The sequence below is a fragment of the Pectinophora gossypiella genome, chromosome 8 (genome assembly GCF_024362695.1).
Source record: "Pectinophora gossypiella chromosome 8, ilPecGoss1.1, whole genome shotgun sequence".
NCBI classification, from domain to species: domain Eukaryota; kingdom Metazoa; phylum Arthropoda; class Insecta; order Lepidoptera; family Gelechiidae; genus Pectinophora; species Pectinophora gossypiella.
In genome coordinates, this window is record NC_065411.1 from 3,280,369 (window position 1) to 3,424,547 (window position 144,179).

Here is a 144,179-nt window from a genome sequence, read left to right on the forward strand (position 1 = left end):
CTAAAGACACACCCCGGACACTTCACACATCATCATCATCATCAGCCCATTAACGTCCCCACTGCTGGGGCACGGGCCTTCCCTATGGATGGATAGGGAGATCGGGCCTTAAACCACCACGCGGGCCCAGTGCGGATTGGTGGTTATTAACGACTGCTAATGCAGCCGGGACCAACGGCTTAACGTGCCTTCCGAAGCACGGAGGAGCTCGAGATGAAAACTTTTTTTTTTGTGGTCACCCATCTTATGACCGGCCTCTGCGAAAGTTGCTTTACTTCAACAATCGCAGACCGAGCGCGTTTACCGCTGCGCCACCGAGCTCCTCCACTTCACACAAACAACCTCGTTTTACACAGACACCACACATTGACGTTATCGTACACGTACATCTCTGTGTGTGTGACATCTGACGCCATACGATTTAAGTGTAAACTGTGGTCGAGGGGGTGATGTAAACCCAGCTCAGACGCTGGTGGGGGGCGGAGAGTTGCCGTTCTATACATACATACATACATACATAAACTCACGCCCGTAATCCCAAATTGGGTGGGCAGAGCCACAAGTAATCAAAGACAACTTGCAGCCACTGTTGATACGAAGTCCTAAGATGGATATGATGAACCTTATGGTGATAAGGGATCAGCCTATCGCCCATAACATTAGTCCATCATGTTAGAGGACGCAATCCCTCTGTCGGTTTTTACGACATGCCCGGGAAGACAAGCAGCTGAACGTGTTCTATGTTTTTTATTTGCTCCCAGAACAGCATAGAAGCACCGTTGCCGTTCTATACGGAGTGTTATTCTTTATTCTATGCCAAAGTTGATATGACTCAAGTAAGCCTACAAATTAAAATTTAAAAATTTTAATATGTTCAGTAGCTTACATAGTTACACTTTAAATCGTGATTTTTTACATAGCGAACGTCACATCCGCCTAAAACTACTGCAGCTTTTCACAACCTGTATAGCCGGGGAAATGAAGCGGTACAGAGCCCTAGACGTTCTTTAAAAGAAACATAAAATATTGTTATACAATTTAGTGATTTGGCACCCTGATGTCAGTTCCCAGACAGTAAATCCCACATATTTTCATACATACATAAACTCATGCCTTTTGCGCATCGGGGTAAGATAAGATAAGATTCTTTATTTGCCATAAATGCAGTGTGACAGATGTTACAAAAAAATATAGTTTACCGTGCATTTAGATTAAGTACATAAATCATGCAAAATTTATAAAATTTAAAATATAAAAGTGTCAATACAAAGGTCCTATTATGAAATTAGTTGTTCTACAGATTTAAATAAATGTCATTAAATTAATTCACATAAACCAAATTCAAATTAAAAAAAGTCAATAAAAATTATAGAAAACTAATAAAATAAAAATAAAAGTATAACAAAATTATTTTTCATTCAACAACGTTAAGTCAAAGTTCAAATAATAAAACATAATAAAACAAAGTGCAAACACGACGGGGGGGGGGGGGGGGGGACAGAGACTATGGAATTCCATTTGCTTTGATCCTGACACACTTTTATTGCTCCACGTTCATCAATCTTTTCATACACGCACGCCGGTTCAGAGTAAGTAGATCGTACTAAACCTTACCTAAGTAAATAGTAGCTGGGTCCGACTGTGTGCCCTTCGACGCACCTATCATCTTGTCTTATTTTTTATCATCCAATTAGCTAACCGGCTTTATTTTTGACGTGACTTATTGTAGATTTTCCGCAGATGGCATTAACTACTTGGCCGAACAAATGGGGAGCGCTGAAGGCTCTCACCCGGTACAACGTTTAAGACAACAGGCCTGAGGGTGCCCAGTTGGGCGCGAACCTCGGCTCAGGGCGTCGTCTAAGAGGAAAAAATATTTGAAAGGATTATTCGACCCTAGCGGGTCGATAGCGATAAGCGCTGAATGAGGGAAATCGTCGACCACGCCAGCGGGGTCGGTATCGGGGCCCTGAAGTGTTTGGTGTCGCGAGCTGATTGGCTGCCTCTATGGCTAGAGTAATCGGGTCGTCGGGATCGTATATTACGTCCTTCGGACGCCGATACTTTTCAGTACCGTCCCTAAGCGGAATGTATTCGGAAGCCGCAACTACCAGGGGATTTGGGTGGTGCGGAGCAAGTTAACCTGCATAACCCAACCAAACTACCTATTATAAAGATTTTATCGCCATTACGACTCACCAACAATCACGTTGGTCTAACAGAAAACTCGGTGAAGCGTGAGTACTTAGTTCATCTTGTGATGGATGTTTGTAACCCAATTGGAATATTATTTATTTATTTGTACACAATAAAACAGAATAAAGAAACATACAAATAAAACAGACAGTACAGGTAAGCTTATCTCTAAGAAACTCGAAGACAGAATATAGTCGGGATTTTTTTTTTTTCGCGTGACTTATTTTAGATTTGCCGCAGATGGCATTAACTACTTGGCCGGACAAATGGGGAGCGCTGAAGGCTCTCACCCGGAATATAGTCGGGAGCTTATGTTATGTCATGTTGTTTTTTTTGTTATTTGTACCCACTGGGGGGTTAAAATGCCCTCCCCCCCCTGGGCTTCGAACGCTCAACTACTTAGACCACAGAGGCCGTTGTTAGTGATAAATAAAGGTGCGTCAGTGCGACGGGCCCCACTTCGGCCGTATCTTCGACATAAAGGCGCAGACACACTGATCCTTTACACTTGTAATTTCACGTCTGGGAAACTTTCTTTCTCTTTTTGTTTGTAATGTAAATTTTCCTCATTCGGGCGCGGAACTTTAGCAAAGTCCCCTTTTGTCCCGATCCGATGTCGGATTACGGGAGATTTAATACAGTCGATCTCTAAATACCTTCCCGCTTATACCATGTAGGACTCCACTTCGGTTATTTCACGCAAGATTAGCTGATTACGCTTCTGAATATTTTTTTAGGATTCTGATGGCCATTATGATCGGATAACGATTTCCCTTCTCGTATACGATTCGTAATTTAATACAGAGACCATATCATTGGCTGCAATAATAGTAAAGGGCGAAAAGAATCAATTCGTTGCTACGGCAAACAGGAAAGTAGTAAAAATAATAAGCAATTGTTTTTCATGGATATGGTTGGGTTCTTTTTTGCATTACTCAACTGTTGTACCTATTATATAGTTCCAATAATTGGTATCAATACTGAAAATGCACTTAGGGAGAGATTCGATTATTTTAAACAAAAATATAACAAAGAGTATAAGAGTCAAGCGGATGAAACTTTAGCGTACTTTAATTTTGCTAAGAATTGGAAAGCTGCTGATGACCTTAACAATAAAGATACAAATAATGTGTATATAATCAACAAATTCGCTGATCTAGATCCTGTTGACTTTGAGGATCATTACGGTGTAACTATTGAACCATGTAAGTATGTTTTCATTGTATTATTTGATTCTCTAGTGCGGCAAATGAGAGATACAAACTTGAAATACATAATGAAAACACAAAAATACCACGCCATTACTACAAATTGTGAGTCATATTGATTTCAGCAATCAAAATATAATAATCATTTACCAATAGACATTAGAAAAGAAAATAATTTACAATTTAAAAAGTGTCTTAAAAATGGTTAATACGAAAATGTTGTTACAATTTGAATGAATACTTTGATTGGAATAATATTATCTTGTAATAGTTAAGCGCAGGTAGTATTAAGTATTCCTTATTCTATTTGATTTTTTAAAATTGTATGTAATAGTTTGGACATTTATATTAAAATAATAGGTCGTATTTTTTTAGATAATTGAATTTATTTCGACTTTTATTATTTCTCATGCAATTTTTAAACTTTCATTTTAATATGTTTTGACATCTTGTTAACCTACTACAATGGCAATAAATATTTTTGTTTCAGTTTGCCTTTGACTTCGAAATATTTTTTTCTATGGCCCAGTAATCAATTGTATAATAATGTTTTATGTTTTTTTAAAGAACGTCTAGGGCCCAGTGCCGAAGTTTTTCTTGCAGCTTCTTTTCCCCGGCTATACAGGCTGTAAGAAGCTGCAGTAGTTTTAGGCAGATGAGACGATATCACCAATTATTATTCTTTATTACAGACGAGAATGAAATGGGCGAAGACATGGTATCAAAATTCCTACGAGTCAAAGGACAACAGAAACAAGGGACCGGCTTGAAGTATGACCTAAACGACTCTGAAAATCTTTACAAAGGATTCTTGACGAAATATAACAAAACAGAATCAAAGTCTAAGACTAAGAGGAACATAGCGTACCTGCGGTTCGTAAAAACACTGGCTGAACTGAATAGACTTAATTTTATCTCAGGTGGGAATAAAACTTATGATATAAATGCAAATGTAGTAAAACATCCAAAGCAAATATTCTATTAGATATTGTTGCGGGTCACTTCAAATATATTATATTATTTAACTGTTGCATATTATAATGATTATTCGTTCAATGTTATACATAACTTCTAAAGAGTGCTTGAAATATTGACGTAATTATAAAAAAAGTATAATATTGCAGTTGTTTCCTATACAATTTATTACAGTCTTCTGTCGCATGGGTTGTGAGGTCAATGATCTACCTCATCAACTGTGGTGTCAGGGTTATTATTAAGCCACCCTAGGCCCCTAAAATGGCACATGACTACGCGCTTACATCAGTAAATAGTAACCGGGACCAACGGCTTAACGTGCCTTCCGATGCATCTTAACCGTAATATCTTAACCAAACTAGTGATCTTAGAGTGCTATTTGTGATATTTCCCCACCGGGATCCGAACCGCGGACTTTCGGATTGTGAGCGTGACGCTCTACCACTGGACCACAGAGGTCGTTATTATTATACTATTGCAGTGCTAAAGTATGTAGTTTGTCGTAACTACAACCAACACACTACAATACAATACAATACAAATACACTTTACTGCACCAAAATAAAAAGAAATAATTACAAAAAGTCTCTTAACTAAGTACATGGCAAATGGCGGCCTTACCGCTTAAAGCACACTAATTCATAATTAAGTAGGGTTCCAAATTCTTTAATACTTTTATAACAAAAAAGTCAATTTAATACTACCAATAATAATATAATATCAACTGTACTAATAAAAACATTATTTCACTTGCTTACCTAGTAAATTCCTAATTCACTGTAATTTCCATGGGAAATTATTAAGCTCGCGTTTTTACCTGATTTCCCTCTAAAATTGTATCGAATTTGTATACAGTAATAAATTATATTGACTCTATAGTGTTTGTCCGTGTTTCAAATATTTGAAGACTCGATAGAATCAGGAATAGGGAACTGTGAATGAAGAGAAAAGAATAAAGAATTGTATCGATACTTTCGATAGTATTGATATGTGACGAAACTATGGTAGTATCGAACAAACTGAGCTATAGATATTACCGAAAATCTTCAAGGTCAACTCTATCGACAGTCTAATAATTATCTATGGAATAACAGCACCAATTTTAAGAACCAATGTTATTATAATTAACTTGTGTTGTGTTGTGTATATGTTGCTGTTCCCACCTACTAAACATGTGTGTGTGTGCTGCGTTTAAGTCCCATGTAATAAGGGCGAGCCTATTGCTATGAACAGGCACAAATCCTGGAAATCACGTGATATCAAATGTGATCCAAATATGAATTTAAACTTTATTTACTACCATCTAAAGACTAATGCCTACATTCGCTGCCGCATCACAAATTCTAGGTCAGGTTTTCTACTAGCTAAAAATGGAGGCAAGCAAGCAAGCAATGCACGTTATGTCTCCTCTTATTTCCTCCAAAGTCGGGTTTAAAGGCGTATGTGAAGGAACACAAATAGGTCTGTGGCCTTTTTAGAGCCAAGTAGAGTGGCCTCAATGTTACACTTGCATTTTTCATGCATTAGTGCTAAACTCCATAAACATTTATAAAAGATCACTGATCAGCTGATCAGAAAGCTCGGTGAGGTGTGGGTACTTTGTTTAAAACACAAATCAGAATCATTAATGGATAAACTTGAAGGTCAATTTTACATTTTTGAATCAACGTCATTTCGCAAGGTATTATGGCTGATAATAATATGGTTCATCTTTCGATGGATGCACCTGTGCCTACTCCAATTGGGATATATTCGTGACCTTATGTTAAGTAAGATCAGCTGTTGGATACAAGTTTTATGTCACGAGGATGAGATGACTGCGAGAAAAGAAACATTTCTTCACTACATCGCGAGAAATCGCTCGATAGGCCCACCGCGTTTTTGAACAGGGTGATAGTTAATTATTTTGTCATTGCTCGGGATACATAATTATTCAAAAATACAATCTAATGGCAGAGGATGTATAAAAATAATTGTTCTTTGATATCTGGACCAGATACGTATAGAATTATGTTTCTACCGATATTGTTTGTCTTTATTTTGATCGGAACAATAATGGGTGGAAGATGTGTTGTGCTTGGGTGTAATAAAAAGGGTCATCATATAATAAATCTAAAAACAAAGATAAAAGATGCACATTTTTTGTAATCCATGAAATTAGAAGGTTAAATGAAGGCAAATTTATACAGTGCCGTATTTTTTGGGGAAGGTAGCGTCGAAAGTTCCTCATTATAATAATCAGCTGCAGAATTGAACTAAGTACCCGTGGTTTTGACCAAAGTTGATATTTTGGTGACGGGTGCCGTATGACCGTCTAAGATGACGGTCGAGCCACCTATGTTAGTAATTAGTATTCACTTTCCTATTTAAAACATTAAGCCCGTTTATACCCGTGTCCGCAGTTTCGTGTGCATCAAACTACTATGAAAAACAAAGAACATTTTGTTTGCAAAGCAAAACATTCTGACTTTTCAGTTCATTGGAATATTTGAGGTCGTTTCCATTGAAGGTTATTCCCTAGTTATTCCACAAGTGAGTAAAGACACACGTGACAAGTAAATCTACGATCTTGGATACTTTTTTATTAGGAACAAGTTCGACGGTGTCTTTTTATTAAGTGCGAAAAATAAAATAAGTTACCAAACAATAAGAATATCAGACTCCTGACCACTTTTTACAAGTTAGGTAATTATTTTTTAGAATTAATAATACAAATATAATACATACTACTTACACCTACTTTTTATACTTGTAAAAAATACCCAACAAAAATACTTTAAAAAAGTTTTTAAAATGAAGCCAAGACAAGATCATTCACAATATCAAAAAGTTATCATATCTCAAATAGAGCCAAGCTTCTAATTCTACACTCCCTAACTATACAAACCCTAAGTCTACAAACTTTTCACGTTAGGTAAAGTATGGAGCTTGTCCCTTTCGTTATTTGAATGGCAATGAACAGTCAATAAATTTGTTGCCCATGGTGACGGCATGAAATAGGTTTTCACCTCACACTCATGTGATGAAAGCGACACGGCCAAGCTACTATTCACCTTACGTGTAGAGTTTGTATAGTTTGGGAGTGTAGAATTAGAAGCTTGGCTCTACATGAGATCTGCTTATTAATATTTTATATTTGTAAAAATATTTGTTATAATATAATACAAATTTTAATCATTATTGGATGGTATTGTTTCCTTAAAATATTTTATTTATTGATACTCTATACTATCTAGTATTTTAAGTGTTACCACGATACCTAGCCTAGCCCACCTCTACAGATTCGAGAGAGGAAAACGTAAATGTAGATTATTGCGGGCGATTCTAGCAATTCATTATTTAGGTTAAAAGCACATTAGTCGTCATACACTGACTGTTCTAAATACATAAACACACACACACATTGACTTCACTTTTAGATGCACAATATATTATACGTATAAAAAGACGCGCACTGCACCACACAAGATATACAAACACAACCACACACATTTTGTTTTACATGTAATCATGTATCTATTTTTTTTTTCACGTGACTTATTGTAGATTAGCCGCAAATAGCATTAGCTATCCATCCATAGGGAAGGCCTGTGCCCCAGCAGTGGGGAAGTTAATGGGCTGATGATGATGATGAGTATTAGCTACTTAGTCGGCCGATTAAAATAGTTTGTTGTGGATTGAAACTCCCTCCCGTAATCCCTAATGAGGTGAACAGAACCACAAGTAATCACAAGACAAATTACAGCCAGTCTTGATACAAGAGCTAAGATGTATATGATGAACCTTATGAAGTCAGATGATCAGACTATGACCCCTGATTATAATAGTCGATCATTTTAAAAATGCGCAATATTTCTTCCGCTGTCTGTTTTCAGGATATGAACGGAAAGATCAGCAGCGATGATTATTGTCTTTCAGTCTAGCATAGAATACTAGTCACATTTAAGATCTTCTTCTTCTGATATCGTGTGGGTTGTGAGCTGAATTACAAACCTCATCAACCCTGGTGTCAGGGTTATTATTGAACCGCCAAAGTCCCCTGACATGGCTCATGTAAGGGCTACTTACTTACATCAGTAAGTACCTAGTAACCGAGACCAACGGCTTAACGCGCCTTCCGAAGCACGGATCATCTTACTTTTTGGACAATCAGGTGATCAGCCTGTAATGTCCTAACCAAACTAGGGATCAGAAAGTGATTTTTGTGCCTAACGCTCAATCACTGGACCACGGAGGCCGTTAATATCAAGCATTTAGATTAAACCCTAAGATAGCTTAACCCACGATTTTGGCTTAAAACTCTCGAAATATTACTTCATTCAAAGATACCAATCGTTAGCAATGGAAAAGATAACATTCAGCTGGATAGAGAAATAGAGAGTGTAAACAAGGTGTTCGAAATTTGAAAACAATAGGTCGAGAGGACAAATAGTATAGGTAGGTATTGATATATCTAAATCTGATTCCATTCACAAAAGCTGGGGATTGAAAGCTTTATACTGAACGTTATTCTGTCACTACGGAATTTCTCCTGGGAAGAATCTATGCGCCAGTGGATGGGTTGAACAACGTACAAACGTCGTTACATTTAGTCCCTACTGCTCTGTTCGGTTCTAGCAAAATATCTAACAATCGTGCTCCGGATTCAGTATGGGGCCCATCTATCTATGTTTGTAGCGGACTGAATACATAATGTGCGTCCGATGTAGGTACTTTTCTCCGACTTACATTAACCGATACAAAAAATGTTCAAAGCTAGTTTTGGTTCGTTTTCACGAGTGAATACGAGTCGAATTCCGATTCGGTGGAATTTTTGTGGATGCATACAGAGAATGCCGGGTGAGAGCAATCGGCGCTCCTCATTTGTCCAGTAGAGTAGTTAATGCCATTTACGGCAATTCTACATACTTACTTATATAAGTCTATAGAATATGGTAGGCACCTCGGTGGGAAATAGGCGTGAGTTTATGTATGTATGTATATACAATGTCAGTCTATAAAATCATCATCAACAGTGTAGAAACCATAAAATTATACTTACAAAATAATAACGCGCTATAAATATTCTTCGATCTTTGTATAATGTAACAGCTTTTACAGCTGTTTTACAGCATCGTAAAAGGATAAATTTATAAACTAACAATAGCTATTTTTTATCTACGGTAATAATAATAACATATTCCTAAAAAGCAATAATGGTTTACTCGACCGTTATAGACGGCGATACGGCTCCCCACCTATCCCGTTAGTCAAAGGCCCATAGCACACGGCGTATTTTAAACGCGCAGACTACGCGCAGATTTCGTGCGTATAACGACCTCTGTGGTCCAGTGGTTGAGAGTTCTGTTCACGATCTGCAGGTCCCGGGTTCAAATCCCGGTGGGGACAAATCACTTTGTGATCCCTAGTTTGGTTAGGGCATTGCAAACTGAACACTTGATTGTCCAAAAGTAAGATGATCCGTGATTCGGAATGCACGTTAAGCCGTTGGCCCCGGTTACTACTCACTGATGTACGTGGTCGTTACTTGAGCCACGTCAGGGGCCTTTGGCGGCTCAATAACATCACTGACACCAGGGTTGATGTGGTTGGTCATCCACCTCACAACCCACACGATAGAAGAAGAAGATACCTTAGCCGCTTTCAAGCCGTGCTCTAAGGTATGTCCAAAAGAAGTAAGGTCAATCGATTTCGTATACAAAGGCGGCTTTCATCTTTAAATCTGTCTGGGGAAAATAGTCTTGTTTATATCCTGTCGAACAATAGATGAAAATTGACGTTGCATCCCAAGGGGACACCAGCGCCTCAAATAGTTGGCTTTGTTTGAGCGTATTTCGACTTAAGTGTTACAGGTCTTCAAATGCCAGGAAACCTAGTACAGAGACAGACCAGTCCTGGTCAAGCAATGTTATGCATTAAAACTGTATTACCAATAAATAGTATATACTAACTTTATTAAGTAAAGTTTATAATATTCATAAAAATATATTATCCAACTGGGCACCCTCAGGCCTGTTGTCTTAAACGTTGTATCGGGTGAGAGCCTTCAGCGCTCCCCATTTGTCCGGCCAAGTAGTTAATGCCATCTGCGGCAAATCTACAATAAGTCACGTCAAAAAATAAAAAAAATAAACTTTATTAAATATTTTCAATTAATAAACTTTAAAGTACGTAGATTGACGATATGAAAAGTTTACAACGTTTCTGTTTTTTTAAGAAATACGACTAATTCAATTATCATAAAAAGGCTACTCAAAATCTTCTTACAAAGTTAAAACTTAATTTAGGTACTAACTTATTTGTTTTTTTTTTGTTTAGGAGAGTTACAAATTAAAATAGCTAGGTAAAAAGAGCTTTTTATTAAATCTGCCGTTCCATGAAAACGGCGGTGCGCAAAAAAATCTAAATCTTTCTGCGGAACATTACACTGTTATGCAAAAGAAGAAACGGCGCAAGAGGCTATTTTGCTCTTAATCGACATAAAACGCGCACTTTAACAACACTTTCGCAGAATAAAATCTGCTCTGTATGCAACCTTTTTCATGCCACGACGCGATATCAAAACAATTGACAATTTGAATATAGAAAAGAAAATTGTAACGTCAATAGGTACCTACGTATTAATAATAAAAAGTTTATTCAGGTAAAACGTACGACACACATAAACATTTATAACATTAAAATATACACACATTAATATTTAGTTGGAAAACATAATAGGAAAAAAGGGGTAATAATTAAGGATATTAACGGAATTGCTATGAAAAATGAGTTATGACGTCATCGAAAATGGTTAAAGAACAAAATTCTAACATCGATACCGTTACTACCTACAGTTTAATTTGGTTTTTTTTTTATAATATTTTAAAATATATCATCATCTCCCTAGCATAATCTCGTTTTTCACAGGTTCCGCTTACCTAACTTGAAGATTTGACAGGTCTTGTTTTTTACAGAAGCGACTGCCTGTCTAACCTTCGAATCCGCGAAGACAAAACCAGCCCAATGCAGGTTATGTCACATACCTCCGAAAATGCATTTCTCGGGAATGTGGGTTCCCTCACGATGTTTTCCTTCACTGCTGAGCACGTGTTAATCTTCATGATCCAAACATGATTTCGAAAACAAAATCGACAATCATTGGTTCAGGCCTGTGCTGGATTCGAACCTGCGACCTCAAAGCTTCAAGCATTCTACCAACTAGGCTACCACGCCTCGACTATTAATTATTATTATTATTATTAGCCTATATGATCCCACTGCTGAGCAAAGGCTATTAATATATATTTTTTTTAATTTTTGATTATCGAATACTCATGCACATAATCCTTAATAGAGTAGGCATATTTACATTAAATCAAAGGCAAAGACTTGCTGTCACTGTTGATACCAAGTCCTAAGACGGATATGATGATTAATATTATTATTTTTTATGATGAACCTTACGATGGGATCAGTCTATCACCCAAAACATTAGTCATTAGTTATGTTAGAAATGACACAATCCGTGTTATATGTTTTTATATTGTTTACACTTAAGTTCGCCTCTGTTTACACTCACGCATATTTACCACCGGGGTAGGCAGAGACTGTAGAATTCCATTTTCTTCGATCCTGACACACTTCTCTTGTTTCCTCGACATTCATCAAACGCTTCATACACGCACGCCGGTTCAGAGTAGATCGTACTAAACCTTTTCTAAGGACATATCCAATTTGGTCAATATAAGTTCTTCTGGGTCTAATAATATTATTATTTATTATGATATTTTATATTGAAAGTTTAAGCTCGGTGGCGCAGCGGTAAACGCGCTCGGTCAGCGATTGTTGAGGTTAAGCAACTTTCGCAAAGGCCGGTCATAGGATGGGTGACCACAAAAAAAAAAAGTTTTCATCTCGAGCTCCTCCGTGCTTCGGAAGGCACGTTAAGCCGTTGGTCCCGGCTGCATTAGCAGTGGTTAATAACCACCAATCCGCACTGGGCCCGCGTGACGGTTTAAGGCCCGATCTCCCTATCCATCCATAGGGAAGGCCCGTGCCCCAGCAGTGGGGACGTTAATGGGCTGGCGATGATATTGAAAGTTTCACGGCGCATTGGCGCTTCTGCACTGTAAAGTCGTGAAATGTAAGTAAATAAATAAATATATTTGTGTCAGTTTTAACGACATGCCCAGTTAGACAAGCAGCTGACCGTGTTTCTTGGTTTTTATTCGCTCCCAAATCAGCATGGATGCTACAGAATACAACTCCAAACATTCACGGTTTCGCGTAGATTCGTGTCCTATGAACGTAAAGGAAAGCGAGCAAAATAATTGGATTGGGTCCGTACAGGCACTCTGATGGCTTGTAGAATAACATGGCACAAAACAAACCTTCACTCTGTATTTGAAAGTGTGCATATTTCGAATAGTTTCGATATCTGTTTCACACGTTTCCCGTAGCCTTAAAGATAAAAACTCGTTAACTACTTTTCAAAAAATCACTATCTGATGTGATTTTCTCCAACAGAACCTTCCGTTCGGTTTGAGGTTTTGTTTCGCTAGTTTTAATCCAGGTAAAAAATTAACAGTATCACGCTTGCGGACGGGCTAAGAGATGAAAAGTATAGAGTGTTAGTGACATCGTAACGAAAACTTTGAGAGATGGTTCAGACCATGACTCTGAGGTGATATCAACTGGAATTTTCTGTTGCAAAAGTATGAAACGGAAAATAATTTAAAAAGGCCCTAAAATTTTTATGAACGGAAAATTTCACTTGATATTAACTCAGAATCATGGTCTGAATCATCCCCCTCTGTATTCGTTACGATGTCACTAACATCCTGTCCTCGCTACCATGTTTAAGTCCCATGTAATAGGGGACGAGCCTTACCACGCGTTGAGACGATTGTAAAATGTTATCTTACTGAACTACATATAATCAATAATTGTATTGAACTGGACATTCTGTTTAATAAAATTTATATTTTGTGTCGGGGGCGAAAGTTTTTGATTTGATTTGATTAGATGACTAGGGTAAAAAAAATAAAGTTTATATATAAGAAGCCTGTCGCTTCTCAATGACCTTTTATTGCTGGCGTTATAAGTATTTCAACCACCCCAATTGGGTAGTTTCCTAGGTAGATAGATAGATAAAAACATTTATTTGGTCTACAGACACACATGCATACAAAAATAAAAAGATTAGATACAGACAACCAATCAACAGAGACGAAGCTCAAAGATAAATTATGAAATTTCGATCGCTAAATAAAGACAGATATAAAGGTGACAAAAAACTTTTCTTTTTTCTATTAAGTAACTTATTTGTGAATTTGAATAAAGAAAAATGTAGTAATAAGTGCGACATTTTGTTACATTTTTCTATGACGACACAGTTTGTTTTTTCATACAACATTCCATAAAAATGACGTCATATCGTGTTTTGATGTTTGAAAAAATAACTGATTTAATTGCGTTGTTATCTAGCCTATCAGATAAATAGATAGATAAAATACTTTATTGAGCACAATGGACAGAAAATACAGAGATAAGGACAACATATACAGAAAAGCACAACAGGCCTATTCACAAACCAGTAGTAATTAATCATCATCATCATCAGCCTATTAACGTCCCCACTGCTGGGGCACGGGCCTTCCCTATGGATGGATACGAGTAGGGAGAACGGGCCTTAAACCATCACGCAGGCCCAGTGCGGATTGATGGTTATTAGCGACTGCTAATACAGCCGGGACCAACGGCTTAACGTGCCTTCCGAAGCACGGAGGAGCTCGAGATCCTATGACCGGCCATTGCAAAAGTTGCTTTACTTCAACAATTGCAGACCAAGCGCGTTTCCCGCTGCGCCACCGAGCTCCTCAGTAATTAATCATTGTCCCTAAATTATCTAGTACTAAACTTAACAGAAAATGCTTAAAAAGGTATGGCTACCTCTTTCTAATAATAAAAACGAAGCATCGAAGTAACTAAATCCTCTTCTTTACGGAACCTTAAAAGGAAAGCCTCTTTCTTAGCGAAACTGTTCCCTTCATTAATAATTTTGTCTTTGAGATGCTGGGTCGAATTTCTAACTTTATTGACAAATGGATTTTTTACTGTCATACCCAGTAGGTATGAGTAACATTACGAGTCGAGGCAAAGTATGATGTATGAGAAACACATTACTTTTACATTCCTGGAAAGTCGAACATACTTTTTTACTTGACTTATTGTAGATTTGCTGCAAATGGCATTCACTATTTGGCCGGACGAGTGGGGACTGCTGATGGCTCTCCCCCGGTACAAAATTAAGACTCGGTTGGGCGCGAAATTCAGCTCAGGGCATGGTCTGTAATGATATTTAATCGACCCTAGAGGGCCGATAGCGATAAGTCTTGAATGAGGGAAATAGTAGACCACGTCGACGGGGTTAGTATAATAATAATAATAATAATAATAAATAGAGAGAGGTATAGAGGTCCTGAAGTATTTATTGCCGCAAGCTAATTAGCTGTCACTTGTAAAGTGAGGTCTAACAGAAAGCTCGGTGAGGTGCGGGTACTTAGTTCATCTTGTACCCATACGCACCCTTGACTAGCCTAATTGAGAATTTAGTCGTGACGTTATATTCATGTAGGTATGTCTATAGTTATATGTGACCATTTCAATTCGGTAGGATATTCGCGAGATAAAACGCGTAAGCAAAACGAAACTATAAAATGCTTTGACGATGGGAAGATTCTAAGCAGACTTCAAAAACGGAGAGCGTTCCACGTAGACGATCTTTTTTCACTTTGACTTTGTTAGCATTCCAAAGGAAACGTTCCTTTTCAACTAAGCCTCTAACAAATACAGTTTCAACGTACATAGATAGTACACCCGTAGCAGTATTCAGATTCTCTCGTTCTGCTACGAAATATGATACGTGCTACGGTGTAGTAAATTTCGTAGCTGTTAGCTACGCGTGGTCTGTGGGAAAACAAAAATAGTCTTGAAAAGTTGGAATACCCTTTTTCTAACTATACTAAGGCTACGAAATAGTTTAACGACCTGGCTTATAATTCCTATTGGGGTTGGCAGAGCCGCAAAAACATACCGGACGTAATTTTTAGCCACTTTTTGGAACACTTTTTTCTATTAAATTAAATCAAAATTAAATTGATCCCTTTTATTAAATTAGATTGTAATAACGTAGTAAATGTAATGTAATAATTTATGTACGTAAGAATGTCACAAAAAACTGTTGGTTGTTTTTTTAAAATATGTTACCTAATTATATTTATAAGTCTTTTATCGGACTTAATACTTATTCAAATTAAATAAACACAGCGATAAGTAACAATACTTGGCTATTTATTTTTTAGTTTTTATTTTTTTCTCTTATCGTGAACAAAATAGAACTTTAATTAGCGTCTCTTCTTCCCTCGCGTGGGCTGTAAGGGCAATGACCGACTTCACCAAGGGTTATTATTAATCCAAACGCTTTGCCACTGGCATTCCTCGTATAACATCTTCACAAACAACATACAAGATTTGTAAACTTTACACGGTAGACCAATTTAGATCAAAATTCACAAATACCTAGACCTGAAATACTTGAATTACGAGAATTGAAATACAACAATATCAAGTGAAATTTTCCGTCTCCAAATTCATATTTTTTTGTGTTTCTTTTTAAGTTATTTTCAGTTACCTACTTTTGCGATGGAAAATACGATTTGATATCAACTCAGAATCATGGTCTGAATCATCCCCCAAAGTTTTCTTTACGATGTCACTAACACCCTATATAAATATGGTCATAATGTACTTTTTAACCTAGCTCCTTTTCTCGTCATCTTCTTAAGTTAAGGAATCCTACTGTCGATCTTCTTCTACTGTCGTGTGGGTTGTGAGGTGGATTACTAACTTTATCAATGCTGGCGTCAGGGTTATTATTGAATTATATCGATAATTATAACAATTCAAATAAATTCAATTCAATTAAAAAAAATAAAAAATTAGAAGAAATATAATCACGTAGGACAAATAATATTCTTTTACAATAAATTTCCAGATAATATTTTGAATTTGACAGAAAATAAATTTAAAGCTCAGGTGAAGCTCACTACTTTATGTAAAACAGCTTATTATAAAATTAAATATTACCTAAATTATAAAAATATCTGGTATTAAATGCGTTCCTCTAGTTATTAAATAGCTCGTAATGTATATTTGATTTAAAAGATGTGTTAATGTTGCAGTTTCTTGTCATTTCTTCTTCTCGGCCATAACACCTTGCGAAATGACGAAAATTAAAAAGTGTAATATTTACCTTCCACAAGTTCATCCATGACAATTACGTTCAATAAATGATTCTGATACTGATCCAAATTCACAAATGTAGAAAATGTACAATCAGTGGCTTTATTGCTAAATAGTAATTTCTGCCAGGCAACCTTAGGTTGACCGTATCAACAGTGGCTGCAAGTTGTCTTTGATTACTTGTGGCTCTGCGCACCCCATTAGGGATTACGGGCGTGAGTTTATGTATGTATGTATGTAACCTTAGGTTGAAAGAAATTGATTCACACTAGAATACGGGGCTACGAGAATAATTATTCTTATATTATTATTACTTTATATTATTTAATATTTTATAAATATTATTTGTATGTCGTTTCCATATCTCGGGACTAAAGAGTTTCGGACTTTTGGAAGGCGTGCGTGGGGCCGAAACCAACACGTTAGGCCCCTTAAGACAATTTAATGGTTGAAGTCCACATAGTTAAAGCAGACGGAAATCTACTGTTCATAAGTATGCAAACCTCGGAATTTTCCAATCCATGAAGACGACTCTCACTAACCAATGAATTGGAAAAAGTAGAAAAGACAGTCATAATAAAAATTCAATAAAAAAACGTCGCGCTGATGTGGGTTTGACAAGCGAGGCAGAATGAAAAAGTCATTTTTGTGTAAGGGACTTTGGTCACAGAATAACGCAATGAATAAGTCACTGAAGGGTTCTATATGGCCTTCTTTTAATTTAAATTTTAATTGAAAATACCAAACGAGACTCGCTCGCGAAGAAAGTTTTAGTTTATTATTCTATCTTAGCATACTACAAGTTAAGCCATCGCATACATTTAAGATAATTTTCAGGAGTAACAAACATTAAAGTAGGTTACCTACTTCGTGAGAGGCATTGAAATTTTAGTAAAGATATTGGAGCATAGAGGTAACAACTTGAGTACCTTTTAAAGCTCTCCAACTCCACAGTCATTAAGTTTCATTTACCTTAAGCATATTGATGTACCTACTTAAATCGATCCGAACTTTAGACAGGAAAATAAGGGGCGTTTTATTTGCAACTTTTCACTTAACCATTCCATCTTCACAAACTCAATCCCATTTTATCAATTGTCAAAGTTTAAAAACTTAATCCACTTAAGGACCCTTTAGGGGGAAGTCTCAGTGCGCATGACATTACCCTAGCGGGAAAACCAAGGACATTCGGTGGACGGCAGTCGCGTGGGTCGCACGCGGCATCGCCATTCGAATATCGAACGCGATCGCGGCCGGTGACTTGTAAACACTGGCCACATTTCGAATTTCAAATTCTAAAAAAAAGGAACTTAAAGTGACTTTTTAAATTAAGTTTAAAAATAGAAGTGTACAAAAATAAAAAGTAAAAACAATTATGAAGACAAGGACGCTTACATAGTGGGAATTATAATGTGACTAATGAACTTTTGATTTGTTAGCGTGGACGTGAAAATGTACGACTAATGTTATTTAATTAATTGAGCGATAGAAAAAGAAAAAATGAAGCTTTTGTCGCTAATTGCACTATGCGGTGAGTATTCATTTAAATTACATTTAGAGTTTGTTTACTCAAACTTTTGGTCGTTTATTCTGCGTTAATTACGACATGAAATGTTGAGTTCCCCTCTAAAATAAATATAGGGTGATGTTTTTATTCATTAAAGTGAGCATTGCGATTTAAAAAAATGACTCTTGTTTTTACCGGGTATGAGTTCTAAGCTCGTCTCGGTTGACCGGCACTTTTGACATTCCTCTTGATATTTGTCCCGGCAAGAAGTGAATGCCATCCATCAGATTATATCTAATACATATATGTATACTAATATACTTATAAATTAGACATAGGCAGTATGGTTGTCTATCTTCTCCAACCGGTTGCCATACAACCATAAAGTTGAAGATGATGTTATTTTTTTAATATTTAAATAACTTTTACGTTTACTTTTCTAGTAGTATTTTAAATTAGGAATGCAAACCACATGCAGTACAATGTATGTAGCGACATTAAATACAAAATTAACCAAGTTTTGCGTTTGATATTAAAACATTTTAGAAACTGAATTATAATTATTTATCTTCTATTGTCGTAATGGATTTATTATAATATTAAAGGATGAAAGAATATATCTAATTACTATTTGGGTTAAGATTACTTTTCAATTCACAATCATTATTTACTTATTTATCTTTTTATTTAATTAAATAATTCTTATAGAGCCTCTCGCTGTGAGGTCGCAGGTCTGAATCCCAGCATGGACCTTATAATAATAATATATAGCCTTTTATTCAGATCGCTTGATACAATGGATTTTTAAACTTATTTAAACAACTAACATTAAAAACTTAGACTTATTAAGTATGAATAAAATTAGATTAATATTTGTTGCTTGGTTATCTTTCCTAGATCTGTTTGCCAGTCGGCAAAGGACTCCTCCAACGGTCCTCCTTAAGGTCCATGCTTTATTCATACTTAATAAGCATGGACCTTAACCTATTTTCAAATTCATGTTTGGATCACAAATGATTATCACGTGCTCAGCGATGAAGGAAAACGTCGCGAGAGAATATTCACAAGAAATGCTTTTCGATGGTATAAGACCATGTGACTTAACCTGCATCGGACTCGTTTTTCCTCCGGTTTGGAAAGCCAGACTGGCAGTCGCTTCTGTAAAAGATCAGACCTGACAAATCTTCAGCTTTAGGTAATCGGACCCTGCGAAAAAACGGGTTAACGCTAGAGAAATGATGATGTAGCGATAATAGGTGTTGGTGGCAATAGGCTCGCCTCTGTGGTCCAGTGGTTGAGCGTTGGTCTCACGATCCGGAGGCCCCGGGTTCGAATCCCGGTGGGGGACATATCACAAAAATCACTTTGTGATCCCTAGTTTGGTTAGGACATTACAGGGTGATCAGCTGATAGTCCGAAAGTAAAATGATCCGTGCTCCGGAAGGCACGTTAAGCTGTTGGTACCGGTTACTACTTACTGATGTAAGTATATAGTCGTTACATGAGCCATGTCAGGGGCGTTGGCGGCTCAATAATAACCCTGACAATAGGGTTGATGAGGTTGGTAATCCACCCCATAACCCACACGAAGAAGAAAAAGGCTCGCCTCTAATTACATGGGTGTTAAACATACGAGAAGTCAGTGTACACCTCTATCGACTCCTTCATGGAATCAGGCGTTAAGTTGGAGACTAAAATCACAATAAACCACGTCGAAAAAATCGTATCGCTGATCCGTTGCTTCATAAAATAAAATAGCACCTTTAAATAATGAAAAAAAAAAAAATGTTATAGACGAGCGACGTCTCCTGGCACAGGCATACTTTGCTTAAAAGGAGACCCCAGCAATTTAGTTTTAAGATTTACTTTGTTAAAGGACAAAATACATACATATATTTTTTTGTCATAAATGAACAAGCCAAATAACAAACTTTCGCATGTATAATATTTGTAGGGATTTAGCATGAGGATAACGGTATTTATTTTTATCGCAAAATGTATTCCATTCGCATTAAACGTAAACATTTTATGTATTCATAATATAACTTATTTTATCGCAGTTCGAAATGTCAGATGTCAGACATGTCTCTTGAGATAGCCTATTTTCTCAGAAAGACATAAAATTGTTTATAATTAAAGTCATACATAGATGCTACTTTACTACTTCCTACTGGAGTAAGCAGAGACTATGGAATTCCATTTGCTTCGATCACAACACACTTCTCTTGCTTCCTCCACAATCATCAATCGTTTCATACACGCACGCCGGTTCAGAGTAGACCGTACTGAACTTTTTCTAAGGATATCTCCAATTTGGTCAATGTACGTCCTTCTACGTCTTCCTCTGCAGCTCTACCACCAACCTTCGCTTTATAATACAATACAATACAAATACACTTTATTGCACCAAAATAAAAAGAAATAATCACAAAAAGTCTCTTAACTAAGTACATGGCAAATGGCGGCCTTATCGCTTAAAGCGATACTATAATTATAATACTGCTTTCGTAATCCTAGTAAGTAGTATTATAGTTCATCATCATCATCATTATCCTTATACGTGTGTCTCAGACGATTTATGACGTCATTGCCTCGAAGACATGCACTTTCTTTCATGTCTGTGCAAGCCAATCCTAGAGTATAGTTATATTCTTGCTGTTATATGGCAATAGATACAGTTCACTAACTATCACGTTGCTTTACTATAACTCTGGAACGAGGATACTAAGTTCATCACGCTATTCTAACTACCCCAATTGGAAATATAGTATTATTTTTATACATTCATACATACTACATTATTCTCGTAGCCCCGTATTCTAGTGTGAATCAATTTCTTTCAACCTAAGGTTACATACATACATACATAAACTCACGCCCGTAATCCCTAACGGGGTGGGCAGAGCCACAAGTAATCAAAGACAACTTGCAGCCACTGTTGATACGAAGTCCAAAGATGGATATGATGAACCTTATGGTGATAAGGGATCAGCCTATCGCCCATAACATTAGTCCATCATGTTAGAGGACACAATCCCTTTGTCGGTTTTTACGACATGCCCGGGAAGAGAAGCAGCTGAACGTGTTCTATGTTTTTTATATGCTCCCAGAACAGTGTAGAAGCATAGCATAGTATTATTTTTATAATTTTAGCTAAACCTGCACAAACTTCAGGGCAACAATTTGACTATAACATAATATATTATATATAGACGCTAATACACAAATAATCCTCGCCAGCTATGTTTAAATTCCGTGTGTATGTTTAAAGAGGATGAGTGTGTTGCCATTAACCGGGCATAAATCCTGAAAACCACGTGATATTAATTATTTATAATGCAATCGTGGAGGAGCTCGGTGGCGCAGCGGTTAACGCGCTCGGTCTGCGATCGTTGAAGTAAAGCAACTTTCGCAAAGGCCGGTCATAGGATGGGTGACCACAAAAAAAAAAGCTTTCATCTCGAGCTCCTCCGTGCTTCGGAAGGCACGTTAAGCCGTTGGTCCCGGCTGCATTAGCAGTCGTTAATAACCATCAATCCGCACTGGGCCCGCGTGATGGTTTAAGGCCCGATCTCCCTATCCATCCATAGGGAAGGCCCGTGCCCCAGCAGTGGGGACGTTAATGGGCTGATGATGATGAATGCAATCGTGAATCCAAATTCTTAAAGTCGAATTTACTGGTTTAAATCTAGAGCGCGGATGATCCGAGACATTAAGAACTAAGTCAAGCGTTCTCGAAACAGAGTTATCACGGATTTTTAACAAGGCGACGACCTCGTAGTCCCGTGGTTGAGCGTTGGGCTCACGATCCGGAGGTTCTAGGTTCGATTCCCGATGGAGACATTTCACAAAAATCACTTTGTGATCCCTAGTTTGATTAGGACATTACTGGCTGATCACCAGATTGGCCGAAAGTAAGATGATGTTAAGCCGTTGGTCCCGGTTACTACTTACTGATGTAAGTAAGTAGTCGTTACATGAGTCATGTGAGGGCCCTTTGGCGGCTGAATAGTAACCCTGACACCAGGGTTGATGAGGTTGGTACCCCACCTCACAACCCACACGATAGAAGAACAAGGCGAAGCTAGCTACCCCAGCTTGTGAATACAAGGTGCTAGTGATACTGAGGGGGGTGATTCAGACCATATGCACAGTAGTTATCAAGTGAAATTTTCCGTCGCTTGATAACTCCTCAAAATAATGATCTGAATCATCCCTCAAAGTTTTCTTTACAATGACACTAATACCCTGTTTAGTCGTGAAATTACATTTTTTTTATAATTCTAGTTTTAAGCCGTAATTTCTGTCGAGCAACATTTTGAATCCCGGATTCAGTCTCCGGAGACACAAATCTAATAATGAAACAGACACAAAACTTAATCAACAATATAAATACAATTCAAATAAGTTTTTCCCTGGAGCGTGGAAGTTGTCTCAGGCAGTTTTTTTCCTATTCAGCTCGAGATGGGACCGCGATATCGGACCGGACGGTATTTCCAATAAATAATATCCCGGATTTATCTCGGACATATAACTCAGTTTTCCCTGATTCGGTCATTATTATCTTCGTTCTATCTTTAGCACGACGACTACCATTATTGGAACTATTATGTAACCTAACGGGTTGTATTTAGGAAGCAAATGATTTGCTTCCTATTGTTATAATGCGGCAAGATTCACTAAGTACACCGAAGGACGTAATAATAATATAATATGCGATCCCGACGACCCGATTACTCTAGCCATAGAGGCAATCAACTCGCGACACCAAACACTTCAGGACCCCGATACCGACTCCGCCGTGGTCGACGATTTCCCTCAATCATCGCTTATCGCTATCGACCCACTAGGGTCGATTAATCCTTTCAAATATTTTTCCTCTCATCATACATACGACCTGAGCCGAGGTTCGCGCCCAACTGGGCACCCTCAGGACTGTTGTCTTAAACGTTGTACCGGGTGAGAGCTTGAAGCGCTCCCCATTAACAAATCTACATTAACACGTCAAAAAAAACTAAGTGTACTTACGTATGAATAACGCCCTTTGTGTCCTTATTGCCATTAACCAGGCACAAATCCGCGCGATATCAATTATCCATGATAAAAATCATGAATTCAAACTCATAAAGTTTCGAGCCCGAGCTAGGATTCAAACACGTGATGTAAATAACGCGTTCTCCGAAGAATCGAACATTCACATTATACATTAAAATGTTTACTTAATTCATTTCTGCAGAATATAATTCAATAATAACTGGAATTGAACAACAAAAACAAAAGGGTTGGAAACACCGTTTTACGTAATGGATTTATAAGAATAGAGCCAGTTATTTTAGGCTCGAATCGCTATTTAAAAAGTTACAGCATTTAAATATTTCGAATTTCCGACCCTTATATCTTTTAAGAAAGGGGAAGTTCATAAGGAAAATTTGGAACCGGGAATAATAGAAAAGTGGGAATTAAATATTTACGAATTTTAGGTAGCTAGTCGTACCTACCCTCGGACGCCGAATTCGCCGCAAACGGACTCTCTTTGGGTCGTTTTCGGATTATGTTCCTGTAAAGGTATCGAATTAAAGATTCCACGACGACGCACTTTGTGAGAAGGTAAAGGACGCTACTCGGCTTACGGCGGTCCTTCAGAGGCTTTACAAAGAGGTTGAATGCTACTGCAATGTAAGCTATTATTTACTTTGCTTTTTCTGATTTTTTTTCTTATTTCTTTTACTGGATTAAAGCTTCTAATATCGGACTTCATCTATATGATATTCATCATCATTATTATGAGCCGTACGACGCCCACTGCTGCGCATAGGTCTCTCCCAAGGATCGGTCCTGCGCTGCCCGCATCCAGCGGCTTCCCGCGACTTTCACCAGATCGTCGGTCCACCTTGTAGCGGGCCTACCCACTGAGCGTCGTCCGACACGTGGTCGCCATTCGAGAACCTATATGATGAACAGACAACTTATGGATATAAGTGTTGGTAATAACTTATACAACTTAAAGCTAATACACGTGTCAGTGTTGTGCGACACTGGGCACAGCAGCGTGCAGCTTCAGCCAGTGCCGCAGCATGACAGGTTGCACAGGTTAGGCAGGTTGCTGACACACTCAAAAATAACCTTCCTTTTTGCTTCGCCGTAGTCGAGTAAAAAAACAATCTAATTCAATTTAATGCCGGACTGGGAGCAAATAAAACACTGAACAATTTCAGCTGCTTATATTCTCGGGCATGTCGTAAAATCTGACAGAGGGATTGTGTCCTTTTCTAATATGATGGACAAAATTGTTACGAGCGACAGTAATTATGAAAAAATAATCTTTAGGTAACAGCCTCCGTGGAGTAGTGGTTAGAGCGTTAGGCTCACGATCTGGAGGTCCGGGTTCGATTTCTGATGAGGACATTGTAGAAATCACTTTGTGAGACGGTCCTTTGTTTGTTAAGGATTTTTCAGGTTTGAATCACCTGATTGTCCAAAAAAAAGTAAGATGATTCCGTGCTTCGGAGGGCACGTTAAGCCGTTGGTCCCGGTTATTATCCGTAAAAACACCTCCACCAACTCGCATTGGAGCAGCGTGGTGGAGTATGCTCCATACCACCCCCGGTTGATTGAGGGGAGGCCTGTGCCCAGCAGTGGGACGTATATAGGCTGTTTAAGTGTTTATGTATGTATGTTATGTTAGGTAATATGCCTGTTTTAATTTTTTGTTGGATTTCAAACGAATACCCAAATAAAATCAAACTGACGTTCATAGTAACAACGAAGAAGCCTAAAAAAAGACAATTATAGGTATGCATAAACAAATTGTCGCTGTTGGATCTCCTTTGATCCGATTAGTCATTGTGGCTGTAAATACAAAGGCTCGGCATTTCAGCAGCTATTGTCGACTTCGTTAACGTTAATTTTCATTTAAAATTTGTCAATTGTCGACAAAATTAAACGAAGTTTGCCGTTTCTTGACAACGTGATATGGCTGGCGCGACGCCAGCTGTATTGTAGCTTGCTCTTTGTGGGGCTACATTCCAAACAATGCTGAAACGAATGAAAAAGGTAAATGGAAAAACTTTAATAAATCGGCGACCCCCTGTCACCGCACAATGACGTCACAGAAGCCCACCAACTTGCCATCACTTCCCGCCCCACTATAAAACAAATGAACATTATTCTACCACGCGATGCGACTCAAAGCAAACAAACCTAATATTAAATACGAACAAAACCTCGTACTTGGGTTTATCTTCGAACACAGGAAGTCAATATCATTACTGTAAACGCAAAAATATCCTAGAATATTTTTGTCGTCTTGCAAATGACACAATTTTCACTAACACAGTTGGTTCGACCATTATAGACGGCGATACGGCTCACCACATATCGCGTTGGTCTAAAAGAAAGCTCGACGAAGTGTGGGTACTTAGTTCACCTTGCGATGGATGTACCTCTGATATGTCGTGAACTTAAATGATTGTTATGTTATGTGTGTTGCAAATTTCCAGGTAGATCTTGCAAGTTTGCACTTGTAAGTTCTCACTGGATGTTTGCAAAAACACTTACAATGTACGACGATTCAACCACTTATATGGTATAATATATTATTTCAGTTCAGTTTCCTAATTAGTGCCCTAAATATACAGTGCTATACTTATGTTGGCGACTGTACCGTCACACCCCGGACATCTCATACAAACAAACTCGATTTACACAGACACTACACATTGACATTATCGTACACGCGCATCTGTGTGTGTGACGTTTAAGGGCTGCCAATTACGATACCTAATTTAACCGTCATTAGTTACTTAGGTAGGTTATAAATATTGAGGTTCACAGTCATAAATAAATAGGCTTTACACTTATAATTAATAATTCACATTATTTTTACATTAAGCACTTAGCCTAGGTTAAATTTTATTGCAAATGAACAATCACCATGAGAACTAAATATTTATAGACGCCACGCAGGCGCACCGGCGCGGGCAATTACTGTGAGAATAAATATTTGAATCAAAAGAAAGGACATCGACCTAACACCGACGGCCAATTTCAAATTTCGAACATATAAACTTAATTCATATAAACACTTCACGATTCAAGACTAAACTATCTTCTAAGAGGTAAACTTAGCTCTGCTGCTGGTGGGGAGCGGAAAGTTACCGTTCTATACGTAGTATCATTAACCGCGATCTCTGTAATTTTATCCTATATACCTCTGTCTACTCCTTTGGGGTTACAGGTGTGATACTATGTTGTTGTTGATTAGTATTTGGTACATCAACTCCGTAATTTTTTGTTATTATCACTGATTTATCACTAGTACTTATATATTATTTACTCTAGCAACACCTAAAATATTTAAGTACTTACTTACTAAAAGTAAACTAGATTCATCTGCCTGAATTCTGAGAACGGTTGTGCCTGGAAAACTGTACTCAAACATGATTAATTATTAATTAATTTTATACGACTCTGTTACATTAAGTTGAAAATATCCCAGATTTTCTCCAACAGTGATCCTTGAAATGAATATTGAATAAGTCAAGGTCCTGGGCCCGTAATAAAATTCTCATTTGCAAAATGAAAATGTAGATGGGAAAGTTTACTTGGGAAAGAAAACAACGACTCTGTTCGTCGTCAGCTAAGTACACTTAATCGAAGTTGCCGTTTCTTTGGATTTCTTAAAAGACAAATTATTCAAAATGTACAATCGCTAAAACTAAAGAACCTTAATATAATAAGAGTCAAAGAGCTAGAAAGTTCGGCGTTCAGGTGTTGATTTTGCCGAGATTCGGCGCGACGTGGAAATCGTTTGTGGAAGCTCGTTACCAGCTTTCTCGCCGGCTATTGACAGCACCACGCCCGTCGCATGGGAAATTGTTAATTCCATTGAAGCAAAACACATAGGAAACCCACGTACAGATCCCGCGCGACGCTTGGCACCCTTCCAGTCAACGACTGTGCTTTACTATGGCGATTATTTTCACTGGTGCACTATTCAAACTGCTTCGGAATCCAACGAGTGAATAGACATGAAAGAAATTTCGTGTGCAACGACCGACTGTAATGATGGCCGTTTATTCTTTTGAAAAGTGCGCTCGCAGGAAACTCGCAAATAAAACTGTAATGGGGTTCTCAGATATCCGTGAAAATTTTATTTTTATTTTTCCCTTTGCGAGTGCACGTGGTAGGTAGTATGCAAACCGGGAGCGATTAGGTCATTGTGATTTTTCCTGCCGGCTCGCAGTGTGCGAACGAATGCACGCGGTTTTAATAAACTTTCTGACAAAACAACTGCGGCGACACGAAATTGGCCTGTAATAACCGATTCTGAACACCCGACTGTGTTTTTTAAGCGGGATTCGTTTATGTTTCCAACGATCGTAACAAAGAAAGTAAAAAAGCCGGTCAACTGCGAATCGAATTCGCGCACCGGGGGTTCCGTACGAATTACCCTAAATTAACATAATGTAACATTGTGTCACACTTGTATCTCCGAAGGGGTAAGGAGAGATGTACAGTCATGAGCAATATAATGTACCCGCTTTAGGACTCTGTCGCACTAACATATTTGATATTTAGTGAGACTTACAGTTCAATTTGTCAAAAAAGTTGATGTGACATGGTACCAAAGTGTATAAATATTAATGCTCGTGACCGTAGGTATAGTATATACACGCAAACCTCGCCAGCTATGTTTAAGTCCCATGTAATAGAGAGCGAGCTTAATGTCAAAAACCGGGAACAGATCCTAAAAACCATATGACATGAATTATCTATGACCGAAACATGAATGCATGAATTTAAAGTCATAAAGTCGAAATCAGTGGTTAACAAAGATTATATTCATGTTCAGAGGCTTTGCCGTTGAAAAAAAGATAATCTTCATACATCGACGTAGGTCGCGATAAGTTAACCAACTGCAAATATAGACAGAGGGACAGACAACAAAGTGATCCTATAAAGGCTCAGTTTTTTCCTTTTGTGGTACGGAACTCTAAAAAAAGCGTTGAACAATTGGACAATTTTCGAAGCAATATACAGTTTAAAGTTGCCATACCGTTGCAGATTTAGTGCCTTAAGATTTTCAATTCAGAAAGCCATTATCGCTATCCTATTCAAGGGATAAGCGCACTTACGCCTTTTATGACCCATCGGCTAGACCGTCATTCGTCAAGTGCAATGGACATGTCAATCCATATCCATTTGAGACCCTTCACGACCATCCCATCCATTAGCTTGCCCTAATTACTATAGTCGTTGTAAAATGGTGTTAGGTACTAGGGATGCTTTTGAGCACGGCATTGCATAGGAATTGTCAATTTGGGCTAATGGAAACATAAGTAAGCGAGGTTCCACGTCGCGCACCTAAATAGCCCGCCTACAAGCCAATACGACTGGTTCATTCCGAATAAAATAGAATCTGATCTCGATACGGCTTACGTATACGGCTTTCCTTTTTTTTAAAGAACGTCTAGAGCCCTGTGCCGAGGTTTTTCTTGCAGCTTCTTTTCCCCGGCTATACAGGTTGTGAGAAGCTGCAGTAGTTTTAGGCGGATGAGACGTTCGTTATGTAAAATTGACGATTCAAAGTGTAACTATGTTACCTATTGAATAAAGATATTTTTGAATTTGAATTTGAATTTAGTATTTATATATTGAAAGTTGCAAAGTAATTTAATTCAATACTATAGCTCAGATGCGAAATAGTGACCGTCCTTAGCGTCGAAGCGGTGGTGACTTGTTGTTTACTCGAAGGACGAGACGCCACAAAACCGGCAGGCTCTTAAATGTGATTGGGCCACAAGTGTACAACGCCATACCTAGTGATATCTGGGGTGCACCCAGCGACGCGTGTTTCGGAAATAAATTAAAACATTATTTGGTTCATAATACCTATTATGACCTAACAGAGTTTCTCAATAACATAAAATTAGGACGACTACAATATAGCGATGTAATTTGTATATTATGATTTTATTGTGATGTAATATTGAAATATTGTAAAGTAATTTATAGAATGTGTATTATATATCGAAATATTTGTTGACGTGTAATATTTATTATGAATAAAGAATTGAATTGAATTGAATATAAAACATAGATTAGGTACTGTTAAGGCCCGCCTCGACCGCTTTTCCGACGCTCTCCTCTTGTTCCATAATGACTGGGTTGGTTGTGGGTTGTGAGGTGGATTACCAACCTCATCAACTGGTATCAGGGTTACTATTAAGCCGCCAAAGGCCCCTGACATGTCTCATGTAACGATTACTAACTTACATCAGTAAGCAGTAACCGGGACTAACGGCTTAAAGCGCCTTCCGAAGCACGGATCATCTTGCGTACAATCAGGTGATCAGCCTGTAATGTCCTAACCAAACAAGGGATCACAAAGTGATTTTTGTGATATGTCTCAACCTTGAATCGAACCCAGGACCAGGAACCGTGAGCCCAAAGCTCAACCACTGGACTACAAAGGCCACTACAAACGAAGTTATTGGAAATATACCTTTTTCTTTTAAAAAGTTTGTGAATATTTTTCTTACTATTTTAACATTATTTTAGTACGGTTTCTTCCACAGTGATAGCTTACTCTTGTTTGTTTTACGTTCATTATGTCTTCGACTATTTCTTCTGGTAAAAAAGTCGCTTTTTCATATCGCTTTTTCCATTATGATCTGCCGGGCGTTCATTCATCATTAGGAATCAATTAGTGATTATTCAATGAGAAACATTTCAGGCGAATTTTCCCAAAGAAAATACAGATGTCGCTCTACAGATTTACCTTAGTTCCTCCTTCGTTCCTTTCGTTTACATCGTTTATGTCCCTACCGGGAATCGACCCTCCGGATCGTGAGCACAACGCTCAACCAATGGACCACGGAAGTTGTCAATCCTTACCTGGATTGAAACTAGTAATCCAGAACTCCATTGTGAAGTTCAAAATGGCGCTTTCGTATTTTTACTACAAGGCGACGTTATAAAGCCTAGGCGGTAGTCCCTAAGTTGAACAGTACTGCGTAGATACGTACAAATACAGGATACACAGCGACACTTCATTATATTGGATCCCCTCGGGCTAAACTAAAGACATTAGATGTGTCGCTTTCAAAGGACTATCTCTTATATATCTCCGCACAAACTCGTAAAGACAACGTCTTGGCTATATAAAATCATGGCGTCTTTTTATGACAACTTGGGTAGCGTTAGTGATAGAGTAATTCTTGAGTGATCCAGAGATTATGTGGCAAATATTTGGAGTGGAGCCAATTATGTTAGGCGAAAACGATTAAACCAGTAATCCGGTTATGGGAGATTGGATTGCGCTTTGGTCTAGCGTAATACGAATGTTCATAGTGGTTCGTATTCATCGCTGACTCCTCTTTCTGCAATTACTCGAATTAATTTGCGGTAGCTATAGATACGTCGCGTAGATTAGCTAAATTGATTTTATGTGTAAGTTATTTGCATATTCATTCTGAATTTCCGATAGCTTCATAATAGTCACCTAGTAACAAAATCTCATAGACACGCTAGTTTGAATCCAAGTAAAAAATTGTGTTCTCAATTTTTACCCGAATTGAAATTACCTAAATTAAAGACATCGAGGTTTTGTCGAAGAAAATTCAATTCGAATGTATTTTTTTTTAAGTGCTTATGTGAGTTTCACTTTAAGGTAAAGATAATAAATATATACTCAATATATATTAGTGCGACTATTATTACAATTAATACTTCGAATGATTATGAATATTCAAAATAATTAACCCAATACAATTATAGTCTCATAGTTTTAATTTGAATTTTCAAGTTATTAAATCTGAAATCCGATAATAACTTGTTTGTGTTCTATTAAAGTATTTAATACATTTTATTAATAAAGGGAGTACATTCATGATATCTAATTGGCTTCTTGACAGTTGTAATAATAAAATTTTAATATGAAATATGACAGAATTGGTAGTTTATCATTTGTCAATAATAATCCAATAGTTTTTGTATTAAGATCATTTTTAATTATTTTATTTAAAAAAAATAAAAATATGACTTTTTATCTCTGACTTTCAACTATTAAAAGACCCGAAACACGGGCGGCCATGATGCTTCGAAATGTGACGTCACCCATTTCATTGTCAAGCAGCAATTAGTTCCAGGCAACCAGTGGCAAGAAAACATTTATCACACTTTGGTGCGGGCCGGTGCAAAATCTTGTATACAATAAATACTTACAAACAGCAAACAAACAACATAAATAATACGTATATATACAAAAAAAAAACAAAAACACACGATATAATACGTTTAAATAAAAACGGTTAGATAAAAACGGTTTCCAGGATTGGTCTATTGGCTTTTTGCGAGAAGATTTGTTAATGATTTACTGTTTTGTTTTTTTTACATTATTATTTTAATTTTTTTTTTGTGTGATAGTTTACCTTTTAATTTTGAAATTGTAATTTTTTATTTTTTATTGTTTTTCATGTTCATAGTCTTATTTTTCTTTTTGTTTCTTTTTTCATTCATTGTTTATTTTGTGTTATATTAGTTTTTATATTGTCTTTTTTTCTCGTCATACAGCGCATTGGATTACACTGTAATGTTGTATGTACCTTTATAAATAAATAATAATAATAATTACGTACGTGGGAGTTAAACGTATGTGTAAAGTTTGAAACTACGTGTCCTACAGAATCTGACCTTTGAGTTTCTCATTCTCCAATGCAGCAGTCATTAAGTGAAATCAAAGGCATTCGCGTGGCTAACAGCTTTGACAACCGATCTGGCAAGGAGAGAGGTTTCCACTCAGCTGCGAAATTCAGTTGATGAAACAATGGGTTGCGGACATGACTGGTACAGCGAAAATTGGACGTTTTACGGAATGGCGAGAAATGATATGCGGTGGTTTTCAATTAGGCCGTGTACAAGATAAATTAAATTCTGATCTATACTTATAATAAATCTGTAGAGAGGTCAATTCTGTACATTAAATATTTTTTCAAAATAACTATCAGGGGGTGATAAGTGATCGATACTGATGCCAAAAATGCAATCAGTAAAATTTTTGTCTGTCTGTCTGTCTGTCTGTCTGTCTGTCTGTCTGTCTGTCTGTATGTTCCTTATAGAAACAAAAACTACTGGACGGATTTTAATGAAACTTGGTACAATTATTCTTCACACTCCTGGACAGGTCATAGTATACTTTTCATCACGCTACAATCAATAGGAGCAGAGTAGTGAAGGGAAATCCTTTTGTATGAAAAACCTAAACCACTCAAGTTAGACGTTTGAAATTTGGCATGAAGGTACCTTAGATACCGTAGAGGTGCACTAAGAAAGGAATTCCCGAAATTCCTACGGGAACGGGAATTAGCGGGAAAATCCTTTTGTATGAAAAATCTAAACCACTCAAGTTAGACTTTTGAAATTTGGCATGCAGGTACCTTAGGTAACGTAGAGGTGCACTAAGAAAGGAATTCCCGAAATTCCCACGGGAATGGGAATTAGCGGAAAAATATTTTTGTATGAAAAATCTAAACCAATCAAGTTAGATGTTTGAAATTTGTCATGCATGTACCTTAGATACCGTAGAGGTGTACTAAGAAAGGAATTCCCGAAATTCCCACGGGAACGGGAATTAGCGGGAAAATCCTTTTGTATGAAAAATCTAAACCACTCAAGTTAGACGTTTGAAATTTGGCATGCAGGTACCATAGGTACCGTAGAGGTGCACTAAGAAAGGAATTCCCAAAATTCTCACGGGAACGGGAATTAGCGGGAAATACCTTTTGTATGAAAAATCTAAACCACTCAAGTTAGACATTTGAAATTTAGCATGCAGGTACCTTAGGTACCGTAGAGGTGCACTAAGAAAGGAATTCCCGAAATTCTCACGAGAACGGGAATTAGCGGGAAAATCCTTTTGTATGAATAATCTAAACCATTCAAGTTAGACGTTTGAAATTTGTCATGCAGGTACCTTAGGTACCGTGGAGGTGCACTAAGAAAGGAATTCCCGAAATTTTCACGGGAACGGGAATTAACGGGAAAATCCTTTTGTATGAAAAATCTAAACCATTCAAGTAAGATGTTTAAAATTTGGCACGCAGGTACCTTAGACACCGTAGAGGTGTACTAAGAAAGGAATTCCCGAAATTCCCACGGGAACGGGAATTAGCGGGAAAATCCTTTTGTATGAAAAATCTAAACCACTCAAGTTAGACGTTTGAAATTTGGCATGCAGGTACTTTAGTAAACTTAAAGCTTAGTTGCAACAGGATATTACAAAATTCCCACGGGAACGGTAGTTAGCGGGAAAAAACATTTGTATGAAAAAATCAAATCTAAATAAAAGGAGAAACTGACTGACTCAGTGACTGACATATCAACGCATAGCCTGAACGGCTAAATGTAGGCATTTGAAATTTGGAAGGGACATAGCTTAGGTACCGTAGAGGTGCACTAAGAAAGGAATTCCCGGAATTCCCACGGGAACGGAAATTAGCGGGAAAATCCTTTTGTATGAAAAATCTAAACCGCTTAAGTTAGACGCTTGAAATTTGGCATGCAGGTACCTTAGTTAACTTAAACCTTAGTTGCAACAGGATATTGCAAAATTCCCACGGAAACGGGAGTTAGCGGGAAAAAAACATTTGTATGAAAAAATCGAAACCGCGTAAGATAGATGTTTTCAATTCAATTCAATTAAATTATTTATTGCATTCCATGTAGTACAATGGGGTGTTACATAGGCATAGGAACTAAAACATGGACCCTGTAGGGCACAGCAACGTTGAAGGGAAGAGAGGAAGTGTGTATTAAAATTAAAACTCAATGAACAATCAATTTAAAAAAAATCAATTCAATCAATTGATTCAATCTAGCATGCATGCATACCTTAGTAAAAATAAAGTTTATTTTTGGCTGTATTTTGAAAAATGAGAGTTATTGGGAAAAAAATTGTATGAAAAAATCTAAACTGCATAAGTTAGATGCTTGAAATTTGATATGCACTCCCACACACACAAAGATCTCTCTCTTATATAACACGCCACGCGGACGAAGTCGCGGGCAAAAGCTAGTTACTAAATAAAAACTCATCTAAAACTAACGAAAAACATTTTCTTTTTTCCATTTATCTTATTTACGAACTTTAAACAAGAAAAACGTAATAATAAGTCACAGATTTTATGACTTTTTTATGGCGTGAATCAAATATTATAATCTAAAAAATTAAACAGAATCTTATCTAATTAGTTTATACTTTATTAAGTTTTTGCTTACTTTTTTTTCCTTTTTTATCTTTTTCTTTTAAGTAATCTTACACGCTTACATAGTAGGTAAATCACTGATAGTTCCTAGCTTCAAAAGCAGCTTTAAAATCTTAATTACAACACTTATTTTACTTTTACTTTGCATATTTATTGTTTTATCTATAACACTCTGGAAGTTCAATATAAGCAACCAATCATAATAATAATCTACATATAATAAAATGAATTGTGGTTCGTTAGTCTCGTTAAAACTCGAGAGCGTCTAAACCGATTTGGCTTATTTCCTGTAATATTAGTGGAAGTCCAGGAAAGGTTTAAACGATGAGCAAATATGGAAAAGGGTGATACGAAGTTCAAAAATATCTTTATTCAGTAGGTAACATAGTTACACTTTGAATCGTCATTTTTTACATAACGAACATCTCATCCGCCTAAAACTACTATATTATCTTAGCCGGGGAAAAGAATCTGCAAGAAAAAAGGTCATCAAGTGATATAATAATAAAGTTAATTTAAAAAAAAAAATACATTATGCGTTGAAATCCTTTCTCACAAGCTAGGTGACTTTATATTTTCAGAGACAAGAGTGCCTTCCCAATATGTATTTGTGATCTAACTAAACAGAGGTGGTGTGAATGTGTGTGTGTAGTGTGTACGTGCAGCACGGCTGAATGTGTGAGTCAATCATCAAGGTTACTACATTTCAATGGGGTAGCAACACACATCCGAAACACATCCGTCGCAAGATTTTTCTGTTAGACCAACGTGATAGGTGGTGGCCGTATCGCCGTCTGTAGCGGTCGAGCCAACTGTGTTAGTGAAAACTGCATAAACGGCCTATATACGTCCCACTGCTGGGCACAGGCCTCCCCTCAATCAACCGGAGGGGGTATGGAACATACTCCACCACGCTGCTCCGGGTTGCAGCGGCGGGTAGGTGGAGGTGTTTTTACGGCTAATAGCCGGGACCAACGGCTTAACGTGCCCTTCAAAGCACGGAATCATCTTACTTTTTCGGACAATCAGGTGATTTAAGCCTGAAAAGTCCTTACTAAACAAAGGACAGTCTCACAGAGTGATTTCGACAATGTCCCCATCGGGAATCAAGTGCAAGTTCGGTACCGGGTGAACAGGCGCTCTCCGTTTGAGAATCAAGCCGGTGAACCACAGGACTACAGTGATCCCAAGGTTAAGTGTAGGACTTAATACCAACTAAACCGTAGATCACTAGACTAGATCACTGGCTAAAAATTTGTCCTGACATCCTTGAGATGTCCCGGCCAAGTCCTTGAGATGTGAAAACTGCACTTAACCGGCGTGAACCGGCGCTCTCCGTTTGAGAACCAAGCCGGTGAATCACAGGCCTATAGTGATCCCATGGTAAGTGTGGGACGTAATACCAACTAAACCGCAGATCACTAGAATAGATCACTGGCTTACAATTTGTCCTGACATCCTTGAGATGTCCCGGCCATGTCCTTGAAATGTGAAAACTGCACATAAAATAAATTAATAACTCATTGGTGCAAGTCCGGTACCGGGTGAACAGGCGCTCTCCGTTTGAGAATCAAGCCGGTGAAGCACAGGACTACAGTGATCCCAAGGTTAAGTGTGGGACGTAATACCAACTAAACCGCATATCACTAGACTAGATCACTGGCAAACAATTTGTCCTGACATCCTTGAGATGTCCCGGCCAACCTAGCTCATGCTCCACCAAAGCACCGAATGTAATGCTATGACACTGCGTCACTCCGACACTGGCTAGTCGCCAGAACTGCCTTTTTGCTGTCGATACCATCTGAGAGTCATAAAACACCCGTAAGCTTTCACACGGTAATATTTTCCGGGGAGATGAAAAATTTAAATGAAGTTCCAAACGTGTCGGGCATCGAATATGAACAGTAGCGAGCCAAATTGCTGAACAAACTAGCTATCTACCTAAAGCTGAAAACAGACCAAAATTCTTACACATTGTAGGTACGCGCTGTCAAAAGTTTCAATTTTGAATGGAATTATAATCTCTACTGTAGAATAGTAAATTTTTGTTTTGTTTATATTATGAATTTTGTTTTATACCAGTCACTAAAGTAATTCAGTCAGTTAATAAGGTTATTGTTTTTTACCTTACTTAACATCTAATCACATTAAATTGCTATAAATTTTGATGACGTGACCAGAAGAATTCGACGGGTCTTGTCACTGGATGGCATTCGAATTCGAATTTTTCAAATTAATAAAAAGTCGATCTTCTCTGTTCTGTGAAAGTAAGTGACTTTTGTTTGGTAGATAAAGACACGAATCGATATAAGTAACTTTAAAAAAAAATGTTATGGCTAGGCTTAGTTTTGCTTTTAAAATAGGTATTATAATATTTGCTCTGAATGGCACAAATAGTTGGTCGGAAAATATCTACCAAATGTATCTCATTCGACTGATAATGAATGCTGATAAATATTAATATTGCTATATTGAGTCGAAGCATAAAAAAAGGAATACTTACATTCATTTTCCTCTATTTTCTCATTATCCATCTCAGAAATGACAACTAAAATGTATACAACTTATTTATTTGAAAATATTTGATTAATTCTCCTTACCGTAAATTGTGCCTACTTTAATATTCATAATTTACTTATGAAAATAAGACAGAATTAATTCGGTTATCAAGTAGTCTTATTTAAACATGTATTCGAAACGAAAGCGATTACAAGTAACTATACAAAACTGGGCAACCTTATTTAAAACTATTTTGATGTGGTGTTACAAACTCGTCTCATACAAATTAATTGAGTTAGAAGAGTGCTGATTTATTCAAGTAAACAGAGCAGTCGGAAAAAATCAACCAATAGGATTGCTTTAATTTCGTACTTAATTTTATTTGGTCAATTTTTGCTTTGCACGTTTTCGTTCCAAATTCAAAACGATTATGAGATTCGATTTGTTCTGTAGTAATATTGATGTTCGTCTAATCTATAGACTTAGAATTTATTCGCGTTTACTTTTTTTTCTTAAATGGCTTCGCCTTCGCCTTTAGGCAATTATCAAAGTTTGGGAAACATGGATATAAAATTAGCGGAAAGGACACGGAAAATGATTAGTTTGGGTTGATAATAATATAATAATAAACATACGTAAGTAATTACATATTTAAGGAGTAGGTTTTTACAATTTTATATTATTATTTTATTAAAAGGGGCTAATAGATATTATAGTCATTGCTATAAAATAAATAAATTATAGAAGTAGGAAAGGGAACGCGTATTAAAAGCAGTTGGGAATCAAAATATGTCCGATCATACTGAGGACATGAGAAAAATATATGGTTAAGGTCTCCATATTCTTCACAAGAGCATTATTATTAATAATTATTTAAAAGCATTCGAATTGTAGGAAATAGGTAAAAGTTCTATTAAATGGGACTTAAACATAGCTGGCTAAGAGTGGGTGTATAAGTACGGTCACGAGCATTAATATGTATACAGTTTGGTACCATGTCACATTAACTTTTTTGACAAATTGAACTGTAAGTCTCACTAAATGTCAAATATGTTAGTGCGACAGAGTCCTCAAGTGGGTACATTATATTGCTCATGACTGTACACCTCTCCTTTGGAGTTACAGGCGTGCTGTTATGGTATTTTGTTATGAATTAAAACTTTAATTAGAATTTTGCCTTGTTGTTTATGATTTTGTTTCCAGTTTCATACAAAATTCCGCCTTTCTGGGCTGCGTTCATCAAGTTTATATTTACGAAGAAATATGTTTTAATAAGATAAATATTCTTAGATTAAGTATAGATATTTGATCCACCCTTTCGTCCTTTCACTTTAGCTTTGTAGTCTTTTAATTAGTGGCGTCAGTTTTTAGCGACATCTATTGACTTTTCCGATCACTTCTTTATATTTTTAAATGTCTTTGACTTATTCTATGTTAGGTTAGGGTGAAGTAAGGGTGGTATTAATAAACGAATCTCAACTGAGGCTGCCCTCAAGATCATGCTCAAGTGACAAGTCTCTGTTTTTATATGAGAACTGTGACATTGACATGATCTTGAGCGCAGTCTCGAAGCTGAGATTAGTTTATTAATACCACCCTAAGTGTTTAGTTCTAAAGGTGCTGATAGACTTGTGCATTCACTTGTCACAATTTTTATATTTGTCGAACTGAACAACGAGCCGAGCCAAGCATAGAGCCAAACAGTGCTATGAACATTTTCATCAGCAAGAACGCTCGATAGAATGCTCGCTTAAATGTTCTCGTATTGTAACATTCGCACAAATGCTCATTACAAGTGAATGCTCAAGTTTATCAGCACCTTCAGGTTCTTTACATAGCGATGATAATTTTGGAAAACTTAACTAGAAAAAAGAGTTTACGTGTTTGTATAACTTGACAATTCAATCAATCAATAATTCCTTATTGCACAAACACATAAGTAAGGACATGTACAAACGTATAAAATAAGCACGATATAGGCGGCCTTATAATAATAATTTGATAATTATGTATACGCCGTTTCTCATCATCAAATACAGTAAAATATTACTTTCAGTCGAACTATCGCGAAAATATTTTGTCGACTTAAACTAATTACAAAGTTACTCCTTTGGGAGGGCAAGAGGGCATGTTACACGCACGTCGCTTTATGCTGTTCCAGGGAATGAAAATGGATAGTGAACATTGCTATAGCTAGCCTATGGACTTGTTTCACCTTATATACCAATAACTATGTATTTGGGTAGTTTCGAATTGTAGCGTTGACAGCGACTTTCCGAACGGCGACCCGCGCTACGGCGACGGCGAGTGGCCTTATTTTCCCTTTACGTCGAGCGAGTTTGATAAATTATAAAATTCTGATTACTAAATAAAGACAGATCTAAAGGTGACAAAAAACGTTTTCTTGTTTCTATTTAACTTATTTGTGAATTGTAATAAAGAAAAATGTAATAATAAGTGCGACATTTTGTTACGATTTTCTATGACGTCACAGGTTGCTTTTCATACTTTCACTGTAATTTCGTATTTCGAAGTTTAGTAAAAAGTAATTGATTTGACTAGTTAGAAACTACCCTATTAATAATAATAAGGCTTCGGCCCCACGCACGCCTTCCAAAAGTCCGGGCCTCCATAGGCCCGAGATATGAAAAAGACATACAATAATAATAATCTTTGTTGAACATAGGCTTACAATTTTACATTAAAAAAATATAGACAACTATAATATGACCAGTTACTCTAGATATGCGGCGGTCCCTGCACTAAGCTCAGCTTGTATCGCAGGGGCCAGAGTACGATTTCCTGTCAGGATTTACAAAACCCATGATACCGGGTTCTTGCCGCGTTAAAATCAGGCGTATGAGGCTCCCGATATTTCATCACTGTTGCAAGTGCCATGATCACGGGATGACTGATGAAATTGGAGTGGAATAGGTAAATCCATATTTTTCTAAGGGCAAGCATATCTGTCTACCCTCCTTCTTTGCCGTTTGTTTCTAGATTAAACGGTAAGAACCCAGTATTATGTGTTTTAATTATGATAAGGACCGAATACACCTCAAACAATTTTCTAATTGCCTAGATTTTTTTGGGATCCCAAATTGTTGACAGTTTCTGAAAATTATTGCATTAAATCATATATTAAAAAATACGATTCGATTAGTTAAGTCGTTTAAAAAAAACCCTCGCATAAAATAAGCTATTATACCGTTTTTGTTATGAATTAGATTACTGTAGAACAAAAAAATTTTTAAACGAATATAAGTGAAAAAGAAATGGTATAAATATTAAGTTGTCTTTGATTACTAGTACCTCTGCCCACTCCATTAGGGATTACGGACGTACACATACATACATACATACATAAACTCACGCCCGTAATCCCTAATGGGGTGGGCAGAGCCACAAGTAATCAAAGACAACTTGCAGCCACTGTTGATTACGGACGTGAGTTTTTTTAAACATGTCCTTGCGCTTTGTTCAAGAGCTTGTATTAGAGCTGGCGAATGGAAAGCTTTGTAAGTATACATATTTAGGACCTAGTAATTTGATATCAGAACTATTTTATGGGGCCAAAATTAAGCATTCAATCAATGTAACTCCCTGCAGTAACTACAGAATCCTTTCTAGGTACCTATTCGATTCGAAATTATCATTATTATTAATAGCCACGCGCGTCCTTCTGCACGGCATAGACCTCTTTCCGCGAAAACCAAAATAGATATGATAAACCTATGAAGACAAGTTATATAATGTAAATACTTACCTAGAAGTAATTAAACCACGCTATTTGAAGACCGCAAGCTTTGACGTTTAATACAATTACAAACTTCGCAAAATAAACTTTGTGTAAGTACTTTGGAATATAGAGCGAAAATTTCCAAAGCTAACAGAAATTATTTTCTGGACTAGCCACGGTGGTTTACGTATTTACGTAATGGAGAATGTCCTCACAGCGACCTATATTGCAAACATTAGGTATCTACGAGTTTCTAGAGGTATATGACGCTTGAAAACTTTTGCTGCTTTCATAAGCGATCTTCCTCATGAGGCCGCAGGAGGCGCACGCGCCGAAGTCATCGCAATAAATCTTTGTATCTTCTATCGTGTGGGTTGTGAATCCAACCTCACCAACCCTGGTGTCAGTGTATTATTGAGCCACCAAAGGCACCTGACATGGCACACGTAACGATTACTCATATCAGTAAGCAGTCTTTGAATGAAATTCCCTCAATCAACCGGAGGGGGTATGGAGCATACTCCACCACGCTGCTCCTCTGCGGGTTGGTGGAGGAGATTTTGCGGCTAATAGCCGGGATCAACGGCTTAACGTGCCCGAAGCACGTTCAGCAGTGAGACGAATAAAACTGTTTGTTTATAATTATGCACGTATGAAAACGTGTGAAACGTCGTACCAATCTACGCCGCACGACCCGCGTTTTTCAGCAAAATAAGATGACTTCGGCGCGTGCGGGTCCTGAGCCGCATCTAGTTGTACGTTTATTTTGTAGGCATAGAATAAGGAGTCATACTACGTATAGAACGGCAACTCTCCGCTCCCCACCAGCGTCTAAGCTAGGTTTACCTCATCCCCTCGAACATAGTTTAGACTTGGATCGTGTGGTGTCAGACGTCAATACAGATGCGCATGTAAGGTAATGTCAATGTGTAGTGTCTGTCTATAACGAGGTTGTTTGTATGAAGTGTCCGGAGTGTGTTGTAGGGTCGACGACCGCACTAAGTAGGTATACTACTTTTGACAGTGTAGTTAGAATACTGGCATATGTACACTAAAATCGCAAATAAATGCGATATTCAATCGCGCTGTGAGAAGGGGCCCTTACTTTACCTAACCCAGTTCTAGGTATGCTCGCCCAAAAAACTTTTGCTGACTTCATTACTTCACGAATTTCCAGGTAAATTAAAGTATATTCCTGGCATATTGTGACGTCACTATTCACTGCACTTTATAGCAGAGAGAATGGAACGATAAATTTAATCTTATTGTTGATTTGACGAAATGGCTTTTAGCGTAGATGAGCCTTTTATATAACTTCGTACAGTAATTTTTGGAACATTTGGTAGAGTAATATTATGGTTTTTAACAAAACATAACATCAATAGTATAAGCTTACGTACACAATGTCAATTGGGGTAGTGACGACCTTCCCAAGTTCGAATCCCGGTGGGGACATACCACAAAAATTACTTTGTGATCCCTAATTTGGTTAAGACATTACAGGCTGATCACTTGATTGTCCGAAAGTTAGATGAGCCGTGCTTCGGAAGGTACGTTAAGCTGTTGGTCCCAGTTACTACAAACTGATGTAAGTATGTAGTTCGTAACATGAGCTATGTTAGAGGCCTTTGGCGGCTCAATAGTAACCCTGACACCAGAGTTGATGGGGTTGGTAATCCACCTCACAACTCACACGATAGAAGAAGAAGATTGAGATAGTTAAAGGTGCCTACACCCAACGTGACAGCTAGTGAGCCGTATCGCCGTCTATAACGATCGAGCCAAATGTGTTAGTGAATACTACTGCATTTACTAAACCACAGGACCACAGCGCCTATTTAGAGTTTTCTAGATTAATCAAATTAAGAAAGATTACTTCATTAGTAGTTTATTCATAACCCTTAGATCGTGACACCCTTTACTTAAAATTAAAAAAAAAAATAACACGAGATTGAAATAGATTTAAGGGAATAATCCTATTTTTAAGGTTTCGTTGTCCGATGTAGACAAATTCTCGGAGTAATTTTTAAAAAAATAAAATAATAATAAAAAAGTTTATTTAGGTAAAATCTACGACACACATATACATTACCCAAAGCCAATCTACAATGCTAAAATTTTAAACTGAATTATATATTATTTCTTCTTTCTTAGGCATTAGTTATTTACCTTATATTATTTTCTAAGGTCCTTAATTGAATAGTATTTCGAAGAATTGATTTTGAATAGAAGCTCTACACCATTTATTTTCTGAGACGTTTTTTAATTACTTTTTTTTATGTTATTGTTGTTGTTAGTCTAGTTGGAAGAACGTTCGAGTCCTAAACTAATAATTTTCGAATTCATGTTTGGATCATTGTGAGGAAACCCACATTTTCGTGTAATAAGTTTCGGAGGTGACCTAACCTGTACTGGGCTGGTTTTTCCTTCGGGTTGGAAGGTCAGATAAGCAATCGCTTCTGTTAAAAACGAGGCCTGTTAAAGCTTTATTTATTTATTATTTATTTAATAAACACATGTAACATGTTACAGACATAAATCTTATGAAATACTTCTCTTTTTGAGGTTCAGACTGGTTTATATTAGGTAAGCGGACGCTGTGAGAAACGGAATAACGCAAGAGACATCTCTCTTGCGTTATTCCGTTTCTATAATGATTTCGATGCTTAGTGTTTGTTTCTAGCTAACGATTATTACAATACAATACACTACACAACACACAGCACTACAAACAAATACAATAGTACATACAATAGTATTTATTATTGTATTTTGTGTCCATTGTGCTCAATAAAGTATTTTATCTATCTATCTAAGTCTTCTTCTATCATGTGGGTTGTGAGGTGGTTTTCTAAGCTCAGCAACCCTAGTGTCAGGGTTATTCTTAAGCCGCTATAGGCCCTGGACATGGCTCATGTAACGACTACGTATTTACATTAGTAATAGTAACCGAGACTAACGGTTTAGTACTAAGTAATTCTTGTGTGAGTAGGTATATTTTTATCTATTTGTAAGGCTCTCTTGGCATATTATAATTAGAATAGAAAAAAAGAATATAAATTGTTGTTTATAGTTGCTTTTTGTTTTTGTTATGTTGTTGTTTGTTGTGTTGTTGTTGTTACTGTTGTGTTGTTGTTGTTACTGTTGTGTTGTTGTTGTGCGGTGTTGTTTGTTGGTTTGTTACGTAATTCATTTGTAAGTATCTATCGTTTGTACGTAGGAACACAGATTTCGACCAGAAACAAAGCAAATTCTATTGTGTCTGCTATCTCGACGCGTTAAGTAACTTATTTCACGCTTGTTTAAATAAATGATTCTGAATTAATAACGAGATTAAAATTAATCTCTCTTTTCGTTAGAAGTTGCAGTAGTTTTAGGCGGATGAAACATTCGTTATGTAAAAAAAATACGATTCAAAGTGTAACTATGTTACCTACGGAATACATTTATTTTTAATTTGAATTTTGCAGTAAATAATTAAACTGTGTTTTGCGAATGTATGACACACAGGGTTCTTATTATCATGGTGAGATGCCGCGGGAGCATAGCCAGTTGGGTGAAAATATGAATAAAACGATCATAATATTACCTCGATGAGGCAACGATTGTATTATAAAACTTTTCACAACATTCATTGCTTCTTTGGTATCGCGCAATCACAACTAGCGCTAGTGTTACTACGCAGTGTACGGTGGATAAATCGATGTAGCGGTCTAGCTAGAAATGTCTTCCTCAATTCACACGCTGCGCTGACGTGAGATTAAAGGCGATATGCGGACTCATGTAATTTAATGGCGGAAGGCATATCCCCCTTCTTTTTGAGATCTGTGTTCGAACCGACAGCAGGTACGTTAAACTTTTGATGTTGTGAATATTCTAATGACGCCATGAACGTCAAGTTGTTCGAAAAGTGGCAAACCAATTTAGGAATATAAAGGCCTTACCTCTTTCCATTGTTCGGAATTAATATTCGAAATTCTGTTGCCAGCAACAAATTGAACAAGTATCCCCTTAAAATTAAAACTATTTGAAAATACGATTTTGAACTGGCTGGCAAGCATACTATACTATACACACAGAGTATATACGGTAACACAGCTTCACGCCAGCTAGATTTAAGTCCCATGTAATAGGGGAAATATGCCCTTCCATTAACCGGGGACAAATCCTGGAAACCACATGATATAATTATTTATTAATAATATTAATTATAACTACAGTATAGTGTGAAAGAGTATTCGGATTACAATACAAATTATAGTTATAATTACATATATTTGGATAGTTATAGTTATGTATCGTGTTATTGTGTATAATAATTATGTAATACTATAATTTCATTTATCTTTGACATTAAATATTATTTGTTACTAGGTGACATATTGATTACGTACATAAACTCACGCCTATTTCCCATCGGAGTAAGCAAATACTATGGAATTCCTTTTGCTTCGATCCTGACACGATGATAGAGGATGTTGTTAATTATTTAGCATCGTATAATTACCTTATTACTTATAGTTATTCATCATCTGTCCAGCGTTATCCCGTCTTTCACAGGGTCCGCTTACCTAACCTGAAGATTTGACAGGTCCGGTTTTTTACAGGAAGCGACTGCCTGTCTGGCCTTCCAAGCTGCGAAGGGAAAACCAGCCCAATATATATAGGCTAGGCACACATAAATAATACATTTCTCGGGAATGTGGAATACCTATATTTTTATTATTAATCAAACTATTTTGACTTTTTAACTTTTTTTATACAACTATTTACATTTTACTGGTAGCGCAACCGTGGTGGCGCCACCATTGTGTCCTCGTGTAATAAAGTCCTTACTCGACTGAGCCCTAAGTAATTATTATTCAACCTTTATCCAGGGAAAATCGAGTAAATTTGTTCCGAAATTACTTTTATTAAAAGCTTTTCTTTCCCTCGCCGACCAAAGTGCTAAAGTAGAGTAAATGGACTGGAATTTCCGTTTCGCGAATAAATTATCTAGGAGTATAACTGTAAATAACTCTTTATAAAGACGCTTCGAATTATGGCTTAATACTGTTCAATATTTTCATACATTTTTTCTTTTCTCTATTGAGTTATAATTCTATAGTGATACGTTCGCACGCGGAATATATATAGATAAGTAGTTAATGCCATCTGCGGCAAATCTACAACGAGTTACGTCAAAAAAAAGTAAAATGTTTCTTTGTCATAAAAATACCCGAAAACTTTGGTAGAATAAAAACCATTCAAAACCAATTTCTCAGTTTGTCTGTAGGAGTGGAGTTTATGTAATAAATATTATAAGATTTAGTAATTAGGTACCAAAATATATAGTTACAAAATTGGATAACACAGCTGTTTAAAATACCATGTAAAACTTAATAACTAAATTAGAAAAAAAAATCATCTTCATCACTAATTTAAGAGCCACGCTCTTGTCGGTGGAGAATTCTCCATGCTACTGTTTTAGGAAAAAATAGGGCAGTGGTTTCGCTCTTGCCTTCCGCCCAAAAACAAATAATAAGGGTGGTATTAATAAACTAATCTCAGCTGAGACTGTCCTCAAGATCATGCTCTAGTCCCTGTTTTTATATAAGAACTGTCACATTGACATGATCTTGAGAGCAGTCTCAAAGCGAAGATTAGTTTATTAATGCCACCCTTAATGTACCTATGTTTAAAATAGCTATCAGACCCCGGTACAATAAGGTAGAAAAGCATTCACTGTGATATCTAGCACTGGTATTGTGCTGGAATATACATTTCCTAGCTACCCATGCAGCCATGCAATACAGGATAAGTGTTTGTGTGACTCCAGTTCAAGCATTCGCGACACTACGTTCCCGTTGGCAGATATTTGAACGGGTTCCATTCGAAAATAAAGTTTAAATTCTGCATTTATAAGGTCGTCCACCACCGCCTTAAGGTTATCTCGACCAACGCTTCTTCTGTTATTAGATATTGTGTAAGTTTTCAATACATATATTATTATTCTTCTTCTATCGTGTGAGTTGTGAGGTGGATTACCAACCCCATCAACCCTGGTGTCAGGGTTATTACTGAGCCGCCATAGGCCCCTGACATGACTCATGTATCGACTACCGTTGCCGTTGGTCCCGGTTATTACTTAATGATGTAAGTAACATCTGATGGAATCCCGGTGGGGACATATCAAAAATATCACTTTTTGATCCCTAGTTTGGTTAGGATATTACAGGCTGATCACCTGATTATCCAAAAAGTAAAATAATCAGTTCTTCGAAATGTATGTTACGCCGTTGGTCCCGGTTACTACTTACTGATGTAAGTAAGTAGTCGTTACACGAGCCATGTCAGGGGCTTTTGGCGGCTCAACACTGACACCATGGTTGTTGAGGTTGGTTAGCCACACGATAGAAGAAGACATGCCTCCCTTCAATCAACCGGGGTATGGATCATACTCCACCACATTTCTCCACTACGAGTTGGTAGAGGTGTTATTACGGCTAATAGCCGGCACCAACGGCTTCACGTGCTCCCCTAAGCACAGAATTATCTTTCTTTTCCAGACAATCAGGTGATGAATATTTGTAATTATAATGCAGGTTGCATTATGTTTACTAAACAAAGAACAGTCCCAGCAGTCTCATAAAGTGATTTCGACAATGTCCCTATCGGGAATCGAACTCGGACCACCAGATCTCTAACGCGCCAACCACTAGACCAAGGAGGTTGTACCTGAAACTTGTGGCTCACGGTTTTTTTATAGAAGCTATCCACTCTAGTCACGATTCCAAAAATTTTATTTTTAAGAGTATACATTTGTGACGAAATGTTTTTTTTTTTATAAGTATATGAAATTTTGTCCTGTCTGTTTTTCAGTTACCGTGACAAAAGAAAGCTCCAAAAAAATATCGTATCTATAAAAATTTGACAAGCGGATACTGAGGCCAAAGTGAATTAATTCATTTTTTACAATTTTTTTTTATCTTTTTTTGACGTTACTTATTGTAGGTTTGCCTCAGATGGCGTTTATAATTTATGAGAAATTCGCCGAGCTTTATAGTACACACCGGACACTTCATACAAAAGCGTTGGGAGCGAAGAGTTGCCGTTCTACGTAATTATACCTTATTCTATGCTTATAGACTTTAGCCTGCAATCCATTGAATGTCTTCGACCCATCCAACCATGGGTTAAGTTGCCCTCACATCCTTCCTAGTAAATCAGTTGGTCCGTTTCTTCCTTCTACCCACAAAACATGACCCGACGGATAGTTACACCCTTTTCCCCATACATCACAAGTAACATAAGTGGTGTTCTACGTCTTACTTTGAGGGCCGTGCCCTTAGGGCCTATCCAAGTGGCGATTATTTCTACAGATCGGTATAACCCGGGCAAATTAAGGCTGTTTGCTGTTGCTTTTATTATGTACGTTTTCAGGGTGCAACTTAATCTGTTTGCATTCCTAATGTAGCAGATACATACAAGGTGTCAGTGACACCGTAAACAATACTGAAAGGATTGATTCAGATGATTATTCTGAGCTAATACCAGGTGGTATTTTCCATCGCAAAAGTGTACAATTGAAAATAATAAAAAAAAAACTTAAAAAAGAAACATGAATTTTGCGAATGAAACGTCCACTTGATATTAGACAACAAACTCAGAATCATGGTTTAGAATCGCTCATCAAAGCTTTAGTTACGATATCACTAACACCCTGTATATAATACTATTTTTTTATGTGATTTAAGATCAATAAAGAGTTTTTGTATTGTATTGCATTGCATTGCATTGCATTGCATTGCATTGTATTGTATTGCATTGTATTGTATTGTACTATTTGCGGCATATCCACAATAAGTCACATCGACAAAGAAAATGTTTAATATCAGGATAACTGCAGGTTACCTTATTATCGACTTGGGGCTTCGGTCACCCTAATAGGAATACGGGCATGATAATATGTATGTATGTTTTATGAGGCCGCAGTAAGGCATTATTACGTCTTATAGTTTAGCACCTTAGCACGTACTTCCGGGTTCGGGCTAGGTTTCCCAATAAATTCCAAGTATTATTACCTCCACACGACTATGGCTGAAATCTAATACGATCCTGTTTGTGGTGAACAAACTATACGGAATATAAGGTTCGAGAAAACACGAGTGTTTTCTATTGTGTATTCAGGTTATTCGCTTCTTGCAAAAATAGTCTCTTTATTTATTTCTACTAACGTGCCTTTTCGTGTACCTTACACTTTTCAGGCTGCGTTCACCAAAAACAATATAGATGGCGTTGAACAGCTTTAACCTGATAATCCCGGGTTCAAATCCCGGTGGGGACACATCCACCAACGTTTTAACGTGCCTTCCGAAGCATGGGTCATCTTACTTTCGGACAATCAGGTGATCAGCCTGTAATGTCCTAACCAAACTAGGGACCACAAAGTGATTTTTGTGATATGTCCCCACCGGGAATCTAACCTAGGACCTCCGGATCGTGAGCACAACGATCAACCACTGGACCACGACCACCTAAGAAAGCAATATTGCTATTTGACATTTATTAGCATTGCGCACTTTCTTTTATATGCGCAAATGTCAAATTGCAATATTGCTTTTTTTTTCGATGTGGCCTTTTTAACCCCCCTTTTCTTCAAATCGAACGGTTAAAAATAAAAAATAAAATCGAACGGTTAAAAATAAAATAAAGGCAAATGCATACATACTTATCTGTTTTCGAAAAATCCCCCATGCATTTTACAATTCAACTTGAAATATTCCAGACGTCTACAGACCTTGCCTCGTATGTTCCGGGATCAGGTTAGGTTTTCCAATAAATTCCAAGTATTATTCTCTCGTACAGTCAACTGTGGATAAAATTGAATACGATCCTATTTGTACGAGAGAACCACGAAACCACACGACGACGTTTCTCTAGTGATTTCTGAGAACAACTGTACTGAAAAACTGGAAAAGGCTAGTTTCCAACTAGTCAAATCAGTTACGATTTACTAAACGTCAAAACACGAAATTACTATGGAATTTGTATGAAAAAGTACACTGTGACGTCACAGAAAAACGTAATTCAATGTCGGACTTATTATTACGTTTTTCTTGATTAAAATTCATAAATAAGTAAAATAGAAAAAAGAATTGTTACTTACTGGCAATAAATTTATTTTATTCTTGTTCTTATTCTTAAAACGTTTAATGTCACCTTACAGTCTGTTTTTATTTAGTAATCGGAATATCATAATTTATTTTTGACTTAGGACTACCCAGTTATGTTCTGATTACTAGTGGGTCTTCCCTTTCATTCCCTCTTCGCGGGATTATGTTTATGTACTTTCTTATGTATCTATTTAATTCTTCTTCTTATCGTTTGGGTTGTGAGGTGGAATACCAAATTCATCAACCCTGGTGTCAGGGTTATTACTGAGCCGACAAAGGCCCCTGACATGGCTCATGTAACGACTACATATTTACATTAGTAAGTAGTAACTGGGACCAACGGCTTATCATGCCGTTCGAAGCACGGATCATCTTACTGGCGGACAATCAGGTGATCAGCCTTTAATGTGCTAACCAAACTAGGGATCACAAAGTGATTTTTGTGATATGTCCCCACCGGGATTCGAACCCGGGGCAAACCCTCAATCACTGGACCACGGAGGCCGTTGATTAAATATTTTCCTCGCAATGAACGACGCGTGAGAACATGTTGCTAAAATTTAATCACGGCTTGCGGTTAAAGCAAATGAACCGTTATGTGTACAGAGACCCGGTCCCGGGCAAACATTAGCTTTCTCAATTTTCCTGCGTACATATTTGTTATAATTTGCCTTTAACGAGCTATACGAACCCTCGTTTCTTCTTGACGTGTCATTTAGAGCGTGTACTACCACAGAGTATGGATTAAAAAATAATTTAAAACTAAAACCCGACTGCGGAAAAATTACTGTCTAAAAGAAACAAGAAAACAGTCTGTTTTATTCTCTGAAATTTTTCCGAATGTTTAGGAGATAGCCGTGGTCAAAAACCAATCTGTCTTAAGAGTTTACCAGGGCATGCGACGACGACTATCCGGGTGCCCTTACCGGGTCCATGTTGATACTATAATACTTACTTCTGTATTTTTATAACACCACAATTTGTACGAACACATGGTTGCAATGAAACATTTCTATTTCTATTTCTGCTAATAAATTATAAAAATCGTTTATTTCGGACAAAGTCCATAGAATGTTATTATAAAAACAAAATAAACTAATGTTAGTAGTACATTATTCGGGCGATCATATACAAACTATAGGGTGTGAAGCTCCATCCACCTTTTTAGAAGGGGGGAGTCCCACCTATCACCTAACGTCTTCAGGATACTGTTGAGGCTGGCTCGAGTCCGCGGGAGAAGCGACGCACAACGTTTTCGCATGATTGCTGCGAAACCAAGATAAAGATTCGAAAAAATCATACTTTTTCGACCGTGATTTTTCCGTAATCGGGTTTAAGTTATAAAACTTATATTTTTTGTGTTACTTTGGTGTCTTATTTATTAACATAACATGCTTACATTAAGTACGTATGCAAGATTTGGCGATAAAAACTATCCAGAACAATATTCGATAATTATGATATCAATTCAACATACTTAATTATCGAGTAAATACCAGCAAACTCGCAAGTAAAAGCTAGTAATATGTATCTATTACTAGTAATATTACCTAACACACTACCATTCTTCAGTTTATGTCTTCTAGATGGCAACGCATTAAATTTAGCGTGATGTCTCATAGCTAATAACCACCGGAGAATCAAGACGTTTCTAGTGACACCTCATTTGTTAAATTCTGACAAGTGGTTTAGAAGTTAGGTGGTAACAAACATACACACATACATCTGGTAGCGACCAAACGTAAGATTCAGTCAGGACTCTGTGGTAATAATTATCACATAGTACATAATACTGAGGAGCTCGGTGGCGCAGCGGTAAACGCGCTCGGTCTGCGATTGTTGAAGTTAAGCAACTTTCGCAATGGCCGGTCATGGATGGGTGACCACAAAAAAAAGTTTTCATCTCGAGCTCCTCCGTGCTTCGGAAGGCACGTTAAGCCGCTGGTCCCGGCTGCATTAGCAGTCGTTAATAACCATCAGTCTGCACTGGGCCCGCGTGATGGTTTCAGGCCCGATCTCCCTATCCATCCATAGGAAAGGCCCGTGCCCCAACAGTGGGGACGTTAATAGGCTGATGATGATGATGATGACATAATACTACTAGTATATCGGTAATATCCTATCACAGTACAATAAGACGGCGCGAGTTATTAACAAAATACGTATAAATACAATCATAATTATATTTCTATTTAAGTGTTTGTTACTATGTAACATTACGAGAAGAAAATCTATTTCAATTTATTTTGTCGCTTTGTTTTCTTATTTTCTGAACTTAATATAATAAATTACAAACCTTTCCTTGTCTTTTCTGGGGGAGGATTTTTATAATAATATTTTTGTAATTTCGCAAGTTATTATTGAATAATTTATTGCTCATGTAACACTAAAAAAACCTAAGTTATAGTGGGACACACCGTCGCCGATGTCGCTCCACTGGCGAATCAGACTTGCACTTTTGCTATTGTCAATAAATAAGACACAAATTATTATAGCAAAAAAATTGCAGATACGTCACTTTGCTAAGTCAGCCACGATATATCAAGGCTTTTATGATACATTTTGTATACGGCGATTTATAACAGTAGGTACTATTTTTTAAAGTATTTGATACATTACGTTTGTTCGGATGGCATTCACTATATGACAGACAGGTGGAGCGCTTTGGAAGCTATCACTTGAAATATGTGGTACACGCTTAATTGTATTAGTATTAGTCTTTCAATAAAACAGGCCATCCTGAAAAGGCCATATTAAAGCAATTCACTTATTAATTTGGTTTCGCATATTATACCTAAAAGTAAGCGCGCGATGTCAACAAAATGGCAAATAGCAATAGTCCTTTTTCAGACAATTTGCTTCAATGTGGCCTGTTTTATACACCCAGGTCATTATTGCATAAAATGCAGTAGCACTATCCTGAAAAACAGCATTCAATTACTTATTCACATTTTTTTTATTTCATTTTTAGTTGAACTGTCTACTAAAGTGGAAATGAGCGAAGCGCACGAGGTATAAAGTGAAAAATAAAACAGGCAAATTGTTTTGTCTTTATATCTCTTTATGTTAAGTACCGTAGAAATGTTTAGTACAAAATACTTTTTAGGCTAATTACTGCAATAACGGGCTCCGTCATCCAGTGGTTGAGCGTTGGGCTCACGATCCGGAGGTCTCGGGTTCGAATCTCGGTGGTGACATATCACAAAGACCAATTTGCTTAGGACATTACAGTCTGACCACCCGATTGTCTTAAAATTTGACCCGGTTGAGAGCCCTTAGCGCTCCCCATTTGTCCGGCCAAGTAGTTAATGCCATCTGCGGCAAATCTACAAAAAGTCACGTCAAAAAAAGCTAACTTACAATAAGTCACTAAAAAAGGACAGACGGAAATCAAAGCGTTCCTATAAGGGATCTGTTTTACCTTTTAAGAACCTTTAGGAATCCTAAAATCTTACTTAGGGTGGTAATGGCCCCGATTCCTGCAGACACCGCCTAATTTTATTTTAGGTTATATCCGTCATTTTCGTATCTGTCGATAAGGAAAGGGACGGATGATTCACAGCTCTTAATTTTAGGAAGAATGAGTAAATGAATGAATAACCCGGGCGAATCAAAAGGTACGTCCCTGGTATGCATTCCGTTTGACGTGCTGTCTACTTAACTGTGTCGGGTTATTGACGGATGTAAAATCTTTAGACGGTTGGTTTAGATTTGTGCTTAAAATTGACGCGTGTTCCATAAATTTTATGCTTGTCGATTACCCGTCCCTTTCCTTTTCGGCGGATAAGAAAAGGACAGATATAACTTAAAATAAAATTAGATGGTATTTACAGGAATTAGCACCATTCATAAACTAATCTCAGCTGAGACTGCCCTCAAGATCATGCTCAAGTGTTGTTTTTATAAGAACTGTCACATTGACATGATCTTGAGAGCAGTCTCAAAGCTGAGATTAGTTTATTAATGGCCCCGATTCCTGCAGACACCGCCTAATTTTATTTTAGGTTATATCCGTCATTTTCGTATCCGTCGAAAAGGAAAGGGACGGATGATTCACAGCTCTTAATTTTAGGAAGAATGAGTAAATTAATGTGTCGGGTTATTGACTGACGTAAAATTTTTAGACGGTTGGTTTAGATTTGTGCTTAAAATTGACGTGTGTTCCATAAATTTTATGCTTGTCGATTACCCGTCCCTTTCCTTTTCGGCGGATAAGAAAAGGACAGATATAACTTAAAATAAAATTAGATGGTATTTACAGGAATTAGCACCAATACCACCCTTAGTCGAGTTTTACAATACGCCTGGGATAATAAGCAGCCGCACGCATTCTGTGTCTTTCTCTGTAATCCCAGTCCAGAAAAGACTTTATTATCGCGTTTTTAGCACGCTCCTGTCACGACAACGTTCTAAATAATATAGTGCATTCGCGAGATTTTACTTTGTAAGCAATTAAAACGTCCATTAATTCAGGATAAAGTTCCCCGAGCACATAAACATTTTTTGAATGTAGTTTTTCTGTCGTCCGCGTGAAAAAGACGGAATAGTTATTGAAATAATGTTTTATTAAGTAGTATGTGTAGTGTCTAGCACAATGAAACAACGTCCGTCCGTTTACGTGGTTTATTCCGAACTAAACTAATCTACCTTCAACATATATTATACTCCTTCACACTAAACTTATATACTGCTCTTTTTCCTTATATTAAAAACAACAACGGAGATATTATACAAGGAACAGAGACATAGATCTTTAACTTATATAAACAACTACTAAACTTATAAACTTAATACTATTATACTATATAAAAATAATACTTAATACTATTATATTATTACTTTTAAATACTAGAATTTATATTTAGGTATGTTTTTAATACGGCACGTTCTAATTGGACGAGTTCGGGGCGGTGACGTGGTCGGCGAGGTAAAATGCCACTCTGGAGAAGCTAGAGGATCAGTCTCCTCGCTATGCGCATTCCCCATTTCTTCCACTATGCTACTGGACGAGCTCCCGGGCGTCCCCAGGCCCGGCGACCCCTCCGACTGCCTCGCCACCGGAGAATCAGTGCCGATACCCGAACCGGATGGTTGAGAATCTGTATTTGATTGTTCACCTTTTAATGTAACTGTAGATACCATGGATAGCCGATTACTACCAGACCTTTTGCGTAGCTGGTCTATGTGTTTATGCACCGTTTCCCCTGCTTCACCTATTACTTTATAATTAGACGCCCCTAAGCGATCTACTATGCGGCCTGGCACCCATTTTTCACCTTTTAAATACTGCCTATACCAAACTTCCTCTTCCCTGTCCATTCCTCTGCTGCCACCCCCCGCCGCTCGTTGCTGTCTTTGCTGGGCGCGGTGAACTTGTTCTTCCCTGTCCGGCTTAATAGCATCTAACCGAGTTCTAATACGCCTACCTAACAGAAGCATTGCGGGGCTTTCGCCCGTTGTTGAATGCTCCACATTCCTATAATGTATTAAAAATGTCCATAACGCCCTGTCTACATTTTTCTTTTCAATTAATGCCTTTTTTATAACCCGCTTAAGAGTACGAACCGCATTTTCTGCAAGTCCGTTCGATGCCGGATGGTATGGGGCTGTGAATATGTGTTCTATACCGTTACTTTTAATAAAACTTTCTAATTCCCCCGACGCAAATTGTGGACCATTATCACTTACAATCTGCTTGGGCAGCCCCCACCGGCTAAATAATTCGTACAACCGATCAATAAGTGCACCCGCTGAAGTACTCGACATGTTAAAAATTTCTATCCACTTTGACGTGGCGTCGATAACGACCAGATAAGTTTTTCCGGCTATGGGCCCCATAAAATCTAAATGTAATCGCGTCCAGGCCCTGTTAGGCCACGGCCACATACACGGAGCCTGCTTTGGGGGCGCATCGGCCTGCGCCGCGCACACCGCACACTCCTGACACATACGCTGCACCGCCTCGTCCACCCCCGGCCACCACACATAGCTCCGAGCTAAGGCCTTGGATTTTACAATACCCATATGGGGCTCGTGTAACATGGACAAAATTTTGTTTTTACAGTTTTCAGGTACCACTAATCTATGTCCCCACATGACACACCCTAATTCCTCATAAAGTTCTTTTTTTCTATTATAAAATGGTTGTAAATTGACTACCTCACATTGTTCCGGCCACCCAACGCGAATATAATTTAACACTTTTGCTAGAATCGGGTCCCGTGTAGTCTGACGCTTAATTTCAGTATAATCTAAAAATAACGCGTCTTGTACGTAATGTAGGTAAGTTTGCTCCGGTAGTGTCAGCGTCGGCGCCGCCGCCGCCCCGCTACCCGAAGACTGTACCTCGACAGGCAATCGCGACAAGCCGTCCGCGCCATTTTCGTCAGTGCGAATGTACTCGATATTAAACGAGTAGGCAGATAAGATTATAGCCCATCGCTGCATGCGGCTGGCTATCATAGTCGGTATACCCGTGTTTGGACCAAATATCGATACTAACGGTTTATGATCCGTCCTCAAAGTAAATCGGCGGCCGTATAAATATTGGTGAAACTTCTTTATACAAAAAATAATAGCCAGAGCCTCCTTATGTATTTGTGAATAATTTTTCTCAGCGTCGTTAAGCGTGCGTGACGCATACACGACCGGCCGCTCGCAGCCGTCAGCGCCGGGCTGAGTCAGCACCCCCCCTACCCCTCGCGAACTCGCGTCGCAGGTGACGATGAGCGGTTTCTTCGGATCGTAATGAACCAATACTTCCGCGCTTGATAAAATTCTTTTTATTTCTACAAATGCTCTTTCGCATTCTATGGACCAAACCCACTCCTTACCCTTTTTCAGAAGGTCATATAATGGAAACAATTTTCCACTCATATTTTTAATAAATTTTCCATAGAAATTTAATAATCCCAGAAACGACCTTAATTCTGTGACATTTGAAGGAGTAGGTATGCTCGCAATAGCTTCAATTTTTGACGGGTCCGTCTTAATTCCCTCTTTATTTATTATATAACCCAAATAACCCACCTCTTTGACTAAGAAAACACACTTATCGCTCTTCAACTTTAATCCGTTTTGACTTAATTTAGAAAAAACTGATTCTAATGCCAACAAATGTTCCTGCTTAGTTCTACCTCCAATGATAACGTCGTCTAGGAAAACTTCGACATTAGGAATGTCTTTCAACAGATTGCACATTATTCGTTGGAATATCCCCGGGCTAGACGATAACCCGTATACTAGTCTATTGTACCTATATAAACCCCGGTGAGTGTTTATAACGGTATATATTTTTGTCTCGTCTAGCTCTATCTGGTTATAGGCTTGAGAAAGGTCTATTTTTGAAAAATATTGTGCCCCGCTTAAGTTTACCATAAGATCATCTATTTTAGGCAGAGGATACCTATCAATTAACAAAACTGGGTTAATAGTAGCTTTATAATCAGCACAGATTCTCAACCCTCCATCAGCTTTATTTACCGGCACGAGGGGCGACGCCCAGTCGGAGTGGTCGACGGGCTCGATGACTCCCTCACGTAACATCGCGTCAAGCTCGCTATCCATTCGCTCGCGCAGCGCGTACGGCACCGGCCGCGCACGGTGGAACACCGGGGTCGCGCCTTCACGTACGCGCAGGGTCGCCTTGCCACCCGTGTACCGCCCCAAACCGCCGCTGAACAATACTTTATACCTACAAAGCAAAGCATTTATCTCATTAGACATTTGTGACCGATCTAAACTTACATTATGACAATTACTGAAAATAGGTACTTTTATATTTAACTCTGCCAACCACTGTCTACCTATCAGCGACGTGGTGCCACCTTCAATAATAAATAACTCCAACCGTTTCCTGTGTCCGCTGTAAGCTACCACAGGCCTAATAACACCGATAGGTTTAATTTTTGTTCCATCATAAAAATTTAGAACTAATTCACTTTTCTCAATTTTGTTATGCCTTAGTAATCTATCGTATGTATTTTTGCTCACACATGATACGGCTGTACCCGTGTCCACCTCCATATTTACCACTTTTTTATCTATTATGATTGGTAAACTTACTGCTTTGTAGTCATTTAAGCATAAATGATGAAAATCCTCCTCCTGCATCCCTTCGTCCGCCGACGATTCTTCCTTCGCGTCCCCGTAATGAATCGCCGAGTATTTGTTACCACCGGCGCCGCTGCCACCACTCCTCGAGGTGTCCCTGTCCCCATTCTGGGGACACACTCGCCGTAGATGTCCGGTGCGCTTGCACCTACTACAGGTGTAGTCCCGGAACCGACAACCGTTATAATTATGGTCGGTGGACCCGCATCCTCCGCAAAAGTACCGACGGTTAGCGCCAGCGCTCCTCGCCGCGCCGGCTCCCGCGCCGAGCGCAGGTGCGACTGGTCCCGCCGCCCTCGGCCCTCGGCCGCCCCGCGGTCCCCGCGGTCCACGCCGCGCCGCGCCGCCGCTCCAGCCATCGTGGCCTAACGCATGTACTGCCTGCGCCGACGTCCCCCCCGTATTTATCGTAGCCCTCTCCTCCACCGCAGCTGCATCGCGCTCCGCCGCTTCGAGGGAACTCGCTATTTTAACCGCATCCGCATAAGTTAACTGGTCCGACTCCGCAAAAAGCCTCTGGCGGACTATGTCACTTCTTATACCGCATACAAATTGGTCACGAAGATTTTCGTTGAGGTTTGCCTCAAACTTGCAGTTCCGTGCGAGTTTCTTAAGTTCCGCTATGTACCCCGCTATATTCTCACCGCCCGCTTGCCTCCGCTGTCTAAATATGTATCTTTCGGCGAGCACAGAGGGCGTCGGTTGTAAATGCTGACGTAATATGTCAACTGCCGTTTGATACTTTAACTCCGCGGGTTTCTTTGGACTCGCAAGATTTGCTAAAAGTTCATAAGCTTCGTCACCCATGACTGCTATCAAGGTTGGCAGCTTCAGTTCATCTTTTACCCCGTTCACTAAAAAGTACATTTCTAAACGTTCCACGTACGACGACCACGCTCCACTTTTAATGTCAAATTCGGACACTTTTCCCACCGACATGATTACAAAAATTATGTTTCCGGCGGATCACCTTATCACACACAACGTTTCCAATTATTTAAATAGTTTCGCACGCGTAAAACCAGCCTCGTCGCCACTGTAGTGTCTAGCACAATGAAACAACGTCCGTCCGTTTACGTGGTTTATTCCGAACTAAACTAATCTACCTTCAATATATATTATAGTATGTAGCACTACTTACCTACATAAAACATTGATTGTCATCTTAGGCACTCTCTCAGGTGTGAATACTTACTTACAATACAATAAAAATACACTTTATTCACCAAAACAAAAATAAATACTTACAAAAAGTCTCTTAACTAAATACATGGCAAATGGCGGCCTTATCGCTTAAAGCGATTTTTACCAGACAACCATAAGGTGAGGAAAAATGGTACAAACTATAAGTACAACTTACCAATAAATACTTGAATGATAGGCTGGAGTGCCTGTCACCATACGGTTTATTATGTCCATCTAAAGGTGAATATGAACACTGCGAAGCGTATGCCCCGCACGCCATGCACCGCACGCCTCCCAATGCGTGTTTAAGTTTCATATTCAGTGGCGAGGCATGTGCTACGCACGTATACTCACGAGTTTGAGCGTAAAAACCTTAATGTGTGATTTCAATAAGACAAATGTACTAACAAGACGACTTTGTGGGAGAATATTGCACGGGAATGCGTTGAAACTGCTCTGCACAGCTGCTGAATTGCTCCTGCTTTTGGTGTGTCGAAGCCTCGATCGATTTTGCTCCGTCTTAGGTATTTCATTTAAATGAAAGACAATGGGTGTCTGTTAAATATGCTATTAGATCTCTTTACAGACGTTAAACGTTCGATTCTCGTTCGTGCTAATGAGCTTTCGGCTATTAAAGACGGATTTATAGATGGCCATTTATTCTTCCGCCAAGACAAAAAGATGTCTCTATGCAGCTGCACTGGAGAAGAATTTAAAATGCATAAACGTAGTTGTAAAGAATGGTAAATGTATCTTACCTTACACGGAATTTTCAGACGGCGTAAGTAAAAAGTATGGAGCTGTAAAAGGTCAGAAAACTGACATCTTTTATATAGATCATCTATAATTGGACTGGGTCTTTTTTACACTCATATAAATAACCTAAGAAAAACATAAAGCTAAGTGCGAGTGCGCTAAAAAAAAGATCCATTCTAATAATTATAAATGTACTTAATAGTAACTGCCTATCTGTTTCTGCCTGTCTGCCTATTCACACCTAAACCACTGGCATGTTTTGGATGTAAGTTATCGTATAGAAAGATCGAAATTCAGGGAATGACAAAGCTTACAACTGAAAGTTGAAGTTAGAGTATTTTTCAGTGGCGAACCATGCGAACGAAGTCGCTCGCAACGGCTAGTTTTTCATAAGTCTCTAAAATACAGCTACGAAATGACTTGTACTACCAAGTTTTGCTGTAGGGAAATGCGAGTGAGATAGCAACTAACGGAAACAAGTATATTTCTTTTGTCCACGCAAGTCACTTAATATTATCGTGTCGACGACCGACAGTCCGAGTTAGACTGAGGCTACACGGACATCGTCGGTCCGTTACGTCGTCGTAACGCTACTATTTCAAACTTCTGTAATATTAACGTGAAAACCAATAAGTCGAGTTTTGTACTTGGCATTTGGACAACATGTGACTTCATTTATTATTATTCTATACATAATTCAGCTGTAAATGGTCTTAAAAGTATAAATAAAATTTATAATTTATAAATAAATAAAATAAATATTTGTATTCAAATGAATGAATGAAAGAATGCCACGATGTAGGCCTGCATTTAGCACGTTAATGACTTTTATTATATACCTAATACCGCTTAAAAAAGAGACCAACCAGCAACTATCAGCAGCTAGTCAACCATTTAAGTTGCTTTTGTCTTGACTTTTGCTTTGACGTCATGAAGTGAATCGGAGTAAAGATTTCACGGTGGACCTCCTAACATCGCAACGAACTTATAATACATCGTGTGGCCTTACTCTTATTTGTGTCGAGATGGTATCGTTACTTCTTATTTCATTGACCTTTACCGTCTGCCTAGTACCTATTATTTACGACAGGAAAACAAAAGAAATGTTCGTGATCGTTTTAGGTCGTTAATCATAAAAATAGTTTCAATACATAATTAGAAATAGAATATTTGTCCCCAGCAAAATGAAGGTACGGAATATAGGAAACCTATTTATTTTCATTATTCATAAAAGAACAGTTCGCGCTATTTATAATCTGCATTGTCGAGACTCTCTGAGGGTACTGTTTAAAGAAATTAATATACTGACTTTTGCAAGTCAATATATTTATGAAAACAAAATAAAATAAATAAATAAACATTATTATATATGTCCGTAAAAATGTATAGATCTATCCTTCCGAGAAACTGTGAAAGACATTATAATTATACAACACAAGGAACAAAATAAAATTGCTATCCAAAATTCTAGGCTAAGTAAATTAAATTCATCTTATTTCAAATTATGGATGTATAGGTATTATCCGAAATAAATTGTTTTGAATTGAATTGAATTGAATTTGGGGTTAAGTATACGTTTCAATACGTATTTTGAATTTGTCAGAAAATAAATTAAAGCTAATATAAAGCTTTCTTTATGTAAAAAAGCTTATTTTAAGATTAATGATTACTTAAATGATAAAAATGCCTGGTATTAATTGTGTTTCTATAGTTATTAAATAAGTTGTAATGTATAGTACATTGATTTAAAATATGTGTTGGAAACGTAGACCCACATCGACAGCGTGGAGCTATGTAACCGCCTATTCGAGCGAGGCACGCATGTATCCATGACGTAGTATCATGGACACAACCACATAATTTTTTTTTTATTAAATAACTTGTAATGTACCCTCATTGATTTAAAAGATGTGTTGCTGTAGCAGTTTCTTGTCATTTCTTCTCCTCAGCCATAACACCTTGCGAAATGACGTAGATTTAAAAAAGTTAAATTGACATTCAACAAGTTTTTCTATGATAATTACGTTGAATAAATGATTCTGATTCTGATTTTTATAGGTACAAGTGGTTATACCTATAAATTCATGGGCATTTTGTAAGAGATAAAACTTACTATACTACTTAATATGTAAAAGTTTCTTCCTTAGAAGTTCTAAGGTAATGAGTAATGAGGTCTTATAAGTAGAGGAAAGTACAAATAGGAACCCTGGAAGGGCACTAGAACAACACCTTAAAATTATACACAATGAAAACAGAAAACCAAGAATAAAAATAATGAAGATTAAGTAAAAAAAATAGGTACATTTACAATAATCAGTATCTATAAGATTCGTTAAAAAACTTCGGCAGCGTATAGAATGATTTGTATTAACTTTAGCTACAATAGAGAGTACAATTTATTATTATGCAAACACAGCAGTGTATGTGGCATGATTATTATGTCATGAATGCCATGCGCCGCACGCCATCGCAAAAAATAGTTCCGTCTTTAGAAGCGCTGCTGTCGCGCGCATAGGTCGCCTTTTTTGCGTGAAGACGCTCTATCCCACCACAAACATAAGCTGACTAACGCTCCTTGTCCCCAGCAATAACATCAGCGCACGAGATCACCCAGCTGAAGGTGCCGCTGTACGCGGACCCTCGGCGCGCGGCGGAGCTCAGCTGCCACTTTCAGATGGATGACCAGCGCCTGCATTCTGTCAAGTGGTACCGAGACATGAACGAGATCTTCCGGTACAACCCCTCTCAGAAGGTGAGCCTAAAGAATACATCCATACATCCAACTGAAGGTACTGCTAACCGCGGAAAGATGGATACGAGTAGGTACCAATAAATATGTTGTTCTAACAGAAAGCTCGGCTAAACGTGGGCCACACGTGGGGCACTCACTTCATTCCGCGATAGATGTACCTCCAACTCGCCCAATTGGGAACATAGGTGAGCAACATACCGTAAACTCATGACTATAGCCCTTTAAGGTAGTCAGAGATACATCCATCGCAAGATGAACTAATTACCAACACCTCACCGAGCTTTCTGTTAGACCAACGTGATAGGTGGTGAGCCGTATCGCCGTGTATAACAGTCGAGCCAACTGTGTTAGTGAAAACCAGCCCAATACAGGTTAGGTCACATACCTCCGAAAATTCATTTCTCGGAAATCTGGGTTTTCTCACGATGTTTTCCTTCACCGCTGAACTCGTGATAATCATTTATGATCCAAACATGAATTCGAAAACCAATTCTACAATTGGTGCTTATGTTATTATTATGACAACACGGACCTCTGCTTATTATGCTTAAGTTATTTTCAGCCTGTTTAATGTCTCATTCAAGAATGAACTTTGAATTTCTGTTTGAATCTCACTCTTCTTACATACAAAAATAATAAAATAAATATTTTATGCGGATGCTATACCTACACAATCAGTCTAGCTAAACGTTTTTAACGATCGGCATTTCAACTATACAGTTATCGTAAAAATGCCGATCGGTAGGATCGGGTTCTCTATTCAAAAATCAATTTGCGCTGTTCGTCCTCTATGATAAATAAAAATCGTATATATGCCAGGAACGTATGTTCACAAAATGATACAAAGCCGGTGCACATGACGTCATATACTGATTCTGTACAATACGAACTGCGGTTGCAATACGAATGCTACTACTAGGTACTGGTATAACTGGTTTCGGTTTCGCCAAGTTTCAGCGTTAAAATGGTGCATCTATTATCTCTTTCGACTGCAAACCTCCGAAACTGTAACCAAAACCGAACGGCTTACGGAAGCAATCGGTAAAGTTGTTTTTAGTAAATGAAACATTTAATTCATGATAAAATCAAAACTACCTAATTCGATTCTGCGAGTTTGAATTCATGTTTGGATAATAGATATCAGTGAATTTCTAAAATTTACACGGTTAGTGGCCCCATTTCTTAGACTTAAACATGCACCTGGCGAGGACTAGAAGTACGGTCACGAGTACTAATAAATGTATACACTTTGAAACCATGTCACATTAACTTTTTTGACAAATTAAACCGTAAGTCTCATTTAGTGTCAAATGTGATAGTGCGACGGTTCTAAAGTGGGTACATGATATTGCTCATGGCTGTACTCACCTCTGCCAAACCTCTTCGGGGATACAGGCGTGATGTTATATTGTGTTAATTTATGATACTTTTAAGAATACTTGTATTGCAAAAAGCTGACATTCACGAGAATTTAAAAGATACCAAAGTGGGAACGTTCCTGGCAGTAAAAAGGTGCAAAAGTTATGTAAAAAGAGCTTTATTACGTAGCCTTTGGGCAGATCGGATTGCAGAGGATCAGAGTACAAGAAACAACATAGCATAGATTAACGAAATAAAAAAAAATCATGAAAATCCGGACACTGATTTATATACATGTTCGTTGGCGGAATTCACTAATATTATAATATACATAAGTATATTATATTATAAGTATATAATAATTAATAAGTATATTTCAAGTATATTATAATAGATTACATGCACTGTAGATTTGGATTATCTGTAATTACTATGTATTTTTGAAATAAATTAATAAATAAACAATTTGAAAAAGAAAAGCAGCCGGTGTCCTTACTATTAGAGTTTTACAGAGTTTGTAACTGAATTTCTAAACACGCAATTTAGATGCACGTTTTCTCGAAAGATTTCGACACACGAAATCTCGACACATAGTATATCGGCAAACTAAACCTCGACACACAGTATATCGACAAACTAAATCTCGACACATAGTATATCGACAAACTAAACCTCGACACATAGTATATCGACAAACTAAACCTCGACACATAGTATATCGACAAACTAAACCTCGACACATAGTATATCGACAAACTAAACCTCGACACATAGTATATCGACAAACTACATTTTGGACACACGTAATCTCGACTTACTAAATATCGACAAATGATATCCCGACTAACATTATAGGTATCCGTATCCGTGTTCGAGAATGACGGGAACGGGAACATTCTCACTTTGGGAACATTTCCGGGAACGGCACATCAGACTATAACTACTTGTTATACGATCGCCAGACACGTATCCCTATCTGTAACTTGTTAATTGATAGATTCTGAGTAAGACTGTTGGAATGTTCGAATAATTCTTGAATAATGTTCGAATAGTTCGGTTGTGTACTAGATTCTAGATAAATTATGAAATTCTGATTACTAAATAGAGACTGATCTAAAAGTAATGAAAAACATTTTCTTTTTTCTATTCAAATTATTTGCGAATTTCAATCAAGAAAATAATAAGTCTGACATTTTATCGAGTTTTTCTTAAACGTCACAGTGTACTTATTCTTACAAATTCCATAGTGATTTCGTGTTTTGACGTTTAGTAAAAAGTAACTGATTTGACTAGTTGGAAACAAGCCTATTGTAACGTTGCACTAGTCACTAAACTAGACATATCTAGTGCCTAGATTAAAGTTTAATAATTAGCAAAGTCAGATATCCCAGCCGGAGCCGGGGTAGCCCAGTTGGTAGAACGCTTACCTCTCACTTTAAGATCGCAGGTTTGAATCCAGCACAGACCTAAACCAATGAATGTCGAATTTGTTTTCGAATTCATGTTTGGCTCATAAGTGATTATCACGTGCTCAGTGGTGAAGGAAAACATCGTGAGGAAACCCACATTTCCGAGAAATGCATTTTCGGAGGTATGTGAACTAATCTGTATTGGGCTGGTATTCCCTAGGCTGGCAGTCGCTTCTGTTAAAATCTGGACCTGTCAAATGTTCAGGTAAGGTAAGAAGACCCTGTGAAAAACGGGCTATAGATATCGATTAATATTTTAAAATAGTTTTTTTTGCGCGGTACTTTCAAAACACAGAAGCCAGTGTTGTGACGTTCATTAGCATAGTGATGTATCAGTCGAGATTAGGCCGATCGATCGATTACTTACCTAATGTTTTCATTCATTCACCATCAGCCGTATGACGCCCACTGCTGGGCATAGGCCTCCCCCAAGGATCTCCACGGCGTCATTCGGTCCTGCTCTGCCCGCATCTAGCGGCTTCCCGCGAGCTTCACCAGATCGTCGGTCCACCTAATGTGTGTAGGAACTAAATATATTTTTTTTCTATCCTCAGCCCCCAATCCGTCTGTTCAACGTGTCAGGTATCATGGTACAAGGCGGCGACTGCCAAGCCGACTCATGCATGGTCCGCGTGATGCCTCCACCTGTAGCTACTCGGGCTGCCTACAGCTGTGAGGTTTCCACTGAAGGTCCCAAGTTCCAGATTGCAAGGCAGACGAAGCATATGACTGTTGTTGGTAAGGGAATTCTGAATACATACATACACTGTTATACCTTACTATATAATTTATTACTGACACAAAGGAACGTAGAGAGTTACAGAGTAACTTAATGCCCGAGAAAACCTAGGTACAGAGTAACTTATGGCGAGAAAACAATATTATAAACTAGATATACAAAAACAAACAATGAAAAATAAAAATGAAACTAACTATACCTTTTCAACAAAAAAATAAGTACTTAGAACTTGAAAAATTACATAATAAAGTTACCTTTCCTCGCCGTAACCACTGGACTGTGTTGGTGGAGAATTGGCAAATAGGTAGTTAACCAGTTTGAAATCTATGCACCTAGCGTTATGCAATCCAATCCTTCGCTATTCGTATCAAAAAATAAGAGGCACAACGTTTGGTGGTATCCACAACATGAGGATGAAATACCTGCCGACGCCTAATTATCCGTAGATGGAATTAATTAACTCGTAAAGTTCCTGTGCACACTCACCGAAGTGTAATACACTATAAAAGATAAAAATCTTATAAAACATGTATTGTCAGGAATTAAGATTAAAATAACTTTTGGCATGTTAGTTAAAAGTTATTTTAATTTTAATTCCTGAACATGTTTAATTATGTTTATTTATTTTAAATTTGATTTTAATTATTTTAATGATTAATATTTGAAATTTTAACGTTAAATGAAATGTCCTCTATTTGCAGTGCCCTTACCAGGGTGTCATATGTGATACTTTACTATAATTATACCTTAACACACCATGTGACAGCAAATAAATAAAGATCGACAGACAAGCTAAACTTCGTCTGTGGTTTAGCCTTTGGAGTCGAGTTATGTCAACGAACTAACACCTGGTTTTTATATCTAACAGAACGAGGGCTCGTAAAGTACATTCATATGCACTTTGATGCTTCGTTATTATTCATGAACTTTCAGCTTTGAACTCAAATTCCGATGTATTTTTCTCAGAGAAAAGTCACTGCAAAAAGTCTTTTGAAAGTACACTTTAAAATTCATTAGAAATTACTAATCAAGCTTTCTGCAATAAGTAATTCAGGTATTTTTTAGTATAATATTCGCAAAAGAAAGCATCTGATATTAATTTACCTAAGTAAATACTTTTAGGAGAGTATTAAACTGTATAATAAAGATATTTTTGAATTTGAGAACTGTCTCAATCAATTGGTCGAAACTAATATGACAAAATTATGTTTTCCTTTGATAAATCCTTGTACAAATTGCTGTTTTATCAAATTACGCCGTCCTCCAATAATGAGCACCAAACGACTGTTTTTTCATTGTCATTCATTCCCTTGTCTTATTTTGTGCTCTTTCAATCATCATAACATAAACAGCTTATATACGTTCCAGTGCTGGGCAAAGGCCTCCCCTCAATCAACCGGAGAGGATATGGAGCATACTGCACTATGCTGCTTCACTGTGGGTTGGTGGATGTATTTTACGGCTAATAGCCATGACCTATAATAGCGTAACCTGCCCTGCAAAGCACGGATTCTTCTTATTTTTCGGACAATCAGGCGATTCAAGCCTGCAATATCCTTACCAGACAAAGGACAGTCTCACAAAGTAATTTCGACAATGTCCCCATCGAGAATCGCATTCGGACCTCCAGATCGTGAGCTTAACGTTCCAATCACTAGACTTTTGTTTGATGTGATTTTAATATTATATTACATTTGAGGCATTTCGTAATAAATTTTGATCTAGCAAATAATTTTAGAAAACAATATCCCAATAAAACATTTTCATGTAAAATATTCCCAAGACGAGATCATATCGATTGCATTGTCCAAAGTTATCAGATCTCATGTAGAACCAAGCTTCTAACTCTACACGCCCTAACTATACAAACTCTAAGTTAACAAACTCTACATGTTAAGTAAAATACGGGGTTTGTCCGTTTCGTTACTACAGGAAATATTTAACCGAATAAATAGTTTTTTCACCTTATGCTCATGAGATGGTAGCGAAACGTCCAAGCCACATATTTTACCTAACATATAGAGTTTGTAAACTTAGGTTTGTATAGTTAGGGCGTGTACGAAACGTTTCGAGAAAAGGTAGGTAGTGCCCTGCCCTTGCGTTTCGCTTTGCTCGTCTTGGCGGGGGCACTCCCGTGCCCCCAGATTCCGTTTATTTTGTCTAGTCTTAGAGATATTTTATTATTAGAAATTCAATTAAGATTTTGTTAAATATCTTGAATAATTAATTATCTTAAATAATTTGACAGAAAGGCAGAAATATAGTATACAGCCTAGTGCAAAACTACCTAAATACCATAATAATAATAATCTATTTATTTCACACAACTAGGTACATAATAATAAACACCAATCTCCTTATTCATATAAGTACTTAGACATCATTTTAAAAAATAAGAAAATTCCAAATTAAGACTGTAATGGCACTTCTTGTACTGTATCCGTTTCCAGCCAAGTAGTTAATGCTATTTGCGGCAAAATAAAAAAAGTCACGTCAAAAAAATGGGTTGTGGTTTATTGGTTTGGACAGTACCCCGCCACGCTGGTCCAGTGCGGGTTCGACACTGCGCTCCAGAACTTAAGTAGCAGATATTGGTGAAAAATCCTCTAATCTAAATTGAGAATGGGCGAGACATGTTTGCCGTTTACACTCGGAAAAGTAGGCCAAAATAACATCTGATTGGACCCCACAAGGTCGTCGTCGTCGAGGCTGACGACGATGGGGGAGTGAGACGCCTTCCAGAACACCTGGCAGAACGATGCCCAAGACTGGGGGGATTGGAAGGAGAAGGAGGGGGCCTTTGCCCAGCAGTGGTTAATTAGACTTTAGAAAAAAAAGACATGAGGTCAATGTGGGGAAGACCGTCTGGGCTAAAAGACCGTATATTGCAAATAACTTCTAAATTTGAACAAATAGCGCCTTACGTCTCTGTCTATAAAACAGTCCCTAAAGAGCCAGTCCGAACTAAAAACCGTAGACGGCGCTAGTATGATTAGTTTGGACAATATCGGTCCTACAATTTTTTTTACCATTTCGCGCTTCAGAATGCAGTAGCCAGTGGCGGATTTTTGATCAAAGAAAGTGACAAATCGGAGGATTTTCAGAAGTTTTTCTGATCACTTTGTATATTTATTGATCCATTAATATATTCGTTAAACATAATGCAGGAATATAGCTTTTATTTAGAATTTATATCCATGTGAAATTTTAAATTGGAAAATATAATAGTTGGGAAGACCGTCTACATTAAGAGAGGGAAGTCCGTCATATGCCGATATTGCCTCAATCCAGACATTGTCAACTATTACAGCAGAGCGTATTTTATGCAAGACTAGTGAGACAGCATTTTGTGTCCCATTCTGTTAATATTTTGTGTTTGTGTGTGTTCACATTATAAATCTTACTGACTTATACCTAATATTAAGTAATATGTGTACGTCACATAGTCTACCACCAGACAATCAAGACGCTTTTTAGTGACACCTCATTTGTTTAACTCTGATAAGTGCTTCAGGGGTTGGGAGGGAACAAACGTGTATACACACATACATACATACATACATAGCGCATAACCCTCTCTTTGCTTCACTGCAGTCGGGTAAACAATATGACGAAATGTTTACAACCACTGTCACCAAAGATATGCCGGTCTTGCCTTGTTTTACAAAATAATCATTTATCTGTGTAATGAAAGCCTTATTCGTAAATCGGTAAAGTACGTATCAGAATGGCATTCCTGGTTCACCGCCTAAAAGTATTTTCGTACGTCTAGGCCTACGATTTCTTACTAATAATGCGTTTTTTCTTTTGTGGACGGACTTGCCTCACACTGCATTGGAAGACCGTCTACTTGGCATGTTTTAAAAGAACGATTGTATATCAAAAGATTACGGCGATTTCTCTTATATTTAGACTTATAAACATAGCCAAGTAAATTATCTATCATACCCAATCATATAACTTGATCTACAAATGATATCTTCTTCAATAAACTTAGTCAAACTCAAATTTTAGAACAGTATGCCGGTCTTCCCCATATTGACCTTGCTGTATCTGTGATGAACGTTGGCGGTTTGCCGCAGAAACGTCTTTACACCACGCCCTTCAAAAGTCCTCCCACATTCAGTTAATTCCTTTCAGTTTAACTTATATGCTGTCGCTAATAGTTGTATAGTACTCTAATGCGATGTAAAACTAATTTAAATCCTTTATGTATGTAAATCGAATCGGCTACCTATACGTCCCTTTGTGGCCATAATATCGTTTGTGGAGTTATCTTTGCCACTTTCTGGGTCTAATCTAGTTATTGTTTGTGATAAACTTGGTAACACCAATGATGTGCCGTTTGCAAGAATGTTCCCAGCTTGACAGGAAAGGGCGCAAAAGTAATGTAAAAAGAGTTTTATTACCTAGTCTTTAGCCAGATAAGATCAGATCAGAGTACAAGAAAGAACAATAGTAGACACCATCTAATTTTATTTTAAGTTATACCTGTCCTTTTCTTATCCGCCGAAAAGGAAATGGACAGCTAATCGACAGGCATAAAATTTATTTAACACACGTCATTTTTAGGCAGGAATTTTAAAAGCCCTCTCATTATTTTATATTGCCCGGTAGCCTGACAGAATTAAGTTGACAGCTCACGTCAAACGGTTTGCATACTAGCGAGATGGGTATTTTGTTCGCCATCGCCTTTAGTCAATCATCCGTCCTTTTCCTTTTCGGCGGATAAGAAAATGACGGGTGTAACTTAAAATAAAATAAGGAGGTTTCTGCAGAGGTCGGGGCAATTTTCAACATAAAGAGCACCCATTGTCCTTACTATTAAAGAGTTTTTACAACAGGAACATTTCCATTTTGGGGAAATTCCCAGGAAGGGCATATCATTTGGTAAGACTATTGATGATATATATTCAAATCTGTTCTTGCAGCCATGCCGGACAAGGATCCAGTTATAATTGGTGCCCCCAAATTGGTGAAGCCTGGGGAGCAAATGCTCCTCAACTGCACTTCGGATTTCTCACTGCCGCCTTCCGAAATTAATTGGTTCATCGACAATGAACTGCAAAAGGTTTGTACTTACGTGTTTTTTTAGCATAATAAATCATTGTAGTAGTTAGGTATCACTTCAATGTTGAGATACTAACCGTAACTCTCAAAAATAATGTGTCCAATGTGTTACTCAACTTATATTACCAATTTTCTACCATGTGGAACTCATCATCCTCTTGCCCTTATCCCACTATAGGTGGGGTCGGCGTACCTTCTCCATTCATTTAGACAGAAAGAAAGAAAGTCAGTTATCATCTCGGTACCCACACCTTTCACACACATATCCTTTACAAAACATATACTTACATATACACATATCCATCCACACTTTTCTGGGTAGTCGTTGGTCGGATTGAGGAGCTCGGTGGCGCAGCGGTAAACGCGCTCGGTCTGCGATCGTTGAAGTTAAGCAACTTTCGCAAAGGCCGGTCATAGGATGGGTAACCACAAAAAAAAAGTTTTCATCTCGAGCTCCTTCGTGCTTCAGAAGGCACGTTAAGCCGTTGGTCCCGGCTGCATTAGCAGTCGTTAATAACCACCAATCCGCACTGGGCCCGCGTGGTGGTTTAAGGCCCGATCTCAATATCCATCCATAGGGAAGGCCCGTGCCCCAGCAGTGGAGACGTTAATGGGCTGATGATGATGATGATGATGTTGGTCGGATTATGATTATTGAACTCTTTCAATACCTTATCCATTTCTTTTATAATATTAGGTTTTTTTACACGAATAGGTAATAATATTATCTAATTAATATAAAATCAAACACTTTGTACATATCTTGGTATGGAACTTTCTAAGCTAGACAATGCTGCTTTGTATGGAAATACTTGTTATAAAATGTCTTTAGAATAACTTTAGCTACTTAATAGGGGCAGTTAAACAAAAAATATCTGCAGCGAACCTTTCCCTCTTAAGGGCCCAGTCTCCGGTTGCAGAATTCAGAATTTGAATATTTTTAACCCTCTTGAGGAGCTTCCCCGCTGACGTCACTATACCAGAAATTGCTCTACTTTACTACTCCAAACATTCAGTAATGAAAGAAGCAAAAGTAAAGTTAATGCTCTCGAAATAGGGTCTGGAGTTTAATGTAGATAGGCTGGAATATGAGACAAAATGGCAAAAATAAACGAAAATTCTATTCAGACTATCCTTTAGACAAGAATGTCAAAATCAGGATAGCCTGAGTAGATATTTCAAATTAGCTGCTATCTAAGTGGACAAAAATTACTCGATGCTGTCTTGGGCGGGAGAGAGACGTATTCAACGCTGGATTTATCTTATGTAAACTGGATACATTTCTTTAAAAACATACGGGTCTATTCTTTATATCATGTCTATTTATGTGCAATAAATGGTAGTCAAAGAAATAACCTAACATTGCTTAAAAAAGAAAAATAATTTTCACCAAAAATGGCAACGACTCAACTATGTGAAGCCTTAAGGACTGAGTTACATACACCTTACACCCGAAGTCCATAATGAGGTGGGCAGAGAGCAGCAGACAACGTGCACCGCTATTGATACGAAGTCCTAAGCTGGATATGGTGAACCTTATGCTGACAAGGGATCAGCCCATCGCCTGTAACGGTTTCCCAGGTCAAAGATAAATTATGAAATTCTTATTTCTAAATAAAGACAGATCTAAAGGTGACAAATATATTTTTTTCTATTTAATTTATTTTTGAATTTTAATAAATAAAATCGTTATAATAAGTGCGACATTTTTCCAAGTTTTTCTATGACGTCCCAGTGTGCTTTTTCATACAAATTCCATAAGGAATCATAAGATTGATTAGAAACTACCGTATCACGTTAAAGACACAATCCCTCTGTCGGATTTTACGACATGGCCGGGAAAACAAGCAGCTGAACGTGTTCTATTTTTTTACTTCGCTCCCAGTCCAATATAGATGGAAGAAAATATATAAAATAACGCTGTAAATTTTCCCTTCTTTATCTAATCATGTTATACAGGGTGTTAGTGACATCGTAACGAATACTCAGGGGGATGATTCAGATCATGATTCTGAGTTAATATCAGGTGGAATTTTTCGTTCGTAAAATACCTTATCATTATTGAACTTGTAGGACTAGTCCCAAAATAAAACGCAATAAATGGGAATCATAGTTGGTTTGTGTCTCGTCGCGTGTAGGTAGCAAGGTGGGCTTGTGGGCCCTTTGAAGTCTACAAGAAGCATCGACGATACACCCTTTAGACTCCCAAAAACTCACAAACACAAAATTGAAAAAGTGTGACTTACGCGGGACTTGAACTCGCAGCTCTTGTCAAGCCGGGACGAATTGGTCATCATCATCATCATCAGCCCATTAACGTCCCCACTGCTGGGGCACGGGCCTTCCCTATGGATGGATAGGGAGATCGGGCCTTAAACCATCACGCGGGCCCAGTGCGGATTGATGGTTATTAACGACTGCTAATGCAGCCGGGACCAACGGCTTAACGTGCCTTCCGAAGTACGGAGGAGCTCGAGGTGTTTTTTTTTTGTGGTCATCCATCCTATGACCGGCCTTTGCGAAAGTTGCTTTACTTCAACAATCGCAGACCGCGTTAACCGTTGCGCCACCGAGCTCCTGAATTGGTCAACCATCAATTATTCACTTGCTCCTAATATTGTCCATGCGATCTTTCGAACTATATACGTTAGTATTATATGATCTGTGATTATGCCAACGACGGCGCCATCTATACGAAACATTAAGTATTAACATTCTGGGATCGATAAATCTACAGATTAAAATTTACTCCTTGTTAGTTGATGGTAGGACTGGCAGAGGTCTTCCTCTGCCAGTCCTACCTACCTAGAAGGACTTACATTGACCAAATTGGAGGTGTCCTTAGAAAAGTTTTAGTACGATCTACTCTGAATCGGCGTGCGTGTATGAAGCGATTGATCAATGTGGAGGAAGCAAGAGAAGTGTGTCAGGGTCGAAGCAAATGGAATTCTAGTCTCTGCTTACCCCGGTGGGAAATAGGCGTGAGTGTGGTTTCGGTGAGAGCGGATGAGTGCTCTCTTTCTTTCTCCCTTGCATTATTCCCACATGGTGGTGGGGTCTGCTTTCCGAATACCCCGATACCGACTCCGCCGGCGTGGTCGACGATTTCCCTCATTCAGCGCTTATCGCTATCGACCCACTAGGGTCGATTAATTCTTTCAAATATTTTTCCTCCCAGACGACGCCCTGAGCCGAGATTCGCGCCCAACTGGGCACCCTCAGGCCTGTTGTCTTAAACGTTGTACCGGGTGAGAGCCTTCAGCGCTCCCCATTTGTCCGGCCAAGTAGTTAATGCCATCTGCGGCAAATCTACAATAAGTCACGTAAAAAAAAAACTTTCCGAGTCTTTTCCTTTCACTTCGCCCTGATACACGTATCGTCTGCGGAAACATTGCAGGAACAAAGATCTTTTTTGATGACGTCTGCCCATCTCGCGCTGAAGCTAGCGGATAATTGCTGTAAAGACTAAATTCTTCTAATAACTGTTAGTTATAGTAAAAGCAAGTAAGTAAAAAGCAAAAGTAAAGTAAAGTAAGTAGCATGGAGAATGCTACACCGACAAGAGCGTGGATCTGAAATTAGTGATGGTGATGATAATAAAAGCGATCGACCAGAGCTTCACGAAAAAGGTTCTTCAGAGATCATAATGGAACTACTTACCTTACTAATAAATAATATTAATTATGCAAAATATGCGACACTACTAGCGTTGCAGCCGTGGGTCTTCTTCTATTGCAGGGTTGCTACATCCTCGTAAGGCCTTTTTTTTTTTTTTTTTTTTTTTTTTTTTTTTTTTTTTTTTTTTTTTTTTTTTTTTTTTTTTTTTTTGTAACGAAGGGGAAATCCTCATGGATACCTCGCCACCCGGGGGAGCGACGAGGTTATGTCGGACTCCTACCGACTAAAACCCCTCCGATGGCCCTCTGCGGTGCATGTCGGGGAGCTCCGGGATCTCTGTCGAACGCACCGGTGCTCCCCTCGCACTTGCTTTCAATAAAGCGCGTCCCGGGGTAGATCCCCACCCCTACGCCATCCCAGTTTTACGGCGATGCGAGGCCATATCGCATTGCCGTCCATCCCGGAGATCGAGTGTTGAGTGGTTCGGGCCCCCGCCCTTATCACTCACGATCCCCAGTGTCCCCTTTCAGTCGCCTCTTACGACAGGCAGGGGGTACCGTAGCCCTATTCTTGCGCCCGGAACTACAGGGCGGATCCTCGTAAGGCCTGGATTTCCAGACACAAAAGTTAAACAATGGAATTTGGATTTTAAAAGGACTTTTAGCCTTACGACCATATATAGCGCTGAATATGCTATAATATTTTAAACCTGATTTTTAGTGTTCGTTTTGGAATAGGTAAGACTATATAGTATGTATACTGTATTGGGCTGGTTTTCTCTTCGCGGATTGGAAGGTCAGACAGGCAGTAAATTCTGTTAAAAACCCACCCTCCTAGCATCATCCCGATTTTCACAGAATCCGCTTACCTAACATGAAGATTTGACAGATCCGGTTTTTACAGCAGCGACTGCCTGTCTGACCTTCCAACCATCCAACTTCTGTAAAAAACCGGGCCTGATAAATCTTCAGGGTAGGTAAGCGGACCCTGTGAGAAGCGGAATAACGCTTTTGGAATAAGGCGGAGGGTGCCTATTTGGTTGTACCGTCGATGGCAGGGAGGCAATAGATATTTCGAGTTTGGAACGCCTAGTGACTGTATGCCCCAGCCTAGTGACTGTACACAGAGAATCCAATTTGAGAGGATTACTGTTCATTATAGTGATTGTGATCTAGCCATTGAAACGTCTGATTGGCATATAGCTGTCGACTCGATCACTTTGGATGAAAATCCTGTATCTGTCAGCCACAAAATGACTGCCAAAGTCTTATCATAGTAACAAATAAGTGTAATTGTAAACTAAGTGAATACCTACACGTCTCATAATGTAACCCGGGGTAAGCTATAATTGGCTTTCTTGTTACTTAAAATGTTATATCACCACTATGTATACCATATAAGCTGTTGATTACCTGAATAATAAAAAAAATCATCGGCCGTATGATCCAGTGATGGAACGATAGGCTCACAATATGGAGGTCCCAGGTTCGAATCCCGGTGTGGACATATCACAAAAATTACTTTGTGATTCCTAGTTTGGTTAGGACATTACAGGCTGATCACCTGATTGTCCGAATGTAAGATGTTCCGTGCTTTGGATGTCAACCAAGTTACTACTTGCTGATTTAAGTAAGTAGTCATTGGCGGCTCAATAATAACTCTGGCATCAGGGTTGATGAGGTTGGTAATCCACCTCACAGCCCACATGGAAGAACATGTAGGTACATCGATGGCTAAAATAGATAATAAAGAAGAATTCAATCTGCGTCGTTTCACGACAGCGGAATCGATATCGTATTTCAATGAAGCAAATTTTATTACTGGAACTCTTTCGAGTATAGCGTGAAATACTCTCCGTATTTCACAATAATATGAACGGTGGAAAACTGATGACTTGAATTAATGTTTGGATAATAGATAATTGATATCACGTGGTTTCTAGAATTTGTGCCCAGTTAATGGCTACAGGCTCGCCCCCTAATTACATGAGACTTAAATTTCGTAGTTTTTGTCGGGTGGCGGGTGACAACGGTTTTCATACAAAATTGATTCGACAATTCCTTTAAAGTCAACTATGTCTCCTTTAAAGTCAACTATGTCTCCTTTAAAGTCAACTATGTCTCTTTAAAGTCAACTATGGCTCCTTTAAAGTCAACTATGGCTCCTTTAAAGTCAACTATGGCACCTGTAAGGTCAACTATGTTTCCTTTAAAGTCAACTATGACTCTTAAAGTCAACTGTGGCTCCTTTAAAGTCAACTACGGCTTCTCTAAAGTCAACTATCGCTCCTTCAAAGTCAACTATGGCTACTTTAAAGTTATAAGACCGAATATTCTTTTAAAATTCAAACCCTATTGGTTAATCTATGGATAGTATATATATCTGAACCTGACTTCTATACACCACGTGGTACCAATAATTAATCAATAGCATTTGATCCGTCCTATCTGCATACATCACACATCAAAGCTTCCGACAGAAATGCCACAAACAGAATTTGTGTTCTTAGATATATTTAGATAGTATCAAATGTACGTCAGAGATAGTTAAACCTGATTTAATGGGTTCTGGGAACGATTTATCTAATCTCGTTAAAGCAAGAAAACCTCTGTTATAGATGATCGAAAATGTTATAGGGTCTGGAGTAGATATAAAAAACAAAGGAATAAGGAGTAACTACGTATAGAATAGCAACTCTCCGCTCCCCACCAGGTTTATCTCACCCGTCGGACATACTTTAGTTTTACATCATATGGCGTCAGACTCAGAATAGAAAATGTAGGAGAAATGTCATAAGACACCGTTTATATTGAAAAAATGACACACAAACAGATGAGCGTTTACGATATCGTCAATGTGTCTGTGTAAAAGAGGTTGTTTGTATAAAGTCTCCGAGGAGTGCTTATAGTAAACACCATGTAAGCGCCTTTTTGAAAAATCACGTTCTGATATGATTTTCTTCAACGAAACATCACAATTTTTAAGCGGAATTATATTCTTTCTTTGAATGAATATAATTCAGGTAAAAAATGAGATCGAAAATTTTGACTTGGATTGAAACTAGGTTGTCTATTGCAAGGTTTTGTTATTAAGTGCATACTCCACCATTCTGTTCCACTGCGAACTTAGCGTGACTTCCAACTGAAGGAATCATCTTACTGTTTCGGACAATCAGTCTTTTTCAAACAAGGACGGTTCTACAGTGATTTCGACAATGTCTCGTGTGTATAGGGAATCGAACTCCGACCTCCAGATCACGAGCCCAACACTCTAACCCCTAGACCACGGAGGCTGTTCGAGCAGCCTCGTTATTAACGATTTCTTCAGGCAAACAGGTGAAAGAAAATAGGACTTGGGAATATATTTTCCAACCAACCACTGTGAATTTTTTTCTTCGTAATACTTTTAACAATATTTTTCCTTCCTGGTAAAATGACGACATTTCATGTCACTTCCGTGCCTCGCAAGAAGGGAAGTGTATTAGCAGAATCTACTTGGCTGATAGCCAAACACTAATGAATATCAGGTGTGCCTGTAAGCGCATAAGTATCTGTCTACTTAGGAAAATTGAAAGACGGAATTCTGCGACGACCGTTTTTTGTTTTTTACAGTCGAAAACTGTTTGCGAAAGTCTTCGTGAAAGCAGTATATTAAAAAAACCCGCGCAAGGCAAACCTGCGCATTGAGAGTTCCGTATCACGTTCCTTTTTTCCATTTAGTTTGGGATCCTTAGTACAAATGTAACTCACATTTTAGACGGAATTTTGATTTAACCAAATATGATGTCTACCTATAGACAAGCATCATACTTATTACAATAAAATGACAATGTTTAAGTCATAATATGCCTTTTGACAACCTAGTCAAATGAGGTGATTCAGACTATGATTCTGAGTTGATATCAAGTGAATTTCCTTTCGGAAAATTATGAAAATTTTTGTGTTTTTTATATTACTTACAGTTCCATACTTTTGCAACGGGTCCCGTTTTTCACAGAGTCCGCTTACCTAACCTGAAGAAGTGACAATACCACAGAAGCGACTGTTTTCTTACGATGTTTTCCTCCCCGCTGAGAACGTGATAAATCATTTATGATTCTAACATGAATTCTAAAACAAATTCGACAATCATTGGTTTAGGCCTGTGCAGGAATCGAACCTGCGACCTTAAAGTATTCGTTCGCAGGAGGCAAGCGTTCTACCAACTGGGCTACCACGGCTTGTCACTTCTTCTTGTCGTGTGGGTTGTGAGGTGGAATACCAACCTCATCAACCCTGGTGTCAGGGTTATGATTGAGCCGCCAGAGGCCCCTGACATGGCTCATATAACGAAAACTCACTTACATCAGTAAATAGTAACCTGGACCAACGGCTTAACGTGCCTTCCAAATCACGGATCATCTTACTTTCGGACAATCAGGTGATCAGCCTGTAATGTTCTAATCAAACTAAGGATCACGAAGTGATTTTTTTGATATGTCCCCACCGGGATTCGAACCACGGGCCTCCGGATCGTGAGTCCAACACTCAACCACTGGACCACAGAGGCCATTACTAACACCCTGTATATCCTGTAAACCTTTTTACCAGCTGCCTATTACGGTTCAACTGTTTACGGTTCCATGTTTCGGTATAGTTTGTACGAGAAAAAGTGATGCTGAATATGACACAAGGAGAGGAATTACGGTTCAAAAGGCAGTCCTTTAAAGAGGGTATAGACCGACACAACCCATACATATCTGAGAAGGTCATACCTCCCTGAGGTGGTAAGCAACGTCAAAGTACACAGTTAGACTTCCTTGGGGAATTAGGCTGGCTGGAGTAATCCAGCCGTTACAGGTATCACGCAAATTAGGCGCTCAGACGTCGAGTTGCGGAAAATGGTTCGCGACTACCAATACCAATACAAACCCATAGATATGTCCAGACTTATAAGAGAATACCACGATGCCGTCTACGCGTTCTTTTAGGGATCTCTAAAAAACGGCAAAGTAGAAAATAAGTACTTTTCTTATATGAAGGAAACTATCCTTACACGTGCTATTTCAATAACACATTTCAAGGAAAGTGACTGCTGTGAAAATATTACAATGATAATATTATGTAAGAAAATACCTTACCCGTATATTGCGTTTCCATTTTGAACTCAATGCGCAACAAACCAGGCGTAAATCGTTCTTATCGTGTGCTATCATACTCTGTGCGTGCGAGCGAGATAGCAGATAGTCCTTTTTTTTGACGTGACTTATTGTAGATTTGCCGCAGATGGCATTAACTACTTGGCCGGACAAATGGGGAGCGCTGAAGGCTCTCACCCGGTACAAAGTTTAAGACAACATGCCTGAGGGTGCCCAGTTGGGCGTGAACCTCGGCTCAGGGCGTCGTCTGAGAGGAAAAAAATATTTGAAAGAATTAATCGCCCCCAGTGGATTGATAGAGATAATCACAGATTGAGGGAAATCGTCAACCGCGCCGGCGGAGTCGGTATCGGGATCCTGAAGTGATTGGTGTCGCGAGTTGATTGGCTGCCTCTATGGCTAGAGTAATCGGGTGGTCGGGATCGTATATTACGACCTTCGGACGCCGATAGTCCACGCGTGTTCCTCTACTCCTTAAAGACTAACTTCTTTTTATCGTGGGTTGTGAGGTGGAATACAAGCCTCATCCACCCTGATGTCAGCGTTATGATTGAACGGCCAAAGGCCCTAGACATGGCTCATGTAACGATTACTCACTTACATCAGTAAATAATAACCGGGACCAACAGCTTAACGTGCAATCCGAAGCATGGATCACTTGAATTTCGGACAATCAGGTGATCAGCGCCTGAAATGTCCTAACCAAACTAGGTATCACAAAGTGATTTTTGTATATTCCTCCGGGATTCGAAGCCGGAGCCTCCGGATCAAAAACAAAAATCACTTACAAAAAAAAATACTTACGTTGTCGTTACATGAGTCATTTCAGGGGCTTATGAAGGCTCAGTAATAACCCTGACTTCAGGGTAGATGGGGTTGGTAATTCACCTCACAATCCACACGATAGAAGAAGAATAGTTTAGAGCCGGGGTTCAAACCAGCACCAACACACTGAAGTCACGCATTCTCCGAACACGGCTATCATGCAGACCTTAGCTAATTAAGGATATTATTATGATCTAGTCTTACGAAGAAACTTGATGTGTAATAAAAAAAAAATATTTTGTTATCGAACAACTAGATCCATTTGGTTAGTAACAAACTTAAGAACTATGTTAGTAAATTATCTTAAATATCGATAAGGTTCTATTAATCATACAGCCGATCAGTGGACAATCCCCACTGTCGGTTAACGCCCTCAGGACGCTGTTGCTGCTGTCGCGCAGTCTGCGCATCAATGATGCTGACTTCTTGCGTACAATAGCTTCAAAGCTGTCGATATCCGCTAGCGCAAACATTGCCGATGCACTGCAGTAACGCGGCAGCCGCAACAACTGTAGGCCTTCTTGGTATATTGGTAATAAACGAGATACTTATTCAAGACACTAAGTTTATTTTTAGGTCATTTGCAGACGTCAGAAAGAATTTATAATCACTTGGAGTCGTAAATTAGTAATGCAGAACTCTGGAAATATGGTTGGTACAGTCCGCGCGACAGTCTCTAATGGACAGATTTAATACCAGAACGTCGTCCTTTTAAAGATTATTTACAGCTGGCTCTCTTTCTACAAACTTACTTCTGCAATCTTCGCATTTCCGAATTAAAACGTAAAATATACTGTCCTGTTCATTTTATTGTGTATCAGAATTTGAATTTAGAATACAAAACACAATTTCTTGAAAGATATTAAAAAATACAAGCTAGTACTCTCAATACCCTAAAATGTTATCATCTCCCTAGCGTTATCCCGTTTTTCACAGAGTCTGCTTACCTAACCTGAATATTTGACAGGTACGGTTATTTACAGAAGCGACTTCAAGCGACTGCCTGACTGACCTTCTAACCTGCTAAGGAAAACCAGCCTATTTGTGAGCTCATTTACCTCCGAAAACGCATTTCCCCGGAATGTGGGTTTCCTCACGATGTTTTCCTTCACCGCTGAGCACGTGATAATCATGTATGATCCAAACATTCGAAAATATTCAAACAAATTCGACAATCATTGGTTTAGGCCTGTACTGAATTTGAATCTGAGACGTCAAAGTGAGAGGCAAGCGTTCTACCAACCGGGCTACCACGGCTCCTGATAAAAACGCTGGCTTTACTCTAGATAATAGGTTTCACTAAGACCGGAGTTTCCTTTACAATTTCCCAATACATTTAAAAGCATTTACGTCATTCCGATGCGACCAGCTCAGTACCTACTTATCCAAGTATGAGCCATGACCGTTCTTTGTAACTTTGCGTTTCAGAACATGTTAGGAACCTTTGTTGCTGTGTGCCATTACCCCAGCTCATTGTTAAGCGACTTAAGCAGTGGAGGTACTCTTTAAATCTTCGCTAATGGCCTTTTAAAGCGGCCAGTATATCTCTCCGAAATGTTCTTCTCCCTGTACACCTTAAAATTTAAAAACAGGTTAGGCATTAATCTTCGTGGCAGCGTACGCTTATTTTGTCTGAGCAAGTAGCTGTTAAGGATACAAGTTGCTACTTAATACTATGTTGTTAGAAGTAAAACTGTACTGTGTAAACGTGAAATTTATTTACTTATATATGTATTTCATTTTACACAGACTAAACTGTTATCATTATACAGGCTTATTATATCTCCCAATACAAATGACATTACATACATATTCAAATGACAATAAACAAAAACAAAACTCAAAATTAGCTTTTGTCAGCTTTAAAATAAAAATAACATTCATAACATTTAAAGCAAAAGTTAAAATAATAAATATACTTAATAGTTAACACGTCAACCAAATAAAAGTTAAACTTTATTAAACCTGCAATAAGTACTATACAAAAGAAAGTCTCACAAAGCGATCATGGGAACCATAACCGTCGCAATGCTTTAATGCAATATAACAACTGGAATAGAACAGACGCGTACGACTATATCTTGATTGGGGTAGTCAGAGGTATAACCAGCACAAGATGAACTAAGTACCAACGTGATAGGTGGTGAGCCATATCGCGGTGTATAATGGTCGAGCCAACTGTGACGCTTGTACACAATTTTCTTTGATGTTTTTAGAAAGCCTAAGCATCGAATTAATTAAGCTTTTCGATTAACGAAACTCCTTTTTCCCACAGCCTGAAGCCTGGCAGCGCACAGAGTACAGTATACCGCAGGCAGGCGGCCTGCGCGCATCGTGGCGTATCTTGCGCGTGCGCGTCCCCACCAACGCGAGTGGGGCGCTCCGCATACGCTGCGAGGCGCTCCTGCAGGTGGAGCCACCAGTCGTGCGTGATGCTGTCTCCATCATCACGGTATACTCGCGCACGCAGCTGTCGAAATATGTCTCCAGTAAGGGTATGTGTCGAAGAAAGCAATTATTTTGTTTTTAGCGTCGCTCTTGGGGTATAAAGCATTTGTTTTGAGAAGTTACTTATTACCTTACCTTTACCTTACATTTTATTATTAGTGGTTTATTATTGTTTTGTTTGTTATTCCCATATCTCGGGACTATGGAGTCCCGGACTTTTGGAAGGCGTGTGTGGGGCCGAAGGCAACACGTAGAGACCCCTTAAGACAATTTAATCTAAATGTTGTGTGACACCAACCGGCAATTATATCTGTATGCACTATGGGAATGCACCCAATGACAATCCCCGGTTCGTGAAAGACTATTGCAGATTATGGAAACAAAGAGAACTGGGCTATTAGGTTGGGGGTTAGTGGACCGGATACTAGGGCTATGGGTGACTATGGCGCCTTATTATTGTGTGTTATTATTATTTTTACTTTATTTACCGGACAAATAGAGAGCGAGAGGCTCTCACCCGGTACAAAATGTAATACAACAGGCCTGGGAAGATGTTCAGTTGCGAGCGAACCTCGGCTCGTTTGAGAGGATTATATTTGAAAGAATTAATCGATTCTAGCAATAAGCGAAGGAAATCGTTAACCACGCTGGCGGGGTCGGTATCGGGCTACTCGAATACGCGCCGCATGATGTCAAATGGTCCGTTTCAACGCGTGGGTACAACTTCGAACAATATTCTGCATTTTCTCAACAAAATTAAACGAAACATGAACATTATACGACGACCAATTGACAACTTTAACTTAGCTAATTCACCCAAAAATAGGGTAGTTTCCAACTAGTCAAATCAGTTGCGTTTTACTAAACGTCAAAACACGAAATTACTATGGAATTTCTATGAAAAATCAACCTGTGAGGTCATAGAAAAAGTGACAAATTGTTGCACTTATTATAAATTTTTTCTTTATTAAAATTCACAAATTAATTAGTTAAATAGAAAAAAGAAAACGTTTTTGACAGTTTTAGATCTGTCTTTGTTTAGTAATCAGAATTTTATAATTTATCTTTGACCTAGGAATTTTGTCCTTCCAACTTTGGTGGAACATAATATTTTTCAACTCTCCAGGGACGAGGCCTCAATAGCAACCCTTCCAACCTTTCTCTACAAGACCATTGTTTCGCCGCTGGGCGGGGCAAACCTATTCGTTGCGTATTGTTTTTTTTATTTCGTTTGACCGCCATTTCATTTGATTGAAAGCAATGTTCGTAATAGAACACGCTTGCGTAGACAGTTGATAGCGTACATCTTTCGTGCTAGCAATAAAGACATTGCCATACCGTATCGTTCGATTTGGCTTGCCATTGTGGTGAAAGGATTCGCCAATCTGCGTGGAATGTTTTCACAGATTGGTCAAGGTATGCTGGACGTACGGTGGTATAAAATTCCGTCAGAAATGTTTTGCACCCTACATTTACCTAATGAAATAACTTAAGATTGATGCAGACATCGTATTAGAAGATCAGGTATGCTCGAAACTGACAGCTAGCATTTTAAGGTTAGCCCAGCGTTGCCATTTCGTAAAAAATAAATTACCCACGTCAATTGTTTTTAATTTACTTTGCAAGGAAATTTTGTACTTTTAATAAAATATTTACGTACAGTTTTAATGATTTTGTATACGTGACAAATATACGTATTAACTACATTAATTAGAAATTCACTTAATTTTCAATAATAAAATTCGCGTCCTTGGAATGTTGGAGATACCAATTGAATGGTAACACTTATCAATGGGCTAGCAATGGCGGCTTGTCATAGGATTGAGCATACCTGGTCTTCTTATGCCATGGATGCAGACACAAACGTTACCGCCAGTGCTGCATCATGGCGACTTGTCCGTGTGAACGCGTGCTTAAAAACTGAGCATTACAATAATCCCATCCCCGATGCCGCTCCGCATTCTAGCTTTAATCAAAAAAAAAAATATTCTTTATTTCACAAATTTTAGTTACATCGTGGCCGAGACCTCCCATTAAGTAATCCTAGGATACTTGTGGCGGGAATGTCTCGCAATTCCCAAGGGGTAGGTACAGTTTGTGAGTTAAGATAAGTAATAACAAATATGACTTCTATAAAGAAAACATATAATTTAGTAGGTGTAATCTGAAGATTTTCAGAGTAAAACAAAACTAAATATCAAATTTTTGCCCATAGCGCTATGAGTGACATATATATTCATACACATATATATATACACATGCACATGTGTACGCACGTGCACACACACTTCATTGAATCAAAAGTCTTCATTGATTTGTGTAGGCGTCTTGCAATGTTAGTGCTAACGTAGAGACTAATTGAAACGAGCCACCAGCCACTCCAAGTAGTTAGAAGTACCCCCTAACAGGTCCTCTAATTATCTTCTCCTGTCGCACTGCTGGGCAAAGGGGACGGCCCTTATATTCCATGAGCCATGTCAGGGGCCTTTGGCGGCTCCATAGAAACCTTCAAAGGTTGACGGAGTCAATTGAGTAGTTGAGGTCAGAGATACATTTTGAAATTCTGATTGCTAAATAAAGACAGATCAAAAGGTTACAAAACGTTTTATTTTTCTATTTAACTTCTTCTGACGGAATTTTATACCACAGTACGTCCAACATACCTTGACCAATCTGTGAAAACATTCCACGCAGATTGGCGAATCCTTTCACCACATTGGCAAGCCAAATCGAACGATACGGTATGGCAATGCCTTTATTGCTAGCACGAAAGATGTACGCTATCAACTGTCTACGCAAGCGTGTTCTATTACGAACATTGCTTTCAATCAAATGAAATGGCGGTCAAACGAAATAAAAAAACAATACGCAACGAATAGGTTTGCCCCGCCCAGCGGCGAAACAATGGTCTTGTAGAGAAAGGTTGGAAGGGTTGCTATTGAGGCCTCGTCCCTGGAGAGTTGAAAAATATTATGTTCCACCAAAGTTGGAAGGACAAAATTCCTAGGTCAAAGATAAATTTTGAAATTCTGATTGCTAAATAAAGACAGATCAAAAGGTTACAAAACGTTTTATTTTTCTATTTAACTTATTTATGAATTTTAATAAAGAAAAATGTCAAAAGAAGTGCGACATTTTGTCACGTATTCTATGATGTCACAGGTTGCTTTTTTATACAAATTCCATAGTAATTTCGTGCTTTGTTTGGTAAGGACTTTTCAGGCTTGAATCACCTGATTGTCCGAAAAAGTAAGATGATTCCGTGCTTCGGAGGGCACGTTAAGCCGTTGGTCCCGGCTATTAGCCGTAAAAACACCTCCACCAACCCGCAGTGGAGCAGCGTGGTGGAGTATGGTCCATACCCCCTCCGGTTGATTGGAGGCCTGTGCCCAGCAGTGGGACGTATATAGGCAGTTTATGTTATGTATGTATGTAATTTTCGTGTTTTGACGTTAAGTAAAAAGTAACTGATTTGACTAGTTGGAAAGTACCGTATCACGTTAAAGACACAATCCCTCTGTCGGATTTTACGACATGCCCGGGAAGGCAAGCAGCTGAACGGTCTCTAACACTTCCTAAGTATGCCTCTCTGCACTCAGGATGTGTCCACTTTGTGTCTGTTTCAACTAATTCAATGGATAAAATATTTTCCTCTATAGAGTAGTTCGTAGTCCTCAATCTTTCATAAAGACGACCGAGAAGACAATAAACGAATTTTGATCAAGCATCCCATTTGCAAGTTGGCTCCTTTGTCTAGAAAACTTTTATTAAGATCGAAGCCAGGAGAATTAGCTTGTTAGTATGGAAATTGGATTTACTAGATACCTTATAAGGACTTTCTTTGTACTCCACTTCTTTACAACTCGGCAGGTTTATCAAATAAGTACCTACATTATATAATATTTTATTATAAGAGCGATTGGAGCTTAGCAAATCGTAAATTACTAATTTGTAACCGGATTGGCGGAAATCCCGCGATTTTGATCCGGAAACTGGTGATCATTATCCGGATATTATATTACAGGATTATTATATTTTATAATTATTATTAGTATCCCTCGCGGTTCGTTAAAAATTTTGGTGGCGCTAAAAGTTATTTTTTTATTAATTTGAGATATCAGTTACGGTCATTATATAAAGCATCTTTGATGATAGTTCAGATAATAATCCCTATAATTCTTCGAGCTTCGTTCAGTAAACTTGCACCTTGGAACGAGAGGCAGACTGGGAAAAAATCTTAATATTAAACAAACAGATTTAAAGATGACAAAAAATGTTTTCCTTTTTCTATTTACTTAACTTATTTATGGATTTTAATAAAGAAAAATGTAATAATAAGTGCGACATTTTGTTTCGTTTTTCTATGACGTCACTGGTAGCTTTTTCATACAAATTCTGTAGTAATTTCGTGTTTTGACGTTTAGTAAAGAGTAACTGATTTGACTAGTTGGAAAGTACCCTATTATGAGATTTATCGTGTATCAGAATTTGAATTCCGAACTAAATAAGTACTTCATTGTCTTCTTTTCAAGTGATAATCAATACAAAACAACAATAAAGTAGGTACTTAGTTCGGAATTCAAATTCTGGTCCACGATAAATCTAATAACTGATAAACATGGAAATTAGCATTCGTTTGAATTCAGAATAACAATAATTGCCGAGGGAGATTAAGAAAATAGAAGCACTGTATGAGAATGAGGTTGACTAACCTAAAGGTCAAAGCCCACTATACTGTTCTGAGAGCTCTACCGTGGCTCTACCAGACCGTACCGCGTCGGTTCAGCCCTGTAGCACAAGATGAATAATAATTACTCCAGTAGCATAAACATTGAACCTTAACCAGTCTCTTAATGGAATGGAAAATAATCGAACTCAGACATAGTGGTGCTGAGTGCAGTACACACCATATATATATGTAATTCTATTTTTAATGAGAGACTTTCTATGCGACGTTCTCCAAAAATAATATAGATGGCGCTGTATAACTCCTACGAGATAAGTATCTATGCTTTCATTCCATGGGTACATAATTATTCAAAAATGTAATGTACTTAATGGCAGAGGCGTATATAAAAATAATTGTTGCTTGATGATTGGATCAGATATGTATAAAATTATGTTGCTACCTATATTGCTTCTCGTTATTTTGATCAGAACAATAATGATTGGAAGATGTGTTGGGCCTGGCTTTAATAACGAGGGCTGGCTTTAATATCCAAAAATAAAGATAAGAGATGCTTAAGTTTATACATTGTTTTAAGTTTACGCGGTTATTATCATAATTAAAACACATAATAACGGGTTTTTACCGCGTTTAAAGTAAAAAAAATCGTATTCGTTCGTAGAAAATTATGGATCTACCTACTCCACTCCAATCTCATCAGTCATCCCGTGATCATGGCACTTGCAACAGTGTCGAAATATCGGGAGTCTTATATCCCTACTTTAAACGCGGTAAGAACCCGTTATTATGTGTTTTAATTATGATGCTTAAGTTTGTTATCCATGTAATTTGAAAATTACTTAACGAAGGAAACTCTGTAAAGCAGCATCTATATATACGTATTTTTTTTTTAACTTTTTAGCCTGGAAAGTCCTTCATTATATCTGTAGATTTCTAAGGTTTAATTAACTAGATGAGGGGTCCAAATACTTATTTACGTTGTTATAATTAATACTATTCTCTTTCTTCCGCAGGTATTAGTCTGGCCGGAATTAGTGCCAACATGTGTTTAATCGCAATCATTTGGACATTCAAAGATATATCAAGGTTTGTGAGCTTATGAGGATCGGTTTGAACAAAGTCTGGTGATATTAGTAGTAATAGTAGATAAGATCCGTCGGCCTCGGTTACATACTTTAAACAAAATTTAATATAACTAAATTACAGAAGACTCGGCGAATGCGCCACACGCGCGCCGCACGCGCGCTGATACAGTAACAGTTTCTTGTACAACTCTGCGTTCGTGCAGTCACGTAGGGCGCGTAGTTAGCGCAGGTGCGGCGCGCAGATACTGTAACAGATTGGTGCAGAACTTTAGCGCAGCTCGCATGCAGTCATGCTTTCGAAAACAAGCGCATTCGCCGAGTCCGGAGTCTTACGAGCGTTGTTGGTTCGATGCGACGTCGCAATATTAAAATTTCAACGTGCAGTTGTTGCAACACATTCGGTTCGTGTACCTAACATGATGGTGGGATTATGTGCGTGTCTGGCGAACTGCTGGTAAACTAATACTTTACCACAACCAAAGGTCGACTACCTTCGTGAGTTGCAAGAACTATTAAGTATCAACAAAATAGTGTGGCATATCGTTGTTCATTGAAGAATGAAACGGAGCATCACCGTTCAGACGTCGTGTCCGACCCACAAGGCACCGTATGGCCTCACTCTAAATGTTAAATAATAACGAATCTAGTGCGTACTTCGTACCTTAAATATACAAAAGAATCATGAATTTATCGGAAATTTAATATCCATAGTACCCACTTTGTATCAAGGAGGTTATTTTTTGTACATTCTAATGTTAATACATGGTGTCAACTGTATAAATTAGATAAGTATTTATTTATAAATTATAGTGTTACTACAGTGGCTGGAATGTCAGGCATTTATGGACGCACGTGGTAACTTGAGTTGAGGTGCTGGGGGCTAAAATGGCCACATCGAAGCAATTCACCTAAGAAAGCAATATTGCAATTTGACATTTGCGCCTATAAAAGTAAGTGCGCAATGCAAACAAATGTCAAATAGCAATATTGCTTTCTTATATGAATTGCTTCGATGTGGCCTTTTTAACCCCCCTGATTACTTAAAAGCAACCGTAACCGAAACTATCGGATATCTGATATAAAAAAATCATCCGTATCCGTAACCGTATCCAGTATAATCATTCTTAAATCCGTATCCAATCCGTATCCAATCCGTATCCGAAATTTCATATCCATAACATCCCTGCTTCATAGTCACTACGGTTTGGATACATCAATCAGTAGGTACTTTTTTTTAAATATTTACCAGGAGAATAAACTCCGTCTCAGCGATTTCATCGGCGATCACTGCGTGCTAATATGTGCGTAAACCCTCAAAGCCTACAGTTGTTATTGCGTCGCTTTGAGCGGTCTCACAGAGCTGCGGCTCAACGCTACCTGCAAGGCTAATAAGCGCAACGAAATAAAATTATCGATCGAGTCAATAAATTTTATCGAAATAGGTGAGTTTATTTTTTCCCCTAACATGCGTGTCACGTAATTTTTTGTGATCACAACACATCACACAGCAGCAATCGACAAAACGACATATTTAACTATTTTTATGTAACATGTACCTGATAATTTTCTCTATGACTTATGAGATATATTTACATGCCGGTGTTGGTGTAATGTACTGAAACTCTACCATAATATGCCATGTCAGGGGCCTTTGGCGGCTCAATTATAACCCTGACACCAGGGTTGATGAGGTTGGTATTCTACCTCACAACCCACACGATAAGAAGAAGAAGATCATAATTGTAAAAAGATATGTAAATAACGTATATTCCTTGCAATAAATGATTTCTGATTTTCTGTTTCTTTTTTCTGTTCGTCAGAATTGTGACAAAATTTTATCATGTTGCGCGTGTTAGCCCTACTGAGCGCTCTTTGGAACCGTAATAGGTAAATAACGCGCGCGAGTGTTGTGAGTGACGAAGCACTGGTTCAAGTGTAGGTAGTCGAGACGGAAATCGTCACCTCATATTAAAAACCACTCAAGGGCCTTCTTGAAAAAATCACATTTGGATGTAATTTTCTTCAAAAAAACCTCAATATTTTTTTTCAATTAATTAAAATAAGCATATTTCCTTTTTAATCCGGGGGGAAATTGAGATCGTTTTTTTTCCTGGTTGTAAACTTAACTTGCGTATTGCGAGGTTTTGCAATCACAATCCGCAAAGAAGGCGCTTACATAGTTTTCTCTATAACGCGACGATATGGTGAGTCCATCAATGCCTCTCAAATGCCCATTGTCGTCACGGCTTGTAATGGTTCTTTTCTCGAATAAAGCGCGGGTATTCATGTCGGTTACAGACCGCGAGCTAAGTTAAGTTAGTATAGCTTGCTCGCATAGCTGACGCAATTTTCCATAGTTTGCATAGTTTGAAGTCTGCACACAGCTATGAACCGTCAATGGGACTCGAATGGAGCATTTTATTTTGACGTGATTTATTGAAGGCTTGCCTCAGATAACATTAATTCGATGGACAAAATTGAATGGAACTTTAACAAGCGTTGCTCCATACCCCTTACGGTTGATTGAGGGAAAGCCTGTTCCCAGCAGTGGGACGTATATAGGCTGTTTATGTTATGTTTTATTAGTCATATATTTTCAAGATTTGTGCTCGGTTAATGGCAATTCCGTGGTCTAGTGGTTAGAGCGTTAGGCTCACGATCTGGAGGTCCGGGTTCGATTCCAGATGGGGACATTGTCGAAATCACTTTGTGAGACTGTCCTTTGTTTGGTAAGGAATTTCAGGCTTGAATCACTTGATTGTCCGAAAAAGTAAGATGATTCCGTGCTTCGGAGGGCACACCAACCCGCAGTGGAGCAGCCTGGTGGAGTATGCTCCATACCCCCTCCGGTTGCTTGAGGGGAGGCCTGTGCCCAGTAGTGGGACGTATATAGGCAGTTTATGAATGGCGATTGGCTCGCCACCTACTTACTATATGGGACTTAAACTTAGCTGGCGAGGAGTGGTTATACTGTATGCCTGGGACTACTTTTTTTTGGCTTTGACTTCCCGCAGATGGCATTAACTACTTGGCCGGAGGTGACTACGTTTAGTCCTTATCTCCTATGATAAATCGAGCCTCTTGTTTTCCGATATACTTCTTATATCGTACGCGGCAGTGAGCAAAGGGCCTGTAAACAGTATAAGCAGATAGATAAAATAGGAATATCCAGACATTTTTGAGAAAACAATTATTACGAGCCCTAATCAATCTTCTTAGGTAAGAAAATCACAAAATATTGTTTTCTTATGAAGAAAATGTAACATTATGTAGCTTCACTGAACGTTACTTAGTTCTATGTAATAGTTTTATAAATAGGCATAATCTATGGCTGTGTTTCACTTAAGGTAATGTCAATTCTGCACGACATCATCTTTTATCTATATTGTACAGTAACACACAAAATTGTTGTTTTGTTTTGTTTTAATTGTAATATTTAAATGGAATACGTAAATAAAATATGGTATAAAAGGTTGTGTTTTTATTAATATACCCACATCATTCGAGTGCGAGCTGTTCGTTTTAATTAACGAGTGACTCTATTTTAAACTCTGCTTTATGATGCTCTCTGCTTGTTAAATAAATCATGTAGCACCAGCTGCATGGGTTACACTATACAGGGTGTTAGCGACATCGTAACGAAAACTGTGATTTTGAGCTGATATCAAGTGGAATTTTTCGTTGCAAAACTTATCGTCACTAATTTAAGAGTCACACTCTTGTCAGTGTACCATTCTTTATGCTACTTTTTGAGGGAAAAATAGAGTAGTGTAAAAGAAGGTATGGAACTAAAAATAATTAAAAATAAATACTGAAATTATTATAAATTTTCCGATAGGAAATTCCACTTGATATAAACTCAGGATCAAGGTCTGAATTATTCCCCAAAGTTTTCGTTAAGATGTCACTAACACCCTACATGTAGACACGATATATACCGCCGCCTAGCCAATACATTCCTGACAGATGCACTTTACTGCTCGCCATACCCCTGGAGGACCCCACTAACCATACCCCACAGTGATTTGGCCTAGGCTAAAACCAGGAATGAGTGACTAGTTTACAATATACGGCGATCAGACCACAATGGACTTACTAACTCATAAAAATAAAGATCTTCTTCTTCTTATCGTGTGGGTTGTGAGGTGGAATACCAGCCTCACTACACTACTACTATTGAGCCGCCAAAGGCCCCTGACATGGCTCATGTACCGACTACTTACTTACATCAGTATGTAGTAACCGGGACCAATGGCTTAACAAGCCTTCCGAAGCACGGATCGTCTTACTTTCGGACAATCAGGTGAAAATAAAGATGAAAAGAGAATGAAAACCATGACTTCATTTTTATTGTATATTAACTCGGCCCTCACTATGTTCACGCTACGATGCGAGCAATTATTATCAATGAAATCCTGACAATATTTTTTGCGTCATTTCACTAACAAGCGTACGATTCAACCAAAGAGAATACGTATAAATATGCTCAGAATTTCCAGCGTTTTATTGCAAGACGTATAAGTATCAAATTAATGATGCAAAATAACAAGAAATAATACTTAATGAATCAACATAATTATTTTGATTCTGATTAGTTTCAATGTTGAACTTGGAACGAATAGATAACATTGGATGAGTTGAGCTGTTTATCTTCAGCGGCTTATCGTAAAACATTATATAGGGAGTTCTTCTCTAATATACTAGTTAATGTAATCATCATCATCAGCCCATTAACGTCCCCACTGCTGGGGCACGGGCCTTCCTTATGGATGGATAGGGAGATCGGGCCTTAAACCATCACGCGGGCCCAGTGCGGATTGATGGTTATTAACGACTGCGGGAGGAGCTCGGTGGCGCACCGGTAAACGCGCTCGGTCTGCGATTGTTGAAGTAAAGCAACTTTCGCAGAGGCCGGTCATAGGATGGGTGACCACAAAAAAAAAGTTTTCATCTCGAGCTCCTCCGTGCTTCGGAAGGCACGTTAAGCCGTTGGTCCCGGCTGCATTAGCAGTCGTTAATAACCATCAATCCGCACTGGGCCCGCGTGATGGTTTAAGGCCCGATCTCCCTATCCATCCATAGGGAAGGCCCGTGCCCCAGCAGTGGGGACGTTAATGGGCTGATGATGATGAACGACTGCTAATGCAGCCGGGACCAACGGCTTAACGTGCCTTCCGAAGCACGGAGGAACTCGAGATGAAAACTTTTTTTTTGCGGTCACCCATCCTATGACCGGCCTTTGCGAAAGTTGCTTTACTTCAACAATCGCAGACCGAGCGCGTTAACCGCTGCGCCACCGAGCTCCTTAGCACTAGTTATTGTAATAAGATAGAATGAGGAGTATGTGGCCCTGATGAGCAAGTGCTGTGTCACATTTGGAGGATACCGTGAGGATCCCTAATGAGTCCTAAGAAAGTGCTCCTCGCTACTTCTTCTTTATCCTCGCCACTTTCCGCTATGCGGGGTCGGCTTTTCCAATCATGCGGCGCTTAATATCTGGCTGATAAAAATCGTCTTCTTTGAGACCCAGCGCCTTCATGTCCCTCTGGACTGGGTTTTAGATCATCCCCTCTCCTTCCCTCTAGTAGCCATGTAAAGGAGTTTAATCAAATACTAGATACGCTATATATAAAGTTTAAGACTAAGAGGTGAACTGTAGCATATGGCAGCGATCACAATAGATCTTACGGGTAATAGTGATGCAAGACAGTGAAGTAAGACCTGCATAGTCCCCAGATTTAAAAAAAATAATATGATTTACCTTAACTGCTTGTGACTTTGGCACTTTGCAATGAATTAATATAGATTAACAGCCTCCGTGGTCTAGTGGTTAGAGCGTTAGGCTCATGATCTGGAGGTCCGGGTTCGATTTCCGATGGGGACATTATCGAAATCACTTTGTGAGACTGTCCTTTGTTTGGTAAGGACTTTTCAGGCTTGAATCACCTGATTGTCCGAAAAAAGTAAGATGATTCCGTGCTTCGGAGGGCACGTTAAGCCGTTGGTCCCGGCTATTAGCCGTAAAAACACCTCCACCAACCCGCAGTGGAACAGCGTGGTGGAATATGCTCCATACCCCCTCCGGTTGATTGAGGGGAGGCCTGTGCTCAGCAGTGGGACGTATTACGCAGTTTATGTAATACAGATACAATTAAAATATAATAATACAAAATTGTATACTCATCGCAAAATGCTAAATAGATAAGAGATATGTTTCGCTAAACCATGCTTTGTTAAATAAGTAATAACACATTAAGTTTTTAAATAATTGTTTGAACATCTGTCTGTCATCGTGCGGTTCATTATCAATCTAGCATTTCGAATCAAATGTGCATACAAGTTGTCTACTGATTACTTTTGGGTCTGCCTACGGCATTAAACATTACAGGCGTGAGTTTATGCATGTATGTATGGTTCTCCTAGATACTGTATACATTATCTGGAATAGATCCCGATACCGACCCCGCCGGCGCGGCGTGGTCAACGATTTCCCTTCAGCGCTTATCGCTATCGACCCACTAGGGTCGATAACACTTTCAAATATTCTTCCTCTCAGATGACTCCCTGAGCCAAGATTCGCGCCCAACTGGGCACCCTCAGACCTGTTGTCTTAAATTTTGTACCGCGTGAGAGCCCTCAGCGCAAGTCACGTCAAAAAAGATAAAAAAACTGAAATAGACGTATGAGGCCTGACGATGTGTGTAGGTATACATGAGAGCGAAAATCTAGTTAAACAAGTAGGCTAAGTACCGGGTATGACACCGATAATGCTGCGAGCACTCGTAAGCGCGACTCAATTGCCAGAATCCTAGTGTAAACTCAGTGGGAATTAATCGTGCGTTAGCTAATCCCAGCTGTAATGAGCCCCTCTGTTGAATAATCGCCGTCAATCGATTTTCCATTCGCTGTAGGCATACATATTCAGTCGAGACCGTCGCCATAGTTCCATCAGTCAGCCAGTAGCCAGCTAGCTTCATACAACGATGAGGGAAGACGCTTGTGTGTGTGTGCGCTTCGTAGCAAACTTATACAACGACAGTTTCTTTAGTCAACCAGGGCTGCAGCTAGTGGGGTTTCTTCGGGACTTTTTCCTAGTTAGCATTGACCCCCTATACATGTCTTCCCTTATACAGCGTGTATCGCTATCGGCACACTAGAGTCGATATATATTTTTTTCAAATATAATCATTTTAGGTTGCGATTCCATTGACGCGGAGCTGTGCGGAGAAGAGCGGAGATGTGCAGGAAACGACCAATCACCGTGAGGGAGAGAGTGACAGAACGCCTTCGTTTTTCGCTCTCTCGAACGCTGTGGTTGGTCAAACTCGCACATCTCTGCTCTTCTCCGCCCATCTCCGCGTCAGTGAAAACCAGCCTTAGACGATGCCCTGAGCCGAGTTTCGCTCGCAATTGGACAACCTTAAGCCTGTTGTCTTTTGTACCATTTGTCAAAAAAGAAGAAAAAACATCCTCCCATACATATAAGCAGACTTCGTCACCGTTTTACGAAGATACCTTCCGTGTCTGAACACAATGTCACTACGGTCGTCTGACGTGCCGGAATAGATTGCGCCTCGTCGGAACTGCCCTTCGCCCGTTCCTTCATTTAGATTCACATTCAGAAAGCAAGACTTTGTAAGGCTTTGGAAAAGCTTGTTGAACAAGAAAAGAGGAATTAAGTCAACGTTCTTACCGAACCCGCCCTACGTGGTCGATTATTTCTCTTGAACGGTCTTAGATTTTAGTATATAGTAAGCACTATTAGATAGAACAACCAGTTCAGTACAGATTACCTTAACATAAGCTCATGACTATATCCCAATGGGTTAGTCACAGGTACGTGGTACATGGTGGCGTTAGTGGTGCGCTTATTTATTATTAATATTACTCCAACTCTGATTATTTCCGCGGTATTCATTGCACACCGAATTCTATAATTAGAGGATATAATTGCTTTTGTAATTTGTGTAACGTATCACTGAACAAATTAGGTAGATTTTGCTGGTTTGGTACACATCGATCTCTATGTAGTTAATCGTGCGTGCACAATTCACGTATTTAGTATCCGACCGAATGATAAACGAAGAGGGTTTGCGGAACACCAGAGGGTCTGCCAATGTTGCAACCGCTTAAGCTTAAGCGTTTTAAAGGGACGCTTAGCTTGTTGAGCGATCACATTACACGTTGTTAGCTTAATGTTAACTGTGAACATTTTCACTCGTTTACATTTTTGTTCAGTTAAGCGATGCGTTGAATCGCTAACGCTTAAGCGATTGCAACTTGGCTACATATAAACAGCGGCCGCCTAACGTCAAGGCAACAAATAAAAATAAACGTCAAAAGGCGGATGCGTAAAATAATGTGCGCATCCCCGAATCGGCGATAAAGATAATATATTCATGCAGCGTAATTATTTTTCCAAATACGCCAGTAGCTTTATGTTTACAGTGGAATGGGTGGTAACTAAAGGCTTTCGAGAAGGCTCATAATAACGCAAACGACTTACTCCCTGAGGGAGCCGAGTAATTTAGTCGTCGCCTCTCGGATCATATTATCCGTATTCCTAATACAAATGATCCGCAGTTCCGCTGGGACGTGCCAAAATGGCTAAATTAAAACGGAGTATACTTCGGTCACCAAAATTTGGTGCGTACATAAAAAGCCACGTTCTGGCGGCTGGCCAGACTGGCGAGATGTCAACGGGCACACTCGCGATATTTTTATCATTCATTATCTTCATTACACTCTTACAGAGCTACACAATTTATCCATTCGCCACTACAAATGTGGATCTGAAATCAGATAAATGGATTTTAATTTGTAAGGGGAAGAAAGGTTTCCCCGCATATACCTACGCTGGAACATTAGTGAGAATGTGTGTGCTCTCTCCAGTTTCAAAATTGTAATTCTATTCCAAATTTAATTTAAGAGCCAAGCGTAAATATTTATTGACAAATTCGTTTAATTCAACAGCGAAAGTGGTTTAACTCGAGACGGGCGATAAAAATGCAAAAATGCACATAAATAATCTGAAATTAACGTAAACAAAAATATTCCAAAGAACATTTTGAGAAATTTATGCAAGGAAAGGGAAATAAAAATGCTAATTGGCGCCAATTGAAATGCTATTACCTACTATTTCCAGGGTTTCTTTTGGATATATACATTTTGACAGTCACAAAATATAATTTGAGGAAAATTTATTCTTACATTGAAGTTTGAATGAATTTGCCTAGTATACGAATAAGGATTTTAGCTTAACCATTATTTTCTTTTATTCTCTAGAGAAAGTATTCTGCTCGAACAATGCTATGTGGTTCTCAGCTGATGGGACTAAGCTGGCATATGCGACCTTCAACGACACTGAGGTTGGAATCATAAAGGTCCCTCACTACGGCATCCCAGGGTCCACCGACTGGCTCCACCACGGAATGGAAGAAAGTAGTTGGAAAGGCCATAACATGCATTTTGTATGGGGACCCCTGTCGCTGGTTCATCCCCGTTCTCTTTTACTACTACTCCTGCAAATAGATAACTACGATAGCTCTACTGCTTCTCAAAATCCACCGGCAATCAATCTTTACCGGCAATGTATATTTTATGTGATAGGCTGGAATTTTATCATTACTTTTCCTAATCAGAAATCAGATTCATTTATTCAAGTCATTATCAGAATCAGAATCAGAATCATTTATTCAACGTAATTATCATGGATAAACTTGTTGAAGGTCAATTAACATTTTTGAATTTACGTCATTTCGCAAGGTGTTATGGCTGAGGAGAAGAAATGACAAGAAACTGCAACAGCAACACATTTTTTAAATCAATGAGGGTACATTACAAGTTATTTAATAACTACAGGAACACATTCAATACCAGACATTTTTTCATTTAGGTAATCATTAATCTTATAATAAGCTTTTTTTACATAAAGTAAGCTTCACGTGAGCTTTAAATTTATTCTGTGACAAATTTAAAATATTATCTGGTATTTTATTGTAAAAACGTATACATAACCCCAAAAAAGATGAATTGAATTTACTTAATCTAGAATTTTGAACAACAATTTTATTTTTATACGATATAGCATACGTTAAGATACAATACTCTTGTATACAGTATATAATTCTTCTTCTATCGTATGGGTTGTGAAGTGAATTACCAACTTCATCAACCCTGGTGGCAGGGTTATTATAGCCGCCAAAGGCCCCTGACATGGCTCGCGTAACGACTACATACTTACATCAGTAAGTTACCGGGACGGCTTAACGCGCCTTCCGAAGCCCGGATCATTCACTTTCCATTTTACTTGTAGTTGACTCTAGAAACAATAGTAGTAAGCGTTCAGTATAGTCTACTCAACATTCCCGAGTTGACAGGCATTTCATAACAGGCACTCGCTTGCGTTATTGCGTATCTCGCGTTACACCAACTGCAATATTCCGACCGCGTGTTATTCTAATATACATGCACAATAAACTCGGTTTTGTTGTGGTATACGTCAAGATAACTTGTGTGGAATGTAATGCCTAAAGGCGATAAACAAAACTGCGATGATCTTCAGTGCGAATGTTCCTCAACTATTTACGGATATCGAATTCAGTGGTTTAGAGCCGAAGTTGGAGTTCGAACCCCTGACATTACACGTTCTCAGAAATTGCCATCACGGATTTTACACATTTTTATTATTATAACGGAGTATTGTATACGGCAAAAGTCATATCTGCTGGTGGACATAGGCCTTTTCCAATTAACTGGAGGGGGTAAGCAACATATCCCCCGCGCGCCAGAGTAAGCAAAAAAAAGAAAAAGTTAAAAAAGAGCCAAACAAATAACAATAAATAAAATACTTGCATTTTCAATTTGGACAAGCCGCTAGCACGTAATTTTGCAGGATAATAGGGTGGATATATGAAACGCCAGCCAGACAAGCAGAAGAGGACTAAAATAGTCCTCCATTTCACTTGTTTCTTTATAAACTCCCTGTATAAACTTCTACAAGTTTATTCCATCCTTGAAACTTATAAAGGTAGACCCTCACTGTGAGCATTTGTTAGTAACAGCATAGAATCGAGCATAAATCAGGGATATGAGACTCCCAATATTTCAACATTGTTCATCAGTCATCCCGTGATCAGTGCACTTGCAACAGTGTTGAAATATGGTAAGTAAGTCCGTCATACATAAATACAGTGTGTACAAATTACAGTAATTAGTGTATCAACCGAGCTACGACTGCGCACCCTGTTAAAGGGTGAGCATTCGCTTGTAATGTATCATTTGACTTTGAGCATTACATTTTTCATAATGCTGGTTAGTTATTAAGTAAAAGTGCCTCTATTTTTTTTTTGTTATTCAAAATAAACATTTTACAATCAAAAACGGTGTCTCATAAACCTATCGACAGACGAACATTGGCCTGTAATGTAAGATTACAGATTAGCCTTTGAATGTTACATTACAGGAACATGCTTGTGTAATGATCATAAATGTTACATTACAAGCGAATGCTCACCAGTGAACGAGCACTCTAAGTTACGACTTACACAATACAAACTGTAATGTTCCAGGTTTGTAATATTGCCTAGTAAAATAAATGCTCACGCATTAAAACAAAAAAATATAAGCACCGGCTATACCTACTTCCAATTTCAAAATTCAAATGCGATCCACAACTATTGATGTATGTAATATAAACCAACAAGAAAGTATATTTAGAAAATCAAATAAGTTTTCACTAATTATTTTATTGGGTTGTTATTTGCTGGTCCATTCAAAATAATCCCGTTAACAGATTTTGTATCAAATGTGGTTGCATGTTTTCTGATTGCTCGTAGCTCTGCCTAGAAAAACCAGGGGGGTTAAAAAGGCCACATCGGTGCAATTTATCTACAAAAGCAATATTGCAATTTGACAGTGGCGCAGTGCACAATGCAAACAAATGTCCAATAGCAATATTGCTTTTTTAGATGAATTGATTTGATGTGGCCTTTTTAACCCCCCAAGATAAACTTGAGCTGAGGTTCGTTTTGTTAGGTACATGACATGACTACGGTGAGGAACCGCCTTAACGCGTAGAATGGGATTAGTGACACTAGAGTTGTACTTGGCGTGGCGTAAAATTGTGAATGTTTCCGTGTATCGTCTGGAAAAAAAGAAAAACTGGAAGTTCTCCATTGCGGAATTATTCCCGCAATAGAGGGCATTTTATTGGACATCAACTGGTGTTTTTTCTGAGGGATTCATTATAGAATGTCATCGATAGACAAAATTAATAAATTTCTGCGATTTGTATGTTTCCTTGCATCGTCTGGGAAAAAAGAAAAACTGGAAGTTCTCCATTACGGAATTATTCCCGCAATAGAGGGCATTTTATTGGACATCAACTGGCGTTTTTTCTGAGGGATTAATTATAGAATGTCATCGATAGACAAAGTTAATAAAGTTCTGCGATTTGTATGTTTCCATGCGTCGCGTCGTCTGGAAAAAACTGGAAGCTCTCCATTGCGGAATTATTTCCGCAATAGAAGGCATTTTATTGGACATCAACTGGCGTTTTTTCTGAGGGATTAATTATAGAATGTCATCGATAGACAAAGTTAATAAAGTTCTGCGATTTGTATGTTTCCATGCGTCGCGTCGTCTGGAAAAAACTGGAAGCTCTCCATTGCGGAATTATTTCCGCAATAGAAGGCATTTTATTGGACTTCGACTGGCGTTTTTTTCTGAGGGATTCATTATAGAATTTCATCGATAGACAAAATTAATAAAGTTCTGCGATTTGTACTTTAAAATATAAAAAAATACGTCTAATATTTTCATGAATAGCAGGCTCGTGCACTACCCTCGTGCATTATAAACACACACCCCTAGTTCTAATTCTGAGAGACACTAATTGAATTTTAATTTACTTCAACATTTATAAAATTAGTTTCAACTCTTTCTCGCTCTTATCGTTAAAGAAGGATAGTACTTATCTATTATTTTTAGCATTTACGCGCACGTAAATGTATCTCACATTGCCATTTACGTATTAATCTTGATAGTTCATTTTATGTTAATTCATTAATCTTCTTCTTCTTATCATGTGGATTATGAGGTGGAATACCAGCCTCATCAACCCTGGTGTCAGGGTTATTATTGAGCCATCAAAGGCCCCTAACATGACTCATGTAACGACTACATACTTACATCAGTAAGTACTAACCGGGACCAACGGCTTAACGTGCCTTTCGAAGCATGGATCATCTTACTTTCGGACAATCAGGTGATCAACCTGTAATGTGGTAACCAAACTAGGGATAACAAAGTGATTTTCGTGATATGTCTCGACCGGGATTCGAACCCGGGTCTTCCGGATCGTGAGCTCAATGCTCAACCACTGGACCACGGAGGCCGTTATAATAATCTTGTAAGATAGTGAAAATGTTTACTAAACTATTGCTTTTCACATTGTCAGGGTACTAGACTTTATAAACTGTTTTATTTCCAGACGAAAGCAATAAATATTCGATGCTCCCTGTTTTATCGACAGGTGTCTTATAACTTGACTTAAAAGTAGTGATGCGATCCATGGTATAAGAAGACCAGGTATGCTCAATCCTATGACAAGCCGCCATTGCTAGCCCATTGATGACGTAAGTGTTACCATTAAATTGATATCTCCAACATTCCAAGGACGTAAATTGTCAATAATCATTAAGGGAATTACCAACTAATGTATTTAATTAATATTATTTATTACATGTATAAAATTCATTAAAACTGTACGTAAATCTTTTACTAAAAGTTTCCTTGCAGAGTAAATTATAAACATTGGACGTGGGTACTTTATTTTTTACGAGATGGCAACTCATGGTGGGATGACGTCAGCTGAGTTAACCTTGAAATGCTAGCTGTCAAGTCTAGACTCTTTCTCGCCTCGACATACGTCACCCGTCGCTCTCTCACAGTACTGCACAGAAAGAGACAGATAATCTTTGTTGCGGCGAGAAAGAGTCGCGTGCTTACAGTGCTAGGCCCGCTGGTTTTGTTATACCATGATGCGATCATTATTTTGGTCACTATCGATAGTCAACAAAAGTAATGAAAATGTCTCGTAAACTGAAGAAAATTATATTGAATACCGTCTGGTATGTAGCATTGACTGGAAGGATTACGGAATAGGAGAAAGACATTGCAAGGGCCAAGTGAGCGCCAAACGCGCGCTATACAATTACAAGGAAATAGTTCATACTTCAACTTTGCACTCCACTCGTCCGTAAACTTTACGACGCACGGAGCTCCGCTACATTATATTAAAAGGTCGTATTGTACATTATAACCTGCAGGACAAAAAGCCAAATATCGACTGTCATGTAAAGAGATCCCTCCTTATCATAGCTTTTTATCACAAAAATATTAATATATTTTCTATGCAATATTTTACGAAAAGTAATAATAAAATTACAGTCTATTACATTAAATATACATTGCCGGTAGAGTGGCTATGGATTTTCAGAAGCAGTAGAGCTATCGTAGTTATATGTTGCAGCAGAAATAGCTCTCTATCCATCCATAGGGAAGGCCCGTGCCCCAGCAGTGGGGACGTTAATGGGCGATGATGATGATGAGTTTCCAACTAGTCAAACCAGTTACTTTTCACTTTTTACGAAATTACTATGGAATATATATGAAAAAGAATTTATTTTTCCTATTTAACTTATTTATGAACTTTAATAAAGAAACATATAATAAATAAGGGCGACATTACGTCACGTTTTTCTATGACGTCACAGGTTGCTTTTTCATACAAATGCCATAAAATTTCGCGTTTTGACGTTTAGAAGTAACTAATTTGACTAGTTGGAAACTACCCTATTAAGGATAAAAGTAAAAGGAAATTCTTACTGTAGACATAAGTCAAAGGAGGAAGTTATAACCACGGGACTGTCCAAAAAATGAGAGACTGTTTACCATAATAAAGACCTTGAGAGTTAATTAACATTCGGGTTTTAAGTAACACAAAAAATATACCTAAGTTTGTGCCCGAATGCCGTATTATTGTGGGGTCGTCTGATAAGGAAAAGGACAACTTAATTAAGACTTCGTCGAAAAGTCAACATTTTCATGCATTTTTATGTTATAAACATTTCAAAGTATAAACTTAGATTGTTTATTTTCGCGAGGAAATAATGAAAACCCACATCCCCGAGAAACGCATTTTTCACAGGTATGGGACCTAACCTGTATTGGGCTGGGTTTCCCTTCGCGGATTGGAAGGTCAGACAGTCGCTTCTGTAAAAAACCGGACCTGTCAAATCTTCAGGTTATGTAAGCGGACCCTGTGAAAAACGGGAAAATGCTAGGGAGATGATGATTTATTTATTTACAAAAAGTTACATTCATACATTATTCTACCATACATTTAGCATTACATAGTCAGCTAATGAGTTGAAACAATAATATCATGTACTAAACTAGATGATATATACAAAAAAAAATAGGATAATAAAGAGATCAAAATTTGTAATAAGTACGCAAATGTATACAAAATAAAGTTAAAAAGCAAACTACAACAAAAATAATGATAATAGGGAAAGAATCTGATAAAAGTACAGCCAATAAGCTTTTACTTTAAAATAGTAAAATAAGGTTAGGATAGCAAAGCAGTAAAGTGTAATCCGATGAAAATGAGATACAAAGATTGCCACGCTACACAATGTAAGGAGACAGCTCTTGAATTTAAACCACTAATAATAAATGCTGAAGTCGTATATTCATAAACACGAGCGTTGAATAACAGCGGTTTTTATGCACGTTTCATTTTAAATGGAATAAGCGAAATGAAAATGGGAAAAAACATCGGGAAAGCAAATTACAGGAAGCGAAGGAAACTAAAATGCGGGACGGCTCGCTCTGGCTTGAACTATAAAATATTTGCATCCAAACGAGGGCAGAGCAACAATAAGATGGAAATGCAAAATCCAGCTGCGAAGTAATGCATACTGTCCGCTCTGCTAATAGCCAACCGTATATTTTATCCCCGACTTAAACTAAAATGTATGCCGTGTAATACACGGAGATAACTTGAAATTTGAGTGTGGTTTTACTTTGGAGAACTTCAACCTCGCAACTGCCAACAGCAATTTCCCATTGAGAGACCCACATGCTCTCTGAAGCACGTATTACTGTTGACATATCATAGAAAGAAAGAAAGAAAGAAACGTTTATTATAAAGGGACACCACAGTAACAAATATAAAATAAATAACAAATATATAATATAAAACACGGAGTAACACATAACTTGCAATCAAACACATAATAATAAAAAAAAAAAAATTAAAAGACAACATACACGAGAAATACAAATAATTGTGTAGCGGCATAGCCGGGATAATTAGGTAGCTTTCAAAGAGCGGGGGGAGTGAGAGGTATGGAACTGTTTCAGCTTTAGAATGGTGACTCCGTCGAGCATGTCTCGCTCGTTTGTTGCGTTTCAGTTTTAATATTTCGCATCGTGCCGCCGTCGTAAAACGACCCACAGTGTTCCAGTACCTTGTAAAGATACTCGAATGTTAGATAGAAGAATATAGCCGAATTTAATACAGGCAACGTCCCAACGGATTGTGGCCGGGCCCTCGCGCGTCGCAGACTGATATTGTGAAACTTTTCTTCGACGCAATCTACATAAAAAATGAGCTGAGGGTTCGCGGTGACCCGCTGGTAAATGAGAGCCTTTTGAACTGTTAATTTTGTTTGCATACAAAATGAAATCTGACATGAAAGTTATTTGCGCCTTGATCTTCCCCTGGTTTTTCATTTTCTTTGATTTACATTAAAAGATTTGTTTGTTTATTATTAAGTAATGACGAGACAACTTGTTTTAAATGCTTACGTTAAGAGGAAATCTGAATGACATAACGAGTCCATTAAAATTCCGAAAATGAAAACACAGCTTGGCTTTGCTATTTTTGTCGTAAAATTTGAAATAAAACCTATTATTCCAAAACGTGCTGAATAGGCAAATCAACTTTTTCAATTTGCAATTTAACAATACAAAAAATGGCTGATGTTATTTTCACTGACTGACTCTTTTGCCTTTTAAACAATATCCATTGTTCCCGTTTATTTGTATCCCTTGAAAAAACGCGTGTGTGCCTATAAAAGCAACAGATTGCGAGTAAATATTATGACGAATGCATGGAATGTGGGATATTGGACAAATTATCGGATGTACACAGGCTCTGCAGTCCACAGGTCACAGCCCGCAGCAGGCAGGGGTCCGTAGGCTTTGGTTGCAGGTTCGAATCCATCACAACCCTTAACCAATGCCAACATGGTCTTCTAGTACAATAAGGTCCTTAATCTCTGTTTTTTTTTATTAGCACCGGCGAATCGGAGGTTATGAGAACAATAAAAATAAAAAGGCTTGAAAAGTCAAATTGTTCTTTAAAATGTTTAATGTCTATAATTTGTAAATATAATGTGATGACATACTAATTACAAAAACCTACTACTTTGTACTTACTGAAAATGATCAAGGAAGCTAGTCATCCTATGGGAAATTAAGAGCAATTTATATTTATTGTGAACATCGAACGTAATATTTATTTATAATCATCAGAGTAGCATCGACTAGACGCCGACTAGACGCCAACTAGTCGGCTAATGTCATAGTCGGTGACTAATCGGTAAATGATTTAAAATATAGAAAATATTTAAAATTATAAAACCCATGTACTGACTGACTCACTCACTGACAGAGTTGTTCTCTCAGAAGGAGCGTCGGAGGGTAAAAATGATGTATATGAAGTGTGATCAGGATTTTCCGGTGAAGACCAAGACAATTTACACGAAAGAGTAAGAAATAAATATTTACTATATTGGGTGACAAACACTAGAAAAATAAACTTAATCTGTTTACTTTTACCCGACTGCTGGGGAGGACAACGTTTTTCGAGTGTATTAATGTATGCATGTCTGTGTCTTTGTGGCTTCCTGTACACTAAACGGCTTAATATATTTTGATGTATGAGGTATCGTTAGATTCGTCTTGATCACAGAAGTGTCGTAGAATATTTATCTCGGAAGTCTAACGGGATATTCGTTGCATCTGTGTACAAATTATTATCGATAAATTCTCCGGTATCGTCATCTGTTGACAAGAAGCGAAAGATTGCTGTTAGTTGTCAATTCCTCTATTCGACACTAGAGGGCAAAGGGACTGTGCAACCGAGAATAGAGTATAAGAGGAGTAGATTGTATTTATTACTATGTGCAAATTTATTATGAAAGTATTTTTAGTTGTTTCCCAAACTTGACAACTCTATTAAGCGGTCGATAACTCGTACAATGACTCTATAAGGGCGAGCTGCCCCGCTGGCGACACAGTTCTCTTTCGAAGAGGAAACAGTTCACTTCCGAGAAGTCGAAATAGTTCAAGGCAAAAAGATATACTTAGTGAGTGAGTTCCAGTGCAGTTTTACAGTGAAATAGTGTGTCTTATCGTCCAGTCCCCGGTTTTATAGTGAATTTCTGTCCGATTATTTGAAAGTAAATTATGTATCTACAGTTACAGTGAACCGTAAAATATTATACAGCGTATTTTTGCGAATTTATAGTGAAATATTTCGTGTCAAAAGCTCGCGTTATCGCTGTCAGTGTACTCACTACGACGTAGGTTCTATCACGTAAGACGGGATTTGGAGAAATTCAACCCCAATCCCAACCCCAAGAAGGTAAAAATGGGGGCCAAAGTTGTTATGAAACTTCTATAGTGTTGGTCTCAGATTAGCCCCGATTCCTGCAGACATATTCTTATTTTATTTTAAAAGTCATACCTGTAATTTTCTTATTTGTCGAAAAGGAAAGGGACAAATGATTAACAACTGTTAATTTTAAAATGAATGAATAACCCGTGCGAATAAAATAGATATCTCGGTCATATGAAACCCGATTGACGTGTGCTGTCAACTTAATTATGTCGGGTTATTGGCCAATACAAAGTTTTAGAAGGGTTTTTTAAATATCTACCTAAATTTGACGTGTGTTCCATAAATTTTATGCCTGTCGATTTACCCGTTGCTTTCGCTTTCGGCGGATAAGAAAATGACTGGAGTAACTTAAAAAAAATTGATGGTATCTATTTACGAAAATGCATTTCTCGGGCATGTGGGTTTTCTCACGATATTTTTCTTCACCGCTGAGCACGTGATAATCATTTATTATCCAAACATCAATTCGAAAATAAATTCGACAATCATTCGTTTAGGCCTGTGCTGGATTAGAACCTGCGACCTCAAAGTGAGAGGCAAGCGTTCTACCAACTGGGCTACCACGGCTCTTTTAAAGTAGCTACCTAGACAATCTGAAACCAACCCGTTTTCAGTAGGACATCACGCAAACGAACTCGCGGGTAACATTTAGTATCTAATAAATATTTGTTCATCAGACATTTACATCGCTCATCAATACGGTACAAGTATCGAGGCGCCGATAACACCGAATTCGTCCAAATTAGATTTCACTCACAAAGGTACTACCCGTGTTCTCTGTAAACAAAGACAGCTATGCCAAGCGATACGATTAAGTCAACACAGACGTGTATTGCTGTTTGAAATACACGATATATTAACACGTTCGACAGTACAAACATTACTCAAGAGCTGAAATAACCGAAGATACAATGAAGAAGTAATACCGTTGAGGCACTTGAAAGTACTTCAGGTATTATTGTATTATGTACGAGAATATTCTCGCACCTCTATACAGGCTGTGACATCGTAATGAAAACTTTAAGGGATGATTTAGACCATGATTCTGAGTTGATATCAAGTGCAATTTTCAAGCTGCAAAAATATGATGCTGAAAATAACTTAACAAAACAAAAGTCATGAATTTTGCGACGGAAAATTTTAATTGATATCAACTCAGAATGGTCTGAATCATCCCTATCAATTTTCGTTACAGTGTCACTAACACCCATACCTACTCGTACGCCTATATGTACGTACTTGAACGGGGTGTAAGTGACATCATAACTAATACTGAGGAGGATGATTTTTTTTTATAGAAGGGGGAGTATTTGTAGGCTACGTGCGTCATCGAGATGAGTTCCTGACTAAACACTTTATGTACAGCTATAAAAGCAATTACGTCTCTAATAAACAGTTAGTTCTTGGTACCGCGTTTTCGTCATTTCATCTCCTTAGCACACACGAGACAACAAGAGTTAAAGTCTGAATCATCCCCCTCAGTATTCGTTACGATGTCACTAACACCCTGTATATGCATATATCTATATGAGAATTATCTCGTATCAACATTACGTGTACTATATTTCTATGAGGTGTCGGTCCTGGCAAACATTCCTAATATTTTAACAACTATATACATAACATAAGCTCACGTTTACAGTACCTATCCCAATTATTAACTAAGTACCAACGCCTCACCGAGCTTTCTGTTAGACCAACGTGATAAGTGGTGAGCCGTATCGACTATTTCCCACCTTGTAAGCAGAGATTTTGGAATTATATTTGCTTCCATCCTGACACACTTCTTTAGCTTCCTTCTTAGCCTAATACTGACGCCACCGGCGTAATCGACGTAAGATCTTAAGAAAAACTTAGTAATTTTTCACAGTACACTGTATGTTAGTTGCGACCATTGATACTACACGATGTACAAACATACATAAACAGCCTATACACGTCCCACTGCTGGGCACAGGCCTCCCCTCAATCAACCGGACGTATGGAGCATACTCCACCACGCTGCTCCAATGCGGCTTGGTGGACGATGAACGTGCCCTCCGAAGCACGGAACCATCTTACTGTTTTTCAGACAATCAATTCAAAATTCAAGCCTGAAAAGTCCTTACCAAACAAAGGACAGTCTCACAAAGTGATTTTGAAAATATCCCCATCGGGAATCGAACCCGGACCTCCAGATCGTGAGCCTAACGCTCTAACCACTAGACAACGGAGGCTGCTTACAGACAAACATACTTGCCTTTTATTACCCGTTATTTGCAAAGATCCATCGCAAATTAATACGCTCGCAGATTTCCCTTCACAAACTTCATTTTACAATTCTATCATCCCTAAGTTCAAGCACTCGAAGGCTGTTATGTTTTCAAATTGAATCGGACAGCTCTCCACAATAACTGAGCGGGTAGGAAAATTACCGTCCTTAGCCCGAAAGTTGCTCTGTATACTCCGCTGAAACTGCTATCGGGGATTTACAATTTAATTTACATTTAGTTTTCTTTTGTACCTACAGTAATCGTGTAACTGGGCGAGTTATCCCATAGAGGTGGAAAGTCAAATTGGCAGTCACTTGTGTAAAACAGCCATACCTGTCAAAACTTTACGATAATTTATAATATAATTATATTGGCCCTGATTCCTGCAGACAGCGCTTAATTTTATTTTAAATTATATTTGTTATTTTCTTATCTTTTAAAACGAATGAGTAACCCGGGCGAATAAAATAGGCATCTCGCTGGTATGTAATCCGTTTGACGTGCTGTCTACTTAACTGTGTCGGGTTGTTGGCCGATGTAGAATTTTTAGACGGTTGTTTTAGATTTCTGATTTAAATTGACGTGTATTCCATAAATGTTATACCTGCCGATTACCCGTCCCTTTCCTTTTCAACGGATAAGAAAATGACAGGTATAACTTAAAATAAAATAAGTTGGCGTCTGCAGGAATTAGCACCGTTATATAATTTATAGCCATAATAATTATGGCTATAAATTATTTATAATATATATTGTTTTATGCTACTGCGGCGAAGCAAAGAGGAGGGTTAAGTGTTTGACCGCTATAACATAACATAACAAATACTTTATTGCACAAACAGGAAAAAATAAATACAAAACAAAAGAGAAATAAAATGAGTACAATAGGCGGCCTTATTGCTAAGTAGCAATCTCTTCCAGGCAACCTTTAAGTATAGGAGATATTGAATGCTATGCGCTATGTATCTCACGGCGGAAAAATCACGCTCTGAAAAGTATGAAACAAGTAAAAATAGGTATAGGCTTACCACGTTGTAAGCAAACTTTTAGGACAAATTGGCATACAACCACGGTTACCTTCTAAAAATCACTATTCGGAAGAATTTCAGAGAAATATAATCTATTTTCTTGTTTCGTACTTAAGAGTCAAGTTGCCTTGAAGTTTTTAGAGCATGATGTGTTCGCAGTCGCTTTTTCATAGTCGGGTTTTAGTTTTTAAACTTAATGAAGCTTCCTTCCTTAGTGATAAACAGTAGTAGGCAAATCTAAATTAAATGTATTTACCAGTATTTGCTTTTGTAATCATACCTCCTTGTTAATACACTGGCATTGTTCTGGTGATAGCTACCCTATTCGAAACAATATACCTAGGTAAGGGGTTCCCAATCTTTTTCAACCTGAGGCGCAGTTTTTTTATTATTATTAAATTTTATAGAGGATTTTCTCTTACAAGAAAATGACATCCTCATATTGATACAAAATGAAACATCAATCATAAAATAACAATTAATTTGGTAGCCTCCTATCCAATCCCTTTTAAACAATTTTAACTAAATCTCGTGCTTTCTCGCTTAGCGGAGAAATTTAGTATTTTGTAACAGCGCCCTGTCCTAGCTAAGTTTTCGAGGGAGATAGGAAAAAAATTAAACATCCACAAAATGAATAAAAGTTTATAGGTACCCGCGAATATTTTGTGGTTTCGGATAATAATAGAACTCACGGCGCCCCCTCTTTACTTTCTACGCCGCACCAGGGCGCCGCGGCGCACACTTTGGGAACCCTTGACCCAAGTACATTGTTGAATGTTCCGTAAGTTAATGAAGTGTGTGTGGTTAGGCGTATTAAATTATATCGCATTCGACTATAATGCAAAAAAATATATAAGTTTCATGACTGTTTTGCGATGGAAAATTCCACCTGATATTAACTCAGAATCTGTCTTCTTCTATCGTGTGGGTTCTGAGGTGGATTACCAACCTCATCAACCCTAGTGTCAGGGTTATTATTGAGCCGCTAAAGGCCCCTGACATGACTCATGTAACGACTACGTACGGTCACGAGCATTAATATGTATACACTTTGGTACCATGTCACATTAACTTTTTGGACTAATTGAATTGTAAGTTTCACTAAATGTCAAGTACGTTAGTGCGACAGAGTCCTAAAGTGGGTACATTATATTGCTCACGACTGTACAACAGATTTCCACTCCTCGCGATCAAAAAACATAGGTACCTAAATAAAATTACTTTTGGTGATGCATAGAAAAATCATCGTTTGATTTAAATTAAGTACTGCGAATGGTAAACAAGGTGCATCTTATTCATTTCCCTTCTGATAAGGATTTTTTTATTATATTATTTCGTTATTTTATTATTTTATAAACATATTATATAAAGTTGTCACCGCTCTATTGAGTCATATTCGGGAACATTAACGAAAATGAAAAGGGACCCTTCATTCAAGAGTACTTATTTGTCCTACGCCACAGAGATTTGTCACGATGAATAATGACTTTGAAGTTTGACAGACTTAAGAAACCAAAATCGTGATTTCGTCAGGAATTTCAGACTTAATTGTGATCAAACAAAAGCCAACGTCATCAAATTCTAGCTTTGCAGACCATTGGTAAATTAATTTACATCAAAGAAGCGTACTGTAATTTGAGGATTTCAAATAACTTATGCCACTTAGCTGGTAAGAGAAAGTTTATTAAATGGAAGCTATACTTAATTATCCTCTAGTCTCATCTTCGAACCGACAGCCCTCACGGTTCAGTTGTTAAGCACTGGGCTCACGATCCCGATCGGGTTCAGATCCCGGTAGGGACATATCACAAAAAGTTACTATGCTAACCCCCAGTTTGGTTAGGACATTATAGCAGGCTGATCACCCTATTTTCCGAAATTAAGATAATCCATGCTTCTGAAGGCACGTTAAGCCGTCGGTCCTGGTTACTACTTACAAAGTTATTACAATGACATGAGCCATGACAGCGCCCTTTGACGGCTCTGTAATAACCCTGATTATATCTATCTCTTAACCCACATGATAGTAGAAGAACATAATATAGCGTCACACTTATACACACACACACTCACACACACACACACTCACACACACGCACGCACGCACGCACGCACGCATGCACGCTAGTAGTTTTGCTTTTAAGTAGTAAGTAAATCGGTACCTCTTGTTCTTATTAATATTATTAGGTGACATTTTACTGTGATGGTGTTGACAACACTTCTACTGCAGAACCCAAGAAATGACCCCTGTGGCCCGCTGGTAAGCCGTTGAGATCGGTTTCACGAGCAGTCACAGTAAATAGTTGTTGAATAACGTATGAGCCATCTCGTTGTTACTAACATTCACGATTCACTAGGGTTGTTCCCACTTGCATGTCAATTGGGGTTCGCGTCGTGACTTGTATTTTTAATTCTGGGACCCGTTTGGCATCTGTTTTGAAGCAATCGTGACCTTTGACAACGGGTTTTGGAGTTGTTGTAGCTGATAGAATTTGTTTAATATTTTATCTGTATGTAAAAATAGAATTTCAAAAGTAAAGAAGTGTAAGTTCATTAGGGGTGTCTCCACTTGCATGTCAATTCGGGTTTGCGTCGTGACTTGTATTTTTAATTCTAGGTCTTGTTTGACATCTATTTTTAAAGTAATGGTGACCTTTGACAACAAAATTGGAGTTGATGAATATCCGCTACAATTTTTTTGATTACTTATTTATTTTAGTACAAAATGTAAAAACAGACGATGAGTTGCGGTGTACAGAAAAACCTGTAGATAGGTTTATGAGACACCGTTTTTGATTGTATTATGTTTATTATTACTTTGAATAAAAAAAAAGTAAAGAAAAATTGTTACTTAATTTCTAAGTCAATTGGATTTACTGTTTATGTTAATAATAATTATATTCTACAAATTTTGTAAACATTATAATTTATAACCTAATAATAAGTATACAGTAAGTATAATTTACGACATATAATGAAACAGTAAATCTAAGTAAAAAAAGGTACTTTTAAAATGAATAAAAATAAAAGCAAACTTGTACAGGGTGTTAGTGACATCGTAACGAATACTCAGGGGGATGATTCAGACCCTGATTCTGAGTTGATATCAAATGGAATTTCCTGTCGGAAAATTCATGAAAATTTTAGAGGTTTTTAAAAATATTTTCCGACGTTTGCGACGGAAAATTCCACTTGATATCAACTAAGAATCATGGTCCGAATCATCCCTCAAAGTTTTCATAACGATGTCACCCTGTATACCCAATACTTAGTAACAGCATAATGGTTCAGAACTGCACACAAACTAGACAGACTTAAGTTATATTAAGTAGACACTCAATTTACATCAGACGCTCAGCAGAAGCCAATGTCAATATATGCTAAGTCCAGTTTAAAGTTTGATTTCAAAACATTTCCCCTCCGGACCTACAAATACAAACCGCTTCTCGAGCGCTCAGCGATATCTTCCAACTGGGTCAGGAATACTTAAACTTCTTAAGGGGAAGGTCAATCAGCAGACTTTTAATTTTCGCGCAGTCGGCTGCTGCAACTACGAACTGCGGAGTAAGTTAAGACTCGGCGCTCGGTTATGAAAACTTTCTCAAGTCAATCTGCATAAAAAATGAGGTGACAACCCTTAAGCCCGGCGGACCCGTTTTTGAGTGCTTAATCCTCTTTACATGATAAATGTTGTAAAATAGCTGTTAACGTTTCAACAGAGGACGGAAGCTTTCGTTTGTCTCGCAGAATGGATTGTGGCTTTGAAGAACTTTCCAGATAACTCGACATTGAAATGTTTAGGATTATTAATTTGGAACTGCGCGGTTTTGTTTTATTGGATTTCGCCTTCTAGTGATTACTGTCTTAGTCTCTAACAATATTAGAAAGTTGAATTTAGAGTCAATTGTGAATGGTAAATAAATTAAGATCGTAGTCGATCAGTAATTTCAGTGGAATATAATTTGGGTCATCTTGTGTCACAAAAATCGTTTGTAATCTGGGTTCTACTTCCTCTAACATGCAGTGCATATGCATAAATTAAAAAATGTTTAATGCATACGGTATGTCGGCCAAAGCAGGCATGTGTTGTGTAAGTATAAACAGTTGAAACATCGAATGAGGTAAAAATAAGCACAGAAATAAGCATTGGAAACTTTCTTAACTCTTAAAGGAACTCGTACGCAGTGGTGGGAAAACGTTTAATTATGTGTGTTTATTATTTTTACTAGGTATTTTATTGGCCTTTGACAGTCTTTGTGGTAGCTTGTAATTGGCCTTTATTTACTACTTAGTGTAACATTGTGTGAATTTAACTGTAAGCTCCCCAAACAAAATAAAATAAATAAAATAGACTGGAATGGAAAGTGCTACACCGACAAGAGCGTGGCTCTTAAATTGATGATGATGATTGTATTGGATATATACTTAAAAATAAGTTAAGACACTTAAAAATATTTAAGTATCCAATATTATGTACGATACGGGTAAAAGTGGAACCGCTAATGTTGAACGTCGAACGATCGGTACGATTATGATTTCTACGTGTTTTCTTTATTTATGGCTACCTGTAGCAGACCCAACTAGTTGGCAACCTAGTTCCGCCCACATGCAACAGATGGCGCCACGTTCAATAATGCAGTCTTCAAGCATTCGTGAAACGCGATATAGAAGTTTACACAGCAAGACGCATATAATATACAACTTCCAACACAACACTGTTGGATCGTCGATCCCTAGTCACACTACCAACTTACACCTTCTACCTACATCGTGTCGGATGACGCTCAGTGGGTAGGCCCGCTACAAGGTGGACCGACGATCTGGTGAAGGTCGCGGGAAGCCGCTGGATGCAGGCAGCGCAGGACTGATCGTCGTGGAGATCCTTGGGGGAGGCCTATGCCCAGCAGTGGGCGTCGTACGGCTGATAATGATGACCTACATCTTGTTATTGTTATAATGTTTAATTTGTTACCTATGATAATCGACGAAACTGCAGTGCACGGAAAACTTTCTCAGTTTGTTTGTAAGTTTGTACTGTATTATATATAAAAATGTACTTTTCAATTGTTTAAATAAAAAAAAGAAAATATCTTTAGGTACCTACGTAACTGAGAAACTTTGGCTGTTAAGACGTACCTATATAGTCATGAGCAATATAATTTACCCACTTTAGGACTCTGTCGCACTAACATATTTGACATTTAGTGAGACTTATAGTTCAATTTGTTAAAAAAGTTAATGTAACATGGTACCAAAGTGTATACATATTAATGCTCGTGACAGTACAAACGTAAGGTAAGGGTTTATAATGAATACATTTGAAATGTCTTATGAAATATACAGATGTATTATGTATTATGAAATATACAGGGGGTGACTGAAAAGCAGCAGCAATGCTGAGGCTCCTCCTTTTCGGCCACAACTGATAATGTGTTACATGTAATTAGGTTTAAGCAATTTTGTAAAATATTTGTGGTTGAATAAACTTCTTTTTATTTATTTATTTATTTAAATATCATCGGATGGTGCTAGCATTTTAATTCTCTCTTCACTGCGGAGATTCGAAACCCATTCGAATTTTCATACAAAAGGAAATAGCGGGATACGGTCTATATAAGGCAGGTTTAAGATATGCTTTCCTCGAATTTTATGTAAAATTGCCGTTTTACGAGCGCACACCTTGGCTCTAGATTATAGCCTAGTGCTCCTTAATGTCCAATTTAGGTGGAACTCTGAAAACGATTATTATCTTCTTTATCTTCTTTTACAGCTGTGCAGTTAGAGGACAGAACAAAGGGGTCTGATCATTTTGGTGATAATGTCGAGCGGTTTTTTAATACTTCCCGGTTTGTTAATACCTCTAATGAAAGTGTTAAATTCTGGATTACCTTTGTGATTGGATTATTAAGTATTCGAAGTACGAAATTCTAATTAATTCAATAAATTCAAATGGTCTAGTCTAGACTGTCATTTCCTAGACATCTCACACTAAATAATGAATACTCCACCAGCCTTCGTAGTCCAGTGGTTTGAGCGTTAAGCTCACGATCGAGAGGTCCCGGGTTCAAATCCCAGTGGGGACATATCACAAAATTCACTTTGTGATCCCTAGTTTGGTTAGGACATTACAGGCTGATCACCTGATTGTCCGAAAGTAAGATGATCCGTGCTTCGGAAGGCACGTTAAGCTGTTGGTCCCGGTTACTGCTTACTGATGTAAGTAAGTAGTCGTTACATGAGCCATGTCGGGGGCCTTTGGCGGCTCAATAATAACCCTGACACCAGGGTTGCTGAGATTAGTAATCCACCTCACAACCCACACAAAAGAAGGATTTGTTACATTACAAGCGAGTGGTTCTTTCTAGTGAGTGACTGCCTTTAGGTTTTCTCGAAGTGCAAGAGTAATAAAAATTATGGTCGGAAGCTCAGGACGGTGGCGCATCATGTCGTTTTAAGAGAGATCCCTTCAATAAAACCCTACTAAACCCCATTTCCTTGTGTTAGAAGTTTTTGTTATTTTCAATTGTAGAGGTTTTTAAACATAATATTTTTCGTAGGAAAAAATAAGGAAAATGTAATGTACCTGGCAGTGGTTATAAAAGGGGAACTGAATTCGACATCATGAGTTTGGATCATAAATAAGTGATATCAGACAGACAGAGTGAGACTCGAGGCCATTGAAATTGGGTTATGGAGGAGGACAGAAAGAATAAATTGACTGAAAGAGTTACTTATGAGGAAGTACTAGTAGGAGTAAGAGATAAAAGGCAAATATTGAGAGATCTATATTGAGGACAGGAGAGGCAAGATGATTGTACACTTAATAAGACACGACGAATTTATTAAGAACATCAACAGGGGAAGACCAAGAAGACTTTACATGGAACAGATTAAAGAGAAGGCAAAGGTCGTGTTTTATAAGGAAGTGAAGGAGTTGGTCTTTGATAGACAAGAATGGAGAATGCTACACCGACAAGAGCGTGGCTCTTAAATTAGTGATGATGAATGACTCGTCCCTTATTATCTGACACTTGAACTTACTTCGCGAGGAGTGGGTGTGTAGGTATACTATACACCTCTGCTAAAACCCTACGGGATATAGGTGTGATGATATGTCATGTTGTGGGTATTGTGTAGTCTATACTATTTGATTGTCAGCATAACTTTTTTTATAATATAAGCTTGCGTTTGACCACAATCTCACCTGATGTTAAGTGATGATGTGGTCTAGGTTAGATCACGCTTGCCTAGCAAAAGCTAAACTCTTAAACTACCTCCTAATTGCGGAATAGCTAATTGCGGCCTTATTGCGGCCTATTAATTGCGACCTTATCGGGATGGGCAGATACAAAAGCCATTAAAAGAAAACTTGAAGTTATACCTACATACATACACAAACTCCCTATTTCCCATCGAGGTGAGAAAAGACTATGGAATTCCATTTGCTTCGATCCGAACACACTTCTCTTGCTTTCTCCACATTCATCAATCGTGTCATACACTCTCGACGGTTCAATTCAAAGTAGAACGTGAAGGAAGGTAGTGAAAAAAATATCCGAAATGGTCTGTTTGAACAATAAACGGATATGAAAAAATATTGGACGAAAACATTCTAAGGACAGCTCCAAATTGGGTAATGTACGTCTTTAGAAGAAAATCTAACAACTTATTCAATATTCTCAACCATCATCATCTCTTTAGCGTTATTCCGTTTTGTATACGGTCCGCTTACCTAACCTGAAGATTTGACAGGTCCGGTTTTTTACAGAAGCGACTGGCCGAAATGGCAGAAATGGAATTCTATAGTCTCTGCTTACCCCGGTGGGAAATAAGTGAGTTTATGTATCTATTTTCTTCTACCATCATCGACGGCGATATAGCTCACCACCTATCACGTTGGTCTAACAGAAAGCTCGGTGAGGCGTGGGTACTTACATCATCTCGCGATTGATGTACCACACACATACAAGCATTCATAGAGTTGATATTTTCTTTAAAAAAAATATGATTTAGTCTATGTTTCATTGATAAATAATGATAGGGTGTTATATATAGGTGTTGTACTACTAACATAGAATTAAGTTTCATTGTCACTAACACTTTAATATTTAATTTGATTGTTAACTAACCTAGTAAGTAAGTGCATTGTTACTAACAAATTATGGATGTATTATCCGAAATAAATTGTTTTGAATTGAATTGAATTGAATTCAAGTTAACTATTTTCTTTTTTTATCTTTTTCTATTTCCTTTTTATTAAAATATTTTTTTATTTATTTATGGTCACCAACAGAGTTAACAACAATATAATGTACTTATATATATTTTTCTTTTTTGTTATTTTCTCTTGACCATGACTTTCTGGAGGTGGAGGCCTGGAGTCCTAAACTACAGGGTATCCTAGTTTAGGCTCCAGCCTCTACAAATATTGTATTTTTGTATGTATTTATGTATCCATGTGTTTTTGTAGAGGAAATAAAGATTTTACTTACTTACTTACATACCTCTGACTACGCATATGCAAGATAGTCGTGAGCTTATGTTCTGGTGAAATACAGGTATAAGAGTATATTTGCCGTGAGTCAAAGGTACAAATACAAATATACTTTATTGCACCAAATTAAAAGGAAAGGAGGAAGGTAGTGAAAAATATATCCGAAATGGTCTGTTTGAACAATAAACGGATATGAAAAAATATTGGACGAAAACATTCATACGTTGTGACATAATTGCATCGAGCTAGCGTCCGTATAAAACAATTCTGCCATTAAGGTGCGGGTCTACCGTGGCGCATGCTGTACACGGGCACGCGGCGCATGTTAGCTGCGTGTATTAATTTGTTTGACAACGTGGGTGTACGTTTCCATTCTAATTCAAATTCAAAAATATCTTTATTAAATAGGTAACATAGTTACAATTTGTAATTTTTTACATAACGAACGTCTCATCCGCCTAAAACTACTGCAGCTTCTCACAGCCTGTATAGCCGAGGAAAAGAAGCTGCAAGAAAAACCTCGGCAGAGGGCTCTGGACGTTCTTTAAAATTGGAGTACAGGAAGACCCACGCACGTGCCACTGCAATCCACGGACTCGTCATTGCAGGAGGTGCAATAAAGGAGCTGTAGATAGCCGTGGGTCCGATTCGTGTACTCCAGTGGAAACGTAGACCCCCCGTGTAAACGAAAACATTTTTATATCGATTTTATACTTTTTGATAATTTTATACAATCTCCTTAGTTCATAAGAATTTCTGCTTTATTCTTCTATATGGTTTGACTGTCTTTTGTTTTCTCTCTTCCATTTTCGCTGTCACAAAGATCGGTCGTTGAGTTTTTAAGTTATTTTATTTTTGCTTTTCTTTTATGTATTTTCTTTTTCCTTGTATATATTTTTAGTAAAAGTGATATTCCTTTAGTTTTTCTTTTTATTTCCGCGCACGTCGACAGCGTTGAGCTATGTAACCGCCTATTTGAGCAAGCTATGCATGTATAAATGACGTAGTATCATGCGTAGCCTCTCCGTTAGTTGCAGTGGACACAACCACATACATTTTCTTAGTTGAAAATGAAAATGAAAAATATTTATTACTTAAACCAAATAAACATAATTACAGTAAATTGGTATCTCCTATGTTATCAAATAACTTGTAATGTATACCCTCATTAATTTAAAAGATGTGTTGCAGTTGCAGTTTCTTGTCATTTCTTCTCCTGAGCTTATAACACCTTGCGAAATGACGTAAATTCAAAAATGTTACATTGACCTTCAACAAGTTTATCCATGATAATTACGTTGGTTAAATGATTTTGATTCTGATTCTTACAGAGCGAAGAATATTTAATACATTTGCGTAACCTCACCGTGCGCCGCGGTGGGCCCGCACCTTTACTATCGCATTTTATTCACGCAAACTATAAACAAGAGTAGAATAATAAAAATAGAACAGCGGTACTAAAGTTATAAATACCTATTATATCAAAACTGCTCCCGTAGTATAGTGGTTATAGCATTGGGCTCACGGTGCGGGATCGATTCCCGAAAATGCTACTGTCGGAAATGACTGAGACTTCGTTTTGTTTGGCTAAGATATTACAGGTTGTATGATCTGGGGGGTTAAATAGGCCACATAGAAGCAATTCAACCATAAAAATAATATTGCAATTTGACATTTGCGCATATAAAATTGCGCAGTGCAAAGAAATGTCAAACAGCAATATTCATTTTCTAGGTGAATTTCTTTGATGTGGCCTTTTGAGCCCCCAATAAAAATGCAAAATTAAATTTTATTGCACCAAAACACTAAGTATCTACATAAACTAGATACCTACATGGCAAGCGGTTTCTTCCAGACAACCGTAAGGTGAGGAAATACAGGGTGTTAGTGACATCGTAACGAATACTGAAAGGGATGATTCAGACCATGATTCTGAGTTAATATCAAGTGGAATTTTCCGTCGCAAAATTCATGTTATTTTTTTAGTTTTTTTAAATTATTTTCAATTCTATACTTTTGCGATCGAAAATTCCACTTGATATTAACTCAGAATAATCAGCTGAATCATCCCTCTCAGTATTCGTTACGATGTCACTTACACCCCATACAAGTACATACAGTAGCCATGCAAGTAGGTATGGGTGTTAGTGACCCTGTAACGAATACTGAAGGGGATGATTCGGATCATGATTCTGAGTCGATATCAAGTGGAATTTCCTGTCGGAGAAGTCATGAAAATTTTAGAGCTTATTTAAATTATTTTCCGTTCCATACTTTTGCGACGGAAAATTCCACTTGATATCAACTCAGAATTATGGCCTGAATCATCCCTCAAAGTTTTCGTTACGATGTCACTAACACCCTGTATATCATAAATAAATAAAGAAATAAAATTGTTTATTTGAGATCAAAAAATTACTTCCATATTTTGTTAGTTAAAAGCGACTTATTGTTAGTAATGTAATTATATTTTGCACGCATTCATGATCATCACGAGAACGGGTAAGTTCCCGTGGTCATCACCCTACGCACAAAACATCTCCAAAGCGGCGATGGGTATCGATCAGCTAATGTCTTAAGGACAATACAACCCCACGGTACGTTAAGCCGTTGCAGTTTTTCCGCAGATGGAATCAACTACTTTGCCGAACAAATGGTGAGTGCTGAGGGTTCTCACCTTCTTTGCTGTAAAAACAAGCAAACCCTCGCAAGAAGCGCTCTATGTAGTAACGAATAGGGTGGTCTGGATTTTAAATTAAATTTTCTATTATAAAGCATGCGAGTGTCCTCCGGTGAGGTATTTCCCTCTTCTCCGGCCGGAGTATGACCATTCGTCTCCTGAACAAAAGACCAAGGAAATAGAACGTTCGAGACAATTTATGTGCCGAGCTCAAGTTTATGTGATACAAAGCACTTGAAAGTGTGAACGGAGTAGTTCTATAAGTAGATAAAATAGTGCGATCTTTATATACATTCAATTTTATTTTAATTTCACATACATACGTATACATAATCTAGCTAAGTAAATAATGCCATCTCAGAGAACCTACAATAACTCACATCAAAAAAAAAAGAACAAGACCGAACTCAAACACAAAATAATTATTTTTTTTTTATTCATCATCACCAGCCCATTACCGTCCCCACTGCTGGGGCACGGGCCTTCCCTATGGATGGATAGGGAGATCGGGCCTTAAACCACCACGCGGGCCCAGTGCGGATTGGTGGTTATTAACGACTGCTAATGCAGCCGGGACCAACGGCTTAACGTGCTTTCCGAAGCACGGAGGAGCTTGAGATGAAAACTTTTTTTTTTGTGGTCACCCATCCTATGACCGGTCTTTGCGAAAGTTGCTTAACTTCAACAATCGCAGACCGAGCGCGTTTACCACTGCGCCACCGAGCTCCTCAATCTTTTTTTATTAGGAACACTTTAAATCGTATTTTTTTTACAGAAATATATTTTCAGTCGAACGTCTCACCCGTCTAAAACTAATGCTTCTCATAACCTGTACAGTCATGAGCAATATAATGTACCCACTGTAGGACTCTGTCGCACTAACATATTTGAGACTTACAGTTCAATTTGTCAAAAAAGTTAATGTGACATGGTACCTTAGATATGTATACTTACATATTAATGCTCGTGACCGTACAGACGAGGAAAAGTTGCTGCAAGAATAACACACGGGGCCTTACACGTTCTTAAAAAAATATATAAAAGCAAACAAAAACAAAATACACGCGTATTTCTCATTGGGATAGTCCATGGTTTTGACATATTCGCTCCTTCCATTCTTATCAAAATATTCATGCTCGCCAGTTTAGAGGATCTACTCATGACCGGGCGTGTCTTTAAACCATCCTGGATTAATGGTTGCTGAAATCGCTTTGCGAGACTGTCTTTTGTTTGGCTAAGACATTGTGGGTCAGAATCAAATTAAATCTTGTTCGAGCCGATAATGTCTAGAACGGTAAGTTGACTCCGTGATACAGAAATCGGAAGGCATGAAAAGCCATTGGTCCCGAGCTTATAATAGCTCCACCAACCCGCAGTGGAGCAGCGTAAGACTGCTTTCCTTTTCGGTGGATAAGAAAATGACAGGTATAACTTGAAATATAAAGCTGCTTTTTTACTAAACGTCAATACACGAAATTACTAGGAAATTTGTATGAATAAGCACAATATGACGTCATACGTGGTAAAATGTTGAACTTATTATTAAGTACTTTTTTCTTGATTATAGTTCGTAAATAAATTAAATAGAAAAAAGAAAATGTTTTTTATTAGTTTTAGATTAGTCTTCATCATCATCAGCCCATTAACGTCCCCACTGCTGGGGCACGGGCCTTCCCTATGGATGGATAGGGAGATCGGGCCTTAAACCATCACGCGGGCTCAGTGCGGATTGATGGTTATTAACGACTGCTAATGCAGCCGGGACCAACGGCTTAACGTGCCTTCCGAAGCACGGAGGAGCTCGAGATGAAAACTTTTTTTTGTGGTCACCCATCCTATGACTGGCCTTTGCGAAAGTTGCTTAACTTCAACAATCGCAGACCGAGCGCGTTTACCGCTGCGCCACCGAGCTCCTCAGATTAGTCTTAGTTAATCATAATAACATAATTTCTTAATTTATCTTGGACCTCTAATACACGATCCAATTCTCATTGATTCATTGACAGTCTAACAATAACGGCCTCCGTGGTCCAGTGGTTGAGCGTTGGGCTCACGATCCGGAGGTCCTGGGTTCGATTCCCGGTGGGGACATATCACAAAAATTACTTTGTGGTCCCTAGTTTGGTTAGGACGTTACAGGCTGATCACCTGATTGTCCGAAAGTAAGACGATCCGTGCTTCGGAAGGCACGTTAAGCCGTTGGTCCCGGTTACTACTTACTGATATAAGTACGTAGTCGTTATATGAGTCATGTCAGGGGCCTTTGGCGGCTCAATAGTAACCCTGACACCAGGGTAGATGAGGTTGGTAATTCACCTCACAACCCACACGATAGTAGTAGTAGTAGTCTAACAATTAAACACTGTAATGGAAATTGTAATCCTATTTAGTCAATAAATCATTTTATTTAAGCCAATTGACTGTAATTGTAATTAATTACTGAGGCTTGAAGGATTCACCGTGTAATGTCTGCAATGCTGTTAATACGTAACGCTTAACACGGGCAAAAGTTTATAATTACATCTTTTCCATTAAAGGGGTTCGGGAATGTGAGTTACGCGATAAAGTAGCAAATGAATAACGAAGTTGTTTTAAGCAGAGATTGTTTAAATTGTTTTATGTTGACCGCACGCCAACACCAACTTTTTAGCTTAAATAATAAAACGCAATTTCGTAGCAATGATAAATATATATGCTGGTATATATATATTTATTATTTTTTTTATGCCTTTTTCATATCTCGGGCCTATGGAGGCCCGGACTTTTAGAATGCGTGCGTGGGGCCGAAGCCAACACGTAGAGGCCCCTTCATCATCATCAGCCCATTGACGTCCCCACTGCTGGGGCACGGGCCTTCCCTATGGATGGATAGGGAGTTCGGGCCTTAAACCATCACGCGGGCCCAGTGCGGATTGATGGTTATTGACGACTGCTAATGCAGCCGGGACCAACGGCTTAACGTGCCTTCCGAAGCACGGAGGAGCTCGAGATGAAAACTTTTTTTTTGTGGTCACCCATCCTATGACCGGCCTTTGCGAAAGTTGCTTAACTTCAACAATCGCAGACCGAGCGCGTTTACCGCTGCGCCACCGTGCTCCTCAAGAGGCCCCTTAAGACAAATTAATCTAAATGTTGTTTATTATTAATATCTTCTTCTTCCTTGCGCTATCCCACTTTAGGTGGGGTCGGCTCTCCTAATTTTGCGGCGCCATGACATTCTGTGTAGGGTTGTCGGGTCGGGTAAATTTTCATTTTTCAGTAATCGGGACATGCTGGTCCACCAAGTATAAGAAGGTCCTCTGCCTCTTTTGTTTTCGGGCAGGCAAGAGCTGTGTGGACTACAGTCATGAGCAATATAATGTACCCACTTTAGGACTCAGTCGCACTAACATATTTGACATTTAGTGAGACTTACAGTTCAAATCAAATCAAATCAAATATACTTTATTGCACAGAACTAAAAATTCAACAATCAGACAAAACACATGAATACAGTACAATTTGGGCGGCCTTATTGCTCTAGAGCAATTTCTTCCAGGCAACCAACAAAAGGAAACAAACATTTATAGCTTGGATGCGGGATGGTGCAACAAAAAAATAAAAAAATAAAAAATAAATAAAATAAAAATAAATAAATACCTAAAAGTTAATATAATAAATACTCTATACTATACGTACATAATATTAATAAATACTCAATATAATGTAATCCATATATACTAAAAATATACCTAACCATATATTATAAATAAATATTATAAATAAATAAATAAATAAATTTATAGCTTGGATGCGGGATGGTGCAACAAAAAAATAAAAAATAAAAAAAATAAATAAATACCTAAAAGTTAATATAATAAATACTCTATACTATACGTACATATATTAATAAATACTCAATATAATGTAATCCATATATACTAAAAATATACCTAACCATAATCTGAGAAAACTATAATAATAAATAATAATAGACTATACACACACATACAAGACAAGCATTTCAATTCGTCAAAAAGTTAATGTGACATGGTACCAAAGTGTATACATATTAATGCTCGTGACTGTACATGCTGCTGGTCTCTCCGCATTACGTGACCATAGCACCTCAAACGACTTTCTTTCAGCTTATCGGGTATTTTTATTATTAATATATATTTTATTATTTATATACATAATATATACTGTGTTATTGTTACATTTATATCACTTAAACATTCACTGTGGTTGTGAGTGGTGAAGAAAAGTGGTTTCCCAAAAAAACAGTGTACATCACACACAGGTACTAAAAAATAAAGTCACTAAGTGCACTTTCTCAAACACATTCGACAATCATTGGTTTAGGCCTGTGCTGGATTCAAACCTGCGACCACAAAGTGAACCAAGCGTTCTACCACCTGGCCTACCACGGTTCGAATGGGTTTGATACAGGAAACAAAATACGAAAATTGTACCTAAGTACTTACCTACCACGCAACCCCTACAAACTTACAAAGTTCATACAATCTCCCTCGCGTACTGGATATAGGCACCCGCTTGCATGCATCGAGATTTAAAGGTACAACCATCACTTTGTTTCCACAACTCCAGAATAGTACACTGTTTGATAAAATAAGTGAGAACGAAAATAAAATACTAAATATTCAAGCAGTCCGGGTGATTTATCGTCTCCTAGATACTAAGTAAATTTAAGTCAGTCCCCTTCAATTGTTTCGCTCGCATTTAAAACCATTTTCGGTTTATTTACGAAGAGAACAGTGTCGGATTGTGAATTTTGGTTAAGGGGGATAAGCTAGAAATTATACTGTAGGTAGTATAAAGTTACTTCTTTCATGTGGGTTGTAAGGTTAACGACCGGCATTATGAACACTGGTAGCATTTAAAAGAAGAATTTGATAATACTCACACTTGAAATTTTCATGGTTAAATTATTTTTAACATACCTATTTCGAATATCAATTTCATTTCATATTCATGTATGTCTTGCAAAGTTACGAGTAGTAGGTACATGTGACACCCTGCAAGGGCACAGCAATATTAGAGGTGGCAGCTTTATTATAACTATATTATAAAGTAACATAGAAAATTATGAACTAAAGAAACAATTATTTTTGTGATTAAAAACTATTCAATATTATTATAACTTTTATTCAGTACAAACAATTTTAATTGTTACATAAAATACTTTGAATTTTCTGTTTATTTTTAATGGTATTTGGAATACTGTTCATTTATTAAAATACTTTTATTTTATTAATTACTTTTAGTTATTTTGATATAAATTGAATCCAAGTAAAGATTTGCGTGTTTTATTGTCGTAGAACATTAAAATGCTTTTAATATTATCTTTAATTGTATTAGTTATTTTATGTTTTATGCAAATAAATGATGATTGATTGATTGATAGAGACAGTACGTATAAACAACAATAAACGTTTCTTTCTTTATTTCTCTCATTCTTTAGGTACGATAAACTGCAAAAGTCCAATCAGTTTCTTGCAAAGTAATAAATTAACTGGTTGCACTCAAGTCCTCCTGGTTACATGTCGATTCTATAATAGGCCAAAAACGCTTATAAAAACATACATTTTATAATTATGGCAACTAATGGTTTATAATTTCACCACTGTTTACAAATAATTTGCTGGGCTCAGTGACTGAACTTTTTCTCATTTACCACTATTTCTGTAGCTTCATTTTATTTGTGCTACAAATAAAATAAAAATGAATTTTCTTTAAATTATTATTTAAATATTTCCTATACAGAAATATTTACTAACTTTTGTTACAAATAAACGTAAATAAATCTTTACAAATCTATTTTATTTGCAATTAACAACATTTAATGGGAAGTTGTCAATAACTTCATACCTAGAGTAAACCTGGAGAAAATAGGAAGGGGTTATAATGATTTTTATTCTTTGTAGGTTCTCTAGACCTTCAAACAGCGGTAAAAAGGTGTAGAGCTCATTTAGCAATCACCGAATGCTAACGCCATCTATGGACGCCGAAACGCGGGTCCCAACACCCTAAAGTCCCTCCCTGAGTCCACAACTGGATGAGAGTCCGCCTCATCTAATTGTCGAAGTCTGCTGAATATTCAAGATTCGATTCCAATACATTAAACTCGAAATCCGGAAATTATTTCGCTAAGGATCTCCCAAAAATATGTTTTCGAACGGATAAGAAAGAGAAGTGCAATCGTAAAGATAATTGCGGTTGCTCGCACCATTATGTTATAATTTATCATTTCTGTTGTAAACCCACGTAACGACTTCGATTCACGCGCGAACATTTGAAATATTAAAATGTAGTGATGTAACATTAACTTGGCTAAATCAGTGCTGTCCCAACTCCCAAGTCGACCGATTTCATTGCGTCTAATATTGGCTAAGGAATTATTATTATAGTATAATTCCTAATTCTGCGTCAGCCATACGATTGAATTATATACAGAGTGTTAGTTACATCGTAACGAATACTCAGGGGGATGATTCAGATCATGATTCTGAGTTAATATCAAGTGGAATTTTTCGTCGCGAATTTCACGCTTTTACGTAGGAAAATTTTATTCTACTTGATATTAATCGTCCCCTCAGTATTTGTTACGATGTCCATCATCACTAATTTAAGGTGTAGCATTTTCCTAACTCTCCATGCTACTTTTTTAGGGAAAAATAGGGCAGTGGTTTCCCTCTTGCCTTCCGCCCCGCAGTACTCTGTCTGACACAAGTGGGATGGCGCCCAGAGTAGTCTATTTCAAAGCCGTACTAGGACTATTGTCCTCCGCCTCTGAATATTACTGACAGTTACTGCTGCCCTCTGTCAGGTTCCAGGACGATGTCCATATATATTATATAATATAATTTATGGAAATATTTTAAAAGCACGTTAAATAAAATATGTCCATAAATTATATTATATAATAATATATATATAAGGACATGTCGTTGTCATATATGTCGATGTAAGTGCTTTTAAAATTCGGCGTAGCAAGGCCGCGCCGTAAGAGTATTATTATTACTTGTTCTTTGCCGTAAGTCCAATTTTGGGGGAAACGCGCAATAATAACCCGGCAACTAGACGAATATAAGTTATCGGAGTAGATGTAAGTGGTTATAATGAACCTCACTCAACGTCGGAAGGTAATAACAAGTTTATTAAGACACGTCAAACTTACTGATCCTCTTGCTGAGTTTACTTTGATTGCTAAACCTACTTATTAACTACTAAACTAAACATATTCGGAGTATACTAAAGTAACTGTAATTAACTTATTAAATTAATCACGTGATGGACCAAGTGACAATCTTCTTTTTTTATCGTGTGGGTTGTGATGTGAACTACCAATCTCATCAACCCTGGTGTCAGGGTTATTACTGAGCCGCCAAAGGCCCCTGACATGGCTCATGTCACGACTATATACTTAGATTAGTAAGTAGTAACCGGGACCATCGGTTTAATTTGCCTTCTGAAGCACGGGTCATCATACTTTCGGACAATCAGGTGATCAGCTTATAATGTCCTAACCAAACCAGGGATCACAATGTGATTTTTATGATATTTCCCCACCGGGATTGGAACCCGGGGCCTCCAGATCGTGAGCCCAACGCTCAACCACTGGACCACAGAGGCTGTTATACCAATTATACCAATAGGCTAGTTTCCAACTAGTCAAATGCGTTACTTTTTATTAAACGTCATGATGTCATAGAAAAACGTGATAAAATGTCGGATTTATTGTCAGGTACTTTTTCTTGATTCTTCTTCTTCTTCTTTGTCCGCCCCTGTTCCCAGTTTAGCTGGGGTCGGGTCTCCTTACACGTCTGCGCCAGAGAGCTCTGTTCTGGCTTGTGTCTGTACTCAGATTTTCCAATAGAATCTCTTTCTGCATATTTGACCACCAGGTAGAAGGCGGTCGGCCTCTTCCACGCGGTCGATCAGGTATGTTTAAGGTACTTTTTCTTGATTGAAGTTTATATATAATGAAGTTTATGTATAAATAAGTGAAATAGAAAATAATAGGTAATGTTTTTCGTTAGTTTTAGATCTGTCTTTATTTAGTAATCAGAAATTCATAATTTATGTTGAACCTAGCACACAACCCAAATCTGATAGATGAAAACTTAATTTTATTAAAATTTGACAGCTCGTTTTTACGAGTTTTTTTTCTGTTGTGACTTATTGTACATTACGGCCTCCGTGGTCCAGTGGTTGAGCGTTGGCCTCACGATCCGGAGGCCCCGGGTTCGAATCCCGGTGGAGACATATCACAAAAATCACTTTTTGATCCCTAGTTTGGTTAGGACATTACAGCCTGATCACCTGATTGTCCGAAAATAAGATGATCCGTGCTTCAGAAGGCACGTTAAACTGTTGGTCCCAGTTACTACTTACTGGTGTAAGTATCAACCCACACGATAAAAAGAGAAGAATTGTAGATTTTCAAATGGCATTATGTAGGTATTTGGCCGAAAACCTTTTTTACGAGTCTTCTTCTTCTAGAATCGTGTAGGTTGTCAGGTGGATTACCAACCCCATCAACCCTGTTTACGAGTAATAGAAAGAGATAGAGCTAATTCTAAAACTATCAAAATAATAGTGATGATATATTTGTATACGTGAGAAATAGCATTAATGTTAAAAAAAAATATTCGTTTATCTTAGACATGAGTAATTCTCAACGAAAACCCTGACACCAGAGCGCACTTCATACAAAAACCTCGTTTTACACAGACACTACACATTGACGTTATCGTACACACGCATCTGTGTGTGTGACGTCTGACGCCACACAATTGATCTTCTTCTATCGTGTGGGTAGTGAGGTGAATTACCAACCTCATCAACCCTGGTGTCAGGGTTATTATTGAGCCGCCAAAGTCCTCTGACATGGCTCACGTAACTATTACTCACGTCAGTAAGTAGTAAGCGGAACAACCGAATTGACGTGGCTTGTGAAGCACGGATCATCTTACTTTCAGACAATAGCCAGTACTGTCCTAAGCAAACTAGGGATCACAAAGATGATTTTTGTGTTATGTCCCCACCGGGTTTCGGGACCTAGTACGGATTGTGAGCTCAACGCTTAACCACTGGACAACAAAGGTCGTTCATACAATAGATGACTAGAGTAAGACCGAAGGGGTTGAGGTAAACCTAGCTTAGCCGCTGGTGGGGAGCGGAGAGTTGCCGTTCTACACGCTTGCTTGGATAAGAGGTCTGTGCCCAGCAGTGAGACGTTTATATGAACGTGTGGACATAATTAAAGTTAAATCCGACCTGCTATATTTTTTCCTGTCGTTTTAGAAAAGTTATGGGAAATGAAATTGTTTGTTAATGTTTGCAAACGGAAGTTTAGAAAGTATTTATTGTGGGAAAAAGTATGCGGGAGGGGTTTATATCATGATACTGCATGATCGGGAAGGTAAGAGGATGTGGTTTATCACAATCACGAGGAATAAGTAATCATTATATAATTATTAAAAAAAACGCGCTTGGTATGCGATTGTTGAAGTTAAGCAACTTTCGCAAAGGCCGGTCATAGGATGGGTGACCACAAAAAAAAAGTTTTCATCTCGAGCACCTCCGTGCTTCGGAAGGCACGTTAAGCCGTTGGTCCCGGCTGAATTATCAGTCGTTAATAACCATCAATCCGCACTGGGCCCGCGTGGTGGTTTAAGGCCCGATCTCCCTATCCATCCATAGGGAAGGCCCGTGCCCCAGCAGTGGGGACGTTAATGGGCTCATGATGTGATGTGATGTGATATAATTATTGAACAGCCTCCTGAATTGAACAGGCTCACGATCTGGAGGTCCGGGTTCGATTCCCCATGGGGACATTGTCGAAATCACTTTGTGAGACTGACCTTTGTTTGGTAAGGACTTTTCAGGCCTGAATCACCTGCTTGTCCGAAAAAATAAGATGATTCCGTGCTTCGGAGGGCACGTTAAGCTGTTGGTCCCGGCTATTTGCCGTAAAAATCACCTCCACCAACCCGCATTGGAGCAGCGTAGTGGAGTATGCTCCATACCACCTCCGGTTGATTGAGGGGAGGCTTGTGCCCAGCAGTGGGACGGATATAGGCTGTTTATGTTATATCATTATTAATTTTGTGATAAATAAGGCTTATTGGTTTATAAAATTATATTTAAGTAAGTATAATTTTTTTTAACTGTATTTTTTGAGGTTTTTATCTATTTAGTTGCCAACTTCATCGTAGACGATATCATCATCATCATCATCAGCCCATTAATGTCCCCACTGCTGGGGTACGGGCCTTCCCTATGGATGAATAGGGAGATCGGGCCTTAAACCATCACGCGGGCCCAGTGCGGATTGATGGTTATTAACGACTGCTAATGCAGCCGGGACCAACGGTTTAACGTGCCTTCCGAAGCACGGAGGAGCTCGAGATGATTTTTTTTTTTGTGGTCACCCACGACCCGTAGACGATAATTATACATAAATAAAAACACTTAATAGGAGACATGTCACGTACTTAATTATAAAACAGAATAAAAATGTTTAAAAAAACAATCAGTTTTTAGAATGTAACCTTCTAATTTCATGGATAATCGACATATTTATCCATCTTTTCTATTTGTTTTTGGATACAAATGATAATCTTTGTTATTACACCCAGGCACACATAACATACATAATTGACATAATTCCACCCATTATTATTCTGATCAAAGTAAAGAGAAGCAACATAAGTATTATCATAATTCTATACATAATCTAATCCAAATATCAAGCAACACTTATTTTTATATATGCTTCTGCTATTCCATTATATTTTTGAGTAATTATAATCCTAAGCACTGGAATTCTCTGCCGCTTCTGTATTTCCCAATGCATATAACCCGGGTGTTTTTAAGGTCAGAGTGAGCAGGTCTGGGGTCAAGAGCAAACCCATCAAAGTTAAAAAAAAAACAATGAGAAAATAGGTAATTATCACGGTAAATCAGAACAGCGCCATCTACATTATTTTTGGGAACGTAGTTTGAAAAGTTTCTCATTGTACTAGGAAATTATCTGATCGTAGTTATTTATCATTCCAAGTAATCCAATAAAGTGAGTGAGTAATGGTTCTGATCGTAGTCAAGGAATTGGCCTTTGGTAGACTGGAATGGAAAATGCTACACCGACAAGAGCGTGGCTCTTAAATTGATGATGATGAGTTATCATTCCGTCCCTTTAAGTCAATCGCTGGCTGCAGCACATTGACTCCAATAAGTCCAACTATTTGCTCAATCCTTAATCAGAGTTAAAAATGTCAACCGTTTTCAATTCCATTCAGTGATCAAACAAGCTAGCGTGGCACTCTCATTTATTTATCCTGGACGTTAGTGTTTACCACAGAGTTCTTATTTTAGAGAGATGCCGTGGGAGCATAGTCGGTGTGACCGAAATATGCACAAAATGGTCATATTATACAGGTTGTTTCATCGTAACGAACACTGAGGGGAATGATTCAGATCGTGATTCTGAGTTGATAACAAGTGGAATTTTCCGTTGCAAAATTCATGTTCTTTTTTGTGTTTTCTACCTCTATACTTTTGCGATGTAACGAATACTGAGGGGGATGATTTAGAGTATGATGCTGAGTTGATAACAAGTGGAATTTCCTGCTGGAAAATTCATGAAAGTTTTAGCGTTTTGTTAATATTTTCGGTTAAGTATATACTTTTGCGACGGAAAATTCCGCTCGATATCAACTTTTCGTTGTCCATGTCACTAACATCCTGTATAAAGCAACTTTGCTTCTTCGGTATCGCGCAACCACATCTTGTATTATTACGAAATCAACGACAAGTAAATCGATGAAGCGGCCCAGCCAGAAACGTCGTGGTTCAGCCGCTTCACACGCCGACGTGAGTGAACAGGCGACATGTGGACTCGTATAAGTTATTTAGGTTGAGCGTTGGGCTCACGATCCGGAGGTCCCGGGTTCAAATCCCGGTGGGGACATATCACAAAATTCACTTTGTGATCCCTAGTTTGATTAGGACATTACAGGCTGATCACCTGATTGTCCAAAAAGTAAGATGATCCGTGCTTCGGAAGGCACGTTAAGCAGTTGGTCCCAGTTACTACTTACTGATGTAAGCAAGACGTCGTTACATGAGCCTTTGACGGCTCAATAGTAACCCTGTCAGGGTTGATGAGGTTGGTAATCCACCTCACAACCCACATGATAGAAGAAGAAGTGGTGAGGGCATATCTCTTGTTTCTATGATCTGTGGTATTTACCTACTAGCCACGTTTTTGTAACGGATTGCTTTAATTTAACATCCTACATACCCCCTCAAGCGTCTCCCCTTCTAGACAGAGATTTGCGTCGCAGAGTAGAAAAATAATTGCCATTATTAATTCGAGATTTCCGTCATCGATGGTAATCCGCAGAAGTATGAACCTTTTTCTTTGATTAATATAATAATATCTTTGAAAATCTGTGTTTTTCTATTTACAAAATTGCTATTTAGCAAGTACGTGGTGGATTGTGTGCCTATTGTTAACCTGCATTCTATGTAGTTTTTTTTAATAGAGTTTTTTATTTATTAAGTAAACATAACCATATTCATTCGTATTTTTAATTACCTACTATTTTCTCTTCCTTAATCAAATTAGATTAGGTTAGGGCCAGATTTATAATTGAAATCTCATTATTTAACTAGGTATTACCTATCTATGGAAAACGAGCCTTACGAGGATAATTATAAACTGTACACACATATACATACATAAATTCACGCCTATTTCCCACCGGGGTAAGCAGAGACTACGGAATTCCATTTGCTTCGATCCTGACATCCTGGCGCATTTCTCTTGCTTTCTCCACGTACATCAACAGTTTTCTTCTTCTTATTGTGTGGGTTGTGAGGTGGAATATCAACCTCATCAACCCTGGTGTCAGTTTATTACTGAGCCGCCAAAGGCCCCTGACACGGCTCATATAACGACTACATACTAACGAGTAAGTAGTAACTGGGACCAATCTTTCTTTCGGACAATCAGGTGATCAGCCTGTAATGTCCTAACCAAACTAGGGATCACAAAGTGAGTTTTGTGATATGTACCAACCGGGATTCGAACCCGGGGCCTCCGGATCGTGAGCCCAACGCTCAAACCACTGGACCACGGAGGCAGTTACATCAACAGTTTTATACACGCACGCCGGTTCAGCGATCTTACTGAACATTTCCTAAGGACATCTCCAATGTGGTCAATTTGATGAAAAAAGAAAGAAATATTAGTTTTGATACATTTGATTCACTGGTGTTGTGTACACTGTGTAATACTAGTTGGTTAATTGTGTGGTGGTCCGTTTATTACAGTCTGAAGTGTCTTGATTGCTCAGCTAGATACAATTGAGAAAATAATCTCGACTTCTTTTCTACATGAGTTTTCTCATTAAGTACCTGCCTTTTTCGTTTGATAATAGCGTTGTAATTGAATTTGAGGGATTTTCAATTAGGCGGCATTATAAAAACAAATATAAACTGTATACTTAAAATATTTTTGTATTTTTTTCTCTGTCGTCAGGGTAACACGAGGAATAAATAAAATACACCTACGACTGAAAATGCCTTTCAGAAGTAAGTACGGTCACGAGCATTAATATATGTATACACTTTGGTACCATGTCACATTAACTTTTTTGACAAATTGAACTGTACGTCTCACTAAATGGCAAATATGTTAGTGCGACAGAGTTCTAAAGTGGGTACATTATATTGCTCATGGCTGTACATAATTGGTTTTCATAATGATGTAAGTACTGTGCTTAAGTATTTTTATTGAAAAGAAATAAGATGTAATTATTTATACGCACCAAAGCTTTGGCCTCAACGCCCCAAGGTCCCGCTGTCTCCAACGCAAATGGCACGAACTCGGGGACCCTCGAGCTGGCTTTTTCCTCGCGCAGCGTATTTCACTTGCGGTCCAGAGAGGCAACGCTGCAAGGATAATGGGTACGTTCGGGCGGGGTTCGCTTTCCGGAGGGCTTTTTGACGCCTAATATGGTTTATATATATATATATAAAAGGTTGGTATGGTTTTTATTATTTATTTCAATATCGAGTAAGTTGGGTTTCTAACATGAAATAAGTTGTTGGTCCCGGGCTACTGGCCCAAACGCCTCCACCATCGCGCAGAGGAGCAGCGTGGTGGTAAAAGTAGTCTACCCTAAACCTTATTAGACACGAGACCTTTGAAATGAGGTGTTGGAAGAGGATGGAAAGAATAAGTTGGACGGCAAGGATTACTGATAAGAAGGTGCTAGTAAAGAGTAAGAATAAGAGGCAAATATTGAGAGTTATTGAGAACAGACGAGGCAAGATATTTGGACACTTAATAAAACACAACGAATTTATTAAAAAGCATGATACCAGGGGAGCTACAAGGAAAAAGAGGAAGGGGAATACCAAGAAAAGCTTACATGAAACAAATTAAAGGGAAGGCGAACGTCGTTTCTTATAAGGAAGTGGGAGAATTGGCCTTTGATAGACAGACGAGAATGGAAAATACTACACCGAAAAGAGCGTGGCTCTTAAATTAGCGATGTGAAACCTTATTATTTGTACCGCTGTACGTGTACGTGTGTACGTACGTGTCTGTACGCGTGTGTGGTATGATAAGTTATTTATTGTAAATATAATATTATTTCCCGTACCTGTACCTCGTCTCCTGAACAATTACAGAATCAGTGTTCATCATCATCATCAGCCCATTAACGTCCCTAGTGCTGGGGCACGGGCCTTCCCTATGGATGCATAGGGAGATCGGGCCTTAAACCATCACGCGGGCCCAGTGCGGATGGATAGTTATTAACGACTGCTAATGCAGCCGAGATCAACGGCTTAACCTGCCTTCCGAAGCACGGAGGAGCTCGAGATGAAAACTTTTTTTTGTGGATACCCATCCTAGGACCGGCCTTTGCGAAAGTTGCTTAACTTCAACAATCGCAGACCGAGCGCGTTTACCGCTGCGCCACCGAGCTCCTCGAATCAGTATTCATTTAATAACAATGATAATTCGGGTAATAAATCAAAGGTAATACCATTGCTTACCCAATGAATCATACGAAACATTTCAAATTAATTATATCTACGCAAAACTTCTCCGTTTGCTCACACAATAAACTTCCAAGAATATGATTCTGCAGCACCAATGTACTTTGTTATTATTATGTTTTATGTGCCCAGGAACTTCACGAGTTAATTCCACCCACTCTATTCCATCTACGGACAACTAGACGTCGCCAGGCATTTCGTCCTTATGTTGTGGACATACCACCAATCCGCACTAAACATTTTGCCTCTTCTAAAGGATTGGAACTATCTCCCGTCGTCTGTTTTTCCAACTCGTTATAATCTGCGAGTCTTCAAGGCTAGAATGAATAGGTATTTGCTAGGTAAGCGTGATCCATCCTAGACCACATCGTCACTTACCATAAGGTGATCATCATCACCAGACCATTAACGTCCCCACTGCTGGGGCACGGGCCTTCTCTATGGATGGATATGGAGACCACGCGGGCCTACTAATGCATCCGGCCTACTAACGACTGCTAATGCAGCCAGGACCAACGGCTTAACGTGTCTGCCGAAGCACGGAGGAGCTCGAGATGAAAACTATTTTTTTTGTGGTCACCCATCCTATGACCGGCCATTGCGAAAGTTGCTTAACTTCAACAATCGCAGACCGAGCGCGTTAACCGCTGCACCACCGAGGTCCTCAATAAGTCAACATACATACATACATAAACTCGCACCCGTAATCCCAAATGGGGTGGGCAGAGCCACAAGTAATCAAAGACAACTTGCAGCCACTGTTGATCAATAAGTTGAATACTCAAATATTTTGCATAACGTAAATATTAACCAGATATTACCAACTGGGCACCCTCAGGCCTGTTGCCTTAAATTTTGTACCAGGTGACATAACCCTCCGCGCTCCCCATTTAACCGGTTAAGTAGTTTATGCAGCTGATTCCAGTACAAACCATCGAATTTTATTTTAAGTCATACCTGTAATTTTCTTACACGCCGAAAAGGAAAGGGACGGGTAATCGACAAACATAAAATTTATGGAACACACGTCAATTTAAGGCACAAAAAAACAACCTTTACATTTTTTACCGTAGGTAGAAAATCAAGAAACAGGTACAAAATGCGTCATATCTCCTGAACCGTAAATAATCGCTGAACATACATGGGGGATTTTTCGATAGCCGCTGTATCTAACTTTTCATTTAGAACGTGAACCTCGGGCCCTCCTGTGTCCTATACACGTCTGCCTACCCCTTTGGGCATAAACGCGTGGTGCTATGCTGTGTTATGTTAATCATCATCAATTTAAGAACCACGCTCTTGTCGGTGTAGCATTTTCCATTCCAGTCTATCAAAGGCCAATTCCTTGACTTTTCTATAAGACACGACGTTAACCTTTTCTTTAATCTGTTCCATGTAAGCTCTTCTTAGTCTTCCCCTTCCTCTCTTTCCTTCTATGATGTTTTTAATAAATTCGTCGTGTCTTATTAGGTGTCTAATCATCTTGCCTCTTCTGTCCTCAATAATTCTCAGTATTTCTCTCTATCTTTGTTTCTTTTGTTATGTTAATAAATAAAACAAAACAGATAATCCCTACTTAAATATTTTTTTACTACCGACTGAATTCTATTGGAATTATTTATGAAGCGTATCAAACAATCATTTTATTATTTTGCAGAGAGTTCGGTTGAAATGGTGGTCGGCGGTCATTAATATTTGATTTTCATTTGTACAACCCTCAACCTTATTTGCTTTATCTCGTTATGTCAGCAGCGTAAAATTCGTTTCTACTGCTATCGATTACGCTTGATATTTAAACTTAAATATTTTTTGTTTTTAACTGTAGAAGTACTGGTTGTAAATGTTAGGGTTACATGAGTCACGTCAGGGGCCCTTGACGGCTCACTAAAACCCTGACTGGTAGATAAGGTTGGTCATCCACCTCACAACCCACACATACCGACTCCGCCGGCGCATACCGACCCCGCTGGCGTGGTCGACGATTTCCCTCATTCAGCGCTTATCGCTATCGACCCACTAGGGTCGATTAATTCTTTCAAATATTTTTCCTCTCAGACGACGCCCTGAGCCGAGGTTCGGCCCAACTGGGCACCCTCAGGCCTGTTGTCTTAAACGTTGTACCGGGTGAGAGCCTTCAGCGCTCCTCATTTGTCCGGCCAAGTAGTTAATGCCATCTGCGGCAAATTTACAATATGTCACGTCAAAAAAAAAATCACAACCCACACGATAGAAGAAGTAGGATTATGTCGTAGCGCAGCCTGCGGTGTCAAATTGAGCGATAGATTGAGAAACAGTGTGATATGAGAGAGATGTGGTGTAAAAGACGTTATAGCAGTGACTAAGATTAATTAAGTTGATTTGGACACATAGAGCGGATGGAGGATAAAGGGATTACGAAAGCAGTATATAAAACGAAGGTTGATGGTAGGGCTGGCAGAGGAAGACCTAGAAGGACGTACGTTGACCAAATTGGAGATGTCCTTAGGAAAGGTTCAGTACGATCTATTCTGAACCGGCGTGCGTGTATGAAACGACTGATGATGTGGAGGTAGCAAGAGAACTGTGTCAGGATCTAAGAAAATGGAATTCTATAGTATCTGCTTAACCCGGTGGGAAAAAGACGAGTTTATGTATGTATGTATGAAGACGTCATCATCATCAGCCCATTAACGTCCCCACTGCTCGGGCACGGGCCTTTCCTATGGATGGATAGGGAGATCGGGCCTTAATCCATCACGCGGGGCCAGTTCGGATTGATGGTTATTAACGACTGCTAATGCAGTCGGGGCCAACGGCTTAACGTGCCTCCCGACGCACGGAGGAGCTCGAGATGAAAACTTTTATTTTTGTGGTCACCCATCCTATGACCGGCCTTTGCGAAAGTTGCTTTAATTCAACAATCGCAGACCGAGCGCGTTTACCGCTGCGCCACCGAGCTCCTCAACGTATGAAGACGTACTTAATTTAAAGAAGCCGGCCGTCTGCGAATCCGTTCCCGCGCAACGTACAAACAGCATTGAATAACCTAGATAATCTAAGGGTTCGAGTTTCTCGTTGAACTTCGGTTGCATAAACAGTTGAATTCAAAACGGTAGTCTTGCCTATATCGACATACATCCCTTAATTCCGTGAAAGCATCTCGCCCTTATTGTAATAAGTGAAAGGGTATGAAAAGAGCCCAACTGCATAATATATGAGCTGACAAAAGTAAGTAGTTAATCTACTTTGCGTGATAAATGCGGAGGAGGAAATTATTTTCATTTGAAATGTGGCAGTTGAGGCCAGCAGCCGGGGTTGAAGGGTAAACCAGCTTTATAAGATAAGATCCCTGGTTCCTTAATAGGCTATCTTTTCAATGTGAAGATGAAAATTCGAAGTGATTTTTAAGACTTTTAAGTTCTTTTTTAAGAAGCATTTGGGTGAATATCAAAATGTGCCAAATTTGGTGGCGAACTTTCATATTATTTTTTTTGTGAAAAATTGGGTTCCGACACAAAAAAGGATCCGAAAGGATGTCGGAACCCAATTTTTCTGAAAAAATAATATGAAAGTTCGCCACCAAACTTGATATTTTGATATTCACCCATTTCTTAGCATAATTAACATAATTAAATGTTGTTACATTCACCAGCCGTGCTGTACGCGCCGTAAAATCCACACACAAAAACAAGACATATTTTTTTTCATCCCTTTTACAAAAATCAAAACGTATGTTCATCGAAATAATGGTCAAAATTTATTGTTCACTGGATTCATTCCACAAGGCATACACATAATATAAACACTGTGGAGTCTTAAAACAAATATAATTACTTTCTTTTCAATGGAAATTGATCGTTTAATATCGTCTCTTGTTTATGCCAGTATTCTGCTTTATCCCTCTTGGTTCAATTTATCGGAAACTCTATAACAGTTTAGGAGGCCAGGGCATGCCGGCAAGCCTTGATTGAAATAGAATATTTGATAAAACGGTTTATAGTTATAGGTAACATCCAATTTCAGTAGACGCAGGGTGCCTAGGAACAGATTCTCTATCCTCTACCCCATCCCTGTTTTACGATTGGGTCTTTTTTCATTCAAGTCGTTATTTCTGGAAGGTATTTTATTATACTCGTATGCGCAGAGCGCTATGCTTGTATTGTTTTATTATATATTACATTATCTACTTTATTAGCTTACAATAAGTACCTACATCTTATAGTTACCTGATCATACGCTCGTAGAATTACAAACTGTTCGGGGACTTTCCAATTAGTCAAACCAGCGATTTTTTTAATAACACACAAACAATGAGATACCTAACATATCGAAATTGTTGTAGAGGGATGATTTTGACCATGATTTTGAGTTGATAACATAACATAAACAGTCTATAAACGTCCCACTGCTTGGCACAGGCCTCCCCTCAATCAACCTCAGAGTTGATATCAAGTGCAATTTTCCATCGTAAAATTCATGAATCATCCCCTCAGTTTTCGTTACGATGACAATAACAACCTGTATATGAAGATACATTATATATGAACATTATAATAAACTGTTTTTATTCATTTTAAACCGGTCTTTGTTTTATTTTAGACCTAGGAACATATTCCATCGTATTATCCCGAGTTATTATAATAATTGTTGATATTGGATTCATGTCCGTTAATTACGGAGTCCCAAGCAGACGTGCATGCCATCAGCTTGATTAGAATGTATGGAATGTAGGTGCCAGCTAGTTAGCAAACAGAGCCAGCGTTGAGGAACTTCTGTATTTAAATTGCAGAGCAAACGTCACGAATTGAATAGACAAACAAAACGAAATCCTAAATTCATGTAGGTGTTGAACTGGAGACCCAAATAGACACCTGCTCTACATACCTCTAGCGACACTTCCGACTCACACCTAATATATCCGAAGACATCCGTGTAGAATTGAATTGTTATTTTGAATAAGATATAAATCAACCTTAACGTCGAAAAAGTGATATATATGCCGATAAAAAGACATTCGTGAATACATTGGAGGTTATTTTTGACAGTTAGAGGAAATTTATAACGGCGAGGAAACTCTACAGTAGGTATGTGTTATAGTTTCTTGTTCTACTAAAGTGCCCATTTTACGAAGGGTAGGCTTATAAAATGTTAAATTTATGTAGCACTTTGTAAATATGACGTTTTTTATTGAAACAATCGACAGCGGATGTGCCACAGAGAACGGGCGGAAGTCGAAAATAAATGGACCGTAAAAATGCGACACTCAAAGACTTGAATGTCTTTGCGGCAAAAAAAATATTTAGATAGCGATTGGCCCCGATTCCTGCAGACACCGCCTAATTTTATTTTAAGTTATATCCGTCATTTTCATATCCGTCGAAAAGGAAAGGGACGGATGATTCACAGCTCTTAATTTTAGGAAGAATGAGTAAATGAATGAATAACCCGGGCGAATCAAAAGGTACCTCGCTGGTATGCAATCCGTTTGACGTGCTGTCTACTTAACTATGTCGGGTTATTGACGGGTGTAAAATTTTTAGACGGTTGGTTTAGATTTGTGCTTAAAATTGACGAGTGTTCCATAAATTTTATGCTTGTCGATTACCCGTCCCTTTCCTTTTCGGCGGATAAGAAAATGACAGATATAACTTAAAATAAAATTAGATGGTATTTACAGGAATTAGCACCAGTGTCTTACGAGCCCTTATTTATTTATTGTTTTTACCCACTTATTACAACACGATGACTAAATATAAACTATTTTTAACCCCCAACGCAAAAACGACGGAGTGTTATAAGTTTGACCTTATCTGTGTAAATGTGTATGTGTGTGTCTGTGGCATCGTAGCTCCCAAACGGATGATCCGATTTTATTGCGGTATTTTTTGTTTGAAAGGTATAACAGTCGAGAGTGTTCTTAGCTATGTTTGGTGGAAATTGGTTCAGGTCTTCAAGGTCATCAGGTCGTTTGTTAAGTGTGATGGGAATGTTACAAGCTCAGTTTGCTTGCAAGCATATGTGGGATAAGTTATTTTTTGCTTTTTATAGGATTTAGCATTTTTAACCTTTTGTCATAATAATTGAGTACTTTTATTTAGACGGGGGTTTTTAAAAAAAATAATTTTTAAAATAATCAGTGTGGTTACTCATAAATTATTATTTTGTGTGTACTATTTATATAAGTAGGTATATATGTTAGGTTATGTATATAGGTTAGGTATATATTATATTTGTAAGTATGTTATATATATTTATTTGCATGTATTTTATTGGTGAAATTGTACTTTATTGGTAATAAGTTGTACTTATAGTTTGTACCCGCAATCTTTCAATTATTATTTTTTACATTTTACCTCACCTTATCCCCCCCGGAAGAAATCGCTTTAAGCGATAAGGCCGCCATTTGCCATGTACTTAATTAAGAGACTTTTTGTAATTAGTTATTTTTAATTTGGTGCAATAAAGTGTATTTGTATTGTATTGTATTGTAATTATAATTCGCGCACAAAATAAGTAAACGAATTTTAAATGAAAAATAAATTAATGAGGGACTTTTGCAGGCTACGTTGCTCAAAAACAATATAGATGGCGCTGTACAGTTCTTCCTTCTTTTAACCTTCAAATATTATGCATAACATATTTTATCTTTGTTTTTGTATATAAATGATGACCGACAGAGGGATTGTGTCCTCTAACATGATGGACTAATGTTATGGGCGATAGGCTGATCCCTTATCACCATAAGGTTCATCATATCCATCTTTGGACTTCGTATCAACAGTGGCTGCAAGTTGTCTTTGATTACTTGTGGCTCTGCCCACCCCATTAGGGATT

General features: G+C 38.2%; 1 protein-coding gene across 1 annotated transcript; it reads left to right on the forward strand.

Annotated features, from left to right (window-relative positions):
- The first annotated feature begins 17,866 nt into the window (after window positions 1-17,866).
- LOC126368972 (uncharacterized) lies at window positions 17,867-92,545 on the forward strand. The gene is made up of 6 exons (XM_050013245.1): window positions 17,867-18,195; window positions 62,471-62,637; window positions 66,020-66,203; window positions 71,136-71,275; window positions 83,130-83,349; window positions 89,003-92,545. Exons 1-6 carry the CDS (start codon window positions 18,165-18,167, stop codon window positions 89,089-89,091), a joined length of 831 nt encoding a protein of 276 aa, XP_049869202.1. The 5' UTR covers window positions 17,867-18,164; the 3' UTR covers window positions 89,092-92,545.
- Window positions 92,546-144,179: the final 51,634 nt, after the last annotated feature.

Coding starts and splice junctions, on each gene's coding strand:
- LOC126368972 (XM_050013245.1), top strand. CDS start 18,165: ATGAAGCTTTTGTCGCTAATTGCACTATGCG. Junction 62,638..66,019: donor GGTACAACCCCTCTCAGAAG/GTGAGCCTAAAG, acceptor TTCTATCCTCAG/CCCCCAATCCGTCTGTTCAA. Junction 66,204..71,135: donor GAAGCATATGACTGTTGTTG/GTAAGGGAATTC, acceptor CTGTTCTTGCAG/CCATGCCGGACAAGGATCCA.